Genomic DNA, 112,644 nt, shown 5'->3' on the forward strand with positions numbered 1-112,644 from the left:
GCTTGTTTATTTGATATAAAATATTGAATCATGAAGTTGAGGTTATGTTGAGACTTATGTTAACGTTATCCCACATTATTTTATCCAGGAAGCTTTACTGTTCTTGTAGCTCACATTGGAACAGCAGTAGATTCAGAGAGATCCTGGAAGATTAAGAGGCAACCAGTTTATGAAGCTACTTTGCAAAAGGACATCACTCTTCCGGGGCCTTGCTGAAATTTCTTGCAGACCTCAGAAAAAGCACCCTCAGTTCCTGTTTTCTACATTTCCTGACAGGTCAGCCACAGATTTTTAAAAGGCTGCTGTTTGAAAGCTAGCCAAGCTTACTAAGAAAAATTTGCTTTAAAGAGAGAAGCACATCTTCTGACAAACACCACTGTCTTCCAGATCACGTCTCTATGGCCGGCAGGCAAAGAATGGGTTTGTGCCAATATTTTACTTCTATACGATGTAGAAATAAGGTGGCTGCTTCAACCTTAAACAAAGGGTTTTTTCCCTTCACTTTCGTAATATCAGGAAGGTCAAATTTAGCTTTGTACCTGTTTGGGTTGAAGCCTCTCTCAGACAATGCCGACTTGTGCACTGGAAGTTCTTGGCCTCTAGATAAAGATTCAACACCCACATCCTTTTCACAAATTATTTTTTAATTCCAACTTAATTCAGCTAGTTGAGTGAAGTAGGGGTTTCCCCAAAATGAGTTTTAAACCTCCCATTCCCTTGTCTAATATAAAAGCTATAGGTTTTACCCAGGCTGTCTCCAATTTTTGGTATGTATTGCTATTTAGGATATCACACATATCCCACTCTCCAGCTCCAACCAACAAATACCAAGATCTTCACCCATCCCATCTGGAGAATATACTGTTCAACATTCATAAATGATACGGGAATGGAGGTAAAGAGTAAGGTGGCAAAGTTTACAGAGGATACAAAACTACTATCTTGAGTAGTTGCTGACTGCCAAGAGTTACAAAGGGATCTCACAAAACTGGGTGACTTGGCAACAAAACGGCAGATGAAATTCAATGTTGATATGTGCAGAGAACATACGTTGGAAAACAATCTCAACTATACATATAAAATGATGGGATCTAAATTAGCTGTTACCACTCAAGAAAGATCTTGAAGTCATTGTGGATCGTTCTCTAAAAACATCCACTCAGTGTGGAGCGGCAGTCAAAAAATCAAACGGAAAGTTGGGCATCGTTAAGAAAGGAATAGATAATAAGACAGAAAAGCTCATATTACCTCTATATAAATCCATGGTATGCCCACCTCTTGAATACTGCGTGCAGATGTATTGGAATTGGAAAAGGTTCAGTAAAGGGCAACAAAAATTATTAGGGGTATGGAACAGCTTCCGTATGAGGGGAGATTAATAAGACTGGTACTTTTCAGCTTGGAAAAGAAATGACTAAGGGGGGGATATGACTGAGGTCTAATAAAATCATGACTGGTGTGTAGAAAGTAAATAAGTGTTACTTACTCACTCTCATAACACAAGAACTAGGGGTCACGAAGTGAAATTAATAGGCAGCATGTTTAAAACAAACAAAAGGAAGTATTTCTTCACATACCACACAGTCAACCTGTGGAACGCTTTGCCAGAAGATACTGTGAAGGCCAAGACTATAACAGGGTTCAAAAAAGAACTGAAATTCAAGGAGGATAGGTCCATCAATGGCTATTAGCCGGGCTGGGCAGGGATGGTGTCCTTAGCCTCTGTTTGCCAGAAGCTGGGACTGGGTGACAGGGGATGGATCACTTGATTGAATGTCCATGTTCTGTTCATTAACCCGTGAAGCATCTGGCACCAGCCACTGTCAGAAGACAGGATACTAGGCAACATGGAACATTGGCCATACTGTGTGTCTTGAAAACTTAGGATAAAACATTTTCACAGACCACTCTTATGAATGAACCACTAAAGCAGACTGGTCTGTGAAAATGTTTTATCCTAAGATTTCAAGACACACTAGGAAGGAAAACTGCCCAGTTGTGAGACCAAGGCGCTAACAAGCTAATAGAACAGTAGGATTACCAGATGACCACTAACATCAAGCTTCCCCCTCTCAGGGCAGGAAAATCACCAAAGTTCACCATTGAGAATCAGGCAATGAAGCCCATAAAAAGAAAGCTAGAATGTCAGGGGGACAAAGTGTGCTCTGAACCCATCTAATAACAGCACAAATGCTTTTCATAGGAATACGCCACCATAGTAAAGGAAGCAGAAAACCTTCTATTCGATCATTATAGCTGGCAGAAACTACCCCCACCTAATAAAACAAGTGGCTGCAGAATCCAATCGTGGGCCCGCAAGCACCAATCCTAACTCCCATCCCAACTTTACAGGAATTGTTAATGAGCAAGAAGTGTTGCTAGATCACCCTCTTTCATAAAGCTCTTCCACCATAACACAGGTGGAACAAGACACAGACACTGCACTAATCCTGAGAAGAGTCCTATCACCAGGGAAGGGAGAAAAGCAGAAGAATGCACACAGGCCGTTAGGGATCCTCCACCAACACATAATTTATCTGGATAAGAGCTCAGGTTTTTATTTTAATATTTTTTTTTTAAGTTTTCGAATCTTCATACATCAAAACCCAAAGATGATCTGCAAAGGGAAAAATTAAGTTATCTTTCAAAGATGGAACTCTGAGAATAATTTTTGAATCAATTATACCACCCAACTTGTAAGAAAAAGCAGCAAAGGAGAAGGAAAAAAACTCAGCCATGATTTTACACCTGGCAATTCTAAGCTTAAAGCATCACACCTAAGCTATGCTGCTCTGGAACCCACACCAGTTTGCTGCCATCTTTTGTACAGGTGTAATGAAGCTGCTCTGGAAAGTCAAGCAATTTCCAAAAACAAGGGAATGGCACCCTCTTTTAACCAAAATGCAGTAGGAGTTTCTCTCACAGTGACTAGGTGGGCGGCTGTCATCCTCTGCTCCGTATCACAAGACTATAATCACATGGCAGGCATCTGTTGAAGAGCCCCATTTTGCCAGAGTAGATGTATTGCAAACCATGCGTGGACAGTATTAGAAGACTTCAGTATTTACACATTATGCCTTCAGTGCTGTAGAAGCAATTGGACTCGAGTTTAAGAGTTCCTGCACAAAGGGCCAAGTTATTTTCTTAATTGCACAAGTGTAGATGAGCTGTTTACACTAACGATGGGAATAGCTACAGAATTTTCATTATTAAGCTCAGAAATCCATAGAGCATTGCATAGTGCCATTTTTCTTTACACTGGGTTCTTAAGACTTGCGTAGTTCCAGTCAGAGCACTGTACAAACAATTCCCAGCTAATCCTCAAACCCTCTGAGATATAGCCACATCTTAGTAAGCACAGTAGGGGGAAGAGAGCTATGATCAGAACTAAAGGAGGACTTGTGGCATCTTAGAGACTAACAAAGTTATTTGAGCATAAGCTTTTGTGAGCTCCATGCATCCGATGAAGTGAGCTGCAGCTCACGAAAGTTTATGCTCAAATAAATTTGTTAGTCTCTAAGGTGCCACAAGTCCTCCTTTTCTTTTTGCGAATACAGACTAACACGGCTGCTACTCTGAAACCTATGATCAGAACTAGTTCCTAGCTCCCAGTGGTGCTCAAACCACTAGCCTAAGAGGATCCCCAAGTACTAGTTCAACTTCAGCTAATTCTATAAATGTGTTATTGAGTGCTAACATCAAAAGCAAAAACAGGATATCATTTGTCAGTGCAACAGTGGTCACATTAAATATTAAGACAAATGAGTGATGTAAATTCTTGGCTTTTATTTGGAGCCTTTTAACAGTTACAGTAAGAATTGTCATTGCAAACCAGGAATTTTGAAAAGATTGAACAATTAAGTTAAAAAATCAGAGTGCACACCTGTAAGACACATTGGGTACAGAAAGATAGATATAAGCTTTTGGTTGTTCCATTTTGTTTCACATAACTGATAAAACTAAATCTAAGAAAGGTTGTTTGTTTGTTTTCTGAAATAGTCATTCCAGCAGAAAAGCACTTAACATCTATCAGCCAATGCTGTACCAGGTCAGCAGAGTAGCCACTTGAGTTTTAAGTTTATTCTGGTTATTTTCTTTCCAGCAACGAAATTATAAAAGACTGCCAAAAAAGTCTATGATACAAACTTGTAAATAAGTTACCTGTATTATGGACTTCCAAATTCTATTTATGACTTGTCATTTCTTGGTATATTAGGGAATGATGCAGCAATCTGGAATTTCATAGGACTTTGACTTGCAAGACTGAAAGTTTCCACATTGAGTTGTGTAGACTCATTGGATACCAACTAGACATTTGACTATTTTGTGGTCAAGGAGCACAATTCCAATTATTCCTTCCCCTTTAACCTAAGAGATCTGTTTGCTTTTGGCAGAAGCAGAGGTCAAATTGATCACAGCACAACTCATCTAGTGTCATGGTAAACATGGATCCATCCTTGCTCCTCACCAGGTAGGATCTTGTGATACAGAGGTAAAACCACAATGATCCATAGCACGTAGCTGACTCTTCACAAAATGTGTAAAGCCTACAAATGTAATTTCCTACGGCAGGTCACACAAGCCACATGTTGCTACTTTGCCTTGAGTATGCAGAAGGGATAACAGTGATCTACACAGTTATCAAAAGAAAGATAGTAAGTTTTTGACCTCATACCAAATAAGTAATAGTAGAGAAGATTTTATGTGCATCAAAACCCCATTTTACCAATGCACTTTCACACTGCAGTACTAGTTTTGTTGCCATCAGTAACTATTCCTTAGGATAAGACCTCTATGGACCATTCCAAAAGTCTGCCAGCGTGAATACTGGCAGGACTTTGGGGGATTTATCAGAATTTAAAAAGCAAGACATGCCACATTAGCATTTGTTTCTGCAGAAGCTAGTTAGTACTTGTCTAACATTAAGGCTTGGCTCACTGAAACTAACGGCAAGTTTAACAAGATGACTAAATTAAAAGAGATGTTTGCTCAGAGAGGCCGGTGACTGAACCTAAGGTCAAAAACATGGTATTCTTTTAACTTTGGTGTTCTAGTAATGCAATGCATTAGACTTCATGAGTTAGATACAGAGAAACAGACCAAATGTTGCTGTTACACTGCTCCACTACATTACACCCAAGGAAGGGGAAGCCCACAGTCAAACTATGATTTGTATTCACTGTAAGCCTAAAATACCAAAAGAAGTTCTCTCCCAACAGGATACAGGGGAGCCCCAAGATAAATCAATGCAGCAGTAATTTGAGCAAGGAATGGAGCTATGATTTGAGGATGAAGGCCAACGTTGCAAGTAGTGTAGCTTCAGACTGAAAATACCAGGATCCTTTGCTTAGTCTAATCATATCCCCAGAACATGACGACTCCAGCAGACATGACACTCTTGAAATACAGAACTTTATTTAGAAACGGCTTAAAGTAGAAAAAACCCTGTCAAGAAAAATCCAGGTGGAATATGGTTTTTCAGTAAAATGGAATTTTAGGGCAACAAAAGTCTAGAAGGCCACAAGAGAAATAGCACCACTGCAATTTTAAACAATGGCTAGTTACTTGCATTTTATTTTATTTTTGGCATTCACTGAAATTGGGTTTTCCTCTGAACTTCACAAAGATTCATGCACTACACAACAGTTACCATAAAATGCTCGCCTTCTACACACATTTTAGGACAAGCTACGACCAGAAACAAATGCATACAAGCACATCAGGACTGATCAGACTCAGGGTGGGTGGATCATATGTCCTGTGGGATCTTGCCAAACACAAACAGCAATGAGAGGAACTTGATAGCAAAGGAACGGACAGTTCAAGAATAAAGTATCTTAAATATTAATATTAAAGTTAGTCTGGGTACTGTATTTTCTGCAGCAACATTAGCTTTTCTATTAGCTAACACATTTTTTGTCCCCAGAAGGTTACTGTACTGGCAAGTATCACTATTAAGATACACCAAGAGCTGAGGAAGACTTCCCAACAGGCACAAAATAGGTAAAGCCTCAACCCGCTCACTCCCTTTAATACAACAGACACTTGCATAAGGCAGGTTCTGTTAGGTCCATTGATTTAACCAGTACTCTAGGACGGGGGAGAGAATGGGAAACAGAAACAAACATACCAGAAAGGACACCACAAAAATAGAGGGAGACAGGACAAGTAGAAAAATGATCCAGAGAGTGAAGTGAGAAACTTTTGAAAAACCTCCTAGGCAATACGACTAGATACATGTTATTTCTCAGAAAATATAGTTCACGGGTTTGGCAAAGTTGTTAGTCACAATGTCAGAGAAAGATTTAGCACTCAAGATAATTTGTACGTTTGTCTGAGCTCTTCATACTCCCTCCCAATCTTATGATGGGCAACATTAAAGCCTATTTTGTCATTGAGAACTAACCACTTAGTAAGCGACTTTACACAGGGATGAAGTTTTATTTTACTAGCCCCTTTTGAGTAGTCACATTGCCACACAAAGCCTCCCAGACAGCAGTGTAACGTAGACACTTTCTTACCCCATTATGAAGCACATAAAATCTCCTGTCACATCACTTTATAATTTGGCATATGGAAGCATATTTTAAATACTCTTAAGGCATTTTTATTAGAAGTTCTCTGCCGCAATTTCACATTAACTCAATCTTTCAGTGAGTCAGTCATTAGTTTCTCTACTACACACTCCACCTCAGTAAGATACAGAAGAAAAGACTTTCCACAAACCAATGTTTAACCAGCAACCAAACAATTCCGCAGCAAGCTTCAAAATATTCAACCTCTTGTTCCCTAAATATACCAACTAGATGTTAATACTGTTCTGCTATGAAGTGAAAAAGAGCTCCTAACTCAAACCCATTGGAAAAGAGTAAAACTTCTGCAAAGTGCACTTTAAGAAGAGGTACTTTTTGCTTACGAAAAGAAACCAGTGAGTCCTCTAAGAATAATAAAGTGGAGTATTTTACAGTTAAGCACATGATTTGGGGCAAAGAATTCTGATGTTCCTGCTCTGCTGGTACAGTATGTGGACTGTTAATACTCTTCTTGTTCCTCTTGTGGTGCTCCTTCGTCAGGTATCACAAAGCCTTCCTGAAGGGGGGAAGAAAGAATGTATTAATGGAAGCAGATGTCAAATGAGGCCCACTGATCCAGCTGGTTGCACGTACCCTTCCCTACAGTTTTACTTGGGATACTGTCAAGGAGGTATACACTCACTTATGAAAGACCAGACACAATACTAGAAAGATTTTCCCTCTCAAATCTTGGATCCAATTGTCACGGAATTTCAAGTATTTTTCCATTCAAACTGAAACTCCTGCGTAACCACAAGGATACTATCTAGAGCTTTAGTACAAAAGATGCCTGCCCCAAAGCACATAGAAGAAAGCAAGATTTGACACTGGCTTCACGGAAGACTTCTAGTTAGAGAAAATTCACTCGCTTGCCAACTAGTAGTTTATGTAAAGGCAGACTTACATCTGTTGCATAAAGAATTTCCACAATCCTCTGCAACACTGGATCACTCTCCCCTTCGTTCTCTTGGCAGATCAATTCGATATTTCTCAGTTTGCCGAAGTAGAAGTCCCTCTCCTTCTCCAGATCTTCAACAGTAAGTTTCAATACATTGATCTGCCAAAGAGTCACACATGACCATTTCTCCACCAGAGAGAAGTCTGCAAAGCATTTACTCAGAAAGCAAGATTCTCACAGTTCACAAAAAAAGCAGCTTTTCGTGATGTATGAGACCACTTTGGGACTAATCAAGACCTGCACTGGTCTATTACTGAGACTCGGTTTACTTCATATATGTTCTATTTCTGTGCTAGACATCCAATTCACATGAGGGATGGTCCTCTTTGCAAATGTTAAGGGATCACTACTTCATGCAAGTAAAAACCCAACCATCTGCCCAGCTTATTCTTTTAGAGGCTAAATTACCATTTACATGAGGTCAGTTTAGTTTATAACAGTGTGATCCATGACATCTCACACTGACTACTGCAGCATAGCAGCAGCCATTCATAGTTTAACTGCAATGCTGCTAGATGTCTGCAACAGTGCTGTACGATGAAGTATCAGGATGTAATAGATTTAAGTTAGTGTGTCTGTATGCCATGTTGCACAAACATTTGAATTGTTTGCTATATTTCCAAGACCCAGTCATTTCTTAACTTAAATAAAGATTCAGATTAATCTAGAGCACTTTCACTTAACCTGACAGTCCACAGGTTTAACACTCACCTGCTGGATCAGCTCTGCTGATTCATCCTCTACTATTCCTACGGGAGCCTTTTTAACCATTCCAGTGCCAGTTTTAGGAGCTGCTGTGGTTCTCTGAGTAACAATGGGCCTTTGAGGAGCTACAAGGCAAGATGCAGTGTTAATTCTTAGCCTAATCATTTTTAGAACCAAGTCCCCTCAGGAGTTATTTCCATCCATGCTTAGATAGAACAGTGAAGAATTTGAAAGCCAGTGTAATGCAGCAAGAAATGCCCCAAGCTCCCCATGTGAAGTGTCCCTTCTCCCTGGCAAGGGTGTTGGTACCAATCATCGCCATTTTCTTTAAGGAAGAAGCGTCTGTTCTTGCAGCCTTCATTTCTGTGGCTCCCAGGAAACTGTCATCTATAAGAGGTATAGCAATTCTAATGGTTACACACTATCTGACCTGAAGATGCCTGCCATGCCAAACCTACAGATTAAGTGTCTCACATGGAAAAGAGCTTCCTATCCTCCATGAAATAAGAAGTTTAGCACTACAGTGTGATCTCAGGCATATGTATCATGATTTGATTCTGTGTTTTGAGAGACTGGAATCTTTGTGAAATAGAGGAAAGCTATGAACTACCACAATTTAATGCACTGAAATTAAGCAATGAGTCAGTTTTGCTATTTAGGTTATTGAAGCTCTTATCAACTAGAAAGACTTTCGGAAGATCTTCAATGTTTCCTTTACCTGCACTGCCAGAACTGAGAGCTTTCTTGGGTTTGTTCAGTACTGGAGCAACAAGGGTGGGTGCTGGAGCTGTTTCTTGGCCTTGTCGAGCCGCAACAGGGTCATACTCTTTCCCATCATAGTTTGCGTCAAAAAATTTTTTGAACCATTGAACAAATTCAAAATTGTCCTGAAATTTTCCTTTCACTAGTTTGTCCACAGGGATTATCTGGGGAGGGAGAAATAAATTTGTTAAACAGAAGGGAAATATTCTGAGAGTAAAGAGCAAGCTCTACAAAGTCACAGACTGCGCTCAGGATTGTGTAAATTCAATCTCAAGTCTAAATCCAGGGAGGATTTCTCTTATGTATTTAAACGCAGGAGTGGTCAAAGATTTTTCTCCATTAGTTGGAATGGAGAGATAATTGGACCCTTAAAGTTGAGTGGCGACTATCACATCTTATACCATTAGGCAGTAAGAATTTCTGCAGTGAGTTCCAATGTCAAATTTGCTCCTCCTATCCTAAAGTCTGTCCATCTCTCCCTACTCTAACATCTTAACTTCATGCCAAGTCTCACCTGTTGGCCCCCCCCCCCACACACACACTCCTCAACACCCAGTTTTGGGATGGTTCCTCTCTCCCCCAGCGCACGCCACCCTGCGAGAAGGGAGATAGAGAATTATTAAAAACTTGAAGGTCAGTCCAAATGGGCAATGACCAAGGCTAGCCATCTGATGGTTATTCAGTGATCTGAGACATAGCAGTCCAGCCCAGTTCTTACTAAACAAGAACTGCACAAAATAAATAGCAGTCTTAGCCCATTCTCTATATCCGTTCAGTGCACCTATCAATTCACCCTTAGATGAGGTTCCCTCAAAATAAGAGAACATTGAAATGTTAATATTGAAACCTTGTACTGATATTGCTATGCAGTACCTGTTACATGAATAAACTGCACTTTCCATGAACACAAAGATTATTTAAAGGAGGACTTGTGGCACCTTAGAGACTAAAATTTATTAGAGCATAAGCTTTCATGAGCTACACTTCATCGGATGCATGCAGTGGAAAATATAGCAGGGAGATTTTATATACGCAGAGAACATGAAACAATGGGTGTCTGTATGGTAACACCCATTGTTTCATGTTCTCTGCATATATAAAATCTCCCCACTATATTTTCCACTGTATGCATCCAATGAAGTGAGCTGTAGCTCATGAAAGCTTATGCTCTAATTAATGTGTTAGTCTCTAAGGTGCCACAAGTACTCCTTTTCTTTTTATAGATATAGACTAACACAGCTGCTACTCTGAAACCAAAGATTATTTAAACTGTGAAGCATCACTTTCACAGGTCTACTCTACAGCAGCTTGGAATTTGTGGGAAGTAGTAAAACTTGCAGTCCTTGGGACCATCACACCAATTGGTTGTAGCCACGTCTGGCACAAACAGAGCAGGAAGCTCAACTGCAGTACCTCAGAAGATTTGTAACAGTATTCTGTAAGCAAACATGTATGTTTCAGGTAGTGAAACTCATTCTGTTTGTAAGAGCCAGAAATCCAATCCTAGCAGCTCAATTTCCAATTTTGGGAAGTCAGAAGGGTAAGTGCTGTCATCTAAGCTGATGACTGGCAGACACCCAGATGTAAACAGAAATCCAGGTCTAAGCCATAGGGTTCATACAGCTGTGCAGCTGGCAGTACTGATAACTTGAAACTAAAATGTGTGCACCCAAGTGCAAGGAGTACCAATTACAATTCCAGCTTACTTTGTCAACACCCATTCGCTTAAAACCTGCTTGTAGAATCTTGAAGTTTTGAATGTATTCATGTTCCAGCTTTGCTTGAAATTTCACTTTCTTGAGTGCTACAGAACCAGGGAAGAGCATGTCCAAAAACTGACAGTAGGCAGCACCTGCCAATAAAAACAGAATGTTTCCATAAGCCATCTTATACAAAGAGAAGTTGGGCAAGGTAATATCTTTTATTGGACCAACTTCTTTTGGTGAAATAGAGAAGCTTTCAAGCTACACAGAACTCTTCTTCAGGTGTAGCTCAGAAGCTTGTCTCTTTCATCAACAGAAGTTGGTCCAATAAAAGACATTGCCTCACCCACCTTGACTCTCTAATATCCTGGGACCAACATGGCTACAACATCTTATTCAAAGTAAGTCAGAATCAGAGACTCCTGGGCAGACTATTTACTGCAAGAGAGGGGAAATATGAAGGTTATAAGGTGGTCCCTGTTATGATTTGAACCCTTATTACACTGCCTCCATAACTCACTGAGTGAGCATACTCATTGGACATGTAACTAGGATCTGCACCATGACATTACTTCAACAATTAACTCAGTGGGGTTGTGTGGGGTAGATAACCAGTCATATTCGGCTGGGCGAGAAAACCTGGTTCTCTAACTAGTGAATAAATTTGAGATTATTTTAGAAATTAGAATAAATAAATAAAACAAACAGCACTTATCCACAGTTCTTGGTGCCCTGGGAGTTAAAAGGCCATATCAATCCTCACTCCCTAACAGAAATCCAGACATAATAAAAGTAACAAAAAAGCCAGTGCTTCATTCCACCCACCTCAAAGACCTCTCATTCCCTTCCTGTCCCCACATAACTACAATTTATAACTTGGGGGTTGGGGGCGGGGGGGATGAAATCCACTCACCCAGAAAAAAATAGAAATCTTTCCCCAGCAAGTATTAACTTAGATTCTGCAAAGATTTTAATTAACAAAAAAGAAGTTGCCAGCCCTTCCGGTTGGCTGCAGAGGTAATATGTATTTGGTAATAGGTTTGGAAGGTGAACTAGCTACATACATGGGAGGTGCCTATCTTGGAGGGGTTATTTTTTTCCTGATATGCCAAAGGAGTCCATGTCCACATTCACTGGTGACAACAGAAGCCAAATACCCTGAACTGTCATACCAAGACTGGTGGTACACTTTTGTGGAAAATTTGTAAGAAGTCCGTTTAACTGCCAAGAACATGGAATTCATAGAATCATAGAATATCAGGGTTGGAAGGGACCTCAGGAGGTCATCTAGTCCAACCCCCTGCTCAAAGCAGGACCAATCCCCAATTAAATCATCCCAGCCAGGGCTTTGTCAAGCCTGACCTTAAAAACTTCCAAGGAAGGAGATTCCACCACCTCCCTAGGTAACGCATTCCAGTGTTTCACCACCCTCCTAGTGAAAATGATTTTCCTAATATCCAACCTAAACCTCCCCCACTGCAATTTGAGACCATTACTCCTTGTCCCGTCCTCATCTACCACTGAGAATAGTCTAGAACCATCCTCTCTGGAACCACCTCTCAGGTAGTTGAAAGCAGCTATCAAATCCCCCCTCATTCTTCTCTTCTGCAGACTAAACAATCCCAGTTCCCTCAGCCTATCCTCATAAGTCATGTGTTCCAGACCCCTAATCATTTTTGTTGCCCTTCGCTGGACTCTCTCCAATTTATCCACATCCTTCTTGTAGTGTGGGGCCCAAAACTGGACACAGTACTCCAGATGAGGCCTCACCAATGTCGAATAGAGGGGGACAATCACGTCCCTCAATCTGCTCGCTATGCCCTTACTTATACATCCCAAAATGCCATTGGCCTTCTTGGCAACAAGGGCACACTGCTGACTCATATCCAGCTTCTCGTCCACTGTCACCCCTAGGTCCTTCTCCGTAGAACTGCTGCCTAGCCATTTGGTCCCTAGTCTGTAGCTGTGCATTGGGTTCTTCCGTCCTAAGTACAGGACCCTGCACTTATCCTTATTGAACCTCATCAGATTTCTTTTGGCCCAATCCTCCAATTTGTCTAGGTCCTTCTGTATCCTATCCCTCCCCTCCAGCGTATCTACCACTCCTCCCAGTTTAGTATCATCCGCAAATTTGCGGAGAGTGCAATCAACACCATCCTCCAGATCATCTATGAAGATATTGAACAAAACCGGCCCCAGGACCGACCCCTGGGGCACTCCACTTGACACCGGCTGCCAACTAGACATGGAACCATTGATCACTACCCGTTGAGCCCGACAATCTAGCCAACTTTCTACCCACCTTATAGTGCATCCATCCAGCCCATACTTCTTTAACTTGCTGACAAGAATACTGTGGGAGACTGTGTCAAAAGCTTTGCTAAAGTCAAGAAACAATACATCCACTGCTTTCCCTTTATCCACAGAACCAGTAATCTCATCATAGAAGGCGATTAGATTAGTCAGGCATGACCTTCCCTTGGTGAATCCATGCTGACTGTTCCTGATCACTTTCCTCTCATGTAAGTGCTTCAGGATTGATTCTTTGAGGACCTGCTCCATGATTTTTCTGGGGACTGAGGTGAGGCTGACTGGCCTCTAGTTCCCAGGATCCTCCTTCTTCCCTTTTTTAAAGATTGGCACTACATTAGGATTCTATGAATTCCAAGTTCCCTTTTGCCTTTAGTCCTAATGTGTGGTCTAGTCATGCCATCTGCAGCTGTTAGGAAGGGGAAGAATGCAGGAGTTTCAATCAGGCTGCTGTTCCTGCTTGGGGCTCCCACTGTCTCCTCCTGTTATTGGAAAAGAGCTTCTTCTCCCTTCTCCATAACCTTCTGATGGTGCAAATTAAGGTAGGAAAGAAGCGTCTGCAACTGAACCCTCCAGCATCTTTTTCTTCTATTCAGCGAATAACTCCAGTGTCTGCCTCTGCTGCTCATGACATTCCCCAGGAAGTTGACATGACCAGTCAGTTTTCATTGAACAGCAGCAAAGCTGTTTCATCTTGCTTATTTCATGCTGTAGAGAAATGAGCAGCAGCACTGGAGAGGTCTGTTTTCAGACACTGGAAAGTGACACTACGCAGTTAAGAGCAAGTATGCATTTGAAAGTTTTTTGTTGCAATGGTGAGTGGTAGGATCTAAGACCTTTAAAAATTAATCAAGATTCTGCAGAAGCTGATGTAGGTTCTCTCACTCCCCAGGGCAAGGTTCTCATGGAGTTCAAAATAAAAGACACCAGCAATCCAAAAGTCTTTATTCTTATTCTGATTTAAAACCTTGGACACTGGGTAACTCAGCTCAGTTCTTTGATTCTTGTAACTCTGTACTTTTGGTTCTTTCTACCCTTGCTGACCATTTCTGCAGCATCTTATTAATAGCACCTCACTCTCCTTTCCTTCTCCCCCTCCTTTGTCCAATCAGGAAATTCCATGTTTCCCACCTACTGGATGTCCTGCCACTGTCTCATACTCACCTCCTAGAACTGAACTATTTTCTCCTGATCCTCTCCACCTTCCTTATCTACCACTACTTTTCCTGTATCCCATGCTCACAACCTTGGTTTAGTCTTCAACTCTTTTTTCCTTCCCCGTATCCTGTCTCGAGGTCTGTTACTTCATTTTTATCAGCATCAAAAGACACCCTTTTGTTTCAATTTCCAGAACTAACTCCTTTAAAATGTGACTCTTCAGGACCATAACCCTAACACACTTCCCTTCTCTCCCCCTCCAAGTCTATCCAAAACACCACCATATCAAAATCCTCTCAACTCCAACTATATCACCTCAAATCACCTTGTTGGGCTTTGCCTCCTTACCCCATTAAATTAGAGCTCCTTGACCTCACCTTCAAAGTTCTACCAGTATATTTTTCCCATCTGCTGTCCCAGTTCAATCCTTAAACTCCTCCCAGGCCTGCCACCTTACTTTTCTTTTCATCTTTTTAGTAACCAGCTATTCAGAGAAGTTGGTCACCACCACCGCTATAAACAGTGGCCACTATCTAGTTTCCGTCTTTCTTTTCGTGTTGGCATGAAAAGATGCTTGGAAAGTCTACTTCCCGTTGATGAAATCCACTTCAAATCCTTCTTTAGAACTTAGTTTCTCCCAGGAAGCTTCTCCTCTCCACACCAATGATTTCACTTCATTCTCCCTTCCCTGAACTTTTGTCCTATATCTTAAACTATAATCTTCTAAGAGGAATACACCTTTCACATTAAATGCAGGGTTTCAGAGACAGTGTCACAGCCAAGTTATAATGCAAGACAACAGATTAACTCTGATTATGGATTTGTCTATACTAGAATTTTAACTAACCATGTAGTTGTGGCAGTGTAAAGGTGTATCATAACCATGTTTTACAGTCTCCAGCTTTTGCCTATTTTGTTTGACATCAGGGCTATGAGCTGAAAGTTCAAAGCTATATGTTAAGGTAAGAGTGGAGCGTACAAGTCTTCAGCTTCCACAAAGCTATAGAAGCAATCCTTTGCACTCACAACTAAGATAGTTTGGGGTCCAGGGTTAGCAAGCCTCAAATCAAGCAAGATCCAGTGACAGACTACTGGATGCTCTTAAAACCCCTATTCGTGCCCTGTCATCAGCCCTCTTACCTGAGCACAGATGTTCAATCTTTGTCAGGTTCAACTGCAAAGACTCGTTGATCCAGGCAATCATGTCATGTCGACTCAAGTTATCACTGGTCACTGAAGTAGAATACACATTAACTGCCATTTTCTGAAAGATAGAAACCACAGATTAAAGTTTCATACTAAAGTTGTATATGGGTAGAATAAGATCTGCTACAGACTTGACTGGATAGAACAGTAACGTACACCCTGATTTACACCCTCCTGTTGCTACAGAGGGCAGATTCTAACATGGCCAGGGAACAGAACTAGCTGCTGGAAATACCCCAAGTCATGGGAAGCGGAGAGGAATGGATTTAGTATTTTGTGAGAGACGTGGGAGACAGATCAGCAGATGCCACCCAGACTTCCCCGAGCAGGCTTCCACCCGGACGTCTCGGATGAGCTGGTTCAGCCCTCTTGCCCCTGGCCCCGAAGACTGCCGAAGAGGATAGTCCACTACACTGCGGGGCAGGTTTCCTGGTGGACCGTACCGAGTGCAGGTGGCAGGGCTGAGGCGGCTAAACCATTCCGCCGCTGCTCGGAGAAGCCGCTCGCCACCCCCGTCCATAAGCAGAAGCCACCCTCTCCTTTCCCAGTACCAGCCTCCAGGGAAGTCGCCTCAGCAAAAAGCCAGGGCCACTCAGAGTCTCTTTTTCACACCGACACGGGACCGAAGGAGCGCGACCCGCCCGCTCTGCAGGGCTGCCGGACCGGGCAGGAGGATCGTCCCTGCCCGCGCCTAACTCCCGTGGGGAGCGGTCGCCGCTGGAAGCGTCCCGCCGCCGCCGCCGCCGCCCCCCACCCCCGCGGGACGCGCACAGCTACAGACCCCCCCGCCCCTCTCCGCCCCCGGCGCCCGCAGGGCCCGGCCATCGCGGCCCCCGCCGACGGGGCGCTTCACGCGGCCGCCGCCCCCGCCCCCGCCCCGGCCGTTACCGGCCCTGCCCGCTGGGCGGCGACACGCGCCCGGGGAGGGGGCCGCTGCTGCCCCAGGCCGGCCCGTCAGGGCTCAGCGGCCCGGGGGCGGAGGGGCGCCTCAGCCGGCCGCCGGCCCCGCCCCAGCCCCAGGCCTCGCGCCGGGCCTCACGGCCTGCCAGCCCCGCCCCCTAGGCCCCTCCCCGGCCGGCCCGCGGGCCCCGGCCGGCCCCGCAACCCCGTTACCTGCCCCGGCTCTGCCCCGTCTCCTCCGCGTTCAAACCGGCCCCGCCCGCCTGCCCGCCCGGGAGCAGCACGTCACGCGCACTGTACGTGCTCGCGTCACTACCCGGCGTCCGTTGCAGCGAGCGTCGCTTGTCACCTTTCCTCGAGTTGGGGGGGGGAGGCGAGGCGGGAAGTAGTTACTAAGGGGCGGGGCCGAGGCCTCGTTGCTAAGGCGCAGCACGGCCCCCTCCTTGGGTCACGTGATATTATCTAGCCCCTCCCCCGTTGAGGGCGGAGGATTGCTGGGGTCGGTCATTGGGCTACCTTGCCAGACTCCGCCCCCTTCTGGGTCATCCGCCCCCAGCCCCTCCCCGCCCTTCGCTCATCGCTTCCTCCACACGGCTCACAGCCCCTCCCCCCCGGCTCACTGCCCCTCCCCCCAGTCCCTCCCCGCCCTTCGCTGCCCCCACACAGCTCACAGCCCCTCCCCCCCGGCTCACTGCCCCTCCCCCCAGTCCCTCCCCGCCCTTCGCTGCCCCCACACAGCCCACAGCCCCTCCCCGCCCTTCACTGCCCCCACACAGCTCACAGCCCCTCCCCCCCGGCTCACTGCCCCTCCCCCCAGTCCCTCCCCGCCCTTCGCTGCCCCCACACAGCTCACAGCCCCTCCCCCCCCGCTCACTGCCCCTACCCGCCCTTAGCTCATCGCTTCCCCCACACAGCCCACAGCCCCTCCCCCCAGCCCCTCCCCGCCCTTCGCTGCCCCTCCCCCCCGGCTCACTGCCCCTCCCCCCAGTCCCTCCCGCCCTTCGCTGCCCCCACACAGCTCACAGCCCCACCCCCCCGGCTCACTGCCCCTCCCCGCCCTTACCTCATCGCTTCCCCCCACACGGCTCACAGCCCCTCCCCCCCGGCTCACTGCCCATCCCCCGAGCCCCTCCCCGCCCTTCGCTTCCCCCACACAGCTCACACCCCCTCCCCCCCGGCTCACTGCCCCTCCCCTCCAGCCCCTCCCCGCCCTTAGCTCATCGCTTCCCCCACACGGCTCACAGCCCCTCCCCCCCGGCTCACTGCCCCCCCCCAACCCTTAGCTCATCGCTTTCCCCCCCCGGCTCACAGCCCCTCCCCCCCAGCAGCTCATCGCTTCCCCCCCCCCGCTCACGGCCCCTCCCCCCAGCTCACTGGCCCCCCCACCCCTCCTCTGCCCTCCAGTCCACAGCTCATCACTTCCCACCTCCCCCCCCAGCCCCTCCTCTGCCTTCCAGTCTCCCCCACCCTTACCTCATCGCTTCCTCCCTGACTCACAGCCCCTCCCTCCAGCCTCTCCGCCCCCAACCCCTCCTCCTCCCCCCCAGCCCCTCCTCTGCCCCAGGCAAGCTGCCCCCCCAGCAAACCCCGACCATCCTGCACAGAGATCCCTCTAGGTCCCAGCAGCCTCCAGTTTCCCTGTTTGTTTGGCCTGTTGTCTCTGGTGCTGCATAGGGACCCTGGCGGGAACTGAGCTCCTCTCCTCGCAGGGGGAGGGCCAGGGGACTCTAAAGACACATGCACACTTTAGGTAAGAGAATCAGCAACGGCTGAGGCGTTTACTCAGGTTTGTCTTTTGCATAGTGGCCATGTCTCCCCTTACTGCCCAAGCCAGACCTTGGCAGCCCCCAACCACCAAGTAGGACCATGTTCATCCCCACCCAGCCACCCATCCCCATTTCAGGGAGATAAGCCCTTTCCCGCTTGGCCAAAAGAGAACTGGCATGGCTTACCCCGCTCTCTAGGACTGGGGTGGGCAAACTTTTTGGCCCCAGAGCCACATTGGGGTTGCACAACTGTATGGCGGGCTGGGTAGGGAAGGCTGTGCCTCCTCAAACAGCCTAGCTTCCACCGCCATCCACCCCTTCCCACTTCCCACCCCCCCTCAGAACCCCTGACCCATCCAACCCCCCCTGCTCCTTGACCCCTGACTGCCCCCTCCCAAGACCCCCTGCTCCTATCCAACTCCCCCTGCTCCCTGGCCCCTGATTGCCTCCCCCCAGAACCTCCACACCATCCAACCCCCGCCTGCTCCTTAACCCCTGACGCTGCCCAAGAGGAGCAGCGGGCCAAAGCCCTGCCCACGTGGCGGCGTGGCTGCAGGGGAGGGAGGACAGCAGGGGAAGAGCCGTGGGCTAGCCTCCCCGACCAGGAGCTCAGGGGCCAGGCAGGACAGTCCTGCAGGCCGCTGTAGCTTGCCCACCTCTGCTCTAGGAATACATCATCTGCCACTTCAACCTCCCAGGGTATAAAAACATCTGCCAACAGGAAAATAAGGCATCACCAGTCCTCATCACTGGGTACAACAAATGAGTAGCCATTGCTCATCCTCAATCCAGGGCTAAAAGAAATCCTCACAAGATGAAAGACAAGTGTAAATTGTTCTTTAAATCTGCATGGAATCTACCTCAGTACTATCAGTCAATGACTCTGTCTTCCCTGCATTCACATACTCAAACTTCTCATAGCTCCCTAGAAGACCATGTTAGCCTGGGTAGGTGTTAATAGCTAAGGACCTGAATCTTCTTTGTTCTTCAGCCTGTGTTGTACTTTTCACCAGTGCTCTGCACTCACTTTGTATAGATGTAGATGGAGACACAAGATGCCAGGCAGTAGAGAATTATGTCTCCTTGTTGTATGTCTCCATTGTACATATTGCACGTAGCTGGAGACATAATATAGAAAATACCTCATCTTTATGACTACAATGTGCAAAAGCAAACAACAAAAATACAAAGTTTATGCTGCTCCTTGATGCATGTATATTTTTAACATATCTTGCAGTTAGTTTCCCTTTTTTGTTTATCTTGAAGATATGTCTTTGCTCATGTGATATGTAGCACTGTAACGTAAGGAGCATGATGAACACAAACAAGAGGAGTGTTTCTTTAGCAATAACTATTTAGAAATTCCTGTCCAATCATGTGAGTTTCTAATGCTTTAGAGAGCAGAAGGTTCACCAATTATAATTTATATATAGTTCTTTTTGCAACAGCCTTCTCTAGGGGCTTCGCTCTCTAAAAAACAGTTCAGAAAAACAGTTAAAACTTCTAATTAGTATCACAGGCTTTAAGAAAAATAAGGGAAAAGTCTTCAGTCAGGCCAGACCAAATTCTCTGGCAGAGAATTCACAGCCAGGAGCAAAGGCTTCTAGATGACCACAAACATCCCTATGAAGAGAAGTCAAGCTGTAACTGATAAAGTACCACTGGCTTCTTATCCACTTCAGAGTGAGGAACAATGTGGATATGATCACCTCAGCTGGGTGTTTAAGATGCCTGGTAGATAACCGTGTGGGTGTGGTAATAATGCTTCTACTCACATGACAAGAATACTAAGTGGACAGCTAACTAATTTTAAGCACATTTCTTATCACCACCATTTCCCAGCACAGTACTGTTTTTTTTTTTACTTTCTCTTGTTTCTGTTAAAAAAACATTGTCCAGTCGTATAGAAATACTGATTTTAATTAAACTGTGATAAATGTTAAGGTAAACTCAGGGCATTGATCTTTTTTCTTTTCCATAAGAAAAGCAGTAAACTGTTTAGACAAGGCAGAGTTTTGATTTTTCACACTTTGGTACTGGGCCCATTTTACAGAAAACATGAATTATTGCAACACAACAAAAATACAAGCTTGTCGTGATTTTAAAAGATCACCCACAAAAGTTTTGACATTAAAATCCTTAGTCTAAAAAAAATAGCACCAATGAGAGTAAAAGGCTTTTAAGAATCATTAAAATAGAATTCCTGAAATGCAGCTCTCTCCTTAAAACATTTGTATAAACACGTAATAAAAGGCAGATTTCACAGGGAAAAAATATTTTGCGGAAAATTACAATTTTTCATGTAAATTTAATGCCAAGACAACTCTTATTCCTCTTTTCCTTATCTTTGTTTGCTTTCCAAATCTTCTGCATTGTATTTATTAATTTTTCTTTTGATGAGGAAGGGAAGGATATAAAAACTGGGATAGAGAATTCAAAGATGAAGCTGAGTTGAGGTTGTGTGTGTTAATTCAGTCTGAAAAAAGGTCAAAGGCTAAAATAAATGGAGGACTCACATGAGGATTTTGTAATCTTCTTGTCTCATTTGAATTTAAAGTCTCAATTCTGCCATGAGCTCCATGTGGGCAGACTCCTGCAAACATGCAAAACTCTGTTCTTCTCTGTCAGGTTTTGCGGTCCACCCACTTGGAGCTCAGGGACTATAAAATGCTTTCACATTACAGTAAACTAGGGCTGGGATGAGGAATTAGTGTTCTAATCCAGATCCAGAATAGGTTTAGGGTTCAGAGTTTAGCTTTTGTTTCAAGAGTTTCAGACGAGGTAGGCATGCAAATGCATGTGGAGTTACTCCAACTTTGCACACAGAGGCACCCAATTAGCCAGCTGCATGTGCATTAATGCATGCAGACTTGTCAGTTGCATGCTCACTTGAGAAGAGCATTTTGAACACCTGCATCACTTGAAAATCTGGCCCCATGTGTCTCCTGAGTCACATCTATGTAGTTTATGGGCGTGCAATGAAGAAGGGAGATGATAGGCTGCTTCTTGTCCCTGAGTTGCTTAGAAAGAATGGAGGTAGCACATAGGAGAGCGCTGTTTTGGAATCAGTGCATTCTCAAGTGGATGTCACCTGGGAACAGCTAACTGACAGGGTTTCCAAGTGCAACTGGGGAGGAAGTGCCAAGCAGGACTGAGAGGAGAGCATTACTCAGTCTCTCCTCTGTGGGAAAACCCCTGTCTCCCATGGCTCTGACCTGCTTCCCCCTGCTGTCAGTTCCCAGCTGACTCTGGGCGTCAAGAGGAGGCAGGCTGCAACTGTGGCTGGAGGTGGGAAACAATCTGCACGTAGATCAAAAACAGCTCAACACAGGGTAAGCGACACCATGAGAGGAGTAGGAAACATGAGAGTTTTCATCCACTGGAGATGATGCCCTCTTCTAGGACCTGGGAAGGAAATGCACAGGGGTCTCCTGCTATCAAGGCGGGGCAGAAGGAGCAGAGATAGGGATGCTCTCATTTCTCATGGATCCCTGTTAAAGTGGAGGCTGCCCTTTAGGAACACTGCTGAGCACAATGCAGAAAGACTTCTGTTTGCCCAGCTTTTCACACAGCCTGCAAGACTGTATGAGGGGGCAGGCAGATGTTTACTTGGCATAGGAGACAGAGGCTTCTCTTAATTTAGAAAAGCAAGAGATGCTTGAAGGCTGCGGAAAAAATGGAAGCCCTTCCAACTACTATCCAGAGTCCATTGGTCTGTCTAGTGCTCGATCCTTTTCTTAGATGCAATGGCATTTGCTTTCAGTCAAATCAGATATAGCAACACTTAATGCAATTCAGCAAAGCACTTCTATAAGCACATGCATACTATTAAGCATGGGCATAAAAAGTGCTTCACTTCACTGGGGCCACTGTTTTGAGTGAAGAACAGAGCTAGGAGAGGACAGAGGAGCTGAAGTCCTGGACTGTTTCAAAAGCATGGCAATATGCACATGAGGGTGCCACTTTTAGGAGAAGCTCTGCAGGGAAAAAAGTCTGACTTCCCTATCAAAGGGTCCTGTGCCATTAGTAGATCTGTCAGAGAGACTGTTCATCATGGTATATGTACAATATGCAAGCGAGCCCTACACACTGGCTTGCCCGGCCCGTGATTAATGTATTTGATGGTGAAATCTTTGAGTCTAGGCTTTATCCAATTCAGGATCCAGCGAACGCCAGTCAGTCTTGGGAGTTTCTTTCAACGTTTCAAATGTTTGTTTTTTCCAGTAAAGGCAGGAAGTAAGGTGAGACCCTCAGCAAGGCGCTGGGGCAGCAGGTCTGCCATAGCCACCATCACGACGGCTGGACCTGATTGGGACGTTCCTTTCTCAGAGCATGGCAGTGGATTAGACAGGAAGGTTCCCGTGGCGCTAGATCCATATTTAATTGTTCAGCCTGAAGCCAGATTTTCAACCCTGGTCAAACCCAACTCCGCAAAGGGCATCATCCACTTCACAATGGGTAGCTGATTGCACCTGCCAAGGCCGGGGCCATGCACACAACTGGTGCAGGTGGAGGCCCACCTGTTTTGCACACCGTTTTGTGCCTGTGGGCGGGCAAAGGTCAGAGTAAAAATGTGACCCTCTATGCTTCTTAACAGACATTAGCTACATGTGCAGGGATGGCAGATGAGATAAGAACAGTGAGACTCTGTCTGATAGACCGTATAATAAAAACTGACTCTCCCGGGGGAAGGGCGAGGGGTGTTGAGCGTTTACTCCATGGCAGGAGGGTTTCCTATTCTGTTAACACGGGCCTGCTCCAGCCCCACTGTAGTAAGCAGGAAAAGCACCACTGACTAACCCGGGAGAAGAATCAGGCCAAAGCCCAGGGCAAAATTCCTAGGGTGAAATTTTGGCTGCACTGAAGTCAATGGAAGTCTTGCCATGGACTTCAAAGGGCCAGGATTTCACTCCTGGAGACTTAGTGGGATCAGGATTGAGCAGCACTGTGTTGGCAACACTGTCCAGGTTTATAAAACAGTTAATAAAAATAAAGTTTTGCGGTTTTTAAAAAAAAACAGCATTGAACAAGAGCGCTGCCCCTTCCTGCCCATTTCAGCACATTCGTTTGCAAAACGTTAAGAGAACATTTTCCTTTCCGACTTGGAGCCCAAACCCTCCAGAAACTGATGAATGTTTTACCTTTCTAGCTGTTCAGCAGTTCTTAATGTAAAAATTAAAAGAATGTTTTAAAAAGGAAGGAGTGAATATTGGTAAAACTACAGCCAAACACAAACAACAACATTTCGTTAGCTCTAACTAGAACAGTCATTCTATCACCTCACAGTTCAGTTTCAGCTACATTCAGGTCTAGGAATTTCCACATTCTCATGTAATGCCTTAAAGCAGCAACAAAAGTTTAAACACAAAATTAAACTTTAACAAATAAAAAAAATGTAAAAAGCGATTTGGTTCTTGTATCCCGCTTGTTCGTTCAGTAACCTGACAGGGTTCTTTATACCTGTGGCTATCGTTCTGATTTCTTAGCAACTGTTTTGAGAGGCTGGTTCGTCTTCACAAAAGCTTTGTTTCTACCTATTTCAAGTTTGGTTGCAGCACGCTAGCCAGGGGCTTTCACCACCCAGCCTCTGAATTGCTACTTTTCAATTGTACAGTAAAATGGAATGATTAATGCTCTGTGTCTCATCCACCATACCTACGCTCTCCTGGCTGGGGTAAGCTAGCTTCTGTGTTTGGTATTTTCTAAAGAGCGTTGTCTTCTGTCCCTTTGAAAAAGTCACCCTAACAGGTTCTTTGGTTAAGGAAAGTTTCCTACACTCTCCCTACAGGGCCACACTTCCTTCCCAAAGCGTGTGGCTCGGGGGACCATTTCCTACCAAGTAATGGAGCTTGTGGGCCATTCTCTTCCTTCCCTCTCCCACACAGGCAGTTGAGCTAGTGCATCTTTACCAGAAGAGACAAAGGAATCCCTGCTATTCACAGGCAAAATAATCCTTGAGCGGGGCAAACAGGTGCCGAATGACCGGGACGCTCCACGATCTCCCGAGTAGCTTCTGACGTGCTCCACGCCCCATGTTGGACACATCCGTGTAGTGAAGAGGGAAGCCAAAAATCCTGCAGGGGGAAGGAAGAGAGGACAAGCTTTTAGAACAGCCGTTACACTTTGATGATGTCTTGTCCTTGTAGTCACTGGGTTATTCCTGAGGGCCAGAACCCTGACCCTGTGCATCGCCCAAGGCACTGGGCTTTGTGCATGAGTTCTCTGGGTGTTCCAGCGGAGGGATTCCCTCACCCACAGACGGTGAGCAACTGTACAGCTCCTGGACTGGAGGAGTTTTGGCCTGTGGCTCTTTGCAGTAGCACGCATGTAGTCCATGCTCTCACCTATGCCCACTTCTGTGTTGTCATGGAGACAGCACCCCCCTACCCTGTATGACACACAGTTGGTGTGGAGTGCCCTTGCATAGCATCACGGCATTATTTCTACACGGATGTCTCATGTGCTGGTCACTATGTTGTCTCACTAAGGGGCACATTTCCACAGGGATGAGGCCCAGACCCCCACTCTGTGGGCACAGTCTCTGCCTACTGTCTCTGCACTGGAAGTATAGGTGAGAGTCCTCAAGCATCTCTCTGATTTGTGCCCACAGTTCCATTTTAGGTACATGTTACGCTCACATTAAAGAAGCTCCCTCCTCCATTTTACAAATCTGGTCCCAAGACCCTGACCCTGCTCTCACTGACGCCAATGGGAGTATTAGGGTATTTACTTCACATTTAGGACAGTGTTCCATATATGCTACATATTTTTTCTTTCCTGTAGAGATCTGTATCCTGAAAAATCACTTCTGCCCCCATCTGTAAAAGCTTGTCTAGTCTCATGATTCTGGTATGGCTTTTATGTTTCCACATGGCTATCACATACTTCCATACTCATGGTTTTCACAAACCTAACTCAGGTTTATGGGTTTTTTCAGCTTCCATTCAGGTGCTGAAATCTAGTGACCCACGCTACTGTTGGAGTACTTTTCCTTCCATGCATCTATGATCTTGGTTCTCTTGTATTACTGAAAGGCAGAGATAATCTCTCTTCTCTGAAGCCCAGCAACAGGCTCTTGTCATACAGAAAAGCCGATGTGCCGACAGTCAGGTGAAATGCAGTGACTGTGCTGCACTTGACTGAAGTGCAGTAATGTATTTATCTGAATGGCGGTCTCTAGTATTATTATTTATTATTACTGCTGTCCACTGAAACACAAGGCAAGTGAATGTATCCAATCACTTGCCTGAAGAGCTCAGACAGACGTGTCGGGCACTGGAGAATCACTGCGCAACGTGGAAACCAGTTTCCACAAGAACTGAACTTTGGAATCCCCCTGAACTAAAGAATAAAGCGCGTTCCACCATCACATGCCTGGACTAATTCCACTGAGAGAACCCCCACAGCAGAGCCCAGCTGTTCCGGCTGAAGAGACCCTGGATGCTCTGATTAACAAATTCCCCTTTCCTGGGGTGCCAGCTTTATTTAAAACATAACCAGGGAAGGGGAAATAAAAGAACCAGATGACACACCCAAGACCTCTCTGCCCAGGGATCAGGACTGGGGGCTCTTTCAGTCATTAAACTGCAGCAAGCAACAGCAAGAGGGAAGCCTACAGAGTCCACAAACCATTGAGAAGTCCCCCTTGTTGGCTCCCTGGGCCATCGCCCTTAGTGACAAGCCAGAAAGCCTGCAGTGTAAACTCCTAGGCCCCTTCCAAGGAGGGTCAACAGATTCTGCTTCTTGCTAAGGAACTGCCAGGTTAGAAAAGGCCACCTCCTATGCCTACTGCACACATCTCTCCAGTGTACGCTGTAGAAGTATTTCCTTTCCAGGAACCAGTTTAAGGCAGGGGGCTTCTAGAGTACGGCCTCACCGTCTTGGAGTCTCACCCTGAAGAGCCAGTGAACTCCATCACAGACTCCCATGGAAAGAGCTGGCAGATGCATGCAGCGCCTCCTACAGATCTTTAAGGGCTTGGCCAGACGGACCCTGCTACTGTGCACTAGAAGTTCCATAGACCCTTTGATCTGAATAGCAGTAGGTCAGTGCGCTCCACGGTACTTTTTGTTCACACTATAAAGACCCACATGGCCAGTCAGTGCACGGCAGGCTGAAGCGCTGTGGATTTACACCCCAGCCTGCCGTGCACTGACTCTCCCTATAGATATGCCCTAGGCGTGTGGTTCTACCTAATCCCCACCTTTTTTTTCCTCTCCCATCCCTCCACCTCTCTCTGAGTCACCCCTTGGTAGTGACGCTCACCTTTCTAACTCAGTGCACCACAAATTGTCTTCTTTCCCATTCATGAGCACTGGGAGCTGCATGCTTCTCCCCTGCCTGAGGGAGTTGGATTTAGTCGTTATGGTTTGCACTTTCCTCAGCTGAAGAACAAAACAACAAGAGTTGACGTGAACTTCTGGGCTTAGTCTTAGGGATCAGATGAATGTTCTGTGGGCTATCCTGCAAAGATCTCGTCTTGAGACCAGGGCTGATCTACGCAGGGAATGATAAAAGGAGGGAGCAGGGATTTTGCATGCCAGCATTTTTAGTATTTGCACCAATATGCATCAGATGCCAGCAACGGATTCTGCAACCACCGGTACGTCAGCTCTGAAGAGAAGTGGTTGCACTCGCAGAAGAGGGTATTTGTAAAAAAAAGTACATGGAAATAGATGGAGCTACTTTTACCTGGGCAGTGAAATCCATAGCTCCCAAGAATTAAAAATATCTAGAGAGAGATCCAGAGGGAGAGCAGCAATTTGTGGCTCCTGTAGGAACAGCGTTGGCATGTTGGGAACAAGGAAAAGTAGCAGGCCAGGGTTTGTGCCCATTAACCAGGACTGTGCCATATGGCGTTAAGTCCCCACAGTTACAGCCAAACACTCAGCTTTGGGCCTCATTTGTACATTCTCATTTTTGTGTGGACAATACCTCAACAGAAAGCCCCTATGAACAAGACAGAAGCCCAGCATCCTCTGTCTCACCAGATCCACAGAGCAGAACAGAGGGGAAGGTAAGGGAGGTGTGGGGGAGGGAGGGAGAGAGAGGTTGGAACCACAGAGAAATCCCTCATTAGGGTTGAAATGAGAGAGAATATCCACAAGTCCAGGAGAAAGCAGAGAATCCTTGAGAGTAAATCAACTAGAGCGTCCACCAGAAAGGACATCCCTTATTATAGCATGCAGTATTATGCGACGGAGCCCCAGGAGGTGCCTGCGTCCCGAGTAAGTGCTATTCGTGGCAAGCTGAGAAATACCAGACTGCCCCAAGGAAGAAAAGGGAAAGGGTTGAACAGCGAGTCTTACCTTTGCTATCCTACTGTACTCCAGGCAGTCCTGAAGCTCAACTCTATCAGTCCTGGAAGCTACCAGAGGCCTGAGAACAGGCAAAGCTCATTACATTCTACACTCTACAATTAACTCTGTTCTCTAGTCCTTCATCAAGCTTTTCTTTTGTGCAAAATTCATTGCGTCCTCTGCTGTAGCAGGGAATGCAGCATCATTTAAAGAAAAGGTGAAAATCAAATGTAATCCCAGACTGCAAGTCAAGTGGGTGAAAATAAAGCCTCACCATTATCATTTCATACACATGAACACCCTTCGTGAAAGCCCCACACAGCCCTGCTCAGCATAAGCAAGCTTTACGCAAAAGAGGCAACAGACTCCAGAAACCTCCCAAAAGAGAGAAGAACCAAGCAAGGTCATGGGGGAAGCATGACATTAATGGCTGGCCGGGGCTTCTGGTTTTGTTCTTTAATTATAGTTGTAAGAAGTGGGAAATATTTATGACATTACAAAAAAAAAAAAAAAACACACCAAGAGATCAGTGGAGTTTTTCTTGGATTCTTTCAAAGACAGTGTGACTGTTGGAGATCTACTTGTGAAGGGGAATAACCTGCACAACAAGTCTGGCAACCGATTACTAGGATTTGTGCACATTCTTTTTGTGCCATACCTAGCAACTGTATCCCTGGCTTGTATCATTTCATTTCCCACCTTAAAATGGCAGGCACAGGTGAGGAGAGAGGTCGTGAGACTCCTTTTTCCTACAATGTCAATGAGGGATGGAAACCAAACCTCCACCAGCTTGAGAAATATAAACAGAAAAATGAGTGTTCCAGTGGTAAAGCCCACTGATGCTCAAACGCTGATTCACATTTCTTGACTACTTAAGAGGCTTTAATGAACATGCCTATTTATTAGATGATGCAAGAGCATATAATCTATTTACAAATATCTCCTAATCACATCCCCAAAGTACGGAGCTCTGGGCTCAGATATCAATTCACTTTGAACCGCAGCGTTCTTTAAAGGAGGGTAACAACTGAGTGCTTCTTCCAAGAGAACAAATAAGCTGTTTCCTTCAAATATAGGACCACGCAGGAACCCAGCCGAAAGGCTGCTTTCACTGCTCCTGTCCTTTGGGACTTTAGAATCTTCCACTACACACAGCGAATCCTTGGGATGTACCAGACACAGATGTCACTTGTGTTGCCCACTCCCCCACTCTATCCCTTTCCGAAGTGCTGTGGCTTCCTTACCTGTAAAGCAGAATGGAGCTACAGCTTACAGAATTGAGCTGTTACCCCTTCCCTTCCTGCAATGTGCTGCCAGCTGTCTGAATACACAGATCCTAGGTCGTCTGTGAATCTCTCTCATACTAAGCTTTCCAGAGAGGAACAGTGCCTCTCTCCCTCTCCAGACCATACCTCCCTCTTCAACCACATTATAACGACATTGTACATGCCCTTGTTCAACTTCATTGGCTGGGGTCAGCCATATTACAAAACCAACTGCACCCCTTTACAGGCTGCTAGTGCTGTCTCCCTGCAGAGTTCACTTGTTTCAGGTAATGTACAATAGTTATGCAATTTACAGTGGCTGCCCCTATCTATCAGACACATCATGATGTGATCAGAAATGATTAAAGGGTCAGGGAATGATCCATAATAATACAATTATGGTGAGTCATTGACAGTCTCTCTCTCTCTCAACAGTCTGAAGGAAACATTTTTTTAAAAATTATAGCAGAAGTGATGAGAGAGACACGGTGAGGCAGGTAATATCTTTATCTTTTATTGAACCAACATCTGTTGAGGAGAGAGACAAGCTCGTCCAATGAAAGGTATTATGTCACCCACCTTGTTTTTCTAATACCCTGCGACCAACACAGCTACAACTACACTGCGACAATTGTAGGGTTTTATCCTGTTACAACTGTTGTGGATACCTGACCATTTTAAATTAATAGAAGCAGGTCAAGTAGCAACAACAGCTAGTACAGTCAGCCTCATTTAATCAGCTGTTGTTCATAGGCACAGGTTCTAAATTGGGACATGCGGCTGGTAACTCATTTTCTGCAATGCTCTCAATAGGTTTTCATGGGTAACATTTTCAAGAGTGCCTAAGTCCCATTTTGAAAAGCCCCTTAGGATCCCACGTCTCATTAAAAGTCAATGGGACTTGACTCCTAAGTGCCCATCGATTTGGAAAATGGGATTCAGTCACTTGAAAATTTGACCCCAAACCCACCTCCGTGGGACACCACTAAGACCTCATGCTTTAATTTCTATGCTCAGTTACAAACACGTTAAAGTGCAACTACAGTTTTCAAAATGCAGATGTAACAGAAGCCAAGCAACTGCCCTTTCACTTTCCAAATGCCTATTTCCATCAGGTGCAGCTTTAACTATTTATAACTCCTAAAAGTATTGGCAATTAAAGTGCAATCAAGCATATAAAGTTCAGAAATCCATGAGGGATTCCATTGGTTTATTTTCGTCGGTATTTACTTACTGAGTATTTTGATGTGTGAAAATTCCACCTGCCGTTGCTAGGAAGCTCTGGTTAACAAGGTCACGATTAGCATCATTTTATTTAATTGCAATGTAATTTTATTATAACTTTTTCCTGTGAATTTGGTGATGGTGAAAGGGGCTGGACAGAAGGCTCAGGGAGGGTGGAGCCTCTGTCCTGTAGCTTTCTGAGGATGAACAGACTGCAACAATGCCAGCTTTCCCCATGTTGCCCTGCAAATGGGCCTTACTACGGCCCTGGATGGACCATCTCTGGGACGGAGAGTTTAGTTTGAGCTCTACGGTCCTTCCAAACCCTTGTTCCCTTATGCTGAGGCTGTCAGCAGGGGGAAGGCCAGTCAGTGCCACTCACAGTGGTGGGTTTTGGTCCGTAGGGAACTGGAGTGTCAGTGTCCTTCTAAAAAGGCAATTGTGCATGTGGGTTTTCAAACACTGAACTGGTATCTGTAGAAGCAAGAGACTCTCCACCTGGTGGAAACAGGGTAGTGTTTTGCTTAAGAGAACTGGGTACATTTATCACAATGTCTGTTAAACGTATCAAACCCAGAGTGCTGACCGTATCCCAATCTCACAGCACTAAGCAAGGGAAACCAAGTGCCCTGTTTGGCGGCAGAGGGGAATTCAGATTACTCACTGTCCTGTCAGCTGTACTAGAGTTTGCTGGAGCAACCCATTAGGATGGAGGATAACGAGTTTGAAATTCCTAGTACAGCTCCAGCAAACTGCATGAAGGGCCTGAGCCGGTGCGCACTGCTATCCAGGGAAGGGTCCCATTGACTTCAATAGGCTTTGGATCAGGCCCAAACTACAATTTTTCCAGATTCACATAATTGCTAACGGTAAGTGCAACGCAGAAACAGAACCATTGTTACGACGAAGATAACAGAGCTCTGCAAAGGGCTGTGGGGTGGCAGGATAGTGAGTCTCTTTGGCTCCCAGGAGCTGCACGTGGTGCCGAGGAGAAAAGAACCAGGAGAGCTTCACAAACAGAAGAGTTACCTGTTCATCCCAGGCAGATTGCCCCAGAAATAGCGCGCTCTGTGTGCAGCTGATACCTTGATGGCATCGATCATAACAGGGTTGCACTGCATTCCAAGAGAGAAAAAGGGAAAAGATTAAAGAGAAGCAGCTGTGACCAGCATAAACCGCACCACCCAGCACTAACTGCAGCCACCTCCAGCAGCGTTCCAAATCAACTCACTGCACAGAGATGGCTGGCGAACTGCCCTGCTCCTCAGGTAACCAGTGAACAAGGGCTTAAAAGGCCGTCTGTCTAGGACCTTAAATTTCCAAGCGCTGCCGCGGCATCCTCCAGCTCCCTGAAGTCCTGTGTGCCAGTGGCCAGGGCTGGAGCAGCATCCTCCAGCTCCCTGAAGCCAATGCCCAGCATGGGAAGTGCATTCTCTGCTACATACAATTTTAAAAACTCAGTAGATCCTCTCAGAGGGAGCCAGCATAAATGTCTGTCTGTTCTGCGTGCGTACAGGGCCCAGCGCATTGGGGTCCTGATCCAGAATCAGGAATCCTAGGCGCCAATGCAATACAAATGAATAACAATGACACATGTTGATCAAATTCCAGTGTCTCACTGTTCATTACTTTGGGTCAGGGACAGAATTATCCTCCTAGGCAGAGACTCTTACAAGACGCAATAGACGGGCTGCAAATGATGCCACAGAAGTTGCAGCCTTCTCTGTAGCACCGTCTTTGTTGTTGTGAGAGTTAATGCTTTGCACTTCCCTAAAACCTTCCAACTGGAAATATCAAAGCACTTTACACTAATCAACGGAAGCTCACAATCCTCCTGCCAGGCTGCTAAGAACTATTAATCCCATTTTAGAGATGAGAAAACTGAGGCACAGAGAGGGGAAGCCATTTGCCCAAGATCACAGAGGAAATCTGAAGCAGAGCCAGAAATAAAACCTATATCCTCCAATTTCCAGCTCTGTGCATCATCCTCTAGAACATCCTTCCTCCCCAATTGTTTTGTTTGAGCTTTTTAACCTCAGGTCCCTATACAACCACCGCCCATACATATTCTTACAACCCAGCTTCATCCCAGGATGCAAGAGCCTGCCCGTTCTAGGCCCTTGTCTGCAGAGCAGGAACGCAGGAAATGGTCTGCAGTGACTCCTACCTCCAAAAATCGAGAAATGTCCCTTTTATCATTGACTCTCATGGCCACGACATTCTCAAACATCCAGAAGAAGGGTCGCTCTTCCCCTGCCTTGGGACGTGCGTAATTGAGGAGATGATAGAACTCGAAGAACAGCCTCCCAGTTCCCTCTGCAATAGGGAACGTATAAGATTGTGAGGGCTTACCCCAGCCCAGAAAGAAGAGAGAGACTCCCGTCTCCCGGAAGAGCGATGGCACAGGCAGGAACAACAAGAGCCTCCCTCACACAGCGCTGCAAATGCGTCTCCACCCTGACCTAGTAGCGGGACCCCTTCCGGAGGTAAGACAAGCTCAGTCTCCAGGGTCCATTCAGTCCTGGACCTCCCTGCAGCAGGTGCCAACTGGGAAACATATTAACACCATTTACGGTGGCAGTTTTGGACTCCTGTCCACCAGGAACTGGAATGAGACACCAAGTCATTTCCCAGAAACCACCAAACAGTCACCAGAGCAGATGGTAGAATCTTGGAGGCAGCACCAACCCCGGCCGGATATGAACCAGTGGGCTAGAGGTGAAATGTTCCATTCCCCATTACCCACCACCTCCCTCCAGAAACAAACAGTCTTACCATACAGACCCTTTCTGGCAGGATTCACAATAGAGAGATCGTTACAGGGACTTCCACCAATCACCAAGTCAAAAGGACCCCATTCCTCAATCTAGGACAGACAATCAGATTCAGTGCCAGTGAACACCAGGTAACAGCCCTCTCCCATTAAAGTATGTGCCACTGGGGGCACGACAACAATTGTATCACAGGTCTGCACACTCAGCTCACACTTCTCCTTTTCAGTAGTAAATAAAACAAAGTAAATCCCCCTGGGCGTGGCAAGTCTGTTTGCCAGCCCTTCCGTAGAACACATTTCTCTTGGTTATGCTCACGTTTCTCTTGGTTATGTTCCTGACATCATGCACATATGTGATGTTCCCTTCATGCCGGACAGTTCCCACAGCAATGGAATCTTCACAAATCTCAGAGGCAATGTATTTCTCCACTTTAATGCCTAGGTCCTTCAGAACCAGGTAACCTGTTGGGGAAAAGACACCCAGCTTGAGTTCTCATCAGCCCCCATCCTCCTCCATCGGCCCATAACACACACTCTGTGCCACCCTGGTGCTTCATGAGCAAGTGCAAATGAAGGATCTTCTCTATGTCAGTAAGGGTGGCAGAATCTGGTCCTCTGAGCTCCCCCGCCACCCTTGAAGATCAGCTCCATAGAGAGATACCTTCAACGAACACATTGGACTTCTCCCAGGAGCACCCATTCATTCTCTCCAGGGTGAGGGAGGTGTGTGCAGAACTGGATCTTCAGTAGTCAAGCCACCTGCCCTGAGACATTTCCCCACTGGGGGCTCCATCTTACAGGGAAGCCCTCAGAGCTCCCTCGCCTCTCCCTGAACAGAGTGGGCAAGGAGGCTGCTCAGCACCTCAGCAAATCAGGCCCTTGCTTTATAAAGCCCAACTGTTCCAGCTTTCAACATTTATGTCTTGTCAAGCTCACTATATAGAATCCATTCCCCACCCACATCCAGTCCAGGACTTCGGTAGAACTTATATAGCGTGTAACTGCCGAATTCATCCTAGGTTTGGCAGAGGACACAATGTGTGCGAGGACACACTGCCCTGGGTGCACTTAGTGAGCATGACATGGTCTTATGGCCAAATTGGGTGCATTTCAACAAGCTGATGGTTCTTCACCTTGAAGCTCAATTATAGGGTCAAATCCTGCCCTGGTGTAAAAACAAATACAACTCGACTGACGTCAGTGGAATTGCGTCTTACATACAGCAGAACGCAATTTGCCCCAGATGTGTTGAAAGAAAGACGGACAACCTCCCCCACCCAAACAGTCCAGTGATTAGGGACTCAGCTGGGATGCAGGAAACCAAAGTTCAAGTCCCTGCTCGGTCTGATTCAGAGAAGGGATTTGCACCTCATCTCCCTGGCCCAAGGCGGGTGCTTTACCTGCCAGGCTCTTGGCTGTTCGGGGGTGGGTCAGTCTCTCTCACTCCAAGGCAAAATTAAGACGACATTTCAAAACCTCTGATTTTTTTTTGCAAACTGGAATTCTCGTTTCCCAGCCAGCTCTACCTGGGACACAATGTTGGCATCAACCTCTGGCTTGATTTGCTCTCACATTCTCCATATCAGTTAAAAAGCAAGCTGGGTCTGTGCTCAGGCTCCACTGGTGAATGGAAGGGACAACAGCAATTGTGTCTCACGTGCCTGCCCTCTCCTACCACAACTTCCCTCCGTCGAGCAGAAAGAGCAGCTACTCAGATTCTGGACTCTTCGTCCTCCGCATTTAGTTTTAAGGTTTTGTGGGTAAAGCACTGGACTCAGAATCCTGGCTCTGCCTCAGGCTCATTCTGCGTGAACTTGGCCAAGTCACTTCTTCACTCTGTGCCTCAGTTTGCCTATCTGCTTAATGGGCATGATGACAATGACCTAGCACCCTGGGGTGCCATGAGGCTGAGTTCATTCACGTTTGTGAGGGGCTTGGAGCTCCCCGGATGGCAGGCGCGAGAGCAGTGTGAATCAGCAAGATTTAATACTGTTAGTCATTCATAAATAATCAGCAAAATTTAATACTGTTAGTCATTCATAAATAAGCTCTCTTGGCTCCTCACCCGTTGCTATGCCATCAAATAGGGACAGCACTCTAATTGGCCTCCTCTCTGTTGCAGGGACTGCCGGGTAGATTTTAGGCGCATCCTGCAATTAAACAGAGAGAGAAATGAAGTAGGCAGCACCTTCAGCCCGGCTCATGCTCCTATTGCAGCAGGACTCCCCTGCTCTGGGTAACATCTCAGTGCCCCACGAGGCAGGCCCAAGCCCTGTCATTACGTGGCTCTCAGCTGGCATCTCTTCAGGAGAGCTTCTGCTGGGGGTGAAAGGATCTGTAAGCCCAGAACCCTTGGGAGACGTGTGAGCAGGAAAACACAAGTCAGGAACACAAAGGGCACCACGACTGGGTCAAATGCTAACAGAAAAGTGAGGATTTTGAGGAGTGGTTTTAAGAATCCAGCAGATTCCCATAATCCCAGATAAGAGTCAGCAGGACCCCTCAGGAAGATGCTAACCTCCCTTTTATAGGCAGCACAAAGGATTCAAGCACTCAGAGACCACAGTGACGCATGCCATACAAGAACCAGAGAGATCAAACATTCCCTGTTGCCTCAATTCCTCCTCCCTCTTCAGCTGTCCTTCGGCCATTCTGCTGCTCTCCCCGGGGCACATCCTCGGCTCAGGAAAGCTGTGATGGCGCCACTGAAGTGCACTGGCTAACTAAAAGCAGCTGAGGATTTGCCCCTCCACCTTCACGTCCATATGTGTAGCTAACATTTCCTCTCTGCTGCTTGCCCTCCTGCTGTATGGCCTGAGGCTGCCCCAGTCCAGACGACTCTGGGTTCTGTGCAAATCCCCACTCCCATGTCCTACACAGCATCATGTCCTTTCCCATCGCTAGTGTCCTTCAGTATCTCTTGCCCATCCCCACATGAGATCTGTTGCACTCCTGCCCCAGGTCGATTTCCTTACATATTCCTGTCCTTTGTCGCTGGTGAAGAAGTCTTGCAGCCGTACGTTCCAGTCCGGCCGGCGCTGTAACACCCCATAGCACTTCTGTGGTTGACACATGTAACAGCTCCAGGGCTCTTGCTCTTTTGCCTTTGCTGAGGTACCTTGCCCTACCAGGACCTCCAAGCATTCGACACAAAAGCACCTGCACAAACCAGGAGAACACGGTAACTCCGAGTTCCAAAGGCTCCTCCGCTGAGCCACCTTCCACCTCCAAGATTATGCTCGTAAATCTCCCCAGGACAGGACATTATCATGGAGCCCAATTCTCTCATCTCTCCCACCTTTCAGGGAGACAGTAGGTCCCCAGGACTTCTGTGGCATCCCTGTGGAATGCATGTATCTCTAGGTGTTTAGAGCTGATGATGCCAGCTATGTGTTCAGCCAGGGTATTCACGCCCCTGCATCCGGGGCAAGGCACATGCTATTCTCTTTAAGGGCTACGTTCACAGACCCGCTCAGGTATGAGGCAGGCCGGTCTGCTGAGCACAGCACACCACAATCAGGCCCAGGGAATAGTGCTTTCACCTGGGAATTGCTGTCCACAAGCCAGGTCTGATCAGCGGAACTCACTGAGACAACAGTGCGTAAAGAGAAAGGCTGTACACTTTTGGGTTACAATCTGGGGAAGGCGAGTCAGGAGCCACTGGGAAAGTATTACAGAGACTTAAAATAGTGTCTTCTGAACTATGTCTGAAGTGGCTTCTCCCTTTCTCTGGCTGGAGTTTTCAAAGCAGCCAGCCAGCCAGGCCCTATTGAATTTCAACTCCCTCCAGTCTCCTCTGAAAATCTCAGCCCCCATTACTGCACTGATCAGCCTGTCCTAGTCCACACCTATGGGATGCATAAAGGTTGGAGGCCAACATTTTCAGATCAGACTGCTTATCCCATGGCTCCTCAACCTAGGTACTGAAACCCAACTGCCCAGATTTTCTAGCAGTGCTGAGCCCCCTCCCCCCGCAGCGTCTGCCCCAGGAATTCAGTGTTCCCTCTAATTTTTCCCACACGTGCGGAATGAATTTTGTTATTCACACCAAGACAGAGGTGATGTGTGACACGTCACCTCCACCTTGGTGCACATAACAAAATTCATGTGGCAGGGGTGGGGCCAAGAGATTCGGCATCTGGGAGGGGGCTCAGGGCTGTGGCAAAGGGCTCGGGTGCAGGAGGGTGAGGGCTCTGGCTGGGGATGCTGGCTCTGGGGTGGGGCCAGGGATGAGGGGTTTGGGGTGCAGGCTGCCCCAGGGCTTCAGCGGGGAGAGAGAGCTCCCCCCAGCTGTCTATCCCTGCAGCAGCACCTGGGCTGAGGTGGGAGAGGTGCCTCTTCCCCTGGCCGCGGCAGGTCCAGGGCTAGGGGAGAGGCATCTCTCCCCACCACAGCCCATAGCGCCTGTGCAGTGCTTAACAGGCTGGGGCACAGCCGCGCAGCTGAGAGGGAACTTAGCCCAGGATCTGCTGGAGAAGGAGAACCACCAGTGGCGGGTGCCAGGGTGGGGTGCCTACCTGCAGCAGCTGGCATTGCTACACAGCAGCAGCTCCTTGCCTTCGCAGCAGACGGTGCAATAAGACTGGTACCCGTCCTCGTCGTACATGTAGAAGAGCTCCAGGAACCGATCCTAGCGAGAAGCACCCAACAGAGAGTTAGAATCCCGGGGTCTGCTGCAGAGACAGCCCCAAACAGCACCAGGCAAGATGGAGAGAACGGAGGGGGCACATGGCGCACGCCAAAACCCCTGAGGCTCCAGGAAGGCTCTGGCTCATGCTGAGAGGCAGCAAGGAGCTTTACCTCTCCGGTGTCCCGTGGGAGTCTCCCAGAGCTCCTGGATGCACAGGGCAGCAGACTCTGCATCCGCACGTTCCCATAGGGGCCGGATCCAATTCCCAGGGGAGCCATTGGAATGAGTCTCACGGACTTCCATGGGCTTTGGATCTGGTGTTAGAAGGGTGCCGCATGCTCTCCCCTCTGATGGGCAGGACAAGGGTGTGGCACCCTGGCTCCACCTTCCCCTGCCCTATCCCGGGAGGGGTGACCGGCACCCTCCCCAGCCTTGGCGCACAGTCACCGCATGGCCCCTCCAGCATCCCTCTGGCAGAGCGAAGTATAACCCCGACACAGAAAGGTCAGCAGAGCTCCCGTAGGCCCTGGGGCTTCCCACACCAGCTGGTTCTCACCCCACACCGCTCGGCAGCTGCTCTCAAAGCCTCGCAGGCTGCAGTAGCCAGAGTCACTACACACCGACAGTGACCTGACCCAGCCTTCTCCCCCGGCCCCCCCACCCACCCTCACTAGTGACTTACCCTGCAAGTCTGGCAAAGGCCCCCCTCAAACAGCGGGTGGAATGTGGCTGGGTTTTTTCTCCCGCACGATAAACAACTGTCTGTTTAATACAATGAACACACCCTTTAAAAATAGTGTTATTGATCCCAGTAGCACCTAGAGGCCCAGAACGAGAGCGGGACGCCACAGTGCCAGGCGCTGCACGGACGCACAGTGAGAGACAGCTCTCGCCCCGAAGAGCTCAATCTAGGCAGACGAGAGACACAGGAGGGCAGAAAAGAAGGATGATTATTCCCCGCGTTAACGACAGAGAGCCGCAGCAAAGAGAGACAAAGGGCACCGATTCTGGTGCTCAGCACCCACAATGGGAGCCAGATGTCCCAGGCAGCTCCGCTCCCAGTTTGCTTTCGCCTTCGTTGCTGTAATCAGTGAAAAGGGACCCCTGAGAATCGAGTGGCAGGCAGCAGCCTCTTTGCCACACACAGCCCTTTGTTTATCACTGCCCCCTCCGTGGCTCTCACCACAACACCCACCAGGAGTCCCCAGGGCCCTACCTGCTAGTCTGCAGAATGAAGCATCTTAAGAGCCAACCACCACCTCTGTCACATAGGTATGATCATTATTAGTACTTTGCAAAGAGGCACAGAGAGTGAAAGTCAGTTCTGAGTCAGTGGCAGAGAAGACTAGAACCCAGCCGTCCTTAAATTGCTACCACCATTCCCGACTGGGCCTTGTCTCACTACACTCCTGTCCCTTCCGGAGTTTCAGTTTTGCCTAGTTTGTAAGGAAACACTGTCCACAAAAACAACAAGGAGTCCGGTGGTACCTTAAAGACTAACAGATTTATTTGGGCATAAGCTTTTGTGGATAAGAAACCACTTTGCCACCGGACTCCTTGTTGTTTTTGAGGATACAGACTAACACGGCGACCCCCCGATACGGTCCATAAAGATAGGCTACTTCTCCCCTTTGCTGCATCCCACTGAATACTGGAATAATTATATTCCAGCCCCCGCCTCATTGTCTCCATTTTCCGTCGACCATTATACGGCCCTTCGCCCCATCTCATTTTGTCAACATGTTTAGGTATAGCGGAATTCCAAGAACAAACCAATTTCTGACCAACTTGCATTTGACCCTTAACTTTTAACCAGCAGACTGATCTCTTAGACTGAAATTTACCCCTGTAAGTACAGAGGGCCAGCGAAAGGTCTATCTACCACGTAGACTCTCCTGAGAGGTGTCAGGACCCAGTCCTGCAAGGATACACACATGCTTCACTTTGTACATTGACAGCAGCCTCAGCGAACTCCAAGGCACTGCTCCCAGCGTCTGAAGTTAAACACATGGGTAACTGTTTGCAGGGTCAGGGCTGTAAATGAAGTTTGCGTGGTGACTGGCCCTCCTGCATTTCAGCCTGAGGGAAGGATGGTCACCTCTCCAGCAATCTGGAGAACTTCCCAATAATTCCACGCGGTGGAATTAAACAGGGAAGACAAATTATCTTTCATCTGAGACCGTATCCAAGCACCTGACTTAGCCACTGACTTTTGACGGAGAGAAAAAAGGAAACTAATTACCTTTAAGGCTCCTGTTGTTGTTTGTGACTTCAGAAACCATTTGCTCTTTACAAATAAAAAACAAAAGGAAAATGTGCTCAGTCCTTAAACGATTTTATGTAGCAAACTTTACATATAGCCTATTTAATAGCACTCGAGTTCCTTAATTTAAACCACTATAGCAATATTGCATATTCACACGAAGGAGTATATATTCACATATTATGTACTTATCTTATACAGACTGTGTGTCCTTTTAGGAGCTTTACTCCAGTGGTTCACTGCTCTGAAACAGTCCAGACAGTCCCAAATGAACGTGGGGGACAATACAGTTAAATACATTTTGGCAGAAAACGTTCTGTATCCGTATATTAGCAGGCAAAATGAGGAAGTGCGTGAATGGTCGTGCCTAGATTCAGCTGTCATGCTACACGTGTCTTTGTGCAGATTAGGGTATGTGCAGATAAGGGCTGTGTGTAGCGGGGGCGTATACAGGTTATGTGGGTGTGCAGAGGTGTGGATACGGTACTGACACAGCTAGACAAATACTCCAGCTCCCACATTTCTGGTGCTACACCAAAAAACCGTCGTTCGTTCAGTGCTGCCTGGGAGGGAGTCACAGCCTATCACCGTCCCAGAGGGGTTTCTCTTTGGTGCTTTCTATGCCTAAGTTTTTGCTGAATTGTGACACCCACCCTTGGTGCCACGCCCCCCCATCTCCCGAGTTACCTCTGCTCTGGTCCTCCTCCACCCGCTCCTTGCTGTTGTTGCAGAAGTTAGTCTTTAGTCGCTTGGCTGGGGGGCAGTGTTCAGGGGCACAGACCTCTTCAATGCCGTTCTTGAGGGGAGCCACTCCATTCTCTGTGAAAGGAGAGCAGCCTCAGGCTTCCCAGACTCTGTCCGGTCCTGACCCACTACCCTGACTCATTACAGTCTTGAGAACTTCCAAGAAAGGTGTTGAATTTCTCTCTCTCTCCTTTCTTTCTCCCTCATCCTCTCCAAGGATAAGTGCCCTACTCCCGTGGCCAAATTTATCCTGGTCTAGTGCGAGGACCATGACGAACAAAGGCCAGAGCGCTCCCGAACTAGAATCATATTACATGTTCTTTCAGTGGGAAGCCTCTTCCGCTAAGACATGCTCAACCCGATGCCATGTTCCCCACAGCGTCTGGCAACGCGGCACCCACACCCTGTCCTTCAAGCAGGGATTTAGTCTGAGCTTCTGATGAGACCCTCAACATTCCCGCTGTGCGCCAGGAGAGTTAATCCAGATGCCAGACCTGGGAAAGGGCTGCATGTGCTGGAGATGATTGGGAGATTGGGGAGAGGGCTGCGAGATTTCTTTGCACCTAGCATGGTTCACCCCCCTCTCTTTCTCACACACTGAGCCCTCCCAGCCAGCCATGACTCTCGGAGAGGCGTCTCAACGGCCATTCTTACTTTTTGCCTTTGCTGGGCATCAAAATATTTCCATAGAGGAGGAAGCTGTGTCCCCCGAGACCCTCGTGCCTGCCCAAGCCCTGCCTGCTGGGTGAACACAACCAAATAACAGTTTAGTTCCTGGAGCAATATTTTTATGCCAACGGAAAGGTGCTTCGTGTCCTTCCTCTGGCCTTTTGCTAAGCTGCTGCTGGGCACCTTTGTCTGGCACCCACTGTGCTACTGCCCAACCAGGGCCAAACGCATCCCTGGGACAACTCCACTGCAACCCCTAGAGTTACACTAGAGACAGCTCTGGCCCAAGGGGATCCTGACCAGCAGATGATGATGCAGACAGGAGGAAAGAGGTTGGCCAAGGCAAATGAATTCCCCACTGCAGGTTACACTGTGGGGTCAGCAGCAGCTAACCAAATTCAAATGGCCAGGTGCATTGACAAGTCCCGACCAGGCTAGCTCTGCTGTCTGGCTCACAAAAGCAGCAAACCTGGAGTTTTCGGTGGTTTCAGTCCCTTGCATCCCATAGGCTTGAAGCCACTGAACGCCCAGTCAATCATGGGCTTTAGCTGCTCTTCCAGAGACTCCCCAGTGGTGCCTGGGAACGTCTTCCCTGCCCGGCTCCTTGCAACCTGCCAGAGAGAGAGGAGAAGTTACCATGTTCTGCACAGCCGGATGACAAGTCAAAGCATCTCACAGTGGCATCCCAATGACGGTCTCACTTGGAAACAACCACTCAAGGAGAGGAGTACTAGTGGCACCTTAGAGACTAACCAATTTATTCGAGCATACGCTTTCGTGAGCTACAGCTCACTTCATTCTTAGGAGCTTACGCTCAAATAAATTGGTTAGTCTCTAAGGTGCCACAAGTCCTCCTTTTCCTTTTGCAAATACAGACTAACACGGCTGCTACTCTGAAACCACTAAAGGAGAGAGGGCGAGAATCATGGGGGCTCTCTGTCTTCTAGCCTCTGGCTGAAATACTGAACCCAGGCGACATGGCTGGCCTGACTTTTCTTGCTTGGATGCAGCCTCCTGTGCCAGCCCTCCCCCGAAACATATGTGCACACTGGGCTCATTCATATCAGCACCTGCAGCAACAGCTGCTCCCAGGGGTGGGGGACGAACAGGCCTTTCCTTGAGGGCAACGCTGCCAGACATTCCAGCAGTGGGTGTGCCAGCTCCGGAGGGCTCTCTTGCTTTCCTCCGGGGCTTTCCCTCCCAGTCAGCTGGGAAGAGCGTGCCTGCAACCAGCCACGTCTGCGAGCCCCAACCCAGACAGGAGCAGGAGGAATGAGCCCAGAGCCACTGGCCCAAATTCCAAAGGCAGTGGAGTCCCTGCAGGTTTGCAGTGAGTAACCAGGAGTGGAATGGGTCCCACTGTACGTACGAGATTATTAGCGTCACGAGGCATTTAGCCCCAGTGCCAACAACAAGACCTGCTGCTCATCAATCATCAGCAGGGAGCAACTGCTCCCTGGATAACACCCCTGAGCAACTGGGGAGCTGCTGCAGGAGAAGCAAAGATCCTGACACAGAGCCAGACTCAGCAAGACCAGCGTGACTCTGGTGGAGCCAGCAGTTACTCCGATCCCCCACAGCATAAACGTGAGCAGAGTCCGGCCCCAAGTCTGCACCTCGGCATGGTGCCAGGAGAGCGGTGTGAGCATCACTGAGCCCACCCCAAACAGCTGGGTAGAATCACTGACCCTTTGCAGCGTCCCCGGATCTCAACGCGCCCCCCACATCTTAACCAACACCTTGATAGCAGGAACTCTCCTCACCTCCCCGTGCACGGAGGGGAAGGGTCTTGACGAAGCTTATGCAGTGAGAGAGTAACAGATCAGGGAATGGAAGCCAAGAGTCCCAACTCCGTCACCTGCTCTCCCCAGAGGAGGGTGGCAGCAGGGCTGTTTTTAGGGGTGAAGGGGCCTCGTTTCCTGGCCCAGGCACTTTCACCCTCCTTAGTTTCTTCAGTATTAATGTTGAGCAGACCAGCTGCGCCCCTGCGCCAGCTGCCTCAGTCACTCTGGGCAACACAAAGTGTGCGCCTCACGCAGCAGATCACTAATTACAGCCTCAGCATGGGTGGGATATGGCAGGTTCTAACTTCCCTTCCGATGTCCCCAGTGCTCCCCATGCAGGCCGGAGCCCTGCTATGCCGCCCTGCGTTGCCAAGAGATTCCCGCTGAGTGAGCAATCTTGCAACAAAGCCCAACACTGCTCTCCAGTTACCTCCAGGGCATGGTGTACGGCTCGTCGATAGGAGACCAGCTTATTAAATGTGGAGTGGTTGAAATGCTGCCTAAAAGCCACCAGACCCACCAGCTTGTCTGCTGAAACCTAGTAAGAGAGTGATTAATACTTAATAACAGATATGATGATTATTAATAAAATACAAATAATAATAAGTACCAGGCACTTATCTAGCTCCTTCCATGTAAGGACCTCAAAGAACTTTATAAACATTAAGTCTTGCAACATCCCCATGAAACTAAGTTGCATTATCTCCCCCATCCCACACCAAGGAAAATGAGAGACTTGCTCAAGGCTAAAAAGTGAATTAATGGCAGAGCCAGGAATAGAGCACAGGTGTTTTGGCTCCAGTCCCTTGCCTTAGGCACACTAGAGCACATCTATATTTACAATATTTAGTCCTGCAGAGAAGAAGAAACCTGTAACAAACAGAAAGGCAATTAGCAGCATTTGCAAAAGGTGCTTGAACAGCCAGACACGGAGTCAGCTTGTTGTTTACTCTCAAAACATCCGGTCACACAAGATGCCTACGTGACATGGTTTGTTTCCCCCAAGAAAGCTCTGCTCAGATCCAGCATCTAGCTCCTAGTGATCTCAACCACCATGCGTCGTCCCTGGGGAGTGGGAGGCAGGGCTCACATTGCTCTCCAGTGACACCAACATGCGCAGAGTTGTTAATGGGCATCTGGAGGGAGACTCATTCAGCCTCTCTCTGCTGGAGGGAGGATCCGTGCGATGGGGAGAGTGGGTGAGTGGAAGGGAGAGTGTAAAGAACATAGGAATAAATGGCTGACGCTTTAGGCTCCAAGGTGCTCTCAGAGGATCTCACCAGGCTAAAAGAGCCCTGAAGCCCACGTTTTCAACCAGCCTCCATAGCATCACCCACAACATTCCTGGGGGCATCCATTTCGCCTGTGCAGAATGGGCAACTTCCAATGCAAATGGCCATCTGCTCACTCCCCTGCCCATTCTGCATGGGTCGGAGGTGGGAGAGCTGCACCTGGACATTTTCAGGTGTGGCTAAGGAGAACCAGCCCCTGTGGCAGAGTGTTTTTCATAGAACCACTTTTTAATCTGAATAACCTGAGAAGTCGGACACTAAAATCTAGTCCCTTAATCACAAGCTCTCCCTCCCGTTGTTGTTGTAGGTTTGCTCCGGGCACTCCTGGCGCTTCTGCTGCAGATGGGCTTATTTTCTCTTTTTGTTCTTATCAGAATCTTTGTTTTTGAAAATGAAACCATGCAAAGAAATCCAATCCAGGCTTTGCAAACAGGGGCAAGGCAATAAGATCCTGGAGGGGATCACAACGACGAGACTTGGGCACCCTCTACTGGCCATCTGGCTGCCTCTGCAGCAGCACGGGAGAAATGTCACACAGAACACGGCAACCTGAGTTTCAAGGAAATCTGCAAGACAAGAGTCTCCAGCCAGACCTCTACCCCAGGCTGAGCAAGACTGCTGGAGGGCGGCAGTGAGCATCTGCAGCCCCTGTGCTTTCAACGTACCTCGGAGAACTTCCCGTCCCCAAACCATTGCACCCAGCGCATTCCGGAGATTGCCTGACGTTTGGATGTGACTCTGTAGGAGACGATGATTGCAGGCCACCAGGAGAAGCCCTTGATCTTCCCCCACACGAGCTCCCCAATTCCAAAATCTTTCCCATCCTGAAAAAAAACAGGACAATGCAAATCAGCAGCAGAAAACACCAGCCAGACATTGGAGGAGGAGCCCACAGAGAAGCCAATAACAAGCGCCCTCGAGTGATCGTGAAATTGCCCAGTTGCAATGTGTACACAAAGCATTCTGTTTGCACCTCTCTCACCTTTACACGATGCACATGAGTCAAGCTACTCATGTGTGTAAGCATTTACAGGATTGGGCCCTGAAAGCTAGCTCCTACTCCCTCCCAGATGAATGACAAAACTGCCCTTGACGTCAATGAGACCAGGCTCAGGCCCTAAGTCACCAGGGAACAGGGAATTTTGGTTCTAAGCTACTGTCTATAGGAAGTATTGTAAGATTTTCAGAAGAATGAGGGAAAGCTTTTTCTGTTGGCAACTTCACACGCAGCTATGCCTCCTGGGCACTAACATACAGTGCATGCCTCCTCCTGCACTCACGCAACGAGCATGCCCCCTCCTGCTTGTGTCCTGGCTTGCACTATGCAAAAAAAAAAAAAAACTCAGAGCAGCCTTTTCTCTGCATTCAAACAAGCCAGTCTCAGGTGCTCCTGGTTTCACTGATGCCGAGACACACAGGCTTACCACCTTCACACTGTTGGCTGCATCCTCAGCTGGTGGAAACTGGCGAGGTGAGTGAGCTCCACCCATTTCACCAGCAGAGGCCCTTTTCCCCCGCAGAGGTACTAATTATGCTGTGTTATTGGGCATGCAGCAATTCTCCGAAAAGGGCTATATTTTTGGAGTTCAATGTACCCGCCCTCGTCATCCACGCCATATATCATTTGAAAGCTTACTGTGTGTGCGTTTAGATGAGGTATGGGGACAGCAAGCGGTGCTGTAAGCTTGTGGGCAAGGTGGGACAAGGAAACCCAGGCTGGGCCAGTGTCATTTTTTGCATAGTTCCAGGAACTGTGCAGCATGCTTATGACTACAACTTTTACTGTCTACGTTCATTTCAATGCCACAGTGTGGCGGTGTTGTTTGGCCAAGGCTACCAGACGACAATCTATTAAAAGATTTTTATTGGTTTTGCATGTGCAAGGTTCCCCCTGCCCCCGGAATGAGTATGCTGATTACCATGTTGCAAAAATGACAAATATCAACATTTTGCAATATACTCACATGAACTGTTTTCACGTTGCATATTCTTAGTTTGCCAAAGTATTTCACAAGTCATTAGAATAGTTTTTTTTTTTATATTTTCAATTGAAATTTGCTGACCAGATCAGTCTCACACTGAAGGTTGCACACCAGTAGCCATAGATTGCATCCCTACGGTTTGTACTGCACAGTGGGTAGATATAGATACATGTGAATTCCTGATGTAATGCTTCTCCACTTGTGAGTTCTTGCACATACATCACACCTAGTCTGCCTGGTACGAGGTTTTAATGTGCAACTGCCTATGCATGCTGTACTAGCCTTTGAAATTTCTAGAAACTCACTTTTTAATTCAGTGGCACTTATGCACAGTATTAGTGTGAGAGAGGACAATCCACAGTTTCACTCTGGGCTTCAACGAGTTCACTAAACAAAAATGACCATTTTGATACTAACGTATAGATCTAATTTAGCACAAGTCAGTGTACTTGTACAAAATGAAAAATGGTGGTGGGAATGCTCACAATATACACTGGGAATTTTACCTTTGCGGGGAGTTGCAGTACGGGAAGCTATGGAGGATGCAAGCCCCTTAACGCTTATATTGAAGAGAAAAAAACTCCCCGCAAACTTTGAAAAATGTGTTACTTGTCAAGAAAAATCAAAAGAATGCAAACCCCTGTCCAAAGCTCCCAGTACTGATGGTGGCAGGAGAGGATAGTTGTATCAGTGGCTACGCGGTGAGTTTTCTAGTTTAGGTGATGGGCCACCAATGCTCTCTCATAGACGCTGCTTTCAGAAGTACACAAGCAAGTCAACCATGGCACTTGCCAGAGGTGTGTTGAATCGAGGGAAGAAAACAGACTCTGAATCTGATCAGAGAGCATCATGTTCACCTGCTTCTATAGCCACCAGAGCAAACACGTTCTCCAGCGAGTGGTCCTGCTGCCGTGCTTGCTTGAAAAAAAACATACAAGTAAGACAAGACACTCCATAAAACAGAAACATTTCAGAGAGCAACTAATCTAAGGGAGGCACCAGTTCAAGTGGCGAGGACGACATGTTGCACAGAATATCTGTGGAAGGCTTAATTGCTAAGGATGCAGTTTATCACTTGCCCTGCCTTTCTTCCTACCTGAGTAAAATGAATCTTAAATTAAAACCATCTAGTAAGACTACAACAATACAGTCGCCTTACAACTCTGTGTTTTATCACCTAGTTGGAGACAATACAACAAGAAGGCTCATCTCCTGTCAAGCTGCTCCAAAGATATAAAGCCCTGCTTCCCTCAGATGTAGAAACTGCAAGCTATTCCAGTAGCAAATCACAGGCAAGATTAGCAAAACACTGTGGCTCTGTAATTTCATTCCATGCACAGCATGGGCAAGGCAAGTCGACCATTGTTCTATGCCGCGCAACAACATTAGCTGATGCTGTCCAAGCTGCTAGTAATCTGAAGCAAGATCTTAAGTCACCCAAATGTTTTGTGAATGTTCTTCCAGTGAGTGAGCCTGACTAACTGCTTTCAAGTGATCAAGTGGTTCCTTATAATACCACTTCAACCCTTCAGTCTGAAAGAGCCAGAACGAAAGCCTCAGAATATTATCCAGAGCCAGGTGATTGTAGAGGCCAGCTACTTCTGTGCCCCAACTGGGACATGAGTTTGGTCTTTCTTTGATAGATAAGCAGGCATATAACTCAGCCACCAGTGAGTACCATCCTGCTGAAGACACACAGAGGAAGTGCCTCTCAGTTGCAGAATGCACAATGTTTAACAGTTCCAAAGTTTTCACACCACTGCACGTAAGCCTTACTGCACAGCCACCCCGTCAGTTTGGGTCTCTCAGGCTTCACCTTCAGAGACCCTGCATCAGTTATGACGAGCTGAGGCAGCGCATCCCTAGTGCTGCCAAAACCAAAGTAGAAAGACTCCAGGGAGGTGCGTTCATTCCAAACAGAATCATACCACTTCATGCCAGTGCAACTCTCATCCATGAAGGAGATGAAAAGATAGACATCAACAGAGAGACCGCTGATGGTGTGACAGAGTGCTGGGAACCAATGGCTGAGCCAGCACTCTGATCACTTAAACTCCCATTAATTCCCCCGGAGTGGATCTGAATGGGCCTAATGAGCAGATCAGAATGGGTTTGGGAGGACTAAATGGGTGAATTATCCCATTAGAGCAGAAGGTGGCAATGGAAGGAAGTACTGAGGAGAAAGGCAGGCAGGCTAGTGGAATTAGAACCAAGAAGGGTCTCTGGATGAAGAGATCTCTTCTCTCTTCAGCAGAGGGATAATGAGAAACAAATGCTGTGGTTTGTGAATTAGTAAGGTGGTGGGAAAAGCAGTGTAAAGAAACTACATCGTGGTGTTTAATGACTGACGGTCTCCAAAGAGCCTGTGAAGACAGACAGAGAGGAGAAGACAGGAGCGAGGCCTCATCTGTGACAAGTGAAAATAACACCTTCCATTCAATGGCTAGAGCAGTATTTCAAGAAACAGTCTGCCAACAGTCCTGAATTGTTGAGCTTCAGTCTAACCATCAACAGGACAGGACAAGTGTACGTGCCTCTGAGAGCCTGATCCTGCGAGATGCATCCTTAGCCCTTACTGCAGACAACAGGAGCTGAGGGTACTCAGAGCTTTTTGTAGGGGACACTGCATCCTACATGCATGGATTGGGTCTGAGAAAAGACCCAGCGAGCAGGCTCAATCCCTCCCTCTCAGCTCTGTGTCAGGAAAGGCCCATAATTACTGGCTAGTGATTAGGCAGTATAGTCCGCAGTATAGTCGCTCGCCTAGGCCAGGACGCAGGGCGTGCCATGTGGGGACAGCACAGTCTCTTTGTCAGTCAGGGCGCTGGAGGGAACCACCAGATCTGCCCCTGTCCAGCAGCACACTGAAGAATCCCTTTCCTACCCTTTACAGCGAGTCCTGTCTCTTCTCTAACACAGGAGGCATCACCGGGAGGGAGAGTGATGCCTGGCCAACAGGCCCTCCCACCCCATTCCTGACCATGGGCAAGGAAAAGGTCTGAGGGGGAAAAAGGCAAAGAAACTAAGGAGGTGGACAACCAAGAATAATCCTGATGGGGGCCCCAAATCCTGGTCCTGCACGGAACACAAAGCAAACAAGCCAAATCCAAACCAACACCTATTCCTTCAGTAATCTAACCGGTAGGATGGGGGAGGCAGCAGCATCACATGTGCACATCTTCAGGCTAAGCTTTGGTGTGCATTTAGGTGCCTAATTATGTAGCAAAATGCAACTGCACAATTCCAGCGAGCCTCTGACCGTGCCCCGGCACTGGGACGCTGTCACAGAGCGATGCTCTGGAACTACTTCATATGAAGCCAGTCAGGACTCTGGGGGCACCTCCACTCTCTGAGCAGCCTGTCTCCAGGGCAAGAAGCTTACACAGCTTCCACCTTCCTAGATCTGACCTTGGAGCATTCAGCTTCCCCTTCCACATCATGTGCTTCCCACACTGAGTCCGCCCAGGCGGGGCTTCTGAGGAAGCCAGAGGATCCTGCACCCCAACTCCGCAGTCAGCAGTGACTCTCAGCCAGCCAGTAAAACAGAAGGTTTATTAGATGACAGGAACACAGCGTAGAACAGAACTTGCTGACACAGAAATCAGTGACTTTCAGCCAAGTCCATCTTGGGGAGTCCTGGGCCAGAAGCCCTCTTCCAGTCCCCCCAAGCAGACTGCCAGCTTCCAGGGACCCGACCTCCGACACCCCTGTTGCTCCTCCTTCTCTTTGTCTCCCTTCCCAAGCAAAAAGTCACCTGGTCATCACCTGGTTGCATCCCCCTCCTGAGTCTCAGGTTACGAAGGGCACTGGCCATAGCCTGTCTGCAGGCAGCTGGAGCAGCCTCACCTTCCCCAGAGGTCTCAGCCAAAGTCATACCCCCCTATTCCCACCACTGAGGTATTGGTGCAGCACACAGGGAAACTGAGGCACATACAGTATTCAAGCAGAACAGTAAGACTCACATACAACTTAACAAGGGAAAATCCCCACTTCGTCACAGACGCCCTCACCCACGGGAGCAACCAATTCGTCCTCTTTGGCACCTCCTGCTGGAAACAGCAATGTGTGCAAGGGGCACAGCTCTCAGCCTGGCCCATGGCACACCAGGGATTCTTTTGGAACATCTAAACCTCCGCACCACTGCTTGCCCTCAGGGCTTCTGCTGGGGGAGAGCAGCTGTATTGTACAGCACGGGCTCCACAGAACGGTTAACCAGAGCATCCCGGCTCGGTTCCCTCCCTGGCCAGCACCGCACAGCGAGGGCGGCAGACCCCAGGGTGGAGCAGGGCTTGCAAGTCACCTCATGCTGACTCAGCCCACTTACTGCCACCAAGCACCTAAACAGAGCCCCGGGCCTCCTGCCCACCTGGCTGGAAGAGGAACCTTGACATGTGCAAGGGCACAGGAGTCAAAGGCAAACAGCAGGCAGAAAGAGAGGTTGCCATGAAATTCCAAATCGCGTGCCGGGTGGGTCTGAGACTGCAAAACCCAGGAGACACCTGCCCCATCTGGGGAGTCTGTCCTAGCTCTGGGTACTGTTTTGCTGTCCCGAGATCTCAGTGAGGACCCAATACCATTCCTGGGTGCAAGACAATGATTTGTCTGGAACAGCCACAGCTCTGGCATCACTGGGCTCCCCTACCTGGTATTCCACCACTTCCCCTGCAACTCTGCTCCTCTGCTCCCCGGCAACGAGCTCGGGGGATCCGTTCTGGTCCTCCTGGGTGCTGCTGGCAGACGTGGTACGGCTGCTCTGGGAGGACTCCTTGGAATCCTCCTCAGTGAGGTCAATCAGGGGCGCCTGGACAGACATGCCCGTCCTCCTCTTAGAGCACTGGGGAGAAGGAATAGGGCATGAGAAGCCAGAAGAGGAAGGCAGGGAGGGAAACAGAGGGGAGGGGAGGAGAGAGAGAACAAAAGCATGAAGGGCCAGGAAGGCAGCACAGGCCCATCCTGCGTCACATCATCCCTGCAAACTGCATCCCCCAAACGCCCTAAAACACCGCATTTCCAGGCTGAGCATCAGAGAGAGCCAGACTCACCCCAGCCTCTTCCTCCAGAGCCCTGGACAGGCGCCAGGATAAAGCTTTGCTCTTGAAGCCACACTACATACCACGTGGGCTCCAGTTCTGCCCTCGCCAATTCAAGCTCTCCCTGTGTGTGGTCCCCTGCCCCAGGCAGAGCCCTACCCGAACAGGAGCCAGGGACTCCAGGTCATTCTCTTCTTTAAGTTTCGTCTCGTGGAGATTCAGACCTGCCTGGAATATCATGCGAGCTGGAGGCTTCTGCCTCAGGCTGCTCTCCCAGCCTGCAGCCCCGCGCGGTCGCACCTGGAACCCAGAGAGGACAGGCCTTGCTTACACCCTTCATGCTCTTTCCCCAGCATAGAGTCAACACAGAGAATACGTTTAATCAGTACTGATGCGTTCCCACAATGCACCGCAAGGGCCATGCTGTGACCATGGGCCAGTTTCATTCTACTTGTAGGGCCAACAGCCATCGGAGAAGGAATTGGGAGTGACAGCAGCAGAGGCTACGAAACGGGCGTGGTCCAGTGGGCAGGGCACTAGCTGGCGGGCAGGAGGCCTGGGTTCTCGTCCTAGCTCTAGCACAAACCAGCTGGGAGATGTGGCGTGAATCCCTCCATCTCTCAGGGCCCCTTTTGCCTCCTACCTTGTTACCTCAGCAAGAGCTCGGCCAGCCTGACACTACCTCTCACTGTGGGACTGTACAGTGAGAAACGGGGCCCCAACCTTGACTAGAGCCAACCGGTGCTACAATAACCATGTGTATTGTCATGTGGTATCTCAGCATCTCATTGCATGGGCCTGGTGCCTCTAAACTACTTGATATTCCACCCCCAAGAGACCCATTATTCTGTCCTTGGGGCAGTTACCTTGCCCCAAGAAAGCCCAGCCCAGATCCTAGAAGGGAATCCCTGTTTAAAGGGACAACTTTTGTTTTCGGTCATTGTGTTTCACTGACTGTCTCTACTCCTAATACCACCATTTCTTGGCAGAGAGGTAACCACACACATGTTTAAAATGCAACAAAAAGGACCTGAGATTTGGCAGCTATTCTGAATGCTCTGGACTCTGGAACACAGCGTCTGCAGCTGGGCTGTACTTCGGGGAGAAGGTTTTCTCTCTGCAGTCCCTTCCTAGGCCCCACCCCTCGTATACCTATACACACACAGGCTGATTCTGCAGAGGCTCCCTCCCATGGCAGCTTTTCCCCTGTGGTTTGTAGATCTCATGTTCAATGAAACATTGTAAACCGGGCGGGCTTCCTGCATCTGGGGTAACAGAATTTTAAAATAAAACAAGTCTTCAAAGCGGCCTATGGGTGAACAGGCCCTTCAAGCAGACAGAATTTTAACCCCTGAGTTTGTTTTAGAGCTTCTGCCATCGAAAGGTCTGTCCTCACAGGAAGATCTCTAGTTTTGGGGTTTCAAAGTCAACACAAAGTTATGCTGGAGGCCAGAAAGGCCTTTGAATTCATCGTTTGACACATGGAAGTGAAAGGCAAAAGTAACCAGCCCCAGTTGCAGCAAGGTCCCAGCTCGTGTCTGGGGGAGGCAAAGGTTTGCGAGCTGGCTCCAGTTCCTTCTTTCCAGTCTTTCACTCTCAGCCATGCTTTGGCCTTCTCTATAGCACCTTCCACACAAGGATCTCAAAACAATTGAGGAGCACCAGTGAAAGAGCCCTCCCAGCTCCCATGCGAGGCAGGTACTCCCCCCACATTTTAAAGACAGGGAATCTAAGGTGGAGAGCGGGGAAGGGACTTGCTCAAGGTCTCACCATCCATGGCAGAGCTGGAATTAGAGCTCCATCTTGCGCTTGGATCACAAGACCATGTACCCTTGTAAAGGAATATAAAGCTTACACCTTCTATACCACACTCAAATCCTGGGGCGAGAGGGGAGGGAATTATTGACTGTGTCTCATTGTTGACACGCTCTTCGTTCTATAAACAGGAGATAACCCAGCTATAACTGAAGGCTGTTTGGCTTTTTGATTTTCTTTTTGATTAAACTGTCCCTCAGAATTTCTCTGATTTGAGAAAGAAGCTAGAGCAGTTTGGCTCCCAAACTGCCAACAGAGACTGCAACAAGGGCCAGACTGGATCAAATGCACGGTCCATATTGAATACATCTAGGAAGCTGCCAGGCTTGTCACAGGGCCAATTCCCGCAGCACTTCCTCAGGCCACAGGAGTAAAGAACAAATGAGAAGCACAGAATTTGGCCCACGCAGTTATCAGCAGCACTTCCCAGCTGAGCTGTGCGCCTGTTTCACCGAATGGGCTGTTAAACCACCATGCAGCCACGTGCAGTGTCTCTCAAATGCGGCCACCAGCAATTTCTTTGCCGCCAAAAAGCCTGGGCAGAGACTGGGGGCACGGGCAAAGTAGCACAGGGCTACTGCTCCTGACTAGCTGTTACCCAGGGCAGCGAGATGCACTGCCTTGGCGCCGGCCCTGGTGCCACCACAGGGATTGGCACCCTGCACCCTCCTTGGGGGCTCCAGGCAGTGCCCCTGGAGACGTGGGGCTGGGGTACAGGGCGCCGGAGGAGGCTCTTGTCAATGGAGGCGGCCGCAGCATTCGGTTGCCGGGGCACTCCCCTGGGCAGCTCTCCCACTCCCGCCTGGCTGGGGCATGGGGAGCCAGGCACTTCACACGCAGCTGTGAGTTCCCAACCCACCTTCCCTGGGGCGTCTCTCACTGCCAGGCCACAGGAGGCAATGGACAGGCAGACGGGTTTGTCAGAGGCCACTAAAGGCCTCTAAGGCCACCAAAAGATTTGTTGCGACAACCCCAGGGACACCACAGAATACAGCCCAGGGAAACCAGAGCACAATGTTCCGCGAAGGGAAAAAACTGACCTCCTGCGCCTCGCCGAGCTTCATGGGCCAAGAAAAGTTTTCCTTGGCGAGGTCTTCCTTGGCAACCTTCTTGCTCCTAGTGGACACTATTCGTAGGTCCACAGCCTCTACAGGAAAAAAAGTCCAAAGCAATACTGCCCTCAGTCAGTTGCTCTGGAATGGGACCCGCTTACAACAGCATGGAATTTGGTATAAATCAACAAGTCCTGATTTGGAGAAAGAGAGATCTCACCCACGACCCTCCCACCCTAGGGAAGAAATCTGGCCCAACTCTGAAGATTTTGACATTCTCAGACCTCACCTCTGCAGGATTGCGAACCCCAAGCATTCAAACATCATCAGTCAGCTGTCAACAAATTGTGAGATTGCCTTAAAAATTGTAAAGGGTTTTTATTTTTTAAATGATGAATGTTAGGCCTTTAGGGTGCAATAATGGTAACTGCCAGTTCAGAGAGAGCTTTTCAGCAGCAGACCTCAAAGCGCTTTACAGAAGACGTCAGTATCATTATCCTCATTTTATACATGAGGAAACTGAGGCACAGAAGAGAAGCAACTCCCCCAAGGTCATCGGCAAAGCCAGGAATGGAACCCCGGTCTCCTGAGTCCCAATTCAGTGCTCAACCCCCTAACCCGCGCTGCCGCTTCCTCTTTGTATTTTCAAGCTTTTCTCCACAGCCACACAGGCTAGAAATTTACTCCTTTCTCTTTTTAATTAAAGCTGACAGTCTGACCCAACCACACGATTCCAGGAGCTGGGGCACTGGGGAAATCTATTCACTATTACAAGACTCTTGATAGAATCGCAAGAGTTGGCAAAACTCCTTTTGTGCATATTTATTTGTCCTCTGTGTTGCTTGCCTGGCTCAGGGTGGCACAGTCAAATGACTCAGGGAGGCAGAGCACAGCTGGTCACATGATTCAAGATGGCAAAGCCTGTCACATGGCTCCGGGCAATTTGCAATAGGAGCATGTGTTGCCATTGTTAATTATGATGTCTCGTCAATGTGCTCTACGGCTCAGAAGATGCCAGTGGTTTATTATTAACTTGTGCAGCATCAGTGAAATAAATCAAGCACACCGAATACCAGCGTGTGAATCTGCCCTACTGCGCTTGCTCACTGCCCACCTTGGACCCAGTCCTGCTCCCTCTCAAGTCAATTGCAAAACTACCTTTGTCTTCAATGAGAGCAGGATCCAGCCTTACAAAGATAAGAGCCACCGTAGAGAAGCCCGACCTATACCAGCACCCAACGCAATGATCTCCGCTGCACCGAGCACCACCCCCAAGAGGTCAGCCGTGGAAATCCAGAGCCCAGCCCATGCTGCGAGTACAGTAAGAGGAGACTGACCTTGTGTATTGAGCCTCCCATTTGCTTCCAGAGCTGGGGGAGAAGCTTCTTCTTCAGCAGGGTCACTGCAGCCTCCATTGACAAAGACCAGCTCTGCCCTGCAGTCTGTCTCCCCATCGCCATGGCACTTGTCTTTTTTCATGCTAGCCTGTGGAAATGATTTGCAGTACAACAGGGGAGAAATTTAGCCACTCACTAAATACAGCCAAGTCAAGTCTGAGAAAGACAAACTGGGCTGCGTAACCTACTAAATGCAGCCCAACTGAACATCCACTTAGCGGCTTTCTTAAGGCCTGGTCCAATGCCCATGGACATTAATGGAAATTCACCGACGCGAATGAATGTTACATCAGTCCCTTTCTGTACCCCGTCCTGCTCAGATTCACACACGGCTCTGATTCTCCTCAATGTTGCTCCTTACATCATTCTCCATGGGGCCAGGTAACAATCTGAACGGCGCGTCTAGGCATTAGTCCTGAAGTCAGGCCAGTTTCACATGCCAGCGACTTCAATGGAGCTGCTCTCAATTTATCCTGGTGCGCATGAGAGGAGAAATACCAATCTAACAGACTGGATGGACATCCTTAATCTAGAGCGGAATTTCTTGGTCCGGATTTCAAGCTGCTGTCCCCAGTCATGCTGGAGGAAAGAGATGTCTCCAAAAAGCCTATATTACCAGGGAAAACCAAGTCCCCATATTGCCACTAGACTGGTTATTTTCCTTTGAGAAATGTGCAGAGGGGATTTGTCCTGTAGCTCAGGGCAATAGGATGAGGTGGGGCAGCAATATTAAAATGCACCAGCCAGACAGCCAGTGGGGACAAAGTCATGCAGATCACACTCAGCTGCAGCTCCCCCTGAATTCCAAGGGGGCTTGGTTGCAGCAAAGACCGAGCGAGAGCTGCAGAATCCGGCCCAGGAGACGTGGTTTATTCTAGTTCTAAAAAAACCAAATAACGCAACAACTTTGATTCCTAATGTAAGGAGTTTATCGGGGAGTCCAGACAACACGTACACAATAGCACACTTTCTGCACAAAAATCCACCCACCCTATAGAAAATAAAGAAATACAGCAGGTTAGCAGCTCAGGTCCCCACAATCGCAGCCCGGCTCCAGCTACTTTGGGAGGGCAGCTGCTGCAACTGCAAAACCTGACATCAAGACAAGGTCCGTTACGAACATTCAGTTTATTGGCATTTACACCAATATCAATAGCTTAAACAACTCTCTTTCTGCACTGGCAAGCAGTTGTAGTGTCTGGTTAAACAGATATAAATCTCCCACTAAAATGCTGCCCGGCCCTTCTCAGCAGGGGCAACCAAACCAAAGCCATTGTGAGATTCTTATCCAAGCTCCTTTGGAGACAGAATGAACCACAAAGTCAGAAATACAGAACCAAACAGGGCAGGGGCTTTTTCAAATGTTTAAAATGTTTCTGATTCTCAAACTGCCCACGCACCTCCTCTCCCTGAGGTGAGCTGCAGAAGGCAACAGGGCAGAAAGCACAGGTCTTTTTTTGCAGAAGGTGGTGTGAAGGGGGTTAAAAATCCAGCTTATTATGGGATGCTTTAAACTGACTAGGGGACAGCCATTGCCACCCCATACAATATGTCTGCTGAAAAACAGAGGGCCAAATTCTGCTCTCAGTCACATTGGTGGTGAGCTGGATTAATGCTGATGTAGTCCAGAAAATACACTTCCAGCCCTACCCTGACATTGCCTCAGGCCTCTGCCTCTTCCAATCCATTCTCAGCATCTTCCAACTCTCTCCTCTACTCTTTGGCCTAACCAAGGCTAGTGCCAGTCTCATGCATTGTTTTCACGGTGGTCCATATGGGACAGAGAAAGATGTGACCAGAGAAGCTAGGCAGGGAGGCAGTGGAAGTGTTCTCTCCCCCAGCACTGACATTCAAGGGCCCCCTTACGCTCCCTTCTCCCCCAGCAGACTAGGCCTGTGAGTCCCACTTTCCAGAGGAGATTCAGGAGCCAGGGACAACGCCTGCTCCTTGTTTCATTGGTGCTAGCATACTGAAGTTGCAGGGAGCACAAAGGGGGTGGAGCTGAGAGCATGCATCCCTTCCATGAACCCTGGGAGGCACAGGGTCGCAAGCTACTTGAGAGCAGGGGCTCAGCAGCCAGGCGTGTTTAATTATGCAGAAGGGCTTCAACTGAAGTAGGGGCATAATCTTGATAGAGTCAGAGTAATTATTAATTTAAAATGTTTTCTCTTCAGCCAAACCACAGGAACCATTTAACCAAGTCTAGAGCCACTGGCCCACCTAATGAATTGTTTATAGGGGGATAAAACTATTTCAGAACTGGCAGTGAGATGGATTCGCTACTACTGCTCAGTTGTGACAACTGGCCGAGGGAGGGCCCAATCCTGCTCCTATGGAAGTCAATGGCAACTGCCATTCACTGCACCGGAAGTAGGATCTGACCCATTCTGGACGAACACAGCACATCAGCTCTAGGGGTAGGAAATGCATCCTGAGTGTCTTATTAGAATTTCCTCCTCCTTGGTCTAACTTCCCCTCATCCAGCTAGAATCAGCACCAGCTTCACCTTTTCCTAATCAGCAAAGATCCCCTGAGAACGACACAGCTACTGTGGATCTAAAGGACATGAGGTTGCAGGTTTGGGCCTGATCCTGCTCCCATACATGAAATAAGTATTAGGTTATTGGGCCCAGCCCTACAATATGAATAATTATCAAGAGCCCAGCCCTTCCCTCATTGAATCCAATCCGAGCAGTGCCGTTCCAAAGTGTTTTGCAGATTTCAGAAACTAACAACAACAAAAAATGGATAAAATAGAAAAGGAAAAAAAAAAGGGGGGGGGTTGGGGGGGAGGACTGAAAACATCTTCATTGCAGACATAGCCAGTGAATTCACTGTGGTTGCAGCAGGATCACTGAAGGCCCAATTGGACCCATCACCCATTTAGAGATCAAACATTTATAACTTTAAATAAGTTGGTGGTTTAAGTACGGGAGAGTCTGTCACCTACAAAATTAAATTCTCCGCTCCCCACCAGAAATGTAATGATGAATAGGGTCTCATAACCCTGTACAGGGTGCAGGCAACAGTGTTATAACTAAAGTGATTTTTCAAATCGCAATTGGTTCTAAAAGTCTTCATTTTTGCCTAAAAACAGAACCCTCCATTTCCCGACAGCTCCCCACTAGGGGTCATGCTCTTTCTCTGGAGAACACACATGTGTGGGAACAAAGAGGGGCCCACAAGGAGTTCTGTGGAGGGCCTCAATCTCTGCTTGGGGCCTGATCCAATTCCACTGATGCAGACGCAGCAGAATGGGTGCTTAGAGCATTCTCCTGCCAGCACAGCCATAGTCACAGCAACACACCGGTGCACAAAATGGGGTCTGCTCTGCTTAGTACTCAGCGCACCATGCGTTTGTGTCGGCCAGAATTTCTCATCACTGTCGCAAACATACATCCTTAATGTCACCCTGGGGCCTCCTGAGCTGTGGATTGTCAGCTGGGATGCACAGTCTTGAGCCAAAGAACAAAGACAGGGCGGGTTTTTGTTTTTCTCCTCTCTCTCTTTTTCTCTTATTCAGACAAGGGTTTATTTTCTCCCCCCCCTCCCCCCAACCTGTCCAGCAGTTCCCATGCAACGAGGGGCACTTCACCTGAGCCCACGTGTCTCCTGCCCTCCCAATATGTCCTTGCTTGGTCCTCTTTTAGTAAACGGAAGCTCCCAGACTATCTCAGAAGCACTCTGGACCAAAGGGCTGCAGTGCAGCATCTTCCCTTGGACCAGTGAAGGAAGCCATCTTGCTGCTGTGTAGCAGGAGCCATGATGTGACATGAATGTTGTCTACAACTTTTCCCAGTGTAAACCCATGTTTTTCCTGGGACATTTTTAACTCAACTTGAAGGGCCTGATCCTGAGAAGCATGAAGGACCTGCTGTTCCCACCGGCTCAGAACCTGAGGCCCATATTCACCCAAACTCCCATTGACGTCACTGGTATCTTACCTGACTCAGGACCTAGTGAAATCTTCCCTAGGAGCAGAGGGGTGCTGGTACCCATTGACCAGGTCACTGATTTCCTCTCCAGGTAGTTCTGCATCCAGGACCAGGGCCTGGGTGGGAGAATCCTATCTTTTCTCTCTCTCTCTCTCTCTCTCTCTCTCAACTTGGACATAAATGCCTCTGTAATCTATGTGTTATAGGCAGTACAGAAACAATTGAGGTTTCTGCTTTCAGCTCTTCTTTCACCTCATCCGACAAGCATAAAGGAGCCGTCTGGACTGAACTTTTAGAGAAGACGTTTTGACATTAAGACTGGTTACGCTCTTGACACAGGTCATCAGTCAGGTGTCCATCCCACACCTGCCAAAAGCAAAAAGTCCCCACAAAGTGCACATTCAGATCCTTTCCCCAGAGCACAACAACAGTGTCTGAACACAGGGGCAGAAGAAAGAGAGAGTCTCAAGCTAAGTAAACCCCTACAGCTGTTTGTAGCAATCCCACTGATCCAGCACATCTGCTCTCAGACCAAATGAACAATTACTGGGAGCTGCCCAGACTCGCTAGACTCCCCTCAGCTACTCAGAGACCTGAAAGGCCTGCTGACTACTGCAGCTAGCAGCTCAGGGGGAGCAGCATTTCCTCCCCCGAGATGCCTCACCCGGAAGCTGGGAGTAACAGACTCACACACCTCATAAACAAAGGCAGCAAAGGTCACAGTTTCTCTCTCTAGGGACTCCAGGGTCCCTCCACAGATTTCAGGTTACTACTGAATATTAGGAGTTTATTACTAGAGACAGGACAGACCCTGAACCCTGGATCCAAACATCTTGAAACCCACCCCTACATCCACATCCAAATTTTGCAAATTACCTCTATCTTTAGAATAAGTCTACACCAGAATCCCGGCTTTGAACAGCCTAGAACTCAGGGATGTCCAAAATCTGCACCTGGGTTTTGCTGCCTGATCACGGCTGGTTAGTACACAAACATTCAAAGTCTGTAGCGGGCAATAAGGGCTTACTCCTGTTTCCACTCCAGCCACCACTGCTACGGAGGGCTTCTCTAACCAAGCTGCGTTTTTCCCTTCCTAGCGTGCATGAGCGATCCGGAGGGAGAACACAGCAAAGACCAGGCACTTGAGTTTAACCACAACCCCAAAGCTCAACCCCAGGCAGGTACCTAGGGCTGGCCCGAGCGGTAAAACTAAATCAAGTGCCTTATCTCCACTGTAAAAAGAAAAGGAGTACTTGTGGCACCTTAAAGACTAACCAATTTATTTGAGCATAAGCTTTCGTGAGCTACAGCTCACTTCATCGGACGCTCAAATAAATTGGTTAGTCTCTAAGGTGCCCACAAGTACTCCTTTTCTTTTTGCAAATACAGACTAACCCAGCTGTTACTCTGAAACATCTCCACTGTGTTTTCACCTCCGGCTCCCTCGTGCGGGATAGCCACCCCAAGGGTAAAAAAAAAAAAAAAAAAAGCTTTTTCAGCAGTGAAGGCAGGCCCTGGGTATTACAGTACAGCAATCTACAGCAACAGCTCGAATCGTTAAAGAGCTGAATCCTGTAATCTTCATTCAGACAAGGGTATGTTCTGGGCTGATCCAGTAAAATGCCTTACTATTTTTAAGAGGGCTGTGATTTCTTGTGAGCATCTCAGTCAGGCTCCCCCAGCAACACAGCTCTCTAAGGGGGTCTAACGCACGTGGCTTTCAGAAAGGACTCTCCTTCATGGTGAACCCCAGAGCTAAGGAGTTCCGACGTTTCACTGGGGGTCTTTTAGTATTTCATTGAAAAGAACTGTGTGTTGTTTGAAAGTAAACATTCTCCTACAGAGCTGGTATCCCATACACCACAACTGTACCAGAAAGTGAAACAGGCCAGAACGCACCATACGGGCTTCGGGGCTGAATTTTCAAAAGACAGGCTGTATGCTGGGCCTGCAAAATACGTACAGGCATGGAACAGATGGCTATTTGCATGGACATTTTCTTGGGACAGCCTCAGCACTCACTTTTTGAAAATATTGCTTCACTGTCCAGGATGAATGGAAGAGGGTAGTAACCAACCAGTCCAAATGGTGCAAAGCAAGTTAAAAAACTACAAAGACCTGGCCAGGGTGACCCCAGTTTTTGTGACTGCCAGCCCTGGTTTATTGCAGCCCATTAAATCTAGGAATGAAGGTGCACACCCTGAAAAAGCTCTGACTGATACTGAACAGGATCTGCAACAGCCCACCTCCTTATCATCACAGCCATTGTCCATTAACACACCACTCCAGTGCCCTGCTCCCTGCACTTAGCTCCCACTGAATACAAAGCTCCAGTGAATATAGGAGACAGAGCTTTTTTCAGGGGCCAGCCCCAGACTGAGAACAAACTCCTCCAGGAGCAAAGAACCAACCCAAACCTCCCCATTTTCCGCTCCAAACGCATGGTACATTTCTTTGACCTGCCTTCTCTAGCGTACACAGATAGCAATGTGTGTATATACAGATTATATATAAAAATTAAAAAAAATTAAAAACATCCAAAACTAAACACCCCCCTGCACACACTTCTTCCCCTGGGGAGAGAAGGAGAGAACAAACATGTAATAGTCACAGTTGCTTAATGCATGACTGGGAAGACACTCAGGTACTATGGTGACGAGCACAGTGTAAGAACCTATATAGAACAGAATAGAATGGTTCCAGGTCTTGATCCCGATATTCAAAGCCCTCCAAGAGGCTGGGCCCAGCTACTCCCGGGATACTTCTGCATCTGGAACCATGATCTCGCCCCCAAAAGTTACATCCCACTGAGACAATGAAACTGTTGAGATCAGATCCAGATCCCAGCTTTGCAGCCCAGGCCATTTAAGGTTTGCCATGCTGGGTAAAGATCATGTTGTACTATTCATTGCTTACAGAGCAACACAGATCCACCCCTTCCCTAAAGAGCTTACCCTCTACATTCAGGAGAAGGAAGGCAGAGACAGCCTTGCCTTCTAAACCCTGACTTGAGCTTCCCCTGGAAACACTATTTCCAGGCCTTTCCGCCCTTCGGAACCTGCTTGTCCCCCTAGGCCCCGTGTCCGTCGCTGCTGACTACTGCAGCTTCAATGACCTGACTCCATACCCTCCCAGTCCTCATCGAAGATGCAGTTGGGCTAGTTTCAGTTTTAATTCCAGAGGAAACAGAGTTACCCTCATCAGGTACATTTCCTCTGTAGGTGCAAAGAGTGCAATGGAAACAGCCTGGTTTTGCCTGTAGATACCTCTGTGTGCATGTCAAAAGACCACAGGGAAGCATTTTACATGATGGCTGGGATGTCAGCCATGACCCAAAAACCATTTGAATGACAAAAAGAAATAGCTGATACCAATGGCTGATTTGGGAGCTCTGGGCCATCACTTCCCAAATGGTCTTTCATTCTCCCTAAAATAGAGCATTTTCCGCTAATCCTGAAAAGTAAAGAGGTACTTGGGGTGTGCAGTTTCATAAGAAAAGGAACTTCTTGATTTGCAGATGTGCTCGTTAAAAAGGCCAGTCCCTTCCCTGCCCCACCCACCTCCTGTTTCTACCCCCTGCCCTTGCTGCCAGTTTCCCCTTTTTCACCCACAATCACAGGCTTGGAGACTTCCCCAATTTTAACTCTACCGTCTGTCTCTTTTTTGTTATTTCATCCTCTCCCGCCCCTGCTCCCACCCCCACCTTCACCTCAACCTGGCATCACATTTTAAAACGACAGCTGCCTTGTCCACACTAGGATTTCACTAATGTGTGAGTCACCATGTGTTAGCTAAAAAGTGGTGAAAAAATACCTTGTTGCCTAGAGAAAGCAAGGCCTAGGCATTTGCTCTGAAGCAGCTACACACATGGCCAGTCACTATTCTACTGTATTCTATTCTATATGGGTTCGTATCCCATGCTCATTACCCCAGTATCTGAGCATCTTCCAGTAATGCATTGAGCAACTGGGACTAACATCTATCACATGTTATTTGTTCTCTCTGAGTTCTCTAACCAGGGCAAATCCCCAATGCAGAGAAGAGATTAATTACTCCCAGGTCTGGGCTGAAGCAGGAAGTAGCAGAGAGTTGCACCTGCTATGTAGAAAAAGTTTGTCAGTTTCCACGGCTGTCAGCTGGGCACCTTTCACCAGTGCTAAACACATACAAGCAACAGCACAAAGAGAAATAAAGCAACAAAACCTCACTCTTTCCATCCACGCCTGTTCCCGCCCTCTGCCCCGGGCCCATCATTCAGACTTCAATGCTATAACAATAACCACAGCAATAAACAAGCCAGTCATTTAGGAAGAAATGGAGTAACTGAGTGTACCTGCAGAGAAGCAAGTAAGTGCATCCCCTACAGTTGGGCCCAGGGGAACCTTCGCTTCTTTCCAATCTCCTACTGTCTGTGTTTCCGTGGATCATTTTCTCTCATACACATTTACCAACCACAGAGACCCTAACTTTCAGCTCTTCCCCATGGGTCTCCATCCAGCTGCATTTCCCATCCACCTGGGACTGGGGCAAGCTCCAGAGCTGCTGCAGAATTGGCTTCTTAGGCACCACCTAGCCCCTTCCCCATTATATCACCAAGGGAGTTTCTTCTCATTGGCCTTTGGGAGGATGAAGCAGAATAAAGTGCAGTTTCTTTAACTGGGTCACTACCTGAAGGCTCGGTGTATGGAACCTGCAGTGAAACGTCTCAACACTGAAGAATTCCCTCTCCCCTTCCTTCCCCAGGCCAGGGGTAACCTGATGCCCTAGTAACCAGCCGAGATCTGCTTTTTAAAAACAAAAAACAAAAACAAAAAAGGTATTTCCAGACAACCGGTCAAAAAACTAGGAATGTATCCAAAGGTACTTGAGCATGCAAATGCCATAACTCAGGTCCCAGTGGGGAACCATTACAGCTGTTATTATTTATGCATTTGTATTACAGTAACACCTATGAGTCCCAACTGAGATCAGGGCCCTATTGGGCAGAGTGCTGTACACAGTCATGGAGATAGGTCCCTGCCCTACAGAGACTACAATCTACACAGACAAGACAAACAAAGGAAGGATTGCTATCCCCATTTTACAGATAGGAAATTGAGGCCCAGAGAGATTAAGTGATTTACCCAAGGTGGCATTCTGTCTCTCCCCAACCAGCCCACAAGCAGCCAGAGAATTCCCCTGCCATGGGCACTGCATTGTGACATCATAGGCAGCCCTACACTGCCCCCACTGCACACTTCAGCTGTGGGAGGCAGAGCGTCGAGGGCAGAGAACTGAACACAGAGCTCCTACTGTTGTACCCCCAGGACCATCCTTCATCTCTGTGTAAAAACTCTTCCCAGAAATAAGTGTGAACTTCCAAGACATGACAACAAATACACTGGAAGGCAATCAAGCTGTTTGACCCATTCCTAAAGCCTACAGCTAAAAGAACCCAACACTCTATGTTTGTGGCACACAATTCTGCACATACTCATATGCAACAATCTGAAAAGGAGGCCAAACTGAGGTTCCTTTAAAAATATGGCCCTTTATGCCTAAATCTGGGGAACACTTAATATAATGTTACCTACAGATTAGAGCAGCTCACTGGGTTTTATCTCTGTCTGTGCCACTGATTCATTGGGTTTCCTTAGGCAAGTCATTTAATCTCCCTGAGCCAAATTCATTGTGTTCCAGATAATCCCCATCCCTCTGCCAATTTCCCACCCAGAACATGAGGGAAAATCCAACTAAAAGTCTGGCTGAAACAAACAGTACTAATGTATGGGAGAGGGAAGGTTCCCAACATTAACCAGTGACCTAAATAATGATTAAATTTACTACTGTGCACTCCTGGGCTTTGTAAACCCACAGCTGTGGATGTATGAAAATTCTCAGGATAATCCCCCAAGCCATGTGTGTCCGTCCGGCTTTGACAAGTTACTCATCCCCCAGGTGAAGCTCTTTTTGCAGCCTGACATTCTTCTCCATAGAGTCCAAGGCCAGAAGGGACCATTGTGATCCTGGAGCGAGTCTGAGCCTCCTGCACACCCCAGGCCGGGGAACTGCCCCAAGGTAACCCCACCGCAGAGCTTTTAGATCTTGGTTTAAAATGGCCAGTGAGGGAGCATCCACCAGGACTATTATTAGCGAACATCAATAAATCCGCGGGTGAGACTCTGTACAAGGGTCCCAACAGCAACCCATCCCCGCCCCCAACTACCAGCCCCGATCATCCCATCACCCCCAAGCCAGCTCCAAATACCAGCGACAATCCCCTAATGAGATCAGCCCCATGACCTCAGAGAACAGCCACCAGCCCCAAATCAAAATACCCTCAACCCCACCCCCACCCCGAAACGCCCTCCCCTCCCCCCCTTCCCCCTCCCCCTCCCGCCGACCCCAGACAAAGCCCGGCCGGCGCCCAGCGGGGGCTGCCGGCGCCTTTGCTGCCGATGTTGGACCAGCGGCGGCTGGATCCGGAGTCTGATCCCGAGTCTGCCCCGCAGCGGTCCCGTGCCCGGATCGTTCCCTTCCCTGCCCCCCCCGCCCGGCTCTGCCCCCCCAGCGGTCCCGTACGCGGCTCGTTCCCTTCCCTGCCCCCCCGGCCCGGCTCTGCCCCCCCAGCGGTCCCGTACGCGGCTCGTTCCCTTCCCTGCCCCCCCCGCCCGGCTCTGCCCCCCCAGCGGTCCCGTACGCGCCTCGTTCCCTTCCCTGCCCCCCCCAGCCCGGCTCTACCCCCCCAGCGGTCCCGTGCCCGGCTCGTTCCCTTCCCTGCCCCCCCCCAGCGGTCCCGTGCCCCGCTCGTTCCCTTCCCTGCCCCCCCCCGCCCGGCTCTGCCCCCCCCCCCCAGCGGTCCCGTGCCCGGCTCGTTCCCTTTTCTGCGCCCCCCCCAATCCCAGCCCGGCTCTGCCCCCCCGAAGTCCCGTGTCCGGCTCGTTCCCTTCCCTGCCCCCCCCGTCCCAGCCCGGCTCTGCCCCCCCAGCAGTCCCGTGCCCGGATCGTTCCTTTCCCTGCTCCCCCCGTCCCAGCCCGGCTCTGCCCCCCCAGCGGTCCCGTGCCCGGCTCTGCCCGCCTCCCGGCTCCCCCCAGCCCGGCTCTACTCCCCAGCCGTCCCTGCCAACTTCTGCCCCCCCCCGCCGCCGCCAGGCTCCTTCCCCCCACCCCCGCATCCCGACTCTGCCCCCCAGCGGTCCTGTATCCGGCTCTGCCCCCCACCCCCCCCGCAGCCGTCCCTGCCCCCCCTTTTCCCCTCCCAGCCCGGCTCCCCCCGAAGTCCCGTGCCCGCTCTACTCCCCTAGCACGGCCCCCCCTTCCCGGCCCGGCGCCCCCCCCCCCCGCGCTCGCTCACATGGGTGCAGAAAGTTTCGCTCCTGGATACAAAGTTGCAGCGATTGTTGCCGCAGCCCGGCCGGCCCCTCCCCCGGCTCGGCCCCCCGCCCCCGGCGCCGCCTGGGGGGGCGGGGGCTGCTGCCCGGACTCACCGTTCCGCGCCCCCCCCCCGGGCCCCGGCGGGCGCGCGGAGCCGCTCTGCAGCCCGCGGCGGGCGCTGGGAGCCAGGCGTGACTTTTCCCGGGTCTCGAATCGGAAACTGGCAACCGCAAAGCTACGTTTACTTGGCGCGTTAACCCTCCCCGCGCCGGGCCGGGCCGCCCCTCCGGCTCCGGCTCCGGCTGCGGCTGCTCCACCCCGGGGGCTGGGGGCTGGGGGCCAGGGCCGGGCCGCCGCGCGTCCCCCCCGAGCCCGGGCCAGCCGCAGCGGGAGGCCCCGCAGGTGGGCCCCGGGGGGAGAGAACTAACCCGGCTTGCGCCCCCCCCGGCGCTGCACGGGGCAGGAGGCTGCCCCCGGCCCCGGCCCCGGCCCCGGCCGCCGGGACACTCCACGTCGGCTCCCACCGCTGGACAATGAACCCGACGGTCCGTGAAACCAGCTGCTTTCTCCCCAGGGGGGAGCCCCTTCTCCCCGCGCCGCGGCCCCGGCGGGCTGTCCCGCGCAGAGCCCAAGCCCTTCGGGGCAAGGAGCGTGCCCCCCCCCGCCCCGGTTCCCCCCCGCCCCGGGGACGCTGAAGGAGCCCAATAAATAATACAGTAATGAGCAGTAAATGTCCTCATGCCGCTGAATAAATACAGGGTAGGCCCACACTGGGAATACCGCCTCCAGTTCTGGTCGCCCCCATCTCAGAAAAGATACCTTAGGGGTCAAAAAGGGCCAGAGAAGGCCAGCGGAACTGACGAGGGGGGTGGAGAAGCTTCCATCTGAGGCAAGGTTGATAAGACTGGGACTGTTCAGTCTAGAAAAGAGACCGCTGAGGGGGGATATGACCAGGATCTATAACACCATGAATGGGGCGGGAAAAGTGAATAGGGACGTGTTAGTTACTCTTTCACATAAGGAAAACCAGGGGTCACCCAATGAAATCAATCGGCAGCAGGCTTAAACAAAAGGAAGCACTACTTCACACAATGTACGGTCAACCTGTGGAACTCACTGCCAGGGGATGTTGTGAAGGCCAAAGGTATAACTGGGTTCAAGAAAGAATTAGATACATTTAATGGAGGATAGGTCCATCAGTGGCTATTAATGAAGATGGTCAGGGATGCAATCCCATTCTCTGGGTATCCCTAAGCCTCTGCCTGCCAGAAGCTGGGATGGACAACAGAGGATGGATCACTTGAGGATTACCTGTTCTGTTCAGGTTTCAGAGTAGCAGCCATGTTAGTCTATATGTGCAAAAAGAAAAGGAGTACTTTTGGCACCTTTTTGATGCATCCGATGAAGTGAGCTGTAGCTCACGAAAGCTCATGCTCAAATAAATGGGTTAGTCTCTAAGGTGCCACAAGTCCTCCTTTTCTTTTTGCGAATACAGACTAACATGGCTGTTACTCTGAAATTTGGCACCTTAGAAATTAACAAATTTATTTGAGCATAAGCTTTCGTGAGCTACAGCTCACTGTATACATCCGATGAAGTGAGCTGTAGCTCACGAAAGCTTGTGCTCAAATAAATTTGTTAGTCTCTAAGGTGCCATAAGTACTCCTTTTCTGTTCTGTTCATTCCCTCTGAAGCACCTGGCACTGGCCACTCTTGGAAGACAACATACTAGGCTAGATGGATCATTGGTTCTGACCCTGTATGGCCGTTCTTACGTTCTAAATATTAAATAACAACAACAAAAACACACTGCAATCAAAATAAAGAGCCAATCATCCCACGATGGCCAGCTGGAACCAAAGGATCGGTACCAAAGGATCGGTAAACCCCATAACCTTCAGATCAACCAGCCTACACAAGATAGAGTCACTTTGCCAACAGCACTTTGCATATCTACACATCTGAGGGTTTCAAAGCAGTTTTTGAACATGAATGAAGCCTCACAACAAATGCAAAATCCTCATGACAAGCTAAACTGGGGTTACCAATGTTTAAAAAGGGGACAGAAATTTTGAAGTCTGGGTGAGAGAGAGACACAATGTGCCCAGTTTCTGCCCAGGACAAGGTATCAGAGGGCATTTGGGGTTTAATGCCTCATGTCTAATTGCCATTATTTTCTGTACCTGATTCACCAGTAGGTTGCTACAGACCTGTAAGAGACAGGAATATTATTATCCCTATTTCACAGAGGCAAAGTGATTTAGCCAAGGTAACACAGGAATACATAGTAGAACTGGGACTCTCACTCCAAGACCTTTCTTCCACTTCATGCAAAAGACAGAGATGAAAAATGGAGCTGCACATGCAAAATATACAAGTGAATAAAGGAAAAAGTCCAAAAACCTAGTCCTGGATAAGCCTTCTGAAACACTGGAGATTGCCGTTTCAATAAACAAAAAGCCACCTAAACCTATAGCTAATCTGCTCTCTGCTGGGAAGATTAAAACCAGGCAAATAGGTTTTATTTTTTGTTTGTTTTTCCAAATTTGGAAAATAAAATGTTTTCATAAGCCAGACTCTTGAGATGTTGTAGGCCATGGTTCAGAACAGAATTTGTGATTATCGCCAAGCCACATTCTTCTGCCTTATGGAGCCACAAACTCTGCTCCTCTGCTAAAATCCTTTCTGTTTCTTTCTCCCTGGTAAGGAATCCAGTGGCACCTTAAAGACTAACAGATTTATTTGGGCATAAGCTTTCGTGCATTTGAAGAAGTGGGTTTTTTACCCACAAAAGTTTATGCCCAAATAAATCTGTTAGTCTTTAAGGTGCCACCAGACTCCTTGTTGTTTCTGTGGATACAAACGAACACGGCTACCCCCTGATACTTTTCTCCCCATTGACTCTCCATCTCACTCAAAGCTCATTGGAAAATGCCCCTTTTCATGTCCTCTCCCCTTCTGTTATTTTTTAACTTAGGGAAAGCATTTGGGGGGATATTGTTTGTATGAAAGGCACAGTACAAAACAAAGATGCATTGTACTGGATTATAATGTAACGTCCCCCGTCCCCACCACCCATCCATAGCAACACTACTGGGTAAAATGCAATGATGCTTTGAATCTATTTCTCAACAGTAAAGGGAGTTTGTCTGTGGATCAGGAGGAGAAAGGACATGCCTTTTGAGAGGATTTGGTACTTAAATTAACCTTTATAGATCCTTCCAATATGCTCAGTTCATTAATTCAGCCACTCCTGCCAAATAGGGCCCCGATCCTGCAACTTGTTCTGGGCAAACAGACTCCAAGGCTATGTGCTCTCCAGCATTGCTCCACACACTGAACCCTTGAGTCCAAGTGCTCCCCAGCATTGTTCCACACAGAGCCCTGGGTCCATCTGCCTGGAAGGAGTTGCAGGGTGGGGGCCTTGGAGCTGAGTTTCGCTGCACATCCCTGTCAGGGTGATTCAGAGAAGTCTGGAAAGAGACGGTATCCCTCCAGTAACGAGAAGTGTTTTTTCAGAGTAGCAGCCGTGTTAGTCTGTATCCGCAAAAAGAAAAGGAGGACTTGTGGCACCTGAGAGACTAACAAACTTATTTGAGCAGTTTATCACTCTGCTGGTCTTCTTCAGCCCTCATTTTAAATACATGGAGCCCGTTAACCATCCAGCACAAAAAGGCACTATCTGTCATGACCATCATAACAAAACTGCATTGAATCAGTAACATTCATTCCGATCAAAAGGGACATGTCCTCAGCTTTCACTACAGCTGCGTTCTAGTAACATGCACCGGACCCTGCCAGAACAACCGATGGAAAACCTGCAGCCAGAGCTCCACTGCTACAATGATCAACACCCCCCATAACACACCTTTCAAGATCCAGGGGCCCACACAGAGCCGTCCCTTGGGTACAGCGAATTGGGGCGACCACTCTGGGGCCCATGCTTTGGGGGGCCCCAAGGGCCAGTGTGATTGGCCGGCGCAGTCGGTCCCAGAAGAGACGAATCCGCCACTTCCGCCCCGGGCCCCGCCTCTTCCTAGGGATGGCCCTGCCGACACATGCCTATCACAACATGCAGTATAACTCATCCAGCGCACTAAATGCCCCAATAACAACTAGGTGGGTGAAACCAGACAATCACTATGCACTTGAATGAACTGACACAGGAAAATGACAAAAGATAAAGACACCCTATCACTGTGAACACTTTTCACAAAGCCATCACTCTCTATCTGACCTATCAGTCCTCATCCTCAAAGGAAACCTGCAGGACACTTTCAGAAGATGAGTCTGGGAGCTTAAATTCATAACTCTGCTAGGCACTAAGAGTCATGGCCTGAACAGAGACACTGGATTTATGGCTTATTAGAAAAATCTGTAACTCTCTACACCCCCTCTTTTTGTCCTATGACTGCAGAGGTGTTAACAGGCCACTTCACCTTGAATGGTCCCTTAAAATAAGTGCTACGTACACTAAACAATCTGTTCCACCTTGTATTTAGCTGTGACGCCCTAGACCCTAGAAAGAGCTCTGGGTAAGATGGGCTTGTCTCTCTCACCAACAGAATTTGGTCCAGTAAAAGATATTACACCATCCCCCTTGTCTCTCTAGTAATCATCTCAGCCCTTCCATGTGTAACTCCTGTGTCATCCCTGACCCTGAACTCCTTCTTTCCGACATCTCATCTGCCTGCAGATTGGCCTCTTGCCTTCTCTGCCGCATTGCGTGTGTATACCACTGCCCCAACAGCACCTCTGCTGCACTCCTCATTTATGCCTTCATCTACCTCATGGTCCTCTTCCAAAAACCTTCTTAAAACTCTCCTTTGCTGTTATGCCCACACTTAGGCTGCTGCACTAAGACCACTGCTCATCCTGCTGAGCCATATTACAGAACAATAGAAATGTAAGACTGGAAGGGACCTCAAAAGGTCATTAGGTCCAGCCCTCTGTGCTGAGGCAGGACCAAGTAAACCTAGAGCATCCCTGACAGGCGTTTCTCCAACCTGTTCTTGAGGGGGATTCTACAACCTCCCTTGGAAGCCTATTTCAGAGCTGAACTACCTCAATCTCTCTGGTCACGCAATCACAGACATGAAGGTCGCTATCTTAAAACAAAAAAACTTCAAATCCAGACTCCAGCGAGAAACTGCTGAATTGGAATTCATTTGCAAATTGGATACTATTAATTTAGGCTTAAATAGAGACTGGGAGTGGCTAAGTCATTATGCAAGGTAGCCTATTTCCTCTTGTTTTTTCCTCCCCCCCCCCCCAGATGTTCTGGTTTAACTTGGATTTAAACTTGGAGAGTGATCAGTTTGGACGAGCTATTACCAGCAGGAGAGTGAGTCTGTGTGTGTATGGGGGTGGGTTTTTGGAGGGGGGTGAGGGAGTGAGAGAACCTGGATTTGTGCAGGAAATGGCCTAACTTCATTATCATGCACATTGTGTAAAGAGTTGTCACTTTGGATGGGCTATCACCAGCAGGAGAGTGAATTTGTGTGGGGGGGTGGAGGGTGAGAAAACCTGGATTTGTGCTGGAAATGGCCTAACCTGCCGATTACTTTAGATAAGCTATTACCAGCAGGACAGTGGGGTGGGAGGAGGTATTGTTTCATATTCTCTGTGTATATATAAAGTCTGCTGCAGTTTCCACGGTATGTATCTGATGAAGTGAGCTGTAGCTCACGAAAGCTCATGCTCAAATAAACTGGTTAGTCTCTAAGGTGCCACAAGTACTCCTTTTCTTTTTGCGAATACAGACTAACACGGCTGTTACTCTGAAACCCCTCATAGGTAGAAAGTTTTTCCTAACATCTAACCTGAATCTCCCTTGCTGCAGATTAATACCATTACTTCTTATCCTACCTTCAGTGGACTTGGAGAACAACTGATTGCTGTCCTCTTTACATAAGAACATAAGAACGGCCATACTGGGTCAAACCAAGGGTCCATCTAGCCCAGTATCCTCTCTTCCGACAGTGGCCAATGCCAGGTGCCCCAGAGGGAATGAACAGAACAGGTAATCATCAAGTGACCCATCCCCTGTCACTCATTCCCAGCTTCTTTATAAGAGCCCTTAATGTATTGGAAAACTATCAGGTCCCCCTTGTAACCAAGAGTATAGTTTGGATTAAAAAAGTAAGTAGAAGTTAGGTTTTGCGCCTAGGTTGTATGGGAAATGGAAATTGCTAGTGTGAAAAAGTTAGAAACAAGTTGAAGACAGAGTGTTACGGGAAAGTAAGCATTAGCAAGGCCATAAGCCAGGGTTATGTTACTGTTATCTCTTGGTTATAACTGATTTAAGCAAGGTTTTTAGTGTTTTTGAGAACTGTGAATGTTCTATTCAAATGCTATCTATATTGATAGTATGGGAAGGACATTGGTGCAGATGTTAATTTAAATAATGTGTAATTAAAGAGCCAATAAGAAGGTGGTAGAAATATAATTATGGTAAAGGGCAGTTTAATGTTAATTAGTTTTATAACAGAGGATAAAAGGTGTAGTTTTGCCAAATTGCAAGTGAGCTCCAATTAACATCCACAGACTACTGTTAGGTCCCAGGATTACACTTCACTCTATGGCAGCAGAAGGATCACCCCTGGATACACTACTTCATCTTGGAGTGTAAGTATAACTGTACTATGGTGTAAGTGGTAATTGCATGCCTGTTTGCTAAACTAATTATTTTCCTTTTAAATAAAGTTTGGTTATATCAATCCAAGTGTCACCTAGTGATCCTCTACTAAATACATTTTCTGCTGTAACCGACCTAAAGGCTCAAACCTGAAAACTAAATTGGTTTTATTGCACCCTTCTCTTTAACAACTTAATATTAATTGGGAACATTTCAACTTAAAGGTTACACAAGGTTACATCCCCTCAGTCTTCTTTTCTTGAGATTAAACATGCCTAACTTTTTTAACTTTCCTCATGAATCAGGTTTTCTAAACCTTTTTATCAGTTTTGGTGCTCACCACTGGACTCTCCAATTTATCCACATCTTTCCCAAAGTATGGCACCCAGAGCTGCACACAGTACTGCAGATGAGGCCTCACCAGTGCCAGGCAGAGCAGGACAATTACCTTCCGGGTCTTACATACAACACTCCTGTTAATAAACACTGGAATTATGTTCGACTTTTTCACAACTGCATCATATTTTTGGCTCATATTCGGTGTATCCACTATAAACCCAGATCGTTTTCAGCAGTACGACCACCTAGCCAGTTATTCCCCATTTAGTAGGTGTGCATTTCATTTTTTCCTTTCTAAGTGTCCTACTTTACATTTGTCTTTATTGAATTTCATCTTGTTGATTTCAGACCAATTCTCTAATTTTCAAGTTCATTCTCAATTCTAATCCTGTCCTCCAAAGTGCTAGCAACCCCAACCCTCTTGGTGTCATCTGTAAATTTTATAAGCATGCTCTCACTCCAATATCCAACTCATTAATGAAAATATTAAATAGTATCAGACCCAGGACTGACCTCTGTAGGACCCATCAGAGAGGCATTCCCGATTTGACAGGCAACCCTTGATAACTACTTTTTGAGTACAGTCTTTCAATCAGTTATACAACCACTTTATAGTAATTTCATCTAGACCACATTTCCCTAGTTTGCTTATAAGACTGTCACGTGGGACTATGTCAAAACCTTACAAAAATCAAGATATATCACTCCTACTGTTTTCCCCCAATTTAATTGTTTCCTTGTGCTCCCTTGCCTGTCTGTATCCATCTGTTGTCTCTTGTTTTATACTTAGACTGTCAGCTCCTTAGGACAGGGACCATCTTTTTGTTCTGTGTTTGTAGAGCACAGTGGCTAGTCCGTGGCTGAGGCTCCGAAGCACTCCACAATGCAAAATATGATAAAATAAATAATATCTCGCATCACTTTCATTAGTTCAATTCCCCCTCCTCTGGTCCCCTTACGTCCCAGATTTCCAGACTCCTGCATGGGCAGAGGGCTTCTTCTGCATTCTCAAACATATAAAGAAGCACCAATGTGCTCCATCACATCATCCTCATCTCTTCACCCGACATTGCTCTGTAATTGTCAGCTCCTTGGGACAGGGACTCTGGGAAATCCTGGCTCCACTGTAGTCAATGGCAAAACTCTTATTGATTTTATAGGCGTCAGGATTTCACCCCATATCTTTGTAGGCATTTGTACAGCACCTAGAACAATGGCCTTCCCCACAACAAATCCAATAACAATAATAATATTTACTACTTGTTATTATTATTCTCCACTGATTTCAGAACCCAGTGTGGATCTGTCCTTCTAGAATTTAAAATCTTTCATGATTTTTTTCCATCCTACTTTATCACATGGACCCCATTCCTTCCCCATCCCATGGGTTTATCTAGCCTCGCACTTCACTTAGTCCCTCAGTCTTGCTGGTGAGCTTCTCTGCAGTGGAACGACCTCCGTATATCACACTGACCATCCATCCCATTTCAAAGCTCCTTTGAAAAATTTCTCTGCCCATCTCCCCAGCTTGCTCTCCCGGGGTTATATGAAAGACGCGACACAAAAGGAAGTTGCAGTGTGTTTGTTATGAATGGTAACGGAGCAATATGCCATGCCTTTACTGTCCCTGTGTGCTTAAGTGTAGGTTTAACTCTGTTCTGATTGCATGAAAGTCCCCTTATGCTACCGTGCATGAGAACCAGCAGCTCGCCTCCACTCATAGCTGGGCTGGTGCTTCACGCCTGTTGGGAAATTCTCTTTATTCTTAGATAGGAAGTGTTATCGCTCTTACAGGATGCTTCCTGTGGGCTGGGCAGGACCACATAATACAGCCCTTTAATTACAAAATAGGTTAATAATCAATGACATCTGTTTAACCAATACTTTCAGCAAGACTGTAGAGCCCAGTATTAAACCTTCCAAAGACAGGCATATAAAGGAACATCACCAACACAGCTCGGAGGGAGCAGACCAGAAAACCTCCTTTTTCCCAGAGAGAGAATATGAATGTGGCAACCAGGGGCCTAAACGAAAGTGATTCGAATTCCCTGAACCACTGCTTTGGGTTTATGTAATCTTTACTGCTAGAATATTCTTCCCTTCTAACCTGTCTTTCATCTAGGGACCCCATAGCCCTTTTCAAACATGAATTCATTCTTACAACTCTGGGCAAGTATTGTTATCTCCACTGCACAGATGGGTTCAGAAATGAACTGCTAAACTGGGTTCAGAAAAGAAATAGATAAGTTCATGGAGGATAGGTCCATCAGTGGCTATTAGCCAGGATGGGCAGGGATGGTGTCCCTAGCCTCTGTTTGCCAGAAGCTGGGAATGGGCGAAAAGGGATGGATACTTGATTATTTCCTGTTCTGTTCATTCCCTCTGGGGCACCTGGCATTGGCCACTGTTGGAAGACAGGTTACTGGGCTAGATTGGCCTTTGGTCTGACCCAGTATGGCCGTTCTTATGTTTTTATGAATCACAGGAAGAGGAAGTGATTTGTCTAAGGTCACACAGCAAGTTAGTGACAGAGCTGGAAGTAGAACCCAGGAGTCCTGACTGCCAGCCACAGCTCTCAGTGCTGCCAAAACTGTTTACTATGTTATGTACACCTACAGTGCAATATTCATAATAATTTGCTCCTGCAGAAGACTGTGATGTTACACAGGATGATGGGATCCAGAGGGGAATAACCTGGAGGAGGAGCTGAAATTCTGAGAAACAAAAATCTTGTTCAAATAAGTCTCCTGGTGTGAGTAGAAATGCTCCCAGAAAAGTTGTTTCCAATTTCTCTATCAGGCATTACCAGCTCTTTAACATCAACCAGTCAATACAACAAATAGGAAAGGACTTTATAGATTGCAAGGCCAGAAGGGACCATTGTGATCATCTGGTCTGACCTTCTATGTAACACAGGCCAGAGAACTTCCCCAAAACAATGTCTAGAGCAGATCTTTTAGAAAAACACGTCTACCCTGCAGCTGGGGTGTGCTTCCCAGCCCAAGAGACAGAGTCAAGCTAGTGCCCTGAAAAGAGTAATGTAGATGTTGTGGCACCGGCTAGCTGCCAACGTATGGACTCACGGAGCCAGGCAGGCTTGTACTGGGGCGGCCACAATGTCCACACTGCAATTTTTAGAGCCCTGACTTGACTGGACCGAGTGCATGTCTGTCTACATGGGCTGGGAGACATGAGACACACTTCCAGCTGCGGTGTAGACATACCCTTAGGGCAGTGGTTCTCAACTCTGGTCCACCGCTTGTTCAGGGAAAGCCCCTGGTGCACCGGTCCGGTTTGTTTACTTGCCGTGTCCGCAGGTTCAGCCGATCGCGGTTCACCACTTCAGGCCCATGGGGGCTGCGGGAAGGGCAGCCAGCACGTTCCTCAGCCCACGCCGCTTTCTGCAGCCCCCATTGGCCTGGAGCGGCGAACCACGGCCAGTGGGAGCCGCGATCGGCTGAACCTGCGGACATGGCAGGTAAACAAACCGGCCCGGCGCGCCAGGGGCTTTCCCTGAACAAGCGGTGGACCAGAGTTGAGAACCACTTCCTTAGGGGTACAGGTATTATCCAAGATCTACTCCAAATGAGATTTCACTGTAGATCAGACATAATAGAATGGGTGGTCTGATCCATGAGTCTGGATGTCAGGAGGTCAGAGTTGTATTCCTGACTCATTGACAGGCTCACTCTGTGAATTTGATCAAGTCACTTAATCTCTCTTTGCCTCAGTTTTCCCATCCAGAAAACGGGAATGAAAACATTTCCCTACTTTATTGAGGTGTTATGAGGCTCCATTCACTAATGTTGGTTAGGTGCTTTGAGATCCTTGGATAGAAGATGCTATCAAAGTGCAAAACGTCGGTGTATGGTGTTTAGATGTTGCCACAAACAGAATAAGGAATTTTCACAGGCTAATGGGTTCCAACTGCCAAGTAAAGGCTGAGCAGACACTTTTCAATTTAAAGAAAATAGATGCTGAATTGAAGATGTGAAATTTATTTTCAAAGCAGGAGATGCTTATCCTGGGACTCATTTTAAAGCAAATCATTTTTTATGCTTCCTTGTTTCCTTTTTGCCTGCTATTTCCTCTTGCTGTTTGCTCTCCAGTATTGATGGTTACATATTACAAAGGGCTTATCTGCAGCATAACAAATGCTATTGATATCTACTATTGTGATGAGTCAATCAGTGACAAATTCTGCATGAGAATGGCTCAGGACATGCACATGTCCCCACATCTGATGACTGAGGACAGAAACTTTCTTTCAACTTGAGCCTGAATTTCCATGCACCCACGGTAGCCAAAGGGAGTTTTAGATATGCAAGAAATGCAGCAATGGTATGGGACCTAAGAGTCTTCTACATTGAAAGTAAACCAAGTGACACTATCTCCTTTCAGTTACACAGCTCCACACACTACAAGATACCAGTCTCTCCTCATATGTAAATTACTCCATTCTATTTATCGCATTATTTGGCCAACTTATACGCTCTCCTCCTTGACTGTCTTTCTTCAAAGAGTGCGACCAAAACCAAAAAAATGGTCTGAACAGTACTTTATGAAACGCTAGTGCAGCACCATGGACTTCTGTAATATACCTCACTTCAGAGGTATATTCAATGTCCTATGAGGTGTGATTGCTGAGTTTCCTGCTGATTGCTAAAACAGGATATTATGAACATGTATTTTGATTAGAACTCTTCTTCTTGGACACTCAGAGTTTCCTAGGGATTCCACTTGCTGCATGAGAAATACTGGAACAGTGCTAAACTTCCCACCCAACCCCACATTAACAAGTTCTTTTATTAACTGTCTTAAAGCATTCCCCAGGGAAAGGGAGAAGGATGCAAGCACATTGGTTAAGTGCCATATTGTGAAACTTGTCACAGGATCCAGTGTCCTACAGAAAGTTGTCTTGCCATTATTTCACAGCTGTTCCTGTAGTGCAATCCTCAGGGTAATTTTGCTTGGATTTTGCTGGGTTTGGAGGATTATAGCTACAAATAGATTTCAGAGTAACAGCCGTGTTAGTCTGTATTCGCAAAAAGAAAAGGAGGACTTGTGGCACCTTAGAGACTAACCCATTTATTTGAGTATGCATCCGATGAAGTGAGCTGTAGCTCACGAAAGCTTATGCTCAAATAAATTGGTTAGTCTCTAAGGTGCCACAAGTACTCCTTTTCTTTTAGCTACAAATATTAACTGATGTATTAAAATTTAGCACAAATGAGCCTCTTTTATTTTTCAGATAAAATATGGTTAAAGTCAGGTTTCAGAGTAACAGCCGTGTTAGTCTGTATTTGCAAAAAGAACAGGAGGACTTGTGGCACCTTAGAGACTAACCAATTTATTTGAGCATAAGCTTTCGTGAGCTACATGCATCCGATGAAGTGAGCTGTAGCTCACGAAAGCTTATGCTCAAATAAATTGGTTAGTCTCTAAGGTGCCACAAGTCCTCCTGTTCTTTATGGTTAAAGTGTTTCATATACTTAGGACTCAAGCCTGCAAACACTGCCACAATACAAGTAATTTTCTCACATCAACAGTCTCACTGAGTTCAGGTTGTATAAGAAATAATTGTGATATTAATAGATATAGAAAAAAAATTTGGAGTTGATTCTTCTAGTCAGACCACCAGTAAACATCTCCTCTAACATTGGTGCTTTGCGGCTTAGCTCACTTCTGTATAAAACCATTTGGGCTATCTTCAGAACGAAAGGCCCCGTACAATTGTCCACGTTCTCATTTGCAATGGAAAGCGACAGTCAGCGTCAGCAGCATGGCAGTCTGCAGCACTTTCGCTTTTCACAAAGGCAATACATACATACCGGTCACTCAGGCAGCCAGTCAGAGACTTTAAGGAAAAATGGATCTGATATCACATTGACAGGGAAACAGATTTGGTCACTGCTCTTGGAAAGTTGCAAAGGGGTAGCTGGAGGCCCCAATCAAGTATTTAAGCACATGATCAGTTCCATTGTCTTCAGTGGGAATACTCCCAGTCATCAAGTTAAACACAGGCTAAAGTGCTTTGCTGGAGAAGGGCCTCAATTGTAACTATGGCTGGAAAAGTGACTATTTGATTGTAAAAGTGTCACCTTCTTACCCTCATTACAGCTGCCCTCTGCACTCCATCCCAATGCCACTGAAGTCAAATTTCAGAGTAGCAGCCGTGTTAGTCTGTATTCGCAAAAAGAAGAGGAGGACTTGTGGCACCTTAGAGACTAACCAATTTATTTGAGCATGAGCTTTCGTGAGCTACAGCTCACTTCATCGGCTGTGCGACGTATTTAACTTGATGACTGGGAGTATTCCCACTGAAGACAATGGAACTGATCATGTGCTTAAATACTTGACTGGGGCCTCCAGCTACCCCTTTGCAACTTTCCAAGAGCAGGGACCTAATCTGTTTCCCTGTCAATGTGATATCAGATCCATTTTTCCTTAAAGTCTCTGACTGGCTGCCTGAGTGACCAGTATGTATGTATTGCCTTTGTGAAAAGTGAAAGTGCTGCAGACTGCCATGCTGCTGACGCTGACTGTCGCTTTCCATTGCAAATGAGAACGTGGACAATTGTACGGGGCCTTTCGTTCTGAAGATAGCCCAAACGGTTTTATACAGAAGTGAGCTAAGCGTTCGCAAACACTCGCGTTAATAGCAGAACTGAGAACAGAAAAACAGAACAAATAACAGATGTGTAACCCATGTTACTTTAAAGCAAGCAAGTGGGTGGAAGACTCAAGAGGGAATAATGATGGACGCCCACAATGCCTTTTTCCCACTTACCAGAGTCTGGGGAAATTACAGCAACCATGCAGCAGGGAGAAGCCTCTGAAGGCCAAGAGCAGCAAAGGAGGGCTAGTCTACGCTAGAAGCGCAAGCCCTGTATCAGCACAGCTGCATTGGTGCAGCTGCGCCGCTGTCGTGCCTCTGGTGAAGACGCTCTATGCCAACGGAAGAGAGTGCTTCGGTTGGTGTAACTTGTGTGGCCTAGTCACACCCCTGAGTGACATAAGTTATATCGACATAAGTAGCAGTGTGTACAAGCCCTGAGTAATTCCCACCCAGAGTAAAGGACACTGAATGCTCAGGCTACTGGCACACAGGTGATATTACAGATATCTCGCAATCCCTGGGTTTGAGTGAAGGGCCAAGAATATACGGCATGTCCCGCTTTCTGAGCAGGGGTTGGACTAGATGATCTCCTGAGGTCCCTTCCAACCCTGATATTCTATATTCTATGTATTTGTTATTGCTTTGTTGAACCATGCCTAGCGAGAGGAAGAGAGCTTAGGAGCAGGGCTTGTTTGGCAGCAATGAGGGTGTGTGTCAGGCAGACTGGAGATGGGGTTAGCATTATGCTACTTACAATTTTTATCAAGGACCTGGTAGAAAACATAAAATCATCCCTGATAAAGTTTGCAGATAACACAAAAAATGGAGGAGTGGTAAAAAATGCACTCAGGACAGGACAGGTCATTGATTCAGAGCAATCTAGATTGCTTGGTAAACTGGACATATGCAAACAATATGGATTTTAATATAGCTAAATGTACTCTATCCTGGGAAGCAGTGACTCTGAAAAAGATTTGGGGGCCATGGTGAATAATGAGCTGAACATGAGCTCCCTATGTGATAACTGCCCAAATGTGGTCCTGGGAGGCACAAAGAGGGGAATCTCAAGTAGATGTCGCAAGGCTATTTTACTTCTGTATTTAGCACTGGTGAAATCACTGCTGGAATCCTGTGTCCAGTTCTAGCTCCCACAATTCAAGAAAAATGTTTATAAATTGAAGAGGGTTCAGAGAAGAGCCACGAGACTGGTCAAAGGATTAGAATACAGATGTCTTATAAGGACAGATTCAAGGAACTCAATATTCTCATCTTAACAAAGAGAAGGTTAAGGGGTGACTTGATTACATTCTGCAAGTATGTACATGGGGAACAAACGTTTAATAATGGGCTCTTCCATCTAACAAATAAAGTGATTACACAGTCCAATGTCTGGAAGTTGAAGCTACACAAGAACAGAAATAAGACAAATGTTTAAAACAATGAGCATGTTTAACCATTGGAACAATTTACGAAGCGTCATGGTGGACGCTCCACTGACAATTTTTAAATCAAGATTGAGTGTTTTTCTAAAAGATCTGCTCTGGGAATTATTTTGGGGCAGGTCTCTAGCCTGTGTCTTACAGGAGTTCAGATTAGATGATCACAGTGGTCCTTTCTGGCCTTGGAATCTGTGATGATGAATATGTTGTCCATGGCACCACCAGTCAAATGTTTGTATGTGTAAATGTGTACTTGGAGGGAGCAGAAGTAGGCTATTTTTTTGGTACCGGGGGGGTGTGTGTGTGTGTCAGGGTGCAATTTTTGGGTGCCCAGGTGAGTAGGAGGCAGATTATCCAGGTGCCAGTTGTATTGGGGGACAGTGTATTGGTTGCCCAGGTACCAAGCATGTTGGAGAGGCAAAGTATTGGGTGTTCAGCTGAGTGACGGAGCAGGGTATTGGGTGCAAAATGTGGGAGATGACAGGGTGCTAGATTGCAGGTGAGTGGGATGGTATTGGGTGCCCAGGTGAATGGAGAGGGCAGGTGCTGAGTGCCCAGGTGAGTAGAGGGGACAAAGAAACCAGGTGAGTCGGGAGGGAGTGGACTGGGTGGTGGGTGGCCAGGTGAGGTGGGGGCAAGGCACTGGTGCCTGGAGGGGATACTAGGTGATGGAGGTGCCAACCCTCCAGGATTATCCTGGAGTCACTAGGAATTAAAGATTAATTAAAGATTAATCTTTAATTAAAGATCATGACATGTGATGAAGGGGGGGGGAGGAATACCTCCAAACAAAACTGGCAACCCTACAAGGTGTCTGGGGAAGGGCAAGGACTGCCCGGGAGGGGGAGCAGGACACGGGGTGCCCATGTAGGTAAGGGGCAGAGTGTGGGGTGCCCAGGATAGGGGTGTGGGAGCCCAGGTGGGGAGGTGCAGGGTGTCCAAGTGGGTAAGCAGGCACCTCCCCAGGTAGGGGAGAAGGCAGGCCAAAGGGTGCCCAGATAGGTTGAAAGGAAGGGCATGGGGTTCCCAGGTGAGTGGGGCAGGGCATGGGGTTCCCAGGTGGGTGGAGGCAGGGCACTGGGTGTCCAGGTGAGGGGGGCACAGCACAGGTGCCCAGGTGAATGGGGGCAGGGCACAGGGTGCCCGGTAGGTAAGGAGCAGGGCACGCAGTGCCTAGGTGGGTGGAGGTAGGCCACTGGGTGTCCAGGTGAGGGGGCATGGAGTTCCCAGGGGGGCAGAGTGTGGGGTGCCCAGGTGAGGGGGCATGTGGATCCCAGGGGGTAAGGGTGTGGGGGGCCCAGGTAAGGGGGTGCAGCATGCCCAGGTGGGGGAACAGGGTGCTGAGTGCCCAGGTGAGGGGGCACAGGGTGCCCAGGAGGGGGGAAGGACACAGCATGCCCGGGTGGGGGTGCACGGGGTGGGGAGCCCAGGTGGGGAAGCAGGGAAACCTGGTGAGGGAGTGTGGGTGTGTCATAAATATAAAGGGAAGGGTAAACACCTTTAAAATCCCTCCTGGCCAGAGGAAAAGCCCTTTCACTTGTAAAGGGTTAAGAAGCCCAGATAACCTCGCTGGCACCTGACCACAATGACCAATGAGGAGACAAGATACTTTCAAAGCTGGAGGGGGGAGAAAGAAAGGGTTTGGGTCTGTCTGGGTGATGCTTTTGCCGGGGACAGAACAGGAGTGGAGTCTGAGAACTTAGTCAGCAATCTAGCTAGAGACACGTTAGATTCTGTTTGTTTGAATGGCTGAGAAAATACGCTGTGCTGAATGGAATGGAGATTCCTGTCTTTGTGAAACTTAAGGTTTTGCCTAGAGGGATTCTCTATGTTTTGAATCTGATTACCCTGTAAGGTCTTTACCCTTCTGATTTTACAGAGGTGATTCTTTTTACTTTTTCTTCTATTAAAATTCTTCTTTTAAGAAACTGATTGTTTTTTTTATTGTTCTTAAGATCCAAGGGTTTGGGTCTGTGGTCACCTATACAAATTGGTGAGGATTTTTATCAAGCCTTCCCCAGGAAGGGGGGTGTAAGGTTTTGGTGAGGATTTTGGGGGGAAAGACGTTTCCAAACGAACTCTTTCCCAATAATAAATACCCGTTAGACGCTTGGTGGTGGCAGCGAAAGTCCCAGGGCAAAGGGTAAAATAGTTCGTACCCTGGGGAAGTTTTAACCTAAGCCGGTAAAAGTAAGCTTAGGAGGTTTTCATGCAGGTCCCCACATCTGTACCCTAGAGTTCAGAGTGGGGAAGGAACCTTGACAGGGTGTCGGGGGGGGGGCCCAGGTGAGGGGGTGCAGCAGGCCCAGGTGGGGGGCAGGGCGTGGGGGGGACAAGTGAGGGGGTGCGGGGGGTCCTGGGAGGTCAGAGCATGGGGAGGCCCAGTTGGGGAGGAGTCCAGGTGTGGGGCAGGGAGCCCGGTGAGGGGGCGTAGGGGGTACCAGGCGGTCAGAGTGCAGGGGCCCAAGTGGGGGGCAGGGCTCAGGTGGGGGCACAGGGGCCCCAGGCGGGGGGGAGGGAAAGGCGTGGATGGGGCAGGGAGCCCAGGTGAGGGGGCGGGGGGGTCGTTGGGAGCCCAGGTGAGGGGGCGGGGGTGGCAAGCCCAGGTGAGGGGCCCCAGGCGGGGGGCAGGTCGCGGGGGGGCCAGGTGAGGGGGCGGGGGGGTCGCAGGGGGCAGGGCGCAGGCAGTCGCGGGGGGCCCAGGTGAGGGGGCGGGGGGGGCGGGCGGGGGGTAGGGAGCCCAGGTGAGGGGCCCCAGGCGGGGACCAGGGCGGGGTGGTTGCAGGGGGGCCCAGGTGAGGGGGGGTCGCGGGGGGGGCAGGTGGGGGGTAGGGAGCCCAGGCGAGGGACCCCAGGTGGGGAGCAGGGCGGGGGGTCACGGGGGGCCCAGGGGAGGGGGCAGGGGGGTCGCAGGGGGGCCCAGGTGGGGGGGCAGGCGAGGGGTAGGGAGCCCAGGTGAGGGGCCCCAGGCGGGGGGCAGGGCATGGGCGGTCGCGGGAGGCCCAGGGGAGGGGACAGGGGGGTCACGGGGGGCAGGGCGCAGGTGGTCGCGGGGGGCCCAGGGGAGGGGGCGGGGGGGGTCGCGGGGGGGGGCCCAGGCGGGGGGGCCCAGGGGAGGGGGCGGAGGCGGCAAACGGGGGGTAGGGAGCCCAGTCGAGGGGCCCCAGGCGGGGGGGCAGGGCGCGGGCGGTCGCCAGGGGGGTTATGGGGGGGCCCAGGCGGGGGGGCCCAGGAGAGGGGGTGGGGGGGGTTGCAGGGGTGCCCAGGCGGGGACCAGGGCGGGGGGGTCACGGGGGGGGCCCAGGTGAGGGGGCGGGCGGGGGGGGTAGGGAGCCCAGGTGAGGGGCCCCAGGCGGGGGGCAGGGCACGGGCGGGCGCGGGGGGGTCGTGGGGGGCACCAGGCAGGGGGGCCCAGGTGAGGGGGAGGGGGGTCGCGGGGGGGGCTCAGGCGGGGGGGCCCAGGGAAGGGGGCGGGGGAAGGCAGGGGGTAGGGAGCCCAGGTGAGGGGCCCCAGGCAGGGAGCAGGGCGCGGGCAGTTGCGGGGGGGCCCAGGGGAGGGGGCGGGTGGGGGGTAGGGAGCCCAGGTGAGGGGCCCCAGGCGGGGGGCAGGGCGGGGGGTGGCGGGGGACCCAGGCGGGGGTAGGGAGCCCAGGCGAGAGGCCCCAGGCGGGGGGCAGGGCGGGGGGTCGCGGGGGGCCCAGGGGAGGGGACGGGGGGGGTCGCGGGGGGTCCCAGTCCGGGGGCAGGGCGGGGGGTCGCGGGGGGCCCAGGGGAGGGGGCGGGGGGGCCCGGGCGGGGGGTAGGGAGCCCAGTCGAGGGGCCCCAGGCGGGGGGCAGGGCGGGGGGGCGGCGCCGCGCGCGCGGAAAGTGCGGCCGCCAACGCTCAGGCTGAGGCGGCGGCGGCGCGGGGCGGGGCCCGGCGGGACATGGGGCAGCGCGGCCGGGACGCGGGGCCGGGGCCGGCGGGGAGCGGCGCCATGCGGAGCCTGAACCAGCTGCGCGCCGAGGTGCGGGGGCCGGGGCCGGGGCCGGGGAACGGGCCCTTGTGCGGCTCGGCCGGGGCTGCCGGGGGCTGCTTCCCTCCCGCAGGCCGAGGGCTGTCGGGCCGGGGCGAGCCGGTTCCGGGCCGGGGCGAGCCGGTTCCCCCCCGGGACCGGGGGGGTCTCAGACTGGGGGGGTCGCGAGCGGCCAGCCCCGGCCCCCCGAAACCCGCTTCGCCCCCGGCATTTCTCATGGTGTTAAACCGATGCCCCCCCCCGCGTTTTTAATCTGTGCGGGGGGGGTCGCCGCCGCTGCCCCCCCCCGCCCCCGCCGCGGCGCCCTGCGGCTGAGCAGCCCGGCGGGGGGAGCCCGAGGCCCGGCGCGGTGCCCGGGGCGGAGGGTGCGTTTGCCCCCCGCCGGGCCGGGCCGGCGGCGCCTCTCCCGCCCCGGCGGCGCCTCTCCCGCCCCGGGGGGCTCACCGCTGCGGTAGCCAGCCAGGGGGGCGTGAGAGTGGCCCTCTTCCCTCCCTGGTACCCAGGCACCTGCCTGGGCTCCGGGCTGCCCGCAGCCGTTTGGGCTCCCCGTCCTTGTTTCTGGGGTTGAGCCAAACTCTCAGGGAGGCCCGTGGGCGGGCTGCCTTGCCGGGGCTCCGCGCTGAGGCTCTGAACGGCCGCTCCGGCCTCCCCCCCTTTGCCCGCAGTTGTTTCGAATCCACTCGTCTAACCCCCTGGGAACCGTAAGGGTGGGCCCAGCTTAATCCCCTTCAGAAGGGCAGCAACTACCCCGGATTCATTTTGCCTCCCCTCGCCCCAGAGCCCTGGCAGCAACGGACCATCTAGCGTCAGAAGCTCCTTACAAAAATGTTATGGAGAGAAACCCTCGGTCTCTATTTGCAGGTTTACATACAACATGCTTACATGATGGAGAGGTAATGGACGTTAGCTGCTACAGCAGCAGTCCAGATACCCTGTAAAGTTGTGGAAATACCAGGGTAGGTCCACAGCCCTTCTCCTGTTGTGCCTCTAAATGCTGAACTTGGGTTGCATCCTCTTGTGCTACCTCAGCGCCATACAAAATCCTTTCCAACCACAGCTGCTAGCTGTGTGAATAGTCTTGAAGACAGAAAGAACAGGAATACTTGTGGCACCTTAGAGACGAACCCATTTATTTGAGCATAAGCTTTCTTGAAGCTCACTTCATCGGATGCATCGTGCTGATGCTCAAATAAATGGGTTCATCTCTAAGGTGCCACAAGTACTCCTGTTCTTTTTGCGAATACAGACTAACACGACTGCTACTCTGAAACTTGAAGACAGAGTATTCCAAAAGGATCAGTGAGTGACCTCTACAAAGCCAGAAAGTTGTGTGGGGAAGCGTTATTTCCTTCTTGCCATTGGAGGGAGGTGGCCACCGAAGTGCTGTGAAGTAAACTGTATAGTGGTGAAATGAATCTGGGCCTCTAGAGCTGCACTGAATAGGAGAAGGGTGTTAACGCAGAACAGCAGATGTTCCACTTTCAAGGATCTGTGGGGAGAATTTGGAAGAGGTCAGTGAGAAATGTAGCCTGCTAGTCCCTGGTTTAGTGACACTGTCCTATTTCTTCACAGCAATTCTCAGCACTGACTGATGTAGTCTTCAGCTTTTTAACAGAGCCCAAGGAGGTAAGGCCTCTGCAGCACAATGTGGATATGGGTTTGATTGCAGCGGTCAGATGAGATGAGCGCAGCTTTAAGGCTTTGTCTCTTCTCTTTGCTGTCTGCAGGTAGAGAGGTTTCTGACTCAGCTCTCTGAATTTGCCACCATGAATGAAATCAGCCTAGGTCCTCTGAAAAATATTATCAAAAGTATCCTCTTGATACCTAATGGTGAGTAGCCTGGAAATGGTTGTGTGTGTGAGAGAGAATGTTACTCTTGGTTTGAGCCTGAAAGGAACTGCTGTGTTTGTGCCTGCACACTGATCCATCTAGAGCCCCACTGATTTCACTGTGCCTATCAGCTTGCAGGATAGAACCTTTGATTGCTAAGTAAGCAATAATCAAGAATTAAAAATGAGTTCTCAAACATACTTTAGAAATCCCTCTCTCTGTTGAAGAATCCCTGTTCAGTTCATCAGGCTGTTGTCTCTTAAGCCATGTCTATACACAAGTTCCACTGGCTTAACTAAAGTCTGTTAAAAAAATATTTTAGTTGAACCTACTTCTGTACCTTTATGAGGACACATAAGAACAGTCAGACTGGGTGAGACCAAAGGTCCATCTAGCCCAGTGGCCAATGCTGGGTGCCCCAGAGGAAATGAACAGAACAGGTAATCATCAGGTGATCCATCCAACCCACACATCTATTGGTTTAACTTGCACCTGTAAAAATTAAATATATTTGGTGAAACTAGTGCAGTTTTATCTTCAGACAAAAACCCTGTAGCAGCTGCCATCTACATGATGCAGCATTGTACTTCCCAGTAGGCAGATGAGCTTCATCAGATAGAGGGCTGAGCAAATTGAGACCCCATTAGAAGACTCTGGAAATCAGAGCCATTTAAAACTGTGTTAAGATGACTTCTATCCTTGCAGCCTCCTTTTAGAGAAACACTTATCTATGAGCAGCTCCCCAAAACAAGTGTATGTTAATCACACGTAGCGGAGCCAGAAAAGACCAGCAGAGTCATTCAGTCTGACCACTTTGTTGTACAAGATTATTCCCTACAGCAATTCTGCTACCACCGTAGCCAACTTATTCTCAGCAATCTGCAGTGGCTGTGTGCTTCAACCACCTCCCTTGGGAGTGTCTCCTGTTCATCCATTACCTTTACTATTATCTGTTGGTCTTAGATTTTTCTGTACTTCCCATCACCATAGTACTTAAGCGCAAATTTTCTTCTAGCATTTTGCTTGTATTAAATTTTCTTTTTGTAGCTTCAGGCCATTTCTCCTTTTCCTGCTAGCATAAAAGGCAGTGAAAAAATTTCCTTCCTCCTTTTATATCGCTACCTTGAAGGTATTAACAGTCAGAAATCATAATTTTCCCCATTCTGAGGCTTTTCTTTTCTAGACAACATACATTTAGCTCCCTTGGTTGCTATTTATATGCCTTATCCTCAAATCCTTGTATCATTTTTGTCAGGGCTGAGATGCCATGAACGATACCTGCCATCTGTTCTGATAACTTCACTGAGTGCTTATGTACAATACAGATACAAAGCCGTGTGGGGCAGGCAGTCTATCAAAATTTACCGGACAGACTCCTTCTCTTGGCTTTAGAGAACAGGGTCCTTGTAAATTTCAATGTGCAGCCTGCTCCCCAAGAACAAAGCAGGCAGGCACAGCAGGAGAAAATGTTACAGGCACATGGTCCCACCCACCATCCAGAACGCAGCAGGTAGGTCAAATTAGTAGCTTGCCAGCCGTTAACAAGCAAAGCTTCTGTAAGGGAAAAAGCAGTAACTTCAAAACGAAGCTGCTGGTGCCATTACCATGGAGACCAACAATGTAGCTTCATCTTGCTCTCATGCACATGCATCCGACTGACGCTTTAAGCAGTAGCTTTGGTGTCTACTAAGGTACAGTAGGAGACAACAGTATTTCCTACTTTGGTGAGTAGCAAGCTGCTGAACAGCACAACTGGAGAACAAAAACATCCTGTTAAAACCTCTCTGTCCCTGTGTGTGTTTGACGTAACACAGTGCAATGCTGTATTTCAGTAAAAATGATTTCCTCCTTTTGCACGGTTTATTCTAGGGGCCCTGAAGAGGAATCTGTCATCTGAACAAGTCCGAGCAGATTTCATTGCTCTGGGTAGGTCACTTGACTTTACTAAATATTAAATATTCATTGGTTTTTATTTTGTTAATCTTGTGTGGTTTCTCCTACAGGGCTCAGTGAAGAGAAAGCTAGTTATTTTGCAGAGCAGGTATTAGTAGAATTCCTTTTCTTCTTAACTTTAAAAAAAAAAAAACTCATTGGGACAGGGCGGTTTCATAAACTTGTGGCCACATATTCAGAGGTCTCAAGAAGTCAGGCTGTCTGTTGCTTCATACCTTATGAAAATCAAACTAAAGATGCCATGACAACTGGAATGAAACGTTTTGTCTAAGCAGTACTTCTGATTTGGCATGGCATATGCATTGTAGCATATAAGCACCTTAAACAGTTTTGACTGCGGCAATTAAGTGTGGCTTTGATTCTGTTTCTGCCTTTGCTTGCATTGAACCTCAGCGTTATCCAAATAAATAAATACAGGACTTTTTGCATTAACATGTTAAATTGGTCCCATGGCAAAATTTTCAAAAATGCCTAAATCAACTACATAAAAATAAATACATTTTTTAAACTTATACCCCCGTCCATTTTCATTTTTTGGCATTTATGCAGTCCCTTGATATGTGCTGCATGAACATCTGCTTTATGCTTCTGCTGGAGCTCTGCCCAATTGCTTATTGGTGTTGGAGCTACAGGTAGTACGGTAAGGAGTAGTATTTTTGCATCAATTGGTTAAGTGTCCATTTTTTGCTCCTACAGTGGAAGCTGAATTCCCCCACCCTGACACGCCTGGCTGTTGGACAGACGCTGATGATTAACCAGCTTATAGATATGGAGTGGAAATTTGGAGGTAATAGATGCAAGATATGAGTAGGCTGGAGTGTCTGTTTGATGTCAAGGCTGAAATCCAGCAGCAGTTCTTAGCTGTAGACTCTCTTGAAATAATTTCACTTAACTAATCTACTTTAGACCTCAGGGGAGTTATGTGCCATCTCTTCTCTCCATTTCACAGTGACTGCAGGGAGCAGTGAACTGGAAAAAGTGGGAAGTATTTTCTTACAGGTAAGTCTCCCAAAATGAGAGTTTAGGGAATGGGTTGTAGTTCATCACTTGGTAAAGGACAAGCTAAAGGGATGAACCTGCTGGTGCTGACTCCAGTGGGAGCCAAGGGAACCCAAGAGTATGGCATTTGGAGTTGGCTCTGCTTCTGATTTCTTGAAGACATCAGCTAAAACCAGTACAGTGCTGCTGCTTTTTCTGCATGCTTCACTTATCTAAGGAGATTTGTGGCCAACCGTAGGGATGATGAGGTACCGGCATTTGCAGTCTAGTAGAGGTCCTGATATTGTGTACAAGAGGTTGGTTTGATTTACTTAGATAAAAGACACTCCTTAGGATGATCTCTGAAGGATCTACCCCATAGTAGCTTTTCCTGGAAGACCAGTTGAAGAAGTGGTCTCTCTACAATAGTCTATGCTGTCTGAAACTAACGTTTGATGCCTTGATTTTTGAGATGCTCGGCTATTTCAATTAAATGTCTGATTCCTTCCCAGTTGAAACTGGTGGTTAAAAACGGAAGCCAAACGGATCACGTGTATGTAGGTGAGTTAACTAACTACAGTGGGGAGTTCTAGAGCAGAAACATTTCATGAAGGGACTTCAGAAGTATTTCATGAAGCCTTTGAAATGTATTTGAGAGTCCAAGTATTTATAGAACCGTCACATATATTCATTGGATCTCAATGAGCTTTGGAAGCAGACCCAGCTCCCAGCAGGGGATCACTATAGAACAGTGGTTCTCAACCGGGGATGTGTGTACCATTGGGGTACGCAGAGGTCTTCCAGGGGATACATCAACTCATCTAGATGTTTGCCTAGTTTTACAACAGGCTACATAAAAAGCACTAGCGAAGTCAGTACAAACTAAAATTTCATAAAGTGACTTGTTTATACTGCTCTCTATCCTATATACCAGGGATCGGCAACCTTTTGGCATGCGACCCATCAGGGAAATCTGCTGGCGGGCCGGGACGGTTTGTTTACCTGCAGCATCCGCAGGTTCGGCCAATCTCAACTCCCATTGGCTGCGGTCCCCCGTTAAAGGCCAATGGGGGCTGCGGGAACTGGCACGGGCCGAGGGCTGTGCTGGCTGCTGCTTCCCACAGCCCCCATTGGCCTGGAACGGGGGACCGCGGCCAGTGGGAGCTGCCATCGGCTGAACCTGCGGACTCTGCAGGTAAACAAACCATCCCGGCCCACCAGCGGATTTCCCTGACAGGCCGTGTGCCAAAGGTTGCCGATCCCTGCTATACACTGAAATGTAAATATAGTATTTGTATTCCAATTGATTTATAATTATATGGTAACAATAAGAAAGTAAGCAATTTTTCAGTAATAGTATGCAGTGACATTTTTGTATTTTTATGTCTGATCTTGTAAGGAAGTAGTTTAAGTGAGGTGTAACTTGGGGGTACACAAGACAAATCAGACTCCTGAAAGGGGTACAGGAATCTGGAAAGGTTGAAAGCCACTGCTGTTGAAGCACTGACTGTAGATGCTCACAACTATTCCAACCCTGAGCTGTCCCAGATGGTGACACTGTAGGAAATAATTCAGAAGTAATGACTGTGTGGAGGGTCTTCACATCTATGCATATCAAAATATATACCATAAAGCTCTGACAATTGGAGCCTTTAGAAGTAGTCATTAGAGAGCAGCATACTAACAGAAATGAGGGCAATCCCAATGTCTGTCATATTATGAAAATCTTTGCCTGGAATCCTGTTACATTCAAATGACGTTGTGTAGAAAAGCATGTTAAGAGCTAGAATCTCTAATACAATCCAGCCCAGGTGGGGATGAAAATTGCTCCTTGATATGGATGTGAATAGCTTTGTGTTAGACATGGGACTTTAAATATAGCTGGGGGTTTTTTTTCCCTCTCCTTTTTCAGAGTTAACATTGCCACAGTTCTACAGTTTTCTGCATGAGATGGAACGAGTCAAAACCAGTCTGGAATGTTTCAGCTGAAACCCCAAGGGACTGCATTTATACCATAGAGGGGTAATTTCTCCTTGTGGGCCAACATGTCTGATCTTAACTCCGCAGATTTGTAACATATTAGATGAAGATTGCACTGTTTAATAAACAACACTGTCAAATAGTTCTGGACCCAGAATGGAAATGGTCTTTAAAAATTTTTATATTTCTGTCCTTCAGAGACTGAAACTTTTACAAATATTTAGTAGCTACAGACATAAGTACCCGTATTGCTTTTCTGTAGTAACCATTAGAAGAAAATATTGTCAGAGCTATGTAGACATTTATAGTGGTATGCAAGCTAGAAATCCATGTTAGTGTCCTGCTTCCTTTTGTATTGGCCTTGTATAAAAGAGATAAAGCAAACTTGTGAGTAAAGACCATTTTAAAAAAAAGAGAATCCTAACTAGATGAATTAGTTAGCAGTGTTCCACATCAAAGCTCTTATTCTCGTGTTAAGAACTTGACTGATAATGTACTGCCCCATAATGCCTCATTATGGAAATTATTATTAAATGGTAGACATGGGAGAACACTGGGCTTTTATTTAAAAAAAATGTCACCCTGATAATAAGACAAATCCCCCGGTTTTCTGAACAAACATATGATTCTAGTGAAGAGCTCTTAAAGACAGGCCTGGGTGAAATAAGTCTTCTACTTCCTAGTACATTTGTCACACTTGTTAGTCTCTTGGGAAGATGAACTCTTCACTTGGAATTCTAGGGCCAAGCAGAGGGCTTGAACTACCTACTGCTGCCCTCACTTAGACCTGTTTTGTGGATGACTAGTTTTCATTCTCCAGGGTTGTCACTAGCACCTTTTATCAGCCTAAATTCACTTTAAGCACACCTCTTGGGACAGGTCTTCTGAAAGGTGATCCCTCTTGCAACGTATTCTCTTTCCAACACTAAGTGTTCCTGAGGAGGTGAGATCTTCACATGCAACTCTAGTCATAACACATATGATGGAAAGAACCAATACACTGTGATGTGTAGGAATAAGAGCTTGAACTAGCATGCAGCCAACACCTAAAATAACTAAGTCCTGCAATAAGCAGAGTCTCCTTCCTAGCTAGTTTCAATGAATGATCAAACATGAGACCTTCCTTTCTTAAATCACTTCTCTTCCAGTTACAACATTCCCATCCCATTAAAACCATGCACAGTGAGATTATAAATAAATACCAGAACTTTGACAGATTGCCCTTTGGGTGCAGTATTACATGCTAATTTTAATCCGTTACAGGAAAATATAACCCCCCATTATCTTTTGTAAGTAGGACCAAGTGACAAATGAGAATGGTGTCTTGTGTTTGAAGAGAGTAACATGGGGGAATCCTACTTGAAATGTCCCAGATTGACTCAAGGCCAATATTTGCATTTTTCTTTCCCGGTGTCACACTCCATTCATAAGGGATCCCTGCTTTGTCACACAAAATTGGAAACTGGAAATAAAACCCTGAGAAATAAAATCCCTCCTTAAAACATTCCTTGTCCCCCCACCACTATCTCACATAGAAAAGCCGAAGAGTCGCGTCAAGAAGAGGGGCCTTTCTGCCTTACGATTTCTGCTGCTTGTTCCTATGGTTTCTCCCAGCCCTGCTGCTCCTAGGTTGTCACTATTACATGATAGTTGTAGTGGGGGGTGGAATACAGTGACACCCTGAAAGGTGCCACTCTCAGCTGCAGATCTAGGACAATCTAACCTGCTCCCCTGCCTTAAGTTCTGGCGTGGTGAGTGCTGAGGCCTTATGTCCTCCAGCTAAGGGCTCCCGCTCTGCAGCCTGACAGTCCCTGGGGGAGTCTCTGATAGGCATTGTGGGTGCTCTAATGCTGCCTCTGTAATGTGAAGTGACCTTCCTGTGCTACCAAAGGTCTCGGCTAGCCCTGTAATACCCCCTTTCATCCTGCGTATTTGACTGTGCTGCTTTGGAAATGAGCTGTGTGAGGTGGCCTGAGTGGAGCTCTGGATGCTGTGACTCGATACGTTTCTGTGGCATGAGCATGAAGGAACATCAGCTGCAGTGGGTTAAAATGGAAGTGGATCTCTCTACATTGGACTGTCAGGTCTGGGTGGAGACCTGGCCTCCAGAGACACGACAAGAAATCTAATGAAACAACTTTGACTTCACTGCACAACAAGTCTCATCCCCTTCTTCACCTCCACAGCCACGCCCAGGTCTTGGTCTAAGAGTGATGTGGGGAGTGGTGTTTGACCACGCTCTCTCTGGTCCTGAACTTACTTTCTTGGTGTTAGCAGTGCAAGGGGGAAGGGAATGCTGGAGTCAGACACTGAGCAGGGGAGGGGGACAGCGAGAATTTTGAAAAACAGATGGAGCACTTTCCTCAGTTCCTACTGCAGCAGCCTTAGCAGGGGGCGGGTGAGGAGAGTACTGTTGTGTCCTGGTCCATGTGTCAGTTTTATGAATGATTTCCTGACAGGTACAAAGGCTGACTCAGCTGGCCTCCTGTTGTGTTCAGTGTGGGACCAGCTTTTCCGGCTGCCAGTCAAGCCCAGTGAGCTGAGAGCTAATCTCTACAGGACAGCAGGCTCAGAGGGAAATAAGGGCCTCTTATAGCTTGGGGTGAAAGCTAACTGTATTTCTGCAGTGGTTTTGGTTCCCTGGTCGTTTTCTCAGCCCATTTCCTTAGGGAGCAGCAGCAGCTCTCGCCCCCTCCCACCGCTTTGTTTTTCAGAGCTCTATGAAGGGCTATGAAAAGTTACAGTTTCACACTTCCGAACAGGCATAGGACCCTTTGGTAGATCTCGCCTCTTTTTCAGCAGCAAGCAGCCAAAGCAAGAGGCTTTCCCTAACTCCCTTATGCAATAGTGGCAGGGCAGGGGCAATCCTGGGTATTTACACTTCATGGCTGGGCTGCTCCCTCCTTCCCCCAGGTAAGGCGTGTCTGAAAGCAGTGAAGGAACCAGAGCTAACTCTGTTGTCTAATTTTAAACCTTTGAGCCATTCTGCTCTAATTCAGACCAAAGCTACAGTACTGAGCCTGGCTCGGTTTTCTGATTTACCCCTCCCAAAATACTTAGAGAATGTGAGACAGTCCAGGGACTGCCGTTCTCCCCTCTGCAGAGGGCCAGCACATGACCAGTGTGCTACTCAAGCAGCACCTAGACTTTGTACAGACTCTACACAGGAGAGAATTTCACCTTGGTCAGGGTGATTGGCCAATCCAGGAACAGACTGACTCCTTGTGAGATGTGCTGGATGGAGTTTTGCTAAATCCTTTGAAGCGTCCTCTAAATAGAGACCATTTTGGGAGATAGGCCCCGACTGGTCCTGTGCTCTGATATGTTTATGATATTTTAATATATTTGTTTTTTAGACCTCTGTAGCAGCGCTGAAGGGAGAAGAGGCTGTGCTGCCCACACAGCTCCCGGAGAGGCTACTTTCAGGTGTTGATTAGATTCAGTTGTGATTATTAACATCTCCAGCTGCTAATAATGTGGCAAGTAGGGAAGTTTTAGCTCATGGTGTCTTTACTTTGTTCTGTAATTCTGTGCCATTTAGTTCATCCATACAGGACTCCTATAAGCATGAAAAGCAGAAGTAGCCGAGCTCCCCCTGCTTGGAGCGCACAAAACAGGCACCATTTCAGTGCCTGCCTGGGAGTGGTCAGCGCATGGGCTGGAGAGGAAGGAATGGGGAGTTCTGTTCTCCGATGAAGTGAGCTGTAGCTCACGAAAGCTCATGCTCAGATAAATTGGTTAGTCTCTAAGGTGCCACAAGTCCTCCTTTTCTTTTTGCGAATACAGACTAACACGACTGTTACTCTGAAACCTATCAATTACATGCTCTGTGACCTTGTTCAGGTCACATGCAGTGGGATATTCGAGAGCGCAGTTCCCACTGACAATCGTGGAGAATCCCACTCCACTGTTTTCAGTGGGAGCAGCTGGATGCCAAGCTTTTTTGAAAACCTGGCCCTTAACGTGACTCCATTTCCCCATTTGTAAAATAGAGGTAACCAGCCTTCCCCATGGCGTCAGTAACACTTGGGAAGTGCTTAGACAGCCTGTGGGTGATTCATTCTTATTTTACAGCCCAAGCCCCAGACAAATTGAAGAGAAGGAAGCTGTGCATAGTTTCTTAAAAGTGAACTAAGAACCCAGCAGAGTAGGGGCTACTGCCTGCAGACGTAGGTGACATTTTAAAACAAACAATTTTGAAAGTGCCTTTGCCTCAGGGGCTCTGTTTCCTCTGCAATAACATTATCACAGCCACTTGGACTAGCGTATGGAGAGGCTAGGAGGTCAGCAGGTGTCAGAGGGGTCACCTGGCATCCTGAACCTGGGCCTTGGTACGTACTTAGAGCAGAAAGAGGGTTGTTTTCAACTGCTTTGTCATAACAACCCCTCTCCTAATGCTCTCTTTGTCATCTCTTATGCCTGGCTTTGCATCCTTTTTCACCCTGTGGTTGGAACACCCCCCAACTGCACCATGCATCCTCCTGCAGCTCCTTCAGATTTCTCTTTAAGACCCACTTTCATGAAGCCTTCCTACCCTGATGATCTCCCTGCAATGTCCGAGCCCCTTTGTTTGTCTGACATGCCCTGTGTACTCTTATGGTGCATAGTCATTTAATTCTATGGGTCTCTTCTGCTTTGTGAAAAGAACAGGAGGACTTGTGGCACCTTAGAGACTAACCAATTTATTTGAGCATAAGCTTTCGTGAGCTACAGCTCACTTCATCGGATGCATACTGTGGAGCTGTAGCTCACGAAAGCTTATGCTCAAATAAATTGGTTAGTCTCTAAGGTGCCACAAGTCCTCCTTTTCTTTTTGTGAATACAGACTAACACGGCTGTTACTCTGAAACCTGTCATTCTGCTTTGTGGACTCTTAAATCAGTTGGGTAGAATGTTTTGCATTTCACAGTGAAAGGTTGTGATGTTGGTAGGGGGAAGAGGGAATAACTCAGAATCTCTTACTAGAAATGTGCTGGGGGTGGGGGGAGAATACTGCATTTGGAATTCCTGAGAAATGCAGAGGGCATGTGGGGAATAACACCAGGCCGCCAGCAGCTGGACAGGGCAGCGAGAGGTCATCACTGCTTGCCTTGCTAATGGATGTGAATTACATCTGCTAAAGTCTCTGACCTGCTAGCAAAAACAAACCAAAAGATGTGCGTAAATTACTGCAAGTGTTTTCTGCAGTTAGGCTGTAGAGCACGGTGCTGTTGCTAATCTGTCTGGGCTTTCCCAAGTCTGGAGAAAGACACAGTATTGAGTCCACTCGTCTACTAGAAAAGTATCAAGAAGGTCATATGAACTAGAGATGGAACCCCAGTGCTCAGAGAAAAGGGATTCAGGATCACACCCCTCCAGCCAGTAAATCAGGGGATAAAGCTAGACCTCACAGGGCTGATCACGGAAGGAACGCAGTGACCAGTTTTTGGAAACTCTGATGATTCCTGGCAGAACCATGCAATACACACGATGGTTCTTTTGTTCCCAAGATTTCCGTACAAACCTATCTTCAGTTTCTATTTACAGAAGGCTCGTCTGGCTTCCTTGGCTTGGCTTTGATGGGAAGCTAACTCAGTCAAGGGTTGTTCATAAGACTTGAGGAGGAGAGAGGAAGTCTAATGGGCAGAACACAGGACTAGGAGCCTGAACCCCTGGGCTCTATTCAGATCTCTGCTTCTGACCTCTAATGTGACCCAAGACAAGTCAATTAACCTCCCAGAGGCTCAGTTTCCTCCCTTGTGAAGTGGAGGTGAAGCTAAACCCAGGGTTGTGAGTTCAATCCTTGAGGAGGGCATTTAGGGATCTGGGGCAAAAACTGGGGATTGGTTCTGCTTTGAGCAGGGGGTTGGACTAGATGACCTCCTGAGGTCCTTTCCAAACTTGATATTCTATGATTAGGTGACCCACTCACCCCTGCCCCGGGCACTACAGAAGTACCACTTGTATTTTCAAACCTGAGCTGATTTCTACACGCTACAGATGAATCACTTCTTTCCCAAGGCTGGTGGCCCTTTGGCCAAAATCTCTCTCCAAATAGTCATTCTGGTGTCGTTCCAGCCCTCTGAATAATGCTCTGGACTTGCTTCAGTCTTTACCACATATACTTGCAAGTTTCTCTAGCACACTAAGCCTTTAGATCTGATCCACACAATGGCTTGAACCATGCTACTAACCACCCCTGCTCAAAAATTGGTCATCCTGATTCATGCCGGACAACTCATTCACAGCATCCTTATGGTCAGTGCAGCTCTAGTCCAAATTCTCAGTTCAGCTGGGACAAGGACTTCTTTAGAACCATGCTAACACAGACTTGTGTCAAAGACTAACCCTAGGAACTCAGAGGGCACTACAGGGAGACCACACTGTTTGCCTTTTTAAAGCTCACATGAACTGTTGTTGTAGCTGTGTTGGTCCCAGGATACTAGAGAGACAAGGTGGGGAAGGTAATGTCTTTAATTAGACAAACTTCTGTTGGTGTGAGAGAGATGCTTTGGTGCTTACACAGAGCTCTTCTTCAGGTCTGGGAAAGGTACTCGGAGTGTCACAGCTAAATAAAAAGTGGAACAGATTGTTTAGCATAAGTAGTTAACATATTTCAAGGGACACTCCGAGTACCTTTCCCAGACCTGAAGAAGAGCTTTGTGTAAGCTCAAAGTGTGTGTGTGTCTCTCACCAATGGAAGATATTACCTCACTCCCCACCTTCCCCTTGTCTTTTGAAAGCTCTGCCCTCTGAGCACACACCTCTCCTCCTGTCCCATTCCACCTCCCCAGTCTTTTCTGAAAAGAAATATTAAACACAAAATGTAATCAATCTGTGCAAACAATTGGAGGAGGAGTGCCAAAGGCTTTTTCTAGAAAGAAGTCACTGTGGGGGAGAAGGTGGTGGGATTCAGAACTTCTCATTGGCCAGAGGCCTTAAATTCCTCCCAGTGGAATTGATGCACGAGTATCTATAGAGCTCTGGCTCCTGGAGATCTGTCCCAGCGTCTAAGCCAGCGCAGTTCCATTGAAATCACTGGAGCAATGCCATTTACGCCGGCTGAAGACCTGGCCCAGCATGCCGAACCTTCTGCTCGGCACGCGCAGACAGCCCCTAAATCAGAGCTGCTTAGCCTCCCTTTAAAAGGGGATTTGCTCCTCAAGGAGCAACTAGAATACTAGATAAGACTGTAAAACACCGGGCTGCTTCCAGATTTCTGCCAAGACACAAATATCATGGAGAGCACTCAGAGTGTTTGAGCTCCACTTCCTCCCACAAAGATTTGCATTACACAACGCTGCACCCAACTTCAAGAGCACCCCTGGGTTCAGATCAGATCAGTCCCCGTGTCCAATCCTGCTCCTATTGAAGTCAATGAGCACTTTGTCATTGACGGCAGTGGGCACAGGATTGGGCCCAGAATCCTCCAACAGTGGCCCATGCCAAGTCTCCAGCCAAAAGTGGGATTTCTCCCGGCTATCAGAAAGAATCTTCTTGTCCCATCCCTGCTCTTACTAAGGCTTTTAGTTAGACACCGAGGGCACTGTGTTGTGCTATGTCATGCTGCTATAGCACGGTCATGTAGACACTTCCTACAGTGATGGAAGGGGGATCTCTGTCGAGGGAGGCACTCCCCCTCCCCGAGTGGCAGCATCTAGGTCAACAGACGAATTCTTCCATCAACCTACACATGTCTACACCAGGAGTTAGATCAGTTTACCTGCAGTGTCCAGGGAGTGTGAATTTTTCACCTTGATCTACATTTTATGTGTAGCCCAGGGCTGAATATGGATCTGGACAAGACTGGCTGGCTCCCATGCCGGCTTGCATGAGGAAAGAGCTCTGGTTCGCAAGGCAATGGCAATGTTTCTCGCCCCTCATCTTGCCGTCTAGCCTGGCTTCTCTCCTCCCCCTAACCAGCTGTATCGGAAATACTGGTGATTCTCAGACCAGACCCCGTGTTGTCTACCCGTACACAGAATTAATGCCCCCTACTTTCGCACCATGAGGTGGAGACCAACAAAGAAAAGAATCCTGTGGGTTGATCACACAGACCATCCTGCCTCGGGGAAAACTCTTGAGCACCAACGTTCCAAGAAGTCAGATTTTAGGGCTCAAAGAGATTATGATCACGTAATCGGATGTCCTGCCTTACCCAGGCCAGAGAACCTCACCCAGTGATTCCTGCATGCAGACCAACAGCTGGTGGTGGAATTCTGTGCTCCACTGTAAATCAGGATCTACAGGCATAAGGGCAGCGAACAGAGGACCACGGCACTACACATGTTCATTCCATCTCCTCCTGACAGCACCAGCCTCCTCAGAGTTCCACTGGGCCTCCTCCCGCAAGTGCAAACTTAAGTCGCGCAAAGACTCTGCTAAGTTTCTCTGTGGGACTTTGGAGCCTCATGGTACTGCAGCAAGAGGGAAAGGGGGCTGGGCGTCTCAACCCAAAAGTTGAAGGGGGTGTTTGTGGTTCGGGTTGGCCCATTACAGCAACTGGGACCATCTGAGAAATTCGGGTTCAGGCTTGGATTTCAAAAGCCCACCCAAGTTCAGGGATGTTTGGATCCCAAGACACATCTCAAATAATTACTTCTCAAATTAGTATCTAACTCAAAGGCACTGGGCTTTTGGTGATTTTTCCAAACACAAAAGAACCACATTCATTTCTGGAAGGGCAAGTGGCTCAGTGGAGGCCGTGGTGGGTCTTTACCCCAAAATACTTATTATACAGTCACTTCTGAAGCATTGCTCACCCTCCTTCTCAGACTCCCCCATGCTAAAAACATCTCAGAGCAACTAAACCAAGTCCCTGCAGTGACCGATCCGGTGCCTCCGTCACTCAGGTGTGGCTGCTCAGCTTTGACAAGTCATGAATCATCCCAGATGCAACTGCAAAGAATAAAATAAACCTATCGGAGCTGTTATAGTGGCTATAGGGAAATGCGCATGTCTAACTCTTCTTAGTGGGCTGGAAAGCTCCATGTACCAAACAGCAAAGGAAACTCCATCCCCTGTTTCCCAGGGCTCTTTCTACAGTTCAAAGAGCTATTTTATAGGTCTGTGCTGTCCCAGCGGCATTGATTTAGCCCACAGTTGAAGCACTAATAAGGTTATCCCCAGACCATGCCACCGGATTTAGTCGCCAAAGAAAGGGAGTCCGGGTGTTAACTCCTTTACTGCCAGGGCACTAGGTACAACAGCAGATTAACCCTTTCTCCTCCCCGCCACGTGTGTCCATGTGATGTTTGCGGGAGGGGCTGGCAGCCTGACCGATCTACAGGCTGAAATCCTCCCCTTATCGGAGAACACATACAAACCCCCCAGGCTCACCCAGCCCTGACCTGGAGGAGCTGAAGGGAGCCCAGTCTTCATGGCCTGTGCAGTCCTGGCCTCTGTGCTGAGAGTCCCAACAAAAGAGGCCAGTTACACCAGTGGGGGCTGGCACCCTTGTGCACTGGAAACTGGATCAAGATCCCTGAGTTAAGAGCTTTCATTTACTAGCTATCCCTGCTGGATTTCAACCAGTCAGCTAGAGGGGGAAAGCTGGGATCCTGCGAACACTCCCCTGGGTCATCTACTCGCAGCTAACTTTTACTGCCATTTCAAAGCAAACATCTGTTCCTCACGGTCATGTGACAAAGTAATCGGCGCGAGAGAGGTGCTTTCTTCAAACGCTGAACAAGAGACTTCATAGGAATCGGGGCAAACAATGGTCATCCCTGAAGCTCCTCAAGCTCTGCTTCACTAGAGAGCTTCTCCCTAAACCATCCCCTGCCTCCCTCCTGCTACAGGCTTAAAGAATCAGTCAACACATACATGTCCTCCTCCCCCCCCTTGCCAGGTGCCACAGTCTGAGCAGGAGTTGCATTTACTGCTCGTTGTGGGTCTCATCTGCACAGCTTAAGGATGTGAGGGACTGAGACACATGCTTCAGTCCACAAACACAGTGCTCACACGGTTAATACACAGAAGCTCAAACAACTGTGCTTAGCGCTTACTATGTACAGCCCCTTTCAACAGGAGATTGCAAAGCATCTTACGATGGTGGATGAGTAGCATTATTCCCATTTTACAGATAGGGAAACGGAGGCAGAATCCCTTGCCTGAGGCCACACAGCAAGGCAAGGGCAGAGCCAGGCCCCGATCCCGATTTGCAGGTCTGTGTCCTAGCCATTAGGCTGCAGCACCTCCATTAGCACAGGACTGTCGGTGCATTTAGTCCATCCCAGCAGGCTGCTTCCCTCTGCTTCTCTTTTCCTACAGAGTCATTCTCCCAAAGAGCCTCCCCACAGCAGAGAAGCAGGGACTGAGCACCAGACCTTTCAGACCCTGGGAACTTCAAGTCGGTACTTAATGACTCAAGCTCATCTGTATGGATCAGAACCGAGACACAATACCTGAGCATCCCCACCAGCCAGCCTTGGGGGCAGTTCAGACCATGAGCCATTTGATCCAGTGCAGGCCCATGTGCACAAAGAAATGTTTCCCTAGAGTGCTTGCTAAGTCACACTCAGCTGTCCTCCACATCTCTGTCCCCTGGCTGGCATTTCCCTCATGCACAATAACTACCCCCTCATGGACAAAGCTGTAGCTCACGAAAGCTTATGCTCAAATAAATTGGTTAGTCTCTAAGGTGCCACAAGTACTCCTTTTCTTTTTGCGAATACAGACAAACACGGCTGCTACTCTGAAACAAAGCATTATTTATAGCTTAGGAAAGATGCCATCTTGCAATGCAGAGAGCGAGGCAGCAGAGGGTGGCAAAGGACCACTAAGAGAATTCTGCACAGCCGTTGCAGGTCAAAGGCAAAGAAGGAAAGGGGCTGCTGACTTGAGTGACTGGTTTCCTTGCTGCCTTTTCTTATGCGATGGCTCCCAGAACAGTGGGCCCCATCAGTACTGCCGGGCTCGGAGTGTGCAATGTTACAACACTGTGTGATACACCCTAACCCCACATCTCCCCCACGCCCCACCAGAGACAGATTTGCCAGAATCACCATTTAATTAACCGCATTCTAACAACATCTTCGTGGCCTGCAGCTTTCCACCCCGGGGAGATGTAGCCCTCTGCATTCCTGTGCGTGTCCAGCTTGTGCCCTCAAAGGCAGCACTTGCACCTCTGCGGGTGGGAATCCCTGCAGCTGCCATTAGAAGCCTTTTGCTGGTCTCTGTTGGTTTCTACCAGCCCCTCTAGGCTTTAGCTGAAGGATCACTAGCCCCAGGAACAAGCAGGCGAGTAGATCTATGGCCACATTCCAAGGCCTGGTTGACAGCTAGAACCAGCTGAATTTTTTTTAACTGGAAGCTAACCCTCAGAACCCCACTTTTTGCAAACAGGCTCAGATTCTGTGCTGTGGTGCAGCAGGTGCAAAGCACCCCTAAACACAGGCTTACCCAGCCACGGGATGATCACTCTGGAGTAGAGGAGATCTTCTGGTGTTTACTCTGCAGTTGGAGGTATGACTGCAGCTTGCACCAGCTTTAATCTAGCAAGGGCAGCTAAAAATAGCAGTGAAGATGCAGCAACATGGGCATCAGCATGGACTGTACAAACCTGCCCAGAGCCCTGGGTACGTATTTGTGTCCCTATCCCCCGCCAGGGTCTGTGCCACAGCATTTTCCCTGCTGTTTTTGCTGCATGGCCAAAGCGGAGGGGGCATGGCCAGAGCCCCAGCAATTCCTGGCTGCAGTCCTGGCAGCTTGGGACTGTTACTAGTTGGTGTAAGTTAGAGCAGCCCTCAGGTGGCTATAACTTCTACCTAGGCAACAGCCCTGCCTCAAGCAGCTCCAGGATCAAGGAAGCACATGCATTTGCTCAGCCCCAGCCCTTACTGAGCTGTGTGGTGTGTGCTCCTCGGGCACAGCTGAGGCTCTAGCCCAGGTACTTTCTGTCCTGCTGCTCTCTGGGTGAGCCACTGAACATAATGGGCCAAATTAATCCTGACATCAGTGGAGTTACACCAGCAAAGAGTTTGGCCTGATGCCTTTAAATGTCATAGGAGACATGGTCATTTGGCTACAACTCCAACCACCTGCACCAACATGGGATGTTTCTTCTCCCAAGTCCAGATCCCAGATGGTGCCGCATGGTGGAAGTGGCGCTGAAGATGCAGCCAATGAGCCACATCCACTTATTCCAGCAATAAATCCGAGTGTTTGCACAGACGAACTCTAGTTATACTAGAGCGTCCTTCATGTTACGAGCGTCGGCTCGACTTCCCACCTGAAAGAGGGTGACACTGTTTTACGTCATTTCACCCAGTTTTTAAAACATGAGTCTTAAAAATTCAATTAACTGGAAAAGTTGGTGCCCCCATTTCTCTTCAGCTCCAGGGTGAAGCCTGAGGCAAACCAGCTCCATTCCATCTCTGGGCACCCCAGCTACAGCCTAAAAATGGGCCAAGCCCCTCTGGCCTATAATGACATAGTACCTCACCTGTCACAGCCAGTTTGTTAACAGCAGAGAAGAAACTATTTGCTCATTTGGGGCTTTCTTGAGGCATCCTGTTACAGACACCAGCAGGCTGGAAGGGACATAGGCATTTTTAGTTTTTTCCACTGCCAGGGAATCAGCTTTTATAGGTAAGTTCCCAATCCATTATTTATTCAGAGCCTGATCCTGTAAGATGGCAAGCGCCCCCAACTCCTATTGGCCTGAATGGGAGCTGGAGGTGCTCAGAACCTTGTAGGACTGGGCCCTTAGTTACTCTTTGGCCTGTAAATGGAACCCCCTGCAGATGCAGGGAAGATTTCGAAGGGCAACTAGGCACCCAGCCCGCACGGACTTTCAAAGAGACTTGGCACCCACCCCCTCTTTGTAGCTCTTAGAAGGCCTCCCCTGTAGCTCTTATGGGACATAAACACCAAAATAATCCAGACTGTGTGGGACACTCGCCCGACGGCAGCTAGAACAGGAGACAGTAATACTGCTCTGGTTTTATGCAGCACCCCAAACCCTCCCTTTGCCTCCCCCCAAGGATCTCACAGCACTTTACTAACACTGATTAATTAAGCCTCACAACCCCCCTCATGAACTCAGTAAGTGTCATTACTCCTATCACAGGATTTTGGCCTGCAAATTCGCTTCCACAAGCCGCAGAGAAAGAATGCTCCTACTTTGCACACGTGAAGCAAAGCTATCTGCACAAAGTTCCTAAATGGTCTTAAAGTTAAGAACGTGTCATTGTATGGGAAGAAGGGCAAATCTCTGCATTTTCAAAAATCTTTTACTTTACCTGTCTGGGTTCATAAGTAAACACCAAGCACCAGATGCAATTATGGGATAGAACTACATGGTTAGCCATGTGTATATGTCTCATCTAAAGTCTGTCCCACTGAAATCATGCTTAAGCACAGGAGTAGAGATGGCTCTGAACCGTGCCCCAGATCCAAGTCTTTCCCACTGTCCCAAACTTTAGGTGAAGGGACGTGTTAGGATCTAAACCCATCTGTGGATTCAGATTTTGCAAATGGTCCCTGCCTTTATAACAGGCCAAGTCAAAATGCCAGCTCCACAGACCGCTGAATTCTGGAGTGTTGCAAATCTGCATTTGATAATGCAGCATGAGCCTGTTTCTACACAGCATGGGTTATAACACTGTCTGGCTTCCTCAGAGCTGCGTTAATACCATGCTGAAGTGCAGTTCTGCTCTGCAAAGCAACTCTGTAAAACAGGCAGGGGGAGGAAGGGTGCCCGTGTTTATTGTGCCTCACTGACAGCATATCAGGTATGCTCAGTTTCAGAGTGAAGAGATGCCTTTTCTAATGGCCAGCCCCAGAAGCTCAACCTGGGATCTGAGAGTCAAGCTGGGCTTTTCCTTCTTGCACATCATCACCAATAAAACAAGTTCTGAAGACCAAATTATCCCACCAGTTCCCCCTTGTACAACCCCACAGCTGCCAATGCAGCCACAGGAGAAGGAAGAGAGAACGTTTGTAATAGGGTGGGGACATGGGGGGGAATAGATGCTTCAGGACTGAGGAGAAAGAGCCTTGAGGCAGGTGGGGGAGGCTGTGCAGGTGTAGCCTGGGGCAGTGAGAGGGGTTGGCTTACCTCTCCCATCAGGTGCAGTTTTCGCCTCAGTCTCCCTCTGGTGCCTGGATGGCTCAGCCCTCCAGTTATGCCAAGAGTCCTCTCCTCTTGGGAGAAATCGGAGTTCAAACAAATCAAAGCAAGTCCCTTTGTGCCTTAACTGCTGGGATTTCCACACGGATCTCCGGGTGGCAGCACTGAGGTGCAGAGCCGCCTAGTTCCTCTGGACCCATACTCCAGGCCCACACTCCACACACCCACCTCAGAACCACACTTCCCTCTCCCTTCCTGAGGCTACTTCCTACCCTCGCTTGTCTGGGTCACTGGCAGCCTGCCTGGAGGCCTCCTTCCTGCAGCACTGCTACCAGCTCTCTCTCCACTGGGAGCCCTGTTCAGACACTGGCTCTTCTCCCTCGAGGGCTCCTTAGCTGCTGCTCTCTCTAGCTCTTCCCAGCCTCAGACAGGGAAAGTGGCTTGGCTTTTATTTCCTCGCCCCGCCCTGCCCCAGCAGGCCTTGCAGCAGCCCTATGACTTGGAAGTACAGGTCAGAGCCTGGAGGTGAAGGTTTGACTCACCCTGTGACAGACAGACTTATACAGATCTCTGTGTTATCTAGAGACTTGCAGAACCTCTTCTGCTGGTGACTCCAGATGCCCACTACATAGGGCTGCACAGGGGTAGTTGACTGACATTGTAAATGTAGCTTGGGAAATGATTCTCTTGTTGCTTTATTCAGGGGAAGGGACAGAAGCCAGCTACTCCCTCACTCTGGGCTGGAGTGTGAAGAGTAGAAAGCAGTAAAAGCTTATCTTTGTCCCTACAATCAGCAGGAGTGACTCTGAATGCAAGTGAGAAAGTGTCACCCTTCCACAAGCCCACTGCACATTAGGGAATGACACCCACATGCTGCGGCATGGTACAGAAAGTCGGCTGGGCTGGGCTGTGTGTGCCTTTTCAACCGTTAGCGCCTGGGTCTTTGACATGGTTGGACATGGCTCTGTCCTGTCTGCACGGCCCAGACTTCTGGAGCAGGACTGTGTGGAAGCAGTGGGGTTAAATGCAGTAGATGCTGCAGTGCAGATAAGGCCTCGGTCCTAGCTACACTGGGCTCCAAATGGAGCTAAGGATCCATGGTTTGAAGATGCGTTGGCCATGCCCTCACAGGTCTCCCAACTGCTAGAAACCAACTTAGCTGGAACTGTATTTACACTGAGTTTGAACATGGCTCCTGGAGTTGATTCCGAGCCCAGTGTGGCTGGGGACTCAGAAATGAGCCTGTTATTACAAATGCACATATTTCTCTTGGCCAAAGGTGGGTCTTACTTTGGCAGTATCATTAAAGCACCTTTCCCCTGTGGGAGCATTTCCATCACAGGCACTGGTATGGGATGACAGGTAGTTTACACCCCCCCAGATTCCACCCCAGCAGATGATTCAGCAAAACAGCAGAAGTGGCCTTGTTTTAGACTCATTAGGGGCAGGCTAGGAAACTCTCGCTGGGTCAAAGCTTCCTCAGGTTGCTAGTGAATTAAAGTCTTTGTCAGCCCATGGCTGATAAGGGCCCTGTACGAAATGGATTTGCTCATCTCAGAAAAGCTCCTGCTAGACAGGTGTCCTCAGCACAACCGGCAGACTCAGCAGAGAGGCTGGGCAGGATATCCCAGGGTGTGAGTCATGTGAAAAACAGCCCCAGTTCCTGGCACCAGCCACTGAGGCAGCGTGGGACAGCTGCCCAGTTACTCCGGTACAAATACAGCGGCAGGGCAGAAGGTGTGGCCAAGCCAACGCAGTCGCCACATGGCTGTGCCAGGAAAAATGCTGCTGTGTGAACCGCGTCTGCAGTAACCATGTCAAACGAGTATGTGAGAGCCTGGTCGCTGTCATGGCGCGCTCCGCAGCGTACTGCAGATGTGGGTTACAGACAGTCCCTCCAGCAGAGAGCAGAGCCATCCCGGTGGAGCGGCGTGGCTAGGAGCGCCTGGTGCCCATAGTGCCAAAACTTTCCCTTAAAAACATGCCAGTTCACAAACATACGTGTGCCGGCGCTAAGAGGCTGCCCTGCACTGAGTCTGGTTGTTCCCTGCCAGAGGGCTGGTGCTAATCAGCTTTCGCCCCTGAGAAAAACACCGCTCCAGGTTCAGCCCTTGCATATGCACACTGACCCCCGGCTGAATGTCGGTAGCCAAATTAAAAACGTTTGTAGACAGGCTTTGGCCTGGTGGTGCTGAGAGGCCCCTCGCGGTGGAGCAGCTAGCAGGGACTGTGAAAGTAAAGCTCTCGTGTTCAGGGTGAAAGGAAGGGAACCCAAGGGGTTGGCAAACACCCTTCCTGCGCTAAAAGCTGAGGGGACCTCCCATCCCCTTGCTGGCTGGTGCAGTGAGCCCCCTCCTGTCTCAAGCTGCTTTCGCCCCAGTTCATACAGGGATAGAGCAAAGCACAAAAGGCCCTGATCCACCCTCAGGAAAACGCTTCCTCCCAAACGGCTCCTCCCAGTGTTCCAGGCCATGCAGCCCCTGAAGAAGGGGGAAAGTAGCTGGGGGCTGAGGGCAGGTGGGGAGGGCAGGAAGGGGCCTTGGGACTGAGATGTGGAGGAGAGGCTGAGGGGAATGGGGCATCGCCAGGAACTTGGTATTTGGCATCTTCCTTACAGCCCCAGCTCCTAGAGGCACGAGAATCTCAGCTCTCATTTCTCCAGCCCTTGTGGCCGTGGAGAAAAGCTGGAAGACGGGGACCCAATGGGCTCAAACCCAGCAGGCAAAGAAAATGACCCTGGAAGAACTTTTTTTAAAAAAATCTCTTTATTTTTAAGCCAGTCTTGTGATTTGGGGGGGGCCTGACTCATGCCTTTGGAACTCCGGGCAGGTGATACCAACCGTTTGACCTCTCCTTTATCTCAGCCCCTTCCCCTCATGGCCTCAGCCCCTCAACCCCATCTCCTGAGCCTGAGCCCCTCCATCCTCCCGAGCGCCACAACCCCATTTCCTCCCCCAGGGACCCTGCCACGGACTTCCACCATTTTGTGGACCAACAAACACCCTCTCCCTTCTCCACTGAGCCCCTTTGTCCCCTCAACCCCCGCCCCCATTCTGCTCAACCGCAAGGCCTCCGTTCACCTCTCTCAGTCCGTCCTCTCTTCCTTCCTCCTTCAGGCCCCATTCCCCACAGCCTCTCCTCCCCACCTCAGTCCCGAGGCCCCCCAACAACATGCCCTCAGCCCCCAACTACCTCCCCCCTTCTGTGGCTGCATGGCCTGGCTGGGGTCCTCCTAGAAGGGGCCTGGGGTGAGGAGAGGCAGCAGGCCCAGCACCACAGTCCCTGCCCTCCGTGTGATTGAGACACTAGGCCTGGTCTCATGCCAGCCGGGTAATGCCGGCTGGAAGCCCTGTCGGCCCCCGGGGCCACGATGGGGGAACTGAGGAGGGAGTGGATGCTGTAAACCCTGGCTGTCACTGCAGGCCGGTGGAGTGTGGGGCCAGGCTGTGGGGGAGCTGGTTTGGACAGTGGCTCCTTCTTTCAGCCAGCACCCAGCTGCGTGCACTGCAGCAGCTGGCAGGGAGGGGGTGGGCAGGCTGGAGGATCAGCTGCCTGTCAGGGCCTGGGATCAGCTGTGCTCAGTGCTTTCGGCTGGTCCCTCCTGCTCCCTGGTCCCAGTGGACAGCGGCAGGACCAATGTCCCCGTGCGGTGAAAGCTCCACAGGGCAGGCGGGGCAGGCATGGTCTAATCTTTACTCACGACTGTGCATTCACTGTGCACACACATTTATGAGTCACCTCTCCCTGCCCGCCTTAGAGAATCACCAGCCACCCCGGTCCCAGGAGCCAAAGATCCGCCCTCTGGGAGCTCACAGGCACCCTCCCAGTTCAGACCAGCCGTTAATCTGCCCCTGCTTTCAGGCTCCTATTTTCCAAGAAAAGAAGGCCAGCCGGAGAGCAACATGCACAGACCTGTCTAACCTAATGTGTATAAAATCCATGCCATCGCTTTACCATGGAGGAGACGGAGTGATTCCCGAGTGCCGTTTAGCTGCAAGGTCTGGACAGAGGGGACTGGAGGAGAACCACAAGGCAGGAAAGAGAGAGATGCTCGCATGTACTATCCGGCCAAACCCTTCCAGCATATTGCAGCCATAGCAACAGAGATGGGCTGTCCCAGCCGGAGTCTGCAGTGCAATAAAAGGAGAGAGGGACGCAGGGAAAAAAAGAGCCTTGCATCGCACTGGGCAATCTCCTAAGGGGTTGGCACAAATAAACAGCAACTGGAAGCAACTGGAGCCAATCCCCCAGCTCCCTTTGTAATGCTTTCTGACACAGATTCCTCTCCATGGCTGACTTTGCAAGTTTCCCCTTCCTCTCCCCTCCTTCCACAGCTTCTCTTCATGTGACTGAATTATACAGGAGAGGAGGAACAGGCTGGAGAGTCTAATAAAAACCCCCATCTGTAGGTTTCTGCTGCAGGCCAAATCCTTCTCACCCCCAGGGCTACTCACGTGAGTAAAAAGGAGCAGGCACTGGCCCCTAGTCAGTACCACAGAAAGCCTGTCTAGATCAAGGCAACAGAGAAAAATCATTCTGTTAAATACAGGAGCGCACAAGGGGATTCCAACCCCACAAGCCACAGCAAAGGCTCTGAGTGCAGTAGGACCCCCAATGGAAATGCCAGGGTGACAATCCCTTTAACTAGCAATTTATGCTGTCCCAGCAGCCGAAGCATCACCCTGAGAAGGAAGCAGAAGCATTAACTTCCCCTAGATTGTCTGGGTTGAGGGCGGGCAGAAAATCTGCATCTCTAGCAGGGATGGGCCCTTGCTTTGCATCTTTCATGCAAATGATGCCAAAACCCTTGGCTGAGTTAAATGGCAGAGAGCTAAACACTGAACAGCAGAGGGAAGAGATAGTCAGCGCTCGAGACAGGCAGCGGCTCTTCCAGATGGCAGGCGTTGCAGACTAGGCTCTTGCGCCCAAAGGGGCAAGACTGGGTGGAGTGTATTGTAAAGTTGCATGTTTTCCTACTGGGCAATGTTAACACCCTTGTAGCAGAATTGTAGCCTGTGTCCTGATGAGTCCATTCAAAAGCTATTGCTTTTCCCTTGTGCCAGACTCTGTCCCATCACTGGAGTCTGCTTTGGGGTCTGTGTAACCCTCACACTCTGCTTCAAGTACACACAAACCCTTTGTTGCTTTAGCTCCAGAATGACGTGTGTGAACCTCAAGGGATGCTAAAGGGATGGCTGCTCTGGAGCAGTGAGAAAGGATTGCCACAGACTCATTATGTGATCTTGGGTAAGTCACTGATCTTCTGAGCCTCAGTTCCCCATCTGTACAATGGGATAATAGGGCTGCCCTGCCCACAGGAGTATTATTTGGATAAATACACTGAAGATTGTGAGGCCTCAGATCATACAGTGATAGGGGCTGCACAAATGCCTTAGACAAGCAGGCCTGATCCAGAAGCAGATGAACAGGGCCTGCCCTGCTTTTTGCTGATCAGCAGAAATCTGAGAGAGCGAGAAAAGAACACGGAGCAGTTCCCATTCCTACACCTGTCCCTGCTGGAAGCTCCCGGGTTTGGCCGCCAGCATGAACTGCCTCCTGGTAAATAGCTGACTTTGCTGGAGCTGCTCCTTACTCTAAAGGTGTCACATCACCTGGATCTGACTCCTCACACCCGCTGTGCAGGTGCAGCCCCTGCACTTCACCCATGGCTTTGCAGTGACTTCATTTGGCCTTTTCTCTATTTCTGGTTAACAGCTCAGAGATAAAATTGACCTTCGAGAGCTTTTTATCCGACAAGAGCTTTGATAGGAACACAGGACTCACCAGGCAGGACCTGAGCAGGGTCCGGGCAATCCAGGAGCCTGTCTCCAACAGTGGTCAGTAGCAGCTGCTTCCGAAGAATGTGAGATGGACCCTGCACGGGCAGCTGTGGGGTGACCTGCCTGCCCTGGAAAGTTTCAGAGGCTGGCGTTTATTTTCCCCCTAACAGAACAAATAACAGTGTCTGATTGTTTAGGCTCTTTTTTATTTGATTTTTGATTTGGGCTCTTTGAAGATCTCGAAGTGTTTGATTAATTGTTCATCCTTGGCCTCATCCTGTGGGTTGGGTCCTGCTGTAGCTGTTGCAGAGGCTGCAAAAAAAATAGTCTCCCAAAGTACCTGCAATACGAGAACGAGAACGTAAAGGTGAAGCAACCCCATAGCTTCAGATCCAAGACCTGACACCAGTGGGGCTGCTCTTTCTTTCCCCCTGCCAAGGAGGTCCTCTCAACAGACACACCAGGATCTGCTC

The 112,644-nt window shown here is 48.8% G+C and overlaps 3 protein-coding genes across 7 annotated transcripts; 1 reads left to right on the forward strand and 2 right to left on the reverse strand.

The window, feature by feature from the left end:
- Positions 1-3,766: 3,766 nt before the first annotated feature.
- On the reverse strand, positions 3,767-16,601 carry MAPRE1 (microtubule associated protein RP/EB family member 1). Of its 4 annotated transcripts, none has more exons than XM_077831969.1 (7): positions 16,488-16,601; positions 15,309-15,432; positions 10,704-10,849; positions 8,954-9,161; positions 8,242-8,360; positions 7,477-7,629; positions 3,767-7,089 (listed from the first exon to the last, which is right to left on the reverse strand). In XM_077831969.1, the coding sequence occupies exons 2-7, from the start codon at positions 15,427-15,429 to the stop codon at positions 7,033-7,035; spliced, it is 804 nt and encodes a 267-aa protein (XP_077688095.1). In that variant the 5' UTR covers positions 15,430-15,432; positions 16,488-16,601; the 3' UTR covers positions 3,767-7,032. The 4 variants fall into 4 exon arrangements, with proteins under 4 accessions (XP_077688095.1, XP_077688098.1, XP_077688097.1 ...); XM_077831972.1 differs by having other exon boundaries at positions 16,492-16,510; XM_077831971.1 differs by lacking the exon at positions 16,488-16,601 and adding an exon at positions 15,930-16,106.
- Positions 16,602-19,942: 3,341 nt separating this feature from the next.
- On the reverse strand, positions 19,943-66,730 carry DNMT3B (DNA methyltransferase 3 beta). 2 transcript variants are annotated; one of them, XM_077832026.1, is made up of 22 exons: positions 66,661-66,730; positions 55,200-55,347; positions 53,851-53,957; positions 51,155-51,295; positions 50,608-50,799; positions 44,649-44,807; positions 43,122-43,229; positions 41,377-41,518; positions 40,182-40,313; positions 39,474-39,518; positions 37,914-37,993; positions 37,119-37,231; positions 35,577-35,760; positions 34,667-34,751; positions 32,918-33,063; positions 32,604-32,694; positions 31,996-32,144; positions 30,858-30,943; positions 27,349-27,418; positions 26,306-26,424; positions 23,950-24,114; positions 19,943-22,583 (listed from the first exon to the last, which is right to left on the reverse strand). In XM_077832026.1, exons 2-21 carry the CDS (start codon positions 55,339-55,341, stop codon positions 23,973-23,975), a joined length of 2,433 nt encoding a protein of 810 aa, XP_077688152.1. In that variant the 5' UTR covers positions 55,342-55,347; positions 66,661-66,730; the 3' UTR covers positions 19,943-22,583; positions 23,950-23,972. The 2 variants fall into 2 exon arrangements, with proteins under 2 accessions (XP_077688152.1, XP_077688154.1); XM_077832028.1 differs by lacking the exons at positions 53,851-53,957; positions 55,200-55,347; positions 66,661-66,730 and having other exon boundaries at positions 19,943-24,114; positions 51,220-51,296.
- Positions 66,731-85,494: 18,764 nt separating this feature from the next.
- COMMD7 (COMM domain containing 7) lies at positions 85,495-92,480 on the forward strand. Its single transcript, XM_077832310.1, has 9 exons — positions 85,495-85,588; positions 87,170-87,223; positions 87,325-87,427; positions 89,297-89,353; positions 89,431-89,468; positions 90,077-90,167; positions 90,330-90,379; positions 90,871-90,919; positions 92,271-92,480. Exons 1-9 carry the CDS (start codon positions 85,508-85,510, stop codon positions 92,345-92,347), a joined length of 600 nt encoding a protein of 199 aa, XP_077688436.1. The 5' UTR covers positions 85,495-85,507; the 3' UTR covers positions 92,348-92,480.
- Positions 92,481-112,644: the final 20,164 nt, after the last annotated feature.

Source organism: Eretmochelys imbricata, chromosome 13, assembly GCF_965152235.1.
Source record: "Eretmochelys imbricata isolate rEreImb1 chromosome 13, rEreImb1.hap1, whole genome shotgun sequence".
NCBI classification, from domain to species: domain Eukaryota; kingdom Metazoa; phylum Chordata; order Testudines; family Cheloniidae; genus Eretmochelys; species Eretmochelys imbricata.

Bases quoted from the DNA above. Each gene is read 5' to 3' on its own strand.
- MAPRE1 (XM_077831969.1), bottom strand. From the start codon at position 15,429: ATGGCAGTTAATGTGTATTCTACTTCAGTGACCAGTGATAACTTGAGT. The intron at 9,162-10,703 runs GTAAGCTGGAAT...CTCCCTCCCCAG, and splicing joins AGCGAATGGGTGTTGACAAA to ATAATCCCTGTGGACAAACT. The intron at 7,090-7,476 runs GTAAGTCTGCCT...TCCCCCCTTCAG, and splicing joins AAATTCTTTATGCAACAGAT to GAAGGCTTTGTGATACCTGA.
- DNMT3B (XM_077832026.1), bottom strand. From the start codon at position 55,341: ATGAAAAAAGACAAGTGCCATGGCGATGGGGAGACAGACTGCAGGGCA. The intron at 40,314-41,376 runs GTTTGCTGCTTT...CTCCTTTCACAG, and splicing joins GAAACCACCGAAAACTCCAG to AGAATGGAGTGGCTCCCCTC. The intron at 26,425-27,348 runs GTAAGACTCGCT...TTTGTTCTTCAG, and splicing joins AGTACAGTAGGATAGCAAAG to CTGAGGAAAGTGCAAACCAT.
- COMMD7 (XM_077832310.1), top strand. From the start codon at position 85,508: ATGGGGCAGCGCGGCCGGGACGCGGGGCCGGGGCCGGCGGGGAGCGGC. The intron at 87,428-89,296 runs GTGAGTAGCCTG...GGTTTATTCTAG, and splicing joins TATCCTCTTGATACCTAATG to GGGCCCTGAAGAGGAATCTG. The intron at 89,354-89,430 runs GTAGGTCACTTG...TTTCTCCTACAG, and splicing joins AGCAGATTTCATTGCTCTGG to GGCTCAGTGAAGAGAAAGCT.